This window comes from Pinus tabuliformis, chromosome 4_1, assembly GCF_031772625.1.
Source record: "Pinus tabuliformis cultivar Carrire ecotype Pingquan chromosome 4_1, CPIR1, whole genome shotgun sequence".
Classification (NCBI taxonomy): Eukaryota; Viridiplantae; Streptophyta; class Pinopsida; order Pinales; family Pinaceae; genus Pinus; species Pinus tabuliformis.
The window spans coordinates 731,280,689-731,424,867 of NC_142303.1; the positions used below are offsets into that span (position 1 = coordinate 731,280,689).

Here is a 144,179-nt window from a genome sequence, read left to right on the forward strand (position 1 = left end):
ATTTTTTTCCTCTAAGATCTTACTCATGACCATTTTCATCTACTAATAAAGGTTAATAGAGTTTAGGTATTGTTTTTTTTTTTCCAGTATGGCCAGAGTCAAGTATCTAATGACCTATCTATTCTAGGATTTCAAAATCTAAGAAATATTAATGATCATCAGATAAGTGGGACTTGAGATGGTGAATCTCATTGTGAATATGGAGAGGGATAGCTAAAAGATAGATGCTCGCAGTCTCCTATACTTAGGTCTTGAATAATGTCCTACTCTCGGGGGCATAACAACCTCCCCTCAATGGTTGTGTATGGCTTGCTGAGCAATGGGAAACACCAATTATAAAGATCAAGACCCAATAAACACATGGAAGTGTTGCAGAGACACAATGGATGTCAAGAGAGAGGCTGAGACAAGGATTGAAAGGAAGCTTGATTAGAATAAACTAGCAAAAAATATTAGATTCAAAGAGCAAAAGGGGAAATTTTGGGGTAGAATAAGACTTCAAGGAGTTGTTAGGGTAATGCCAATTGCAAGAAAATATAGTACACTAAATTTGATTGAAACCAATAAATTCAAAACCATATAGTACACTAAATTTAATTGAAACCAATAAATTCAAGACCAAAAGAAATATAAGCAGAGCAGAAAAATAAATAAATTAAAAAAAAACTATCTTAATTTACTTAAAATAAATTTATTTATTATAAAATAACTTTATGTTCTTTTTCCATATTGAATTTCTTAATTTAATTTTAAGTCATATTTTTTATTATATTAACTTAACCTTTTAATTTTAAGTCATATTTTTTATTATATTAACTTAACCTTTTAATTTTAAGTCATATTTTTTATTATATTAATTTAACCTTTTAATAAATGCAAAATTAAAAAAATATATATTGTAATTATATAAATTCAGAAATAAATGATATAATATATAGTTAAAAATAAATTAATTTATAGTAAGATTTAAATAAATTAATTTAACCTTTTAATAAATACAAAATTAAAAAAATATATATTGTAATTATATAAATTCAAAAATAAATGATATAATATATAGTTAAAAATAAATTAATTTATAGTAAGATTTAAATAAATTAACGTCATATGTTTATATAACTTTAATTAAAAAATTAGCCTTAGGGGCGCGACTGATTAGCCCACGAATGAATTGCTAAGCTATTTGTGTTGTGTTGTTGTGCGTGAGGTTCAAACTTCGACTTACGCCGACGTCGTGTTTGAAGATGGTGCAATTGTTCCTAAATGTTATAGTGACAACCATCAAAGAGTTAACCTTGTGTCAAGCGAATAGAAAAAATGATGCATTATCGATTTTACCAATATTAATATTAATATTAATATTAATATTAATATATATATATATATATATATATATATTAAAAAATAAATTTCCACATAACGAACATATTTATAATACTTTTAATATATAAAATTTAATAAATCATATTTAATTTCAATAAATATTAATCGCAATATATATATAATACACCGAAAAGATCGTTGGGGAAATATGTATCCCAATGTGCTAGAAGCAGAGTAGTTGATCCTGTTAAAGCCGCCCCCATGTATAGTGAGTAGTTGATCTTGTTAAAGAATCACCTCTAGCAAGCAAGAGCAAGAGCACTGGGAGAGGCAGTAAGGATATATGTCCAATTGATGAATGATCCATTTGATGAATGAGATATGTGTCCATCATTAATTATATATGTGATTATCCCTCAATTCGACTAGCGTTTGTTTACATGGTGTTTTTGTTAGACCTAACACAATTTTATAATTATTTTTTAGTTAGTATATTAGTTAAAAAATAGATTTCCAAATACAATGATAAAGATATACTCATTTTAAATTTAAATTTATTAAATATAAGAATCATAAAATATAGAAATAAAAATTGTTAATATTTAAGTATTTAGTTTAAAATAAGTTTTTGTTTATATAATTTATATATATACTAATGCATATTATACAATTTATTGAGATATATATTTGATAAAATTGTTAAATTATTTGTTTATATATGTATACATTTAAATTATATATAATTAATATGTTTTACTTTTTTCTATATAAATATTTTTTTGCGGTTGAGTATAAATCAGTCTATATCTATATTAAGCTTAGAGTTAGTACTAAGAGGGATCAAATCTCTTGGGATAAAAATCTCTTTTAATATGAAACGAGATTTGATCTATCTTGGCACTTGATAGATCAGTGATTAAGATGGATCTAGGATAGTCTTCATATACACACGTACTATATTTACGCTGGATCCATCTCTCACTCTCCCTCTCCTCAATCTCTCTCTTCCCTCTTGCTCTACTTTCTCCCTCACTCTCTCCTCTCTCTCAAGTCCTCTCTCTCTTCCTTCCTCTATCTCCCTTTCTCTCCCTCCCCCCATTGTCACGTCGCCCTCCCCCCGTCATCTCTCTTTCTCTACTGTCTAAATTTGTCACTATCTCCCTCCCCATCTCCTTCTCGCTTGCACTCTCTCCAATATTTATTTCCCCCTCTCTCTCTCCTCTCCTCTCTCCCTCTCTCTCCCTCTCTCCCTTGTCACTCCCCCTCTCTCTACCTCTATGCCTATATGTCTTTATTCTTCCCTCCCTGTCTCTTCCCCTCCAACTCCATTTATGTCTCTTCTTCCCCACCCTCTCTCTTTGCTCCCTCCTCCTCTCTTCCCCTTCAACTCCATCTATGTCTCTTCCTGCATACCCTCTCTCCTTTCTCTCTCCTCCTCTTGCTTCCCCTCCACCTCCATCGATGTCCCTTCTTCCCCTTCCTCTCTCCTTCTCTCTTCCCCTCCAACTCTGTCTATGTCTCTTCCTCCGTACCCTCTCTCCTTCCTCTCTCCTCCTCTCTCTTCCCCTCCACCTCCATCGATGTCTCTTCCTCCCTGCCCTCTCTCCTTCCTCTCTCTGTCTCTTCCTCTCCTTCCTCTCCCTGTCTCTCTCTTCCTCCTTTCCCTCTCTCCTTCCTCTCTGCTTCTCTCTCGCCACTATTTCCCTACTACATCTCACCCACTCTCTCTCTCCCCATTCATCCATATGATGCAGAGTTCTCATTGTATGTTATGAATGTTGTATGTAATGTCTAAAATATTTTACATTTTAATTTTCATTGTGAAATGAGTTATGATTTTTTGGCAATGTGGTACTAATATCCTATGGTATTGGCCCATGGCATTATAATAAAACCTATCTACAAGTTAATAATATCCATGGTAAAGTGGGGGTGGATATCCATGGTTAAGAAACTTGTTATATTGTAAGTTTATTATAAGTATTGAGTTTTTATGTTCTTATTAATTAAATTTAAATATGGTTATGGAATCATTATTAGTCTCTACCAGTGGAGGACATTCGAAATTCGAATTATTTGCTGATCACTATTAATTTGGCATTGACCAATGAAAATTATAATTTCTAAATAAAATAATGTTCAAACATTTTCTTTAAAGTCTTATACGGTTACATATTTTATGCCATAATTTATGGATATGGTTGCAATATTGGTGCATAATTTTTAAATATTTGTCTAGCAATTTTGTATTCTTAAGCGTTGGAGGAATGCCATAGAAAAAAATACTAAAAGACAAGTTATACTCAAATAAATAACATATCTACCATCAATTATTTCCCACCATAATTTAGGCAAGTCTTTGCATAAAAAAATGGATAACAATATAATGTTAAAAATATACTTATAGGAATTACTTTCCACCATTATATATGCTTTCTTAAGCACTTATGTAGAAGCATAATTGTAAATGTGTAGAAGTCTTATAGCACCCATCAAAATTTGCAAGTTCTTCTACTCAAACAAGCAATTTACTTATCCACTTCACATCTCAAACATTATGATGATTTGCCAAAAATGACTAGAGGATGATTTGTTTATCAAACATTACTAATTTAGCATTGACCAATGTAACTCATAATAATTTTATACAATTTTTTCCATAACATAGTTTCCAATTAAGTTGGACTAATTTATAATTGAATTGGACGCGCTAAACTAATTTTAACTTTCCTTTTTTGAATTAAACTACCCTATAAATATTAAATTCTATCGGTATACTACATTATAGAGAACCTCTTCACAGCAAAATATATTCATCATTTTCGCAAATAAATGTTTCCATAATTATAATCACAAACGTTCAATCTAATACATTATGAGTTAATAGAATTAATATAATTTTATACCTGCGTACATGATAACGGAATAGAGAATGCATTTACGAGATGAGAGATGAGTGGAAATAAAGCTGCAGAGTGTCCCTCTGATGCTTTAATAAAAAAGCCGACATTGACCATTGGAGTGGATAATTTTTTATGAGGAACCAGACAAACTAGCCACGAAATCAGGGAATATCCATATTGAAAGTAAGGATGTCAGAAAGAAGGCGAGGCACTGTCCCTTTTCTCTCTCCAATGTTAACTGCTTTCGTCTCTCTTAACAGTTATTTCTTATATTGACATGTCATTTTCATACTGCCTCGCTGAAGTAATAATAGTTAAGAAGTCGTTGAAAAAGATTGATTGAACTGAGAAGGTTCAGCTAAGTTGGATAAGAAAGAATATTACAAGAACATTCACATGGCGTTTGGGAATAGATATGGCATCTGAATGCTTTGTTTTTTATGCACTGCGCGCCTCTCTTGACTGCATCACGGTCCCTCGAACCCTTTAATCATGCCGCTGGGAAAAACAACGACGGGAATTAACTAACCGATTCGTTTTGATATCAATCTAGCAAATCCACATTTATATCGGTGCACTACTGCAACAAGGGCACTTTTGAGACATTTTTTTGAGACAAAAGAAATCTGGTCTCAAAAAATCATTTTTTTATTTTAGTTATTTTATATTAAAAATTAATATCAATTGATTTGTCTTAAATATAAACTTTAAGACAAAAATAGGTTGAGACAAAAATATTTTAAGACAAAACATTATATTTAAGACAAATATTTTAAGACAAAATAGTTTGAGACAAAAATATTTTAAGACAAAACTTTATATTTAAGACGAAAATATTTTGAGAAAAAACTTTATATTTAAGACAAAAGTAGTTTGAGACAAAAATTTAAAGACAAAACTTTATATTTAAGACAAAATTATTTTAAGACAAAAACAATTTAAGACAAAATTATTTTAAGACAAAACTTTATATTTAAAACAAAAGCATTTTGAGACAAAAATATTTTAAGACAAAACTTTATATTTAATACAATGACCACTTTTATATTTAATATTTATAAGAACTACTGTTGGTTTGAAAAAGTATTAAGAATGAATATATAGAGATGAGAATGTGAATATTAAAAAAACTATTAAGAATGAATATATGGAGATGAGAATGTGAATATTAAAATACACTAGAAATAAAGAAAAAAATGATTTAAAAGAAGAAATATGAAGAAAAAATAATTAGGCGTATATTAGTAGGTAACATATTTGTAATGATAATGAAGCTTGAAAAGAAAGAGGTATTCCTGTTGCTTAAGAGATGCATTTCTAACATTTAAGGCCATAAAGAAAAGTGTAATGATCATGATGTTAAGGGAGTAATTTAAGCTTTTGAAATTTTGTTTATGTAACCTTTGAAGTTAGCCATGGGACCTCTTCCTAGTAGTGTTGGAGGATTGGATGTAAGAGGCAAGCAACTTGGTGTATGTTAATCTCTAATAAGGTAGTTAAGTATACTTGTTACTCATAAGTTATGAGTGTCTCGAGAGAGCTAAGTGAATCTTTGAAGAAATAAAATAATATCTCTGATATCACAATAAGGTGGCATTTGAATACAAAAATACCAACACTTAGATATGGCATATGCATTTTTCTCCAGGAAGGTGGTGATATATCTCAATGTAAGTTAGGTAGGATCAAACTCTAAGAATAAGAATTATAGACAATCCCCTTCCCAATCGTGAATCATGAAGCTCATCTCATGGAACATTAGAGGGCTCAACAACCCGGGGAAGGGACGATTAATAAGGAACATGCTACAACAGGAAAAGCCTCAAATTCTCTTCTTGCAGGAGACCAAGTGTAATTCCACAACGTTGGATCAGATCCTTGCCAAAGCATGGCCAGGAAGCAAAGAAGTGGCGGTGGAAGCCATGGGAGCCTCAGGAGGGCTAGCCATCATTTGGGATGATAGAGCTATAACACTTACCAACATACATGCCAGTAAGCACTTTATTCAGGCCAAGTTTCATTTAACAGGGACAAATGTTCATGGACACTTAACTAATGTCTACTTCCCTCAGGAGGCAAAAAACAAAGTAGACACATTGAACACCCTAACTCAGATCAACTCAGAAAGATCCCACCCACTTTGGATCACAGGAGGGGACTTCAACATGATTACAAGATTGGAGGAAAAAAGAGGAGGACAAATCAACCTGGACTGTGAAAGCACGCACTTCAAAAACTACATTCATAACAACAGGCTTATACATATGGAATTCAATAATGGCGTTTATACTTGGAACAACGCAGATGCCTGTTATCGCTCCAGGAAACTCCCCGAGGTTGTAAATCGGAGATGCCTGGTAACATATGATCTTTAATATTGTTCTTCGAACTATTGGAATAAATGATGGTTTGGATCAAGCCAGATAAACATTTCAGCTATGCTTTTACCCAAGACATGCATGAACATCCCCAATAACACAAGGCTTTAGACTGCTAATGCTCAATAGTTTTTAGATTTAATGGATAGATGGAGAACACTGACTATGCCAGCAGATTGCATACATGGATCTATATGAATGGCTAGCTACAGGCAGCAAATGGACTTACTGACTATACTGGCAGATGCACATATAATCACACATATAAATGGCTAACCATAGGCAGCAGAGAAGCTTGCAAATCTAATGTATTAAAGCAGAGATAAGATGACAGTTATCTGGCCTTGAACACACAGAAACTCTGAACAAATTGTTCAAGTGCAAGCATAGAACAGGAGAGGAATGGAAATTAAACACATAACAGCAAGAGAAGCTTGTATTACTAAAAATGAAGATGAGAAGCTTGAGGAGCAAAGTCTCATGAGTCTCCAGAAGTTGAACCCTTGTTACATTTAGTTTTCTGCCTTTTATAGGCCCTTTACAATGCTCCTGAGCTCTCTAGAAGGCTCGGAGTCTTAAACTTGTCTGATCTGTCCCATAACTGTTTGATTCCCTCAATAGGCAGGCATGGCTCGGAGGTTTTCCTCTTCTGACAGAGGAATAACCATACTCAGATATTTTGGGCAGCCTGCTGTGATGTATGGGAGCTCCCTCGTGCCAAAGATGCCCCATCATGTTTGTTAGGATGACTGCTGCACTGGCAGGGTCGTTAAGCTCCATGATTTTATTTGATTTGGTTTGAGGCATGTAGTGGCCCTTCTCCTTCCCTTTCCGGGTTCTGTTTTCCGGTCGTTGTCCCTGTGCCGAATCCTTCTTCTGGTATGTAATCATAACTGCACGATTTCTTTAAGGATGGCTTGCCGCTTGAACCTGCAATGGAGTGGCTATCGTTCCTATGAAATCCCTGCACCAGTCCCTTTCAGACAATAGCTGCAAATGTTTCTTTTCTGTTATTGTGTCTGTTTGGGTCATAAACAGCGAAAACGCTGCAATACTGCTAAATCCCACCCATTTCTGCTTCATTTGGACTTTAAAAGTCCTCAAGCCTGGTTCAATCATCTATCGGGTCCGCCTTTCGGGTCGCAATGCATATCTTAACCGGCCAATCCTCTGTTTCTTTATATTTGAAAATACACATAAAACTGCTGCAAAATCATGAAAAATGGCTTTGGCGGACTTGAACAATATATATATTTTACTTCCGAACCCTTTCGGATCCGAGACTCATCGCAATCGGCACCTGCCCAGGCTTCCTTTATATTTTCTTATATTTCCTTATACACAGAAAATGCGCCCAAAACCATTGAAAATGGCTTAAGCGTGGATTTGAAATTTTATAAGAAATGATTCATAAAATATCGGGTCCGACCCATCGGGTCGCAAACATATATGTGCGAAAGGCCCTGCCCCCTTTGAAAGCGCCGATGCGATACGCCGATGTGATATTGCCGCGGACCCGATAATCTATGAGAAATAACTTATAACGCCATCGGGTCCGGCTTATCGGGTCGGAAGCATATCCTATGTGAAGGCCCTGTCCCTTTGGTTTTGCCGATAGCGAAAAGCCGACGCAGCGTGAGCCGTTGATCCGTGCATGCGATCAACGGTCCTCGCTTAATCGCTGATCTCCATTGCCACTGCCCCTTTGAAATCGCCGATAGCGATATCGCTGCGGACCCGATAATCTATCAAAAGGAATTAACACCGCCGTCGGGTCCGGCCCATCGACGATCGCTCATATATATGCAAAAGGCCATGCTCCATTGGAAACGCCGATAGCGATACGCCGATGCGATATCAGCGATCGCTCATCGCACAATAATAAAGCCCCTTTGTAAATCCTCCATTGCGATACGCCGATGCGATATCGGCGATCGCTCATCGGCGATGTCTCATGTCGCTGCCGCTGCCTCCCCCGACTTGCGATATGCCGACGCGATCTGGACCGTTGATCGGCCAGATCCAACGGCTGAGATTAATGCGGATCCTTAAGCCTGTAATTTGATTTTTACATGGTTTTTTGGGGTATTTTCGCCTCCCGATAGTGTATTTATGCCCTCCAAAGGGCTTTCCTCTTGCAAATTTTTTGATCAGTGGAAGACTTTTAGCCAAAATTTGAGGATTTCGACATCATCAATGGTTCCTTTGGCATGATTATAAGTGTGTTTGCAGCCTTTGAGAGTGTTTGAATCGATTTTTGATGCTTTTGCACAGCAAAGCTAGCAATGCCCACCAAATTGCATCTCGGTTCGACAAATTCCTGATCTCTGATAGCGCAATACATCTTGGCAGGGATCTCTTGGCCTCTATATTGCCACTCTCTGGCTCGAAGCATTGGCCTATTAGGCTTCACTGGCAAAGACCGGGAGACAATGTTCTCAGGCCCTTTCGCTTTGAAGCCTTTTGGCTGAATCACCCCGATTTTCATAACCTGATAACAGAGACATGGAGAAATTTCACACCACTAGAAGGCGCAAAAATGTACAAGCTCCAACAAAAGCTAAAACATATCAAGGAAAAAATAAAACAGTGGAATCGCTTTACCTTTGGCAATATCTTTCAGGTGCAAAACACTCTTGAACAAGAAATGCAAAAATTACAGCAGAGAATCATAGCTGAAGGCAAATCCGAAACCATAGCAGAACAGGAACGTCAACTACAAATGCAGATCTCAGAAAGAGCAAGACAGGCAGAGATTCTTTGGAGACAAAAATCGAGGATCCGATGGCTTAAAGAGGGCGAACGCAATACAAAGTTCTTCCACCATACCACTATCCAATGGAGAATGCACAACAGCATTACTCTCCTCCAAAATCGACAAGGGGAACATCTAGAGAAGCATGAAGATATAGAACAGGAACTCCTCACCCACTTTCGGAGGGTGCATCAGGAAACGGAGACTGATCAGCTGCCAGCTATAGAGAAGATCATCAAGATTATTCCTAAGATCGTAACTGAGGAACACAATCAAATACTCCTCAGGCCTATTTCTTTACAGGAAGTGGAGACAACTATGCGACAGCTCAAAGTTGGGAAAGCACCCGGACCAGACGGCTTCACTTTGGACTTCTTTCACAACTTTTGGGATCTAATCAAGGAGGAAGTCCGGTAAGTAGTCGAGGAGTCCAGAGTTAACAGATGGATGCTTACATCCTTCAATGCCACCTTCATCGCCCTCATCCCTAAGGAGGAGAATAGCCAAACTCCGGACAAATTCCGACCTATTGCACTATGCAATGTATTGTATAAAATTGTCTCCAAAGTGATCGCCACACGCCTCAAGCCCTTGCTTCCTCTTCTTATATCACCGGAGCAATAAAGTTACGTGGAAGGAAGGCAGATCACCGATGGCATAATTCTCACTCATGAAATCATTCACTCCCTAAAGCAAACCAAAAACGTAGGTATGCTCCTAAAATCGACCTCTCAAAAGCTTTCGATACTTTAAGCTGGAAATATATTCAAAAAATACTGCTAGCCTTTGGCTTTACCCCCCCTTGGGTAAGATGGATTATGAGTCTCATCACTTCTACCTTTTTCTCAATTCTTGTCAATAGGACCCCCTTCCACCCGTCTAGAGGTATCCGACAAGGGGACCCTCTCTCACCCTTTCTATTTGTTATTATGGTGGAAGGTCTTGGACGTTACATCAAAGATGCCCTTCAAAACCAGCAATTACGTGGCCTTTCTTTCCAGAATACCCCTGCTTTCACCCACCAACAATTTGTGGATGAAAATATGTTATTTGGTCATCCTTCGGTCCAGGAAGCCCGTAAGCTGAAATCAATTTTATCTGACTTTTCAGATGCCTCTAGGGCCTCCATTAACAAATCAAAATCTCAAGTCTTCTTCTTTCACACACCTCCCATCACTCAAGCCTCCATAGCCAGAATTTTGGGCTTCTTGATTGCATCTCTGCCCTCCAAATACTTGGGAGCTCCAATGACACCCTCTGCCTTAAAGCACTCATCCTAGAAAATTCTCCTAGAAAAACTGGAAGCCCGTATCTCTTCATGGACCTTCAGAGCTCTCAATATGGCGAGTCGCCTAGTTCTAATCAAGGCAATGCTACAATCTATGCCACTCTACCTCTTCATGGTCCTGGCAGCACCCAAATGGGTTCTTAAAGTAATCAAAAATCTTCAACGGGATTTTTTATGGGGGAATACGAAACAAAAAAGAAAATGGGCTCTGGTAAAGTGGGAAACAGTTTGTCACCTAAAATCCTCTGGAGGCACTGGATTACGGGATCCTCAGCACAACAATGAGGTCATGGGAGCACGCATTTGGTGGAGATGGCTCTCAAACCCATATACTCCTTAGGCAATCCTCTGGACAGCTAAGTATGCTCATAATAGACTAGTGGATGATTTAATTTGGCTCAAAGAAGTTGGCACAGGCTCTCTAATTTGGAATGTTGCTAAACAACATAAAGATCTAATCCAACAACACAGTTTTTGGGAAATCAGGAATGGAGATAATGCGAGGTTTTGGGAGGACTCCTAGCAGCAAAGACCAAAATTGAAGGACCTACTCACGCCCCACCAGCTTCAGGATTGGGTAGAGCAACCGACGATCAAAGTAAATCAACTTTGGGAGGAAGTTCACAACCAAGGTTATAGGCAATGGTTATGCTCGAACCTCATTCTTGGGAAAGCCACGCAATCCATCAAAGATAGCCTAGATACGGAACTCTCAAACAGGAAAATTCGCCAATCAGATAAGAAAGACATCATCAGATGGGGTTATGAAACGAGAGGTACCTTCACTTCCCGGGAAGCATATCATATAATACTAAGGGACCATACTGTCAAGGATAGCCTCTGGCACAAAGTTTGGGAACCACCAATTTGGCCAAAAATCTCCACCTTTCTCTGGTTGTTGTACCAAAATAGAATCCTTACTTGGGATAATCTAAGGAAACAGAGTTTTCACAGACCTTCCATCTGCCCAAATTATAAACAGGCAGAAGAAACTAAGGAACATCTCCTAAACTCATGTCTGTTAGCAACCCGACTTTGGGAGAAGGTTAGCTTCAGATGTCAAAGAGATGGACGAAATAAGGAGGATTTAACCAGCACTATTCGTTCTTGGGCACCTCACCCTTATAAAAGAAAAATCTTAAACACCTTATGGAAGCTAATACTAGGTTTCCTCATGTGGACAATCTGGAAAGAGAGAAATAGCCGCATCTTCAAAGACCATTCCTCTCCCATAGAAGTTCTATGGATCAATATATGTCAAAACATACGAGAAACCTTGATGCTCCAAATGTGGCTTGATGATGATTTCCCATCCAAACCACAGGAACAAAATATATGGCTGAACTGGAACCTTCAGTGGAACCATGAGCAGGTACACCTAAGGAAAATCCCTCCCTCTGGAGATACACCTGACAAATGGACTCCACACCCACCACACATGGTACTGCTCAACTTTGATGGAGCATCAAAGGGAAATCCAGGTAAAGCAGGATTTGGGGGAATATTTAGAAATCACAAGGGCAATGTTCTCCAAACATTCATGGGGTCAATAGGTTGGGATACAAACAACTCAGCCGAATTAGAAGGAATTTGGCAAGGACTTCTCCTGGCTCAGAACAATAGATTCTTCCCACTCATAATTGAAGGGGACTCTCAGATCTTAATTAACATGATCAACCAGATCTTATAGGGAAATCCAGCACATAAAGTGGGTAGCAGTTAGAGATTGGCATAAAGGCTGGAACAGATTGAATAGTGGCTACTCATTCATAGAGCAGTTACCATCAGGCACACTCATCGGAATGGTAACAAAGTAGCAGACCTCCTAGCAAACATTGGCATTGAAAGTGGTAAGACTCTTCATGTAGGAGCTCTTAGCACTATAGCCAATACTCATCAATTGCAGGATTTCAATGATCTAGTGCAAAAGGAAAGGGAAAATGCAGAGGAAACGCACCCGGATGCGGGTGTCAACAACGGCATTTAAATGACAAGATGGATCGCCGGCGGGTTGGGAAGCCATCTGGCTAAGTGCTTCATCCTGAGAGCTCACCGTAGATGGATTAAAAACACCTTGCAGGTGACATTTATTGACTCCGAAAGCTGTGACGAGCTCACCTCCTTCAACACCATGGCCCCTGCAAACCGTTTTGTTACTCCTCCCCTTCTCCATGGCATTTGTCCTCCGCAAGCGGCTGAACCATGTTTCAAAACTGCTACAGGCAGTCGCTGCCTAATTCTCCCTTGTCAGAATTTTGGTAATGGTTTTCTTTTTTTGCATTCCTGTCATTGTCTTCTTGATTGTGGTTCACCCACCCCTGCTCCCACTCATCGTCGCCTTCATTCCAATTCTTCCGCTGTCAATTCAGCCATGGCTCACCTCAGGCACCGCATGCGCAGTAGGCGTGGAGGTTTTCATGGAGGTTTTAACTGCTCGCGAGCTTCTACCAGTTCCACCTCTGACTCCCCGGACTCAACTACTGAATTGCCCAACTCGCTCATTAACCCCACTCATAGCTACCCGAATACCAGAAGTGGGAGAGGTTGGAGGGACAATGTTGTCCACACTGTGGATCTCCCACTCCCTCCTCTTTTTGGCCCTCATAGCACACAATTTCATTTCTACAGTTCACTAAACAGGCCTACAATCACTGCTACCATCACAATTTCTTTCAAGGAAGAGTCTGCGACGCAAGCTACTCTATCCAGTCGTGGGAACAAGCAGAACAGGGAAGAGACAGGTAGTCATGGGATCAACAACAAGCAGCAAGGTGAAAGCAGTAAGGCTCTGCATGACAAAGATAACGCTGGGGACGCTGGTAAGCGACAGATGGATGCTGAAGGCACTGTAGATTCTCCAACTGTTCAAGGTCGCGGCACATCTGAAGAGGATGACGATTGGTATTAGTTTGCCTACCGGATTGAGGAAGAGCCAGCTCTAGAGGAACCACCAGCCTAACACGTGGCCTCATGCAAAGGTCTCCAGCTCCCAGGTGGATTCGTCTCACTTTTTGTGGTTTTTGGTCTCTCGCAAAGGTGTCCGACTTCCAGGCGGATATGTTTCTATGATTCATGGTTTTGTGGTCTGGATGTGTTCTGTCTTCATGCCAAGTGTCTTGAATTCTCTGGTTGACTCTCTGCTAGGTGGAAATGGCATACTGTTGCTTGGTTATGTCCTTATCTTTTTGGTTCAGGATTGCATTCCTCTTTGTTCATTTTGGAAAACCAAGGTCTACTTTGAAATAGTTATTCTGGTTCAATGGCTGATTTCCCCCATAACAGGGGCAGTCTTCAAAGCTTCTTGGACTGGTTTCCCCTCTGTTGGGGCAGTCTAATACCAACAATTGCATTTTGTGATGATGACTGATGCTTAACATCTCTGAGATCAGGTTTCTCTGTAAAAGGTTTTGTATTATATTAATAGATCAGTACTACTTAGAAAAAAAAAACCTATGTTTAATACAATTAACAATTAAGACACAAACATATCAATTTAAGATGATATTATCTAATTACAACTGAAAAATTGATTGTGACAGTGCGCCCTAAGTCGGCCAGCTTGTAGACAGCTATTGTCTTGCGCCTATACCGAGGTTGTTATTTTACTTACCATTCACGTTATCTTATATAAAGACAACAATTTGTTGGGATCTTTGTTTTGTGGGGGTAGTCGACTAAGAAGAACGCGACAAGTTTTACTGACAAGATTTCTCGGACATCAATTCCTCTTCTGTCCCTTTCATATATGCTGATACGATTAGAGACAACTTGTTTATTGTTGCATTTGGCACTACTACACGGAGGGGGACTTTAAGACAATTTTCTAAGAGAAAATAAATATTTTGTCTTCAAAATTTCAATATGAGGCGATAGTAAAAAAAAGTAAAGGTAAAGGATTAGGGGTCTGTCTACTAGCACTCACTGAGCGGTTGGTTTACCATGGTTGTGAAATGATATTCAACAAAGGAAAACATTCCTGAGACACATAGCCACAGGGTAGGTGAAGCAGATCGGGGTTCGTGTGAAGAACCTGTATAAGCTAGATGTGGAAGAATGTGCTACATTAAGCACTAAGGCGGAGAAAGTGAAGGTCGCAATGTCGATGAACTTTGGCACAAAATACTTGGTCATTTGTATCATGGTACCTCGAATATTATAAAACAAATAACCACTCACCTCTCTAAAGGAGCACTTAAGCAATAGGATATATGCAAAGGATGTACATTACAAAAGTACATAAAATCCACATTCCATGATCAGGACAACAAAGCACATGCAGTCCTAGAAAGGATCCACTATGATGTTTATGGACCTTTCTTGACAACCTACATTGTCAGACACAAATATTTTGTCACTTTTATTGATGACTTCTCACGGAAGTGTTGGATCTTCTTCACGTGGAATAAAGATGAGACATTCTTTGAGTTCGTAGAATTCAAGACACTAGTTGAAAACGAAGCTAGCAAGAAGGTGAAGGCTCTGTTGTAGAGGCTGCAACACCCTCCAAAATTTTGGCCTGCACTTAAATTTCAGAGCCTACTATGGATATTGTGATCAATCGTTCCTTAGTCACTTATTGGTAAGTTGATGATCTCAAGCTCCCCTTTTCGATCTTAAGAGTCGTTTATGCTTTTATCTTTACATAGAATGTTTCATCTTTGGGCATGGGGGTAATCGCTTGTCATGCAAAGGGAGGTTTGTTTTGCTTCAAGGGGAAATATTTATGAGAATGATACATGTTTAACACTCATTTCACACACTCTTACACAAGTGTCGCCTTTATCCTCCCGAAGTCTATAATCAAAGCCGCACTTGCCGTAAGCTGCCACAAAGGTTGTTGCATTAAGTGAAGTATGTGTTATATGTTCTGGATGGTCTATGTTGTATCGATAAGTTTTCAAGTGTGTGATCGTAGTGAAGTTTTATCACTATTCACATAAGTTCCATTGATCCCACACTTAGCTAAATTTCGGAGTTTCCTTAGCAACCTAGCCTCATCCAACTTTCCTGAACTACATACTTCACATATGTAACCCTCAAGCTTTTCCGTTGCTTGTTCGAACTGTGCAATGCGCAGAAATCCCAACCTCCCTTACCATTCAAAAATGCACAGTGGTTTCCTCCAGTGTCCTTCCCTCAGCCGAAACCCACTGTCTCCAAAAACTGTCTCCAAATGATGAAAAATGATTTTGGGGTAAGGTTAAAACCCCTTTCATATCAATATTCAACCCTGAGACCTATGGGTTTTGGCCCACAAACTTATCGGAAGAATTATTCCTGGCCTTAGCCTTTAAAAACCACGACCACATGACTTAGTCGATTTTTCTTTATAAATCGGGACCACAACACTTTATTGGAAATACACAGGAATACACGGGAAAACACACAGTCGAAAGCATGGCCAGACTTCAAAAAGAATGAACCCATGTTCATAAATCGTCGGGTCCCCACATCCAGTCCATCAGCGTCCCACTGCGCTCTCCATTCACCGATCTTTGCCGTCCATTACTTTCCCGGATCCAACGGTCAACATTCACTCTGAATATTCAAACTAGTGCATCAATCCTCCACCGTCGATCTGCACTTAGTGGATCCGATGGTCCACATCGATTTCAGGTGGACAAATAGCACGAGGATTAACCGCCCGATAAAGCGGTTTCCTCTCTCCTCCTCGCTACTACGTGTCAATCACTAAGTGGAATCAGGTTCTCACCCTTCAATATCACTTACCACTTTTCGCTCACCCAAAATACCACTTCCACTGTTTCGAAACCACTTTTTTTCACGAAATAACTTCCGTGCTCTTCCACCGTGTGATGACCGTCGATCTGTTCCATCGGACGGTTCTGATGGTTCCTTCAGGTTCCTTTGTATTTTGATATGGACCGTTGATCTCTGAGATCCAATGGATCCTGTGCATTCTCTCATTCGTCCACCATTTGATGGATTCTGCACTTAAAACACAGTTCTGCCACCGACTCTGTCTACACATGACACACCATATATAACAATATTTTCATTAATCAATGGATCACCATCGATCGTTATAGTGATCGATGGTCGATCAACAATCTCGTAACACAGGAATTAAGCCATCATCGCATATATATACGGATAACACGAAAAGGCATTATTACATATACACACACTGAAATCCACACAATATCAACACTGAACACACTTTATATTATACACGATATGATTACAGATCTAAGGCATTTTAGCCTTGGGAGCAAATTCCCCTTCAACTGCATTTTGATCACTCTGTTCTCACAAATTTACTTTGTTCTCACTCTTTCCTATTGAACACGTAGGTTCATCATTTATAAACACATTGGATCAGATCACTGAAAGGATCCGATCAAATCCTCTCCATGAATCACTCAACTGTCCCTAATTCTCTCTACATGCATACATACATATGGCAGATTACATTAAATAAGTCTTCTAGAGACTTTATCCATTCTATCAAACTAGCTTTATTTTAATAGAAATGTCCCATGTTTACTCCGATGGTCCACGTTGTCCTCCTTGCTCCGCTTTGGATTCCTTGTTTGATTAAGAGTGTCGAATGCTCCTGCATTAGGCTCAAGGATGTCATGTTTGTTCTAGGCCTAAAGAAAAATCTCATCTTTGTTGCAATTTTGGAAGACCATGGTTGTGAAGTGATATTAATCAAAGGAAAAGCGTTCCTAAGACACATAGCCACGGGAAAGGTGAAGCAGATCAAGGTTCGTGTGAAGAACCTGTATAATCTAGATGTGGAATACTATGTTGCATTAAGCACTAAGGTGGAGAAAGTGCAGGTCACGATGTCGATGAACTTTGGCACAAAATACTTGGCCATTTGCATCATGGCACCTCGAATATTATACAACAAATAACCACTAGCCTCCCTAAAGGAGCACTTAAGTAGTAGGATGTATGTGTAGGTTTTAATCCCGTACAAAAATTACCTGCATACGAATTCTAAAACACAAAAAATAAACAATGCGAGAGCATAACACATAAAACACATATACACAGAGATTTTCCCCTGGATCCCAAAATTGGGACTACCAGCTTGATTTTTTCATTATGTTCCTTTCAATGTTATAATACATATTTCTACACGTCGAAGCATCCAATACCATGGACCAAAAACCATCGCGTCTAATACCATGGACCGAAAACCATCATGTCCAAAAACATGTGCGAAAATCATGCACAAAACCATAGGTGGGTCCGCCCATCCTAACATAGGGTCCAAAACCAAAATTTTCCGGGGCGCTGCCCTGGACCCCATAAAGTGGGGTTACAGGTACGCCTCAAACCCCCTGTGACCCCCCCGCTACACAATCGGTGCAACGAAGGCGGGCTCCTCCCTCCCTCTAACCCCCCGGTTAACTACATGGGCTAGTTGTGGAAAGAATATAACACAACCCAACAGTATGAAAAGGATGTACATTGCGGAAGTACATAAAATCCACATTCCATGATCAGGACAACAAAGCACATGCAGTCCTAGAAAGGATCCACTATCATGTTTATGGACCTTTCTCGACAACCTCCACTGCCATATACAAATATTTTGTCATTTTTATTGATGACTTCTCACGGAAGTGTTGGATCTTCTTCATGTGGAAGAAAGATGACACATTATCCAAGTTCGTATAATTCAAGGCATTGGTTAAAAAAGAAGCTAGCAAGAAGGTGAAGGCTCTATTGTAGCAACTGCAACACCCTCCAAAATTTTGGCCTGCACTTAAATATCGGAACCTACTATGGATATTGTGATCGATTGTTTCTTAGTCACTTATTGGTAAGTTTATGATCTCAAGCTCCCCTTTTCGATCTTAAGAGTTGTTCATGCTTTTATATTTACATAGAATGTGTCATCTTTGGGCATGGGAGTTATCGCTTGTCATGCAAAGGGAGGTTTGCTTTTCTTCAAGGGGAAATATTTATGAAAATGGGTTGTCCTCACCACATAGACGTGTTTCACACTCATTTCACACACTCTTACACAAGTGTTGCCTTTATCCTCCCAAAGTCTATCATCAAAGTCACACTTATTGTAAGCTGCCACAAAGGTTGTTGCATTAAGAGAAGTATGCGTTATATGTTCTGGATGGTCTATGTTGTATCTCTAAGTTTTCAAGTGTGTGATTATAGTCAAGTTTTATCACTGTTCACATCAGTTTCATTAATCCCACACTTCGCCAAATTTTGGAGTTTCCTTAGCAACCTAACCTCATCCAACTTTCCTGAACTCTACACTTCAGATATGTAACCCTCAAGACTTTCCCTTGCCTGTTGGAACTGTGAAATGTGCAGAAATTCCAACCTCCCTTAGCATTCAAAACTGCAAAGTGATTTCCTCCAATCTCCTTCCTTCAGTCGGAACCCACTGTCTCAAGAAATTGTGTAGTTTTGTCCCTTGACTACCTAGTCTACCTTGCATCCTGAAACTGCATAGATGTGTCCTCCTAGGGCCTCATCCCATAGCAGTGGCTTGCATCCTAAAACTATGTAAATGTGTCCTCCCAGGGCCTCATCCCGCAACAGTCATTGCCCGCTGAAACTACACAATTATGTCTCTCAGGGGCCATGAAGAATGATGACATGATAGATGACTCTCAAGGAGCTAAGGAGAAAAATAAGAAGACCGAGAAACCGAAGGTATGAGAGAATATCAGTACCGCATGAAGAATCCATCTGATGCATAACCCTTTGGAGGCTAGGTATGGAAAACAAAGCACATCTTTTGAAATACACCTCTTAGTGTAGCTTAAAATATTTCTTATCATTGTCGAATCATTCTGTCTTCAATGACATGCATGGTTGCAAGAACTAAAAGTCATTCCATGTGTTTCCTCTTCATGTCTTGCTCCCTTTCACTTGTTTATTACATAACTTAGAAGATGAAGAGTATTATTTTTTGGTCATGCACATCCTCACTAACTATCTTGGGAGGTCTGTAACAGTTCCTTGCATGCACGTCCTCACTAAATATGTTATGGGATGTCTGTACTAGTTCCTTGAAAATTCTTGTTTGTCAAGGCTTAACTACTTATGATCTTAGGTGCTCAAAACAGTGCGACAGTTTATGGCACTCTCCAAATCACCATTCTTGGAAGGATCCAACAAAATGACTTGAGAGGAAGATGAGAAGGGCACACTCTTATTGGAACTAACCTAGAACTAGTGGAATTGGTTGGTCCCAATGGTTTTAGAGTTGTACTGGTCTAATTTGGTGGTTCAGATTGGCTAAGGCTGGTCTTGTATTGAACTGACCTTAAAACACCAAAGTGACTGGTTCTCTACTAAACTGACCGATTCTAAAGAATGTAGTGCAACATAGATTGTAGTTGTGCATATTAATCCAAAGTTCTTATGAACTTTACCATGTTCATAAAATGATTGTTGTTCTCAACCTATCAATTTATCAATTTAACTTTGAGGACCAATAAGATAATTGATGGTCTTATTTGGCCTCTTCCCAAGGTAGACAAACCATATCATTGATATTATTCATACAATATCTTTTTTCCATTCATTTATTTGATTCATATTTCCAAGATTTGAAACTAATGCTAGCATTAGTTTATAAACATTAAATGCTACCTATAACCATGAAAACACTGACCATAACCATGGAAACACTGAAGAGGGCCAGATGGTTGTGTGGATGTTGGTGTGGTGTATAAGGAACAAGACACGTGTTAGTCTTCTTATTCTTCTCCTGAGAAAAATCAGCGACTACCTTTAGATTTAGTTGCAACTTCAGACTTCTTCGCAGGGTGCACAACCTCTCCTCTACTTTAGCTTGACAACCCAACTTCAACCAAGTATGTTGAGAAAATGTCATATTTTGATTCTTGTAACACTTATCCATTAAGTAGAGCACTTACTGGAACAAAATACCATTATGGGGATATTCCATTCTAGTTCAACAAGTTATATGATGTGGAACTATCCAAATAGAGAAAACAAAAGATTTTTCACACTTATCAACTCTCCAGTTTTATTAACCCTTCAATCTTGTCTTCATGCAATCAAGCTTTAAAACAAAGCTAGACCTAATCCACTCCCATAAGGCATCATAGCCTATATGGGAATCTCTAAACCCACCCCATTGGAGGTGTCAATTCTGATTTCATGCATCTATTGGACTCAAGACTAGCTCGCATATTGATTAGTCCACTGATATATCGAACTTATCCTCATGCAAGTGAATTGGAATAGACTAGAGCTCATGCAAATGTTGAAATGAAGGTTTCTTGGATGGTGCATTCCATGCACCAATCCTATTTCATGTTGTTGTTTTTGGTACTTGCAGTATCATTTTAATGAAATGAAACACTAACCTTCAAATAATCAAAATAACCATTTTCGATGTCAACCTTGTCAATATTATAACTTCATTTGTACTCTTATCACATGCTTATGTCTTTTCTTCATTGTTGTAATGCAATCAATTTAGTGTTTAGTTACAAGTCATCACCATAACAAAAACCATAGCAACTTTTAACCTTTAAGCCTAATTATTTCCAACACTAGGATAATGTTGTAATTTGCTCTAGTATCATCTGTAACAAACCCAACACCTTGAGTGTTATCCAAGCGATGGGGTCAACTTCTTTGGAAACACACAAAGGGAGAGAGAGATATTATCACTTTAAAAGTTAACTTCCTTATGATAATGGCTATGGGTATCACTTGAGATGAACCCAACACCTTGAGTGTTATCGAAGCGATACGATCAACTTATCTCAAAACACACAAAGAGAGAGAGATATTATCACTTTAAAAGTTAACTTCCTTGCAATAATGGCTACAGGTATCACTTGAAGTGTCATTTATGTAGTGATGTAGGGTATAGTGTCACATAGACCAAGTGATGTAGGATAGGGTTGAAAGGCTAGGTTATCTCAAGGGTTGGGCGCCGAGACTAGTGGATTGGTTCCTGGGGGTCTTGTAGCACCTGAGGGAGGTCTATAAAGAGTTGGTTAGTCGGTTCCACTTCCTTAACTGCACTTAGGGAGTTTAATCATATCATAGTAACTCTTCATCACATGTTTACCCCGGTGGACCAATTATCTCGGGTAAATGTGGGAGGAGGGCGTTACATAATATAAATCCTTTATTCAAGTAGAAGCTTGTGTATCTATTTGTCTTATATTTTCATGCTTATAATTTCCTCTAACTAATAAGAACTTATCTCCACTTCGTCATGTAAGAAAATTGTGTCCTGATTTGTGCAATGACCCACTCAATCATGCTAGACATTGGGTCATGACTTGTCTTACGGATGCTTGCTTACAAAGGGAGACCCCTCTCAACTCCTTTAATGCAATTTCTACTCACAATTCTATGAAATATATTGGATGACTATATGGATGACTATCAAATTATGACAATAGATTAACTTGATTGTGTGGATATTTGTCTTCCACACTATGTTATTTGTCTTTACTGGACATATTATTTATATGCAAGATGGATATTTTATTTCCCCATGGTATGTTGGTTTCTCTTGGATGCACTTTCAATGGTAGTTTTGGTGCCATTGACAAAAAGTGTGGTCCTTGGTGCTCCTCCAATTGACCAATGTACTTCATTGGTTCCTTCTTTTAGACTTCAGCCAAAAGACCCAATTACCAGGTTGTCGAACGATGTTGGTATTGGTACTATATTGTTCGCTAAAATAACCTTTATTGCTACTATATCGTCGCAATTTTTTTACTCTTGGCTAATTCAATTTCTTTATTTCCTCTTGCCCCAACTTAGATACATATGTGTCACATTTTCTTGTGAGATTTCAGTTATGAGATGAAGTAATAAACATACATATTTGTGAACACTAGGAAATCTATTGCATCCTCACTTATTCAGAGTGTGACAACACAGCTCTCCTCTTCGATCTTTACCTTGACTATCCCATGGGAATAATCCTCTTTGCGAAGTTGTTTAATGGGAAATGCAAACGTGTATGTCTTCCTCGGGATCCTCTCACTCATCGACGGCGAGGAACCATGCCCTTCCATCGAACGGCTGGAGGCGCTCCTGGCGGGTTATCAATCTCCTAGGCAAGGAATGAGGGTTCATTTGTCACCCCTTGACGTCGGAGCTCGGTTTGGGGTTCCTGTTCTGGATGTGGGTTACTCGGGTCGAAGCTTGGAGGCCTACCGCTGTCTGCAAATACTAAGGAAGTCAGGTGCTGCCTCAACCTTGGATTTTGGTCTACTTTGCTCTCTTCCAGGTGGATAAACTTTACCCTGTCTATTTTCTGGCACTTCTTCTTTGAAGTCCGTTTTCCTTTCTTGCTATGGAATTGGCCACATAACTTCGGTAAATGGTTCACGCAGGTTTTGGAAGCGGTGAGACCGGAAAACGCTATCGATTGTATAGGTGGGGCAGCATTCCAGTTACATATGGAGCGAGCAGTCTCTCTGGGTATGTTGTCCCCTGTATAGATTGAGCTGTGGAGAGATATTCGGGTTTGCTTGTTAACAGTGCTTTTGCCTTGACCTGCCTTTTAAGAGGGTTTCTTCAGTTTTGGACCCGGAGGGTTTCGTTTTTATTTTTTTTTTCCTCTTCCTGGTTAGCTTCTCCAAGCTTGCTCACTACTGGTGGGGGTTACCTTTAATTTTTGTAATACAGTTGTAAAAGAACATCAATTAGTTCCGTTTTACCTCTTGGGTTCTCTTGGCTCGCTCATTTATATGGGAAAACTCCTCGAACTACTAGATCCACCATCGTGTCCTTCCTTTTTATTGCCAAGAATTTCTATATCAACAAAATACTCTTCATTCGTATATTCATTAGCATCATCATTCAAATGAGGTATACATGGAATATCTTTAACATTATAAGTCTTTGATGTTTTAAAATATACATGAAAAAAAAATTAGTTGATTGACCCTTCCTTTTTGGAGGCATGTCTATTTAAATAATTTACCTACATGCAAAACAATTACAATAAATCACAATAATCAAATAAAGAGTGAAGGATTGATAGTCATTACATAAGTAAAGATGTCAAGATAATAAGGTGTAATTACTAAAGAATAGCACATTCCACCTTGAAGTGTTTATGAATGTGGAATGATTTTTTTTTATCTATTTGTAATAGTAGAATTTTATTAGTCACTCAAATTACATTTTGGTAATTTATGATGATAAAATCCCTTCAATAAATATGATATTTATTATGGTTCATTAGATTTCTTTTTTTTGATGAATGCTCCTTAAAAAATTACTAGACACTACCTATAGTACAATGATTACTTACTATAAAATAGATACGTTACCTATAGTACAACAATTAGTAGATCAATAATAAGTCAATTCAAAAAAGAAACTTCAAACAGAACCTTAACCTATGTAAAATAACATAACATTTTAAAATTCTTATGGAATTTAACATTCTTAAACCTATAAGAAATTAAATTAAGTTAAATATATGTTTGTTATTAATAAATTTAACATAAAAGATTTAAATTAAAATATATTAAGTATTAAGAGCCCTGGGTTATGCATGGTTCGACTGCCAAGGAGCCTCCAGTTGGTACCCTGGTTGTCGTATGCCTAGGGTTATGCATGGTTCGACTGCCTGCAAGGAGCCTCCAGTTGGAATCATTCCATGGGAATATGGATCGGTTCTATGGTGCAGATGCCTCTTCCAAATGCAATGGTCGTGGTGTTAGATCCTGGTACATTGTGTGTCTTGAGGTGATCTCCCAGGGTTTTCGAGCTGGGAGTGTTAGTCTGTCGAGTCCTCAAATGGTTCACTTCTATCTTTCTCTGTTATGGTTCTCTACCCGCTGCTTTACCTCACCACAGTTTGCCTTTGATCAAGTTGCCCACTTCTGGTTGCCTTCGAAATTGGTTCTTTTCAGTGGTACAACACGATGTGCGCTGAGACACAGTCTCTGTTTTCAGAAAGGGTTTCCAGCTTGGATAGTCTCTTCAGGTAAGCGCATATTCGTTTTAGGTGTTAAACTTAAATAGTTTTTGAGTTTTATAGCTTTTCTCTTGTTTTGTCATCACATACTCATCTTTTTTTCTACTTGAATGTGCAGCCCTGGTTGGCTATGGTGTGGGTCTTCGGAGTCATGCCGAATTGTGGTTGGGTCTACCAGTTTCTTGGCGCCCACTACTAGGTATGTGTTTGTTTGTCGAACTAGGCTAGGGATATTAGTTAACATCCTTCATCTATGAACTGGATGGAATACTATCCCTGTAATGTATTTTTAAAAGGTTTCTCTGGACTAAGGCTGAGGGTTTTGTTATAATAACTCAGAGGGACTGGGTCGAACTCAAAGGAATAATTCCTTGTTTTCAGACTTTTGGTTTTGGTTATGAAATTGCAGTCTTGTTGCCACGAATGCGCTTGTGTTAAGTTATTGATCTATTAAAGCCACAAGACTAGGGTTTTTGTGATGGGCATTAAGGGCACGAGGCCCAACGACCACAGAGTACATACTCATTTATTCATTCGTGGGTGGCGAGAGATAGATATTAAGACCCTCATTCTTATGAAAAGTGGGAGACATACGAGGGAAATAGCAGGAAACAGTGAGCTAGGCCATCTTAAAATGGAAACAAGACTGCTGAAACCACCGAAACTTGTTTGGTGTAGAGGCCGAAAATCTTTTTGGCGTTAAATTGTTTTAGTTTTTATATGTTGGGGCTTTCACTGTTATTTTGCAAAGGAACTTGAAGCTGAGCTAGAAGTTTCAAGGAAGACAACAAAGGGTTTATTTTCCATAGGTATTTTCCGTTCAATTTGATGTATTTCCCTTGCAAAGATGTTGGCCTTAAGAAGTATTCTCTGCCACGAATTTAAAGAGTTTTTAGCTGCACTATCTCTAACTTCAAATAAAAAGCAGGATCTGTGATAATCTGATTTCTTCATATTGAAGAAATGTTTTGAAAAAGTTGTCTTTCCTACGCCACCTAACCCTACTATCCCCAATATCTGAGATTTCCCCCTTTGCTGTTGCTGCAACAGAACTGTCTCTTCAAAATCTTGAAGCTTAAAATTCAAGCCTATTGGATAGTCGGCCACGAGCAACTCTGGCTTTTTCACTATTTCCGACAGAAATTTAACCCTTTCGTCCTGAATTTGAGTGTAAACTTAGGGCAATAATGTTTATTAGGGCATAATGTTGTTTCTCTTTGTAAATTTATTAAATAACCTGGTGTTATATGGAATCTCGTTACATATAACATAGTTTTGAGCACTCATTGTTAGGTTGGACATGGAAGCCTAGTTCGATATGCTGAAAACCATCTACGAGGTTGAGATGACACTGAGTACATTGACTTTTAATCATTTAATGATGGCCCACTTTACGCTCAATAGGTATAAAGAGATCATGAGGATTTTCAAGTAAATGTTAGAGAAATTCCACGGCTTTGATCCACCTAATAAGTATGAGGAGGTCATGAAATGTTTCAGGGAAATGTTAGAAAAATGTCATGAGGCTGATCCTCCTACATATGCTACTATAGACCAGCAGCACCCCCCAGAATCCCATGTGTCCTCTCGAAAGGTTTCGATGGAGTTGGTTGTTTTTGGATGTGTTTTGTTCATCTTACCTTATTGTTGAGTCAACAAGTTATTTCTCGTGTTTCCAGCAGTACTCGATTTATTTCCATGGAAAAAACTTATAATTTGCTACAGTTGAATCATGGATTATGAGACAAATTTGTTATAATCCAATTTACTATCTCAATCTAAATTTTTGGTGGCTTTTCTGCATTATTGTTGGCCCCTCGAAGGGTATTTATGTTTCGTTTTGTTTATCAATGGGAACCTTGTATTTTGGGGACCTTTATACTTACATAGCTACTCATTCTCAATCTGTTGTGGGTTTTTCTGTAGTTTGCTCATAAACCCATTTTAAAAAGTTAGGTTGCACAAATTTTGTGGCCTCTCGGTCTTCCATGAGTTCAACACAAAATGGGCAGAATTGAAGTTGGTAGTACATGGAAGGTCTATTCCCATCTTTATTGTCGTCTCTCAGGATGGTTATGTATAGATGGAAAAAATGGTTTATGAAGTTTTCTGGACAATGGAAAGGAGGAGAGCTTCAAAGATGCAACAATCTGCACGTAGTGGTTTCTGAGAAAAGAATTGTTTTAAATGATGCCATATTTCCCTCTTTTAAACCTCTTCCCACACTTCTCATGCAAGATATGCTTGTAAGTTCCTTTATATGTTCAAACTAAACAACATAGCATTATATTTAAGTATTGTAACCATGATTTGGGTTTTCAATTTTATGTCATCAGCCCCTCTCTAGGCACTTGGGTTTTCTTTGAAGTACATTTCTATAAATTAACATATACATTAGCCAAATCTATTTAAATTTAGGTTGGATAAGTTACAATAATGCGTACATCAACCATTTGTGTGAACTCAAGATAGATATTCATCCTTGAGTTTCCTATGTCTAGGTGCATTATAGATCTTGATTTACATGAGATTGTGTTGGTTTCCTTATTTAATGTGCCATGAAAGAGATGATGGCTCATCTCATTTCCATGAATGTTGTAGAAGGAACCTAGGCTCTTTTGGTGCAAACATCATACTGGTTAGATGTATCTGAGTTTACAAATTTTCTAACATGGATCTGAAATTTCACTTGGGAATTGGAAAAATGTAAATTTATTTCAACCTGAAGATAGTGTTAATCCCCAAATACAAGGAAGGAATTGGACTGTCTTTTTTATTCTTAGGACTATTGGATTTTGTCTCTTGAAATTGATTTCTGAAACTAGTTCTGATCTCAAAATTTTTTATTAAATTCCTTGGAATATTATGGAGGATATTTATAAAACATTTGAGTACAATCGGAGCTAAATTTATTAGTGACATTCATACTGGAAGATTACCAACACTAATTCTACTACAAGTTTCCCTATCTCATTTTTCTAACATATGGGTTCACAATATTCTCCATACTTTTACCCATGTTATCATCTAGTTTTTTCTTAAAACATTTGGCCTCAAAGTACCTATTTCTCTATCTATCACTGGGTAGTGAATTTAGGTCATCTAGTCTAGATTTGGGGGACATATATTTCAATAGTATGGAAATATTGATTGAGTTAGGTGCTTGTCTTTTCATTGTATCTATTTTCAATGTTTAGAACTTAGTGACATCAACATTATCATTTTGGTACTAGTTGTTTTGTATGTAATAGTCTTGATATATACTCTTTTCCATTCCTAGTAGAGTAGTGCAAAGGTTTCAGCATGTTTACACCAAATATATTTGTCAATTTTAAAAGGTATGGGGCCACATGAAAAACACGGTTAAAATCTCATCTTTTTTCAATGTTTTGCAAAAGTTGTCTTTCCTGCACCACCTAACCCCACTATCCCCAATATCTGAGATTTCCCCCTTTGTTGTTGCTGCAATAGGACTGTCTCTTCAAAATCTTGAAGCTTAAAATTCAAGCCTGTTGGATAGTCGGCCACGGGCAACTCTGGCTTTTTCACTATTTCCGACAGACATTTAACCACCTTATCTAGCAACTCCATCTCCAGCTCCTTGCTATTTATTCAGAAGAAAATAAATATAACAGTGAGAAACAAACGTCTATGTCTATTTATCAAACATAAAATACTATCACTGATAGTGAAGGTTGAGTTTTCACCCAGTATTGCACGCCTCCAGCTCGAAACCAGTAATGTTTGCAACACGAAAAAGTGAATTTATCCAATATTCAATAGTCTTGGAGTCAAATCGTGGCTTCTCTTCATTAGTTTGAGTCACTTGATATCCACCATTCTAGGAGATGCACTGGGATGATCTTTTGCTTGGATATGTGATCATGTGTTTGGCACTAGACTCTAATTCGTTAGCATGAAATAGGTTCGAGAGGGGTGTTATGGAAATATGATTGATTCTCCTCTGAACATCTCAAATCTGCATAAATCTGCGCATAGGTATAATACCAAGCCATGATATTTGTAGCTTGGGTCTTTGAGAAGTATGAGGCATGAAATTGGCATTATTTGGTTTAATCCCACACCAACATTTACTAGTGAATTGATGAAACCAGAGCTCATGGGCATTCACTGCATTGTCATTCATTTGAATTCACTTATTCCATGTGTGGTTAACTATATTGGAGGGTTAAACATAATTATGAGTTTTTATACCCTCTCTGCCACCAGTGCTCTACATTATTTTATGTCTTTTCATTTTCCAAGCATATTTCAGGGTTCTTTATTGCATATTGGTGCTCTTCTAAGGCAACACACCATATCAATTCATCTACCATAATAATTCTTTGGACTCCGATTAGTAGTTTCCATGCATGATTAATACGCTTCATATGCATTGCTTTTCAAATGTTGATTTCACGGATTGTTTGTGGCAACGAATCACCCCTAAGGTTTTTATGTGGCAGCTAATCATCTTGAGGTATGGTCTGGGGTTTTGAGGCAAGCAAGGTCTGGTTTGGAGTTGATTGTGGCTGCAATGAGATAGTGAAGTAATGTTTATAGGCAGCAAGGAGATATTCTACAGAGATTACTTTGCATTATGCGACAACAATTTAAGATAGTGCATTACCCTTTGTAATATAATCCAGAGAACTCCTCAATGAAATTAGTATTACATGCATAGAATTTTAAACCAACATATTTTAGAATAATTTTATGGTTTTACACGTTGTCATATATTTCAACATTTATTTATGTAATGATCCTAACGAGTGCCCACTAACTTTTCTTAGTAGATTTCTATTACATTATTCTATACAAAATGGCAGACCAGGTATTTATGTTGCTTATGTTGCTTTTGGTATTTGTATTATTTATGTTGTTGATTTAGTTAGAGGTTGGATTTGTTTTTAGAAATTAACTTTAAAATGATACTTCAAAAGTTTGTTTGTGACTAGTTAAATTCTTGTCAGAACACTCTGATAAGCTTGCCTCAAAGTGTTGGACAGATCTTCAATGCGCACTCAACACATATTTGGTGTTACCGATTCTATTTTCTTATCGGTTTTTTGATCAAGGTTTTCTTATTTTTATGTTATTTTGTGTTTTTTTAAGAATGTACCCATGGGTGTTATTGATGCTACCATGGGGGGTTCAATGATATTCACTACTTTCATGGAAATGTTAACAAATGCACGAGGGCAAGACACCGCTATGATGATGCATGAGGTAAGCTTGAATATTGTCTTTTATATTTTCAATTATCTTATATTCCTTATTATATTATGCTAATTTATGTTTGTGGAATGCAGGCAATTGCTAAAGTCATTCCAACCCCTATAACACCTTATAAAACATCTAAGGTAATGATAGTGGTAAAACTTGTTCAATATTTTTGTGCATTTAGTTAACTTATTTCACTATATATTTATTAATATTTGTGTTTTTACTAAGCATGCATTTTGTTGGCATGCAGGATTCATTTATGCCCCTCAATACAACCAATGTTGGCATGCAGGGATCGTTAATGCCCCCATATACATTTAATGTTATGCAAGATGTAAGATTCAACGATTTATTTATGTGAGTTTGATTATGTTATTTGTTGAGAAATCTAGGGCATATATTTAATAAATTTTTTGCACAACGACTCCATGATTTATGAGGTGTTACGAAGAGCTACATCATGCCTTCAAATGGATCACCCCATCTGTTTTTTTCTTCTTGTACATACAATACTATTTTAACAAGTAACCCAAGCAATATGTTATTCCTAAACATGATGTCAAGTTACTTTTTTAGGGTTTTTATGTAATCAAGAGGCCTTTTTAGGGTTTCTTAAATTCAAACATTAGATCATACTCTTTTCCCTTTATGTCATTCTAGAGTTTATCCCATGCCCTAGAAATCAAATCATAGGGAACAAATACCTTAAGATTAAGGTTTCTAAATACTAGGGTATTTCTTAAAATATAAACCCATAAATTCAACCCTACTACATCTTATGATGGACCCTTTAAAAGAAAATTATTATACATACCTTATGGACACCTATCTGTACTAATTAGTATTTTGGTTGCCATGATTATTTGCAACTTTACACTACATTTCATTGATCATTTGACACCTTCATGACCTTCTTTTAATGAGTCTTCCGAGATATTGTCATTCTATAATGGGACTTGCTTCTTCATGTGTTCATGAAACCCATGCCTCAGTCATAACAAAAATAATCTTATTTTTCCTTTTTTTACATAAATTACATAGAATTGTGATTAGATATGTCATTATGAAGACCGAACCTAGTTACATATTTCAACATTATTCATCTGTTATTCCATATTATTATTTATATTTGTGCCTTGCAGGATGTTTCTAGGGTGACTCCAACAAGTATATAATCTGTTGGTATAGAGGGTCATGTTATGCCATCTACACCTAGACTAGAACCCCATAACATGCCCTTTACACAATCTGTTGGTATAGAGGGTCATTTTATGCCATCTACACCTAGACCAGAACCCCATAACATGCCCTTTACACAATATGTTGGTATAGAGGGTCATGTTATGCCATCTACACCTAGGCCAGAACCCCATAACATGCCCTTTACACAATCTGTTGGTATAGAGGGTCATGTTATGCCATCTACACCAAGACCAGAACCCCATAACATGCCCTTTACACAATCTGTTGGTATAGAGGGTCATGTTATGCCATCTACACCTAGACCAGAACCCCATAACATTCCCTCTACATCAAATGTGGGTCTAGTCAGCATTCTCCCACCAGGACCAGAACAAGTTTCTTTGAGGAGTCTTATAGACTCACAAACAAGAATGTTAAGGCTCCTACCAGATATTCCTGCAAATGTTCAAATCAGACAAGAAATAATTGAACAAATTCAGTTATGGGAAATGTCATTGTTGGAGAGTGTAGCTCCTGCAACAGATCAACAGGTAATTTTTTTTTTTTTTTTTTATAATTTCATTTGTTATGTTTAGGATCATTATTTTAGATATGAAAAATAGTTTCATATTTTGGTTGGGTTCTTAATAGTTCCACCATTTCATTGTAAATGCAGGAAGTAAGTGACACAGTGCCTAATGTATCTATAAGGGAACCTTCCTCAATCCCCAAGACTAGAAAAATATCATCGGTGACCACAAAAGGAATGCAAGAAGTTACAATCTTGCTCACTTCAGAAGGAAATGTCTTGAAGGATGAGAAAGGGCTGAAATTTATCACTTTATTTTTCATCGTGCAGAAGAATTATTTGGAAATACCATCCAAATGGATTGGAGGAAACAAGCCAATGCCAAAAACGAGGAACTATTTAAAGATGTAGTAATAGCATTTGGTAATCCTGGATTTGATAAGGAACTTATTTTTCAGATTGCAAGTAAATACATGCACTCAAAGAGGTCCAATTTAAGGAAAAAGTTGACAAAAAACTTAATGTATCCACGTCCAGCTTGGATCAGAGACCAAGTGATGTCGGATGAACTTATGAAAGATGCCAAGTTTAAGAGGAAAGTCCTTAGAAATCCAAACTATACGCCATCTGCACAAGGAGGAGCTAAGAGACGCCTACGAGATACAAGAAAAGCAACCCAAGCTAGGGTGTCAAAAATTGGATCTCACAAATTAGGCTCTGGTGGATATAATAGTATTCGTGGTGGTATGGTAAGTGATATTTCCATCTATTATATTTTCTATTTTAGGCAAAGTAACCATGGTCACGTTGAGTTAATTGTATCTTATTAGTTATTTTACCTTATAGATATGATTATCTTTGTTAATGTAGGTTCACCAATTTCAAAAGGAAGCTTCAGAGGAAGACCTAAAATATGTTGTATTACATGGTTCCCAAGGTCTTCGCCAACACATGATAAATCGAGGGGAAAAAATAATTATTGGTTATGGATCCGAGGTTAGTTATTTATAATATTATATGAATAATGCAATAAATCAATTAGAGGTTTTAATGTTATTATAACAAGTTAAAGTGTGTTGTGTATAGGAATCAGGTGAAACATCTGGGAGTGAGCATGGGGAGGAGATACAAGCACATGATGATTTTCTTGTTGCACAAAATCATCCAATAGTCATTCCTAAACCTTGGCAGATTGTTGAATTTCAGCGAATGGGAGACATAAATAATGAGGAGGGTGTTCAATGTGATGAGCATTCCACACCCACAATTAATGTAGCGCCTCCCAAAAAGAGGACAAAAAGGATTGATATGTGTTAAATTTTAATAACTTGAACGTGCATCGCTCTAGCTTCTAAGGAGCGCACTAGGTTGTGAGGGTCCAAACATAAACTAATTGTGTGTGCAACAAAACAAATTTTGAAGATACTTTGTTTTTTTGATGAGTACTTACATATTAAGGGCATCACTAATACTGTTTCAGGTCCTAACTTGTATTATTTGTTTGATTATGATCAATTTGATATGCTTATATTTGTGTTGTATGTGGATGACCTGGTCCTAAAAGTTAGTTAAAAAAATTCTAGTTAGTTAAAAAAATTCTATCGCATGGTGCAAGAAGAAACTGGCAAGTGAAGTTGACATGAAGGATATACACCTCATGTGTTATTTCTTGGTCTTGGAGGTTTGGCTGAGTTGAGGTGAGGTGGTCCTCGAATAGGGGTAAGTAAGCAATTGAGATTCTGAAGAAGTTTCGGATAATGGACAATAAACCATAGGCTACTTTTATGATACATATTTTGAATTTATCAGTAGATTAAGATTCAAATTTGGTTGATTCGTCAGCGTACAAAAAGTATATAGGTTCCCTAACATATTTGGTAGAATTTAGCAGTCAAATTGTTGTGTGCATGAGATCCCTTGTCTCACAAACAAGGGGGGCTCAGACACCAATTTATTGTCTAGCTTGGCTGCTAATATATGGTTGAGCTGAGGTTGCTGCAAATATGCTCCATGGTCTAAGGTATGCGAGGTACTTAAAGGGCACACTAGCACAGTGCTTTGAGCTGTTGCATGCTTTAGTGGATTTTGACAGGGCCAGAGATGCAGGTGGCAGGAAGAGTGATTCATGGTTTTGTTTCAGCTTGGGTTCAAATATAATATCTTTGTTAGGATGGGATACCCATGTGTGCAAGTTGAAGAAGTCCCTTTCTGGGCTAAAGTAGCCTCTTGTGCTTGGTACTCATGGATTTATGAGTACTTACAGATTATGGGCATCACTAAGACCATTGCAGGTCCTAAATTTTATTATTTGTTTGATTATGATAAATTTGATATGCTTATATTTGTGTTGTATGTAGATTACCTGGTCCTAACAGTTAGTTTAAAAAACTCTATCCCATGGTGCAATAAGAAACTGGCAAGTGAAGTTGACATGTATTATTTCTTGGTCTTGGAGGTTTGGCTGAGTTGAGGTGAGCTGGTCCTCGAACACGGGTAAGTAAGCAATTGAGATTCTGAAGAAGTTTCGGATAATGGACAATAAACCCTAGGCTACTTTTATGATACATATTTTGAAGTTTTCAGTAGATTCAGATTCAGATTTGGTTGATTCATCAATGTACAAAAAGTAGATAGGTTCCCTAACATGTATGGTAGACTTTAGCAGTCAAATTGCTATGTGGATGAGATCCCAATACACTGTCCTAGTCATCCCAGCTGTACAATGCACAGTTGTACCGTTGTAACACTAACATAGGCACCAGAAGCTATGCTACTAGAAAGGATTAAAAGTAAAGTAGGATGCTAAGACCTTAATGTCTTTGCATGTCAAACACTATGCTGATACTTATTTCATTATTTACTTTTTAACCATCATATGCTGACCATTTTCATTGATGCTAAATTGAATGCTCTTTTTCATATTTCCTAGGGCATATTACCAGAGATCCTAGAAGAGTTACTGGCTGCCAGGAAAAGAGCCAAGGCAGACCTAAAGGTGGTGAAGTAAGTGCTTCCTATGTTCATGTTACATGCTTGTATTTTTTCCACTTAGCATCTCAATTTTTAACTTCCTGTAATCTTGTTTAGGAGGCTAAAGATCCTTTTGAAGAGGCTATCTTGGATGGCCGACAATTGGATTTGAAGGTAATTTCAACTTTTTCAAGTCTGTATTAATTATGGCTTGGACATGGAATAAAAGTAAAACTAGGTATGTTGGTGAAACGCATAAAATAGTTTTGACTGTGTGCACTTGCAGATAAGTGCGAATTCAGTTTATGGGTTTACTGGTGCCACTGTTGGGCAATTGCCCTATTTGGAGATTTCGTCGAGTGTGACGAGCTATGGTAATTTCACAGTTCTTCCATGGAAAAAAAACATTAAATCCATGGACACCTTGATTCTCCCCTTGTTTTTCCTAGTTGTAATGTTATGGGTGCTTCTTTTACTTACAAGATAGAGATGCTTGCAGTCCTCTCTTATTCTATATATGCATGTATCAGCCATTCACATTGATTATTTTTGGGCATCAATTATATCCATGTAATTCTTTTCTTCCTCCTGGCATAATGTTAAGGGTATGAACTGTAATTGACAATCTTGTACAAATAAGATCGAGTTCTTGAATTGCATTAATTAGTCATGTGTACTTGTACAACTAAGATGATATGCTTAGGCCCTCTTATTATATTTTGATTACAAGTCCAGTTTGATCTTTTGACACATTCTTTGTTCCATCAGACAATATCGATTTTACGTATTGTTTTAAAATTTCATATCATTAATCATCTCATTTTTTTCCACCTGTCAGGCCGTCAAATGATAGAGCATACAAAGAAGCTAGTTGAAGAAAGGTTCACAATAGTTGGTGGTTACCAATACAATGCTGAGGTAGGCTATTATTTAGCAACTAAAGGCATTTGTAACCTTTGAACTGGATCAGTAATGACAGGAAGTACACTTGTTGTATTGGTGATAATCCAAGTTCTTGAAATCAAAATGGGTGATCTGATCCTAACCAAGATTTTTGTTGTAAATCTTGATATTATATTTTTATATTTGAATCTAGGTTGTATATGGAGATATAGATTCAGTTATGATACAGTTTGGTGTACTAAATATAGAAGAGGCCATGACGCTAGGGAGGGAAGCCTCAGATTATATTAGTGGTACATTTACAAAGGTACAGTGTCAAGAATTTTAAATATCCGTGAATCCTCTAGAGTTGTTAATGATGTTTTTGTAGGGATGAATGTTTTAATATCACCTTTCTTTTTAAAACTAATCTTCTTTTGACATTCCACTTCCATGAGATCTTTGTAAATATGCACAGGATGAGATGATCAGTTATGCTTTTCTGTGGCTTATCTGCATCTGTTTGGTGCATATTTGACATCTAATCAGTGTGTTATTTAACATATGCTTTTATGCAGCCTATTAAAATAGAATTTGAAAAAATATACTACCCATTCTTGTTGACCAGCAAGAAAAGATATGCTGGGTTGTTGTGGACAAAGCCAGATGCTTATGACAAAATGGATACTGAAGGTGACAAACCTGATCTTTTTGTTTCAAAGACAGGCCTTAGTGTTTGTGAAGGCTCAAAATGCTCTTAGAAAAATAATTTATTTGATACCTTCTTAATTATTAAATATTCCTGATCTTTTAAATATTCCATATCAACGGGCATTGAAACAGTGCAAAGGGACAATTGCCTACTGGTGAAGAACTTGGTTACAGAGTGCCTTCACAAATACTCATTGATCGTGACATATCTGGTGTAGTGCAGTATGTCAAGAACACTATTTCTGACTTGTTAATGAACATAATGGATTTGTCACTTTTGGTGATAACTAAGGTGAGAACAATGAATCCTTCTGCATGTTTATGACCAAATTTGTTTGACCATTTGTTACTTTTGAAATGGATAAAATATGATAGGGGGAAGAGGAGATTTACATTGCGAGCAAGTCACTTATTACATATTCCTGGTTTCAAGTGTTAGAAGTATATACTATATACCTAGTTGGGGCAGGCCATGGAAGTTTCGTTTTTAAGTCTGTCATGTTTCTTCTCCCTACATTCTGTACTTGGAAGGGATTCAGTCAATATTTACTGCTAGCAATGGGAGGAAGAAGTGTCAAGGGAGGCTCTTATACAATTGAAGAGAATCAAAACATGACAATATATAATATATCTGCATTTTTAATCTCATGCTGAGAAAAATTGATTACTGTTTAGCTGCGGCAGAAACAAATGTTTGCAGGTCATATCCTTTATCAAGGCTATCAGCATATTCTTAAGGGCATTGTTGTTTTACTGTGCTAACAATCTCTTTGTTGAGTTACGGTCTGACAAAGACTGGAGAAGACAATGCAGTCAAGGCAGCACACTTGGAACTAGCTGAGCGCATGCAGAAGGTAAATACTGGAAATAACTTCTCAGAACAAGTATAATGAATGGTGCAATGCCTTCTAGTTCCATTTCAATCCTATCTCTCTATTTTTATTACTGTAGTGCATCTAAAGACTCTTGTAATATTTTTATTTTTATTGACAATGAGTCCATTGTTGGATTTTTTAAATTGATGTCATGTTTTAAAGCCAAGTTGCCCCTGGTTTACAGAGGGATGCTGCAACTGCTCCAACTGTGGGTGATCGTGTTCCATATGTCATCATAAAGGCTGCAAAAGGTGCCAAGGTAATAATTAACCCCTTCTGTGCTCAACATAAGTCTCGATATTGCACTAAAAAATGGTTATTTTAATTATTTTGTTGTGTTTTAAAGCCAAGTTGCCCCTGGTTTACAGAGGGATGTTGCAACTGCTCCAACTGTGGGTGATCGTGTTCCATATGTCATCATAAAGGCTGCAAAAGGTGCCAAGGTAATAATTAACCCCTTCTGTGCTTAGCATAAGTCTCGATATTGCACTAAAAAATGATTATTTTAATTATTTTGTTATGTTTTATTTGGAGGCATAATTTACAGAGGGATTATGGATATAATGACTAATGTGTTTACTTGGGCTCAAGCATATGAGAAATCTGAGGATCCAATTTACGTACTGGAGAATAACATCCCTATTGATCCACAATATTATCTGGAGAATCAACTGAGCAAGGTGAAAGACCAAAGCATCATCACTTGTTGTTTATGCTCTTTTTGAAAATTTCACCTATGTTTCAAATATATCTTGATAGATAGTAATTCTTTCCAACTAAGTGTTTTTGATTAGTGCTTGTTTTTGCTCTGTAGCCACTGTTGAGAATATTTGAGCCCATTTTGAAGAATGCAAGCAAGGAGCTTCTTCATGGTAGTCACACACGAGCAGTTTCCATATCAACTCCTTCAAATAGTGGAATTATGAAATTTGTCAAGAAACAACTCAGTTGTATTGGTTGTAAAACACCTATCAGGTATTTAGTTAATACAAGTAGAGGGTTTCCTGCATTTGGTTTCCTTGCTTATAGTAGTGCACAATTGAGAGTAACTATTATTTCAGTTTGGTGCTTTAGAAAGCAATTAGGGTTCATCTTTTTGATGTGGAAAAATCTATGAGGTTGCATGATCCCATGCCTGCTCTCCTTGTAAGAAACTGTCTAGCTTTCTTATAATAAGAATGTCCGGTTAGGTTGCTTCATACTGAAATTCATGATGTTACCTGATTTCATGTTGCCATTGCAGCAAAGAAGATCAGACACTTTGTTCACATTGCAAAGGAAGAGAAGCAGAATTGTATCAGAAAACAGTTGCAAATGGTAAGCTAGTATTCTAATACCATTACTATTTATTTGGAGAATTTAAAGTAGGCCTTGTGTCTATTGTTCTCACCTAGATTTTCTATCATATGACACTAATATTTTATCAATGTCAGTGAGGGAATTAGAAATGCTCTTTGGTAAACTATGGACACAATCTCAGTGGTGCCAAGGCTCTCTGCACCAAGATGTTCTTTGCACAAGGTTTTTGAATGCTATATTTCAAGTTTTACATAGTATTACATTTTCATAACATGATTTTAATTTACATTATGGATGTATTTTGTAACATTTGTGTGATCATGTATTTGTTTTTAATTAATAGGATGTTTTTTTTTTTTTTTTTTACAATATCTCTTTTATACTTACATTGATGTCCTATCCTTATTGCAATTGTGACTGCCCAATATTTTATCGTAGGAAGAAAGCTCAGAAAGACCTAACTGAAGTAGAGGTGCAACTTGAGTGCTGGCAGTTTTGAGGATGATGCCTGTGTAGCTTGTAATTTTTTGTATTATCGAATATTTTGTGCTGGCAGTTTTGAGGATGCTGCCTGTGTAGCTTGTAATTCTTGTATTATCAAATATTTTTGTTTTCCTGAATTTTCTCTGGTGTATGCTTCTCTGATTTAATAGACCAGGGAATTTATTTGGTCCCTGAATCAGGATGAGCATGGTTTATTTATTGTACAATAATTGTCAAGTCCTTGTTATTTAATGTTAACCAGTTCGATATATCTTTTCTCCTTGCAAATGAGATGGAGAACAATGGTTCCAACTAGGACATATGGAGTAGGTGTGAATATAAAGCTCAATCATTACGGATCTATTAGCTAAACCATAGTTAGTGCTATACTTAAGCTTATTGAATAGGGATAGATAGCGATAGGTTGGGTCTGTTGTTATAAGTACTCTTATCTGCTTATGAACATGGTAATACATGTGTTGTAATTACCGTAATACTTGGATTCAGGTTAGGCTTATTGATAGGTCATAACACCCTGTATTAGTGGCATATGAGTAATATGTGGCTATCTTATTACGATTCAAACATATTAGTCTCCTGGTTAGTATGATTCCCATTAGATAGAATGACTAGTATTACTATAGATGCCAAGTCTTCTCGGTTCCAGATCATAGATTGACGAGTGACCATGGGGAACATAGACGGCGTATAGGCTGGTTACCTCAAACGGCAGTTATGATACATACTTCCCAAGGCACACCCTATAAATGCAATGTGCATGCATATCCCAAATTTTAGGAGAGCACACACTATAAAACATAGATCTGCAGGCTTACATATGTATATCCAGACATGCATATAGTTGAATGGATGGATGGATGGATAGGTAGATAGAGATGGATACACAGATAGATTGGCAGGAGAAAATCCGAGACAATAGTTTGAGCAGATTTATTTTTTTTAAATAATTTTTTTTATTGTCTCTAGAGAGACAATAGTTTGAATTATGGACATTTTTTTTTTTTAAATAATTTTTTATATTGTCTCTAGAGAGACAATAGTTTGAATTATGGACATTTATTTATTTTTAAATAATTTTTTATATTGTCTCTAGAGAGACAATAGTTTGAATTATGGACATTTATTTTTTTTTAAATAATTTTTTATATTGTCTCTAGAGAGACAATAGTTTGAATTATGGAATTGTCTCTAAAAAGACAAAAATGTAATTGTCTCTAAAGAGACACAAATGAAATTGTCTCTAGAGAGACAAATCAAATTGTCTTTATAGAGACAATAATAATATGTGTTCTATATTGTCTTTATAGAGACAAATTTTTGAGACATTATATTTTGAGACACCCGCTTAGAGACAATATTTGAGTTTCTTTTTGTCTTAAGTTAAGACAATTGACTCAAATATTGTCTTAAAACCCCCTACATGTAGTAGTGGTGGAAGCATGCCGCAAATTTTCTATTTGCAATTCTGTTACTAATTACTTATATTTGGTTGCCCAATTCTCCAATCACGCGGATTCAACATGTAAAATATATGTTATTGCTTCTGTGAGGTTGGATTAAATAGAGCTGCAATTACTGCTTAGTCTTGCGAAAGATTTTCTCTCTTGAGATTAATGATAAAATTTCTTCATGGAGTGACTGTTACAATTGAACTTTAGATTAGGGGTTTGTTCCTTATTTTTAGGGTGTTGTTTCAACTTCCCTAATTGTATGTAAATTATATATTTCTCATGTAATGATTGTAATGGCAAAGCATGTTCTGCAGAGGCAGTGTCCATGTGGTGTTTCACACCTGTGCGCTGCTTAGGTTTATTAATAAATTTGTTTCTTCTGTTTTTAACATGGTACCAGAGCTACAGGGCTGAGGACTGCCTGTAACCGAGAGTGGAGGAGTTATAGTGAAGGTTGAGAGGTTGAAATTAGGCCGGTGTGTTTTTAAGAGCGACCAGCGCGAGATCCAATGCTATAGTCACACTGATCCAGTGTTTATTTTCCAAAACAGCATCAGTGTGCCATTCTCAAAGTGCACCGATTGTGTGAGAAGTTTGAGTCTGCGATGAAGTCTTCCTGCGAGGTGGAGTTTGCGGTGAAGAGATAGAAGGATGGCAAACAATTGATTGATCTGCTGCTGTGGTGAGATCTATTGCCACGTTTTGGAAGGATGACAAACAAGTCGATTGATCTGTTGCATGGGAAGATCTATTGCTGCATTCTGGAAGGATGACGAACAAGTCGACAGTGAAGTGGTGGTGGCATGCATCGGAGGGACTCCGACGTTGCTGGTTGTTATTTTTAATATGAGTCAATCCCTCTACTCATCCTCCTCATTGTGCTAATAGCTATTGTTGTCGGCGTCTTCTACGTAGTTTTCCGGCCTCAGATTCTGAAATACTCACTCAACTGAATTTTTTTCCAATGATTCAACATCAGTCAGGACCTGCGTCTCAGCTTCGATCTGATAGTGACCATTTGAGCCCAAAATACCAACAAAAAGATCGGAATTTTATACAACGACTAAAATTTGTGTTTCAAGATTTCGCCAAGAATGCGGTTGCGAGTGAGATGAGGAAGTGCAACCAAGCCAAGATTAGGGGAGCCGGAGTGGATTCATGGTGGTGGCAACCCTACAAGCTCCTAAGCCGATCAGTGATTTCTATGAGTGATTGCTGCTCTAGCATTGCCCTATTGGTCAAATAGTGATTGACTGGTGGAAGAGTCGAAGCGCAGAGGGCTCCACATCATGACTATGGCAAGTTGAATGCATTGAACCTGCAACGAGTTGTTTGTCGCCCATTGCAGATTAAGTGCGTGAAGCTTCTGGTGTTGTGCGTTGCCCACACAAATTGAAGCTCTTGCTGCTTGAGATGTTATCTCTACATAAAGGACTTTGAAGCATTCTTAATTTTAAAGGAGGAGAGGCAACATATCTTTTTTCCAAAAAAATGGTGTGGGGGGGGGAATTTTTTAAAGAGAGATCTGGGTTGATTTGATCTGGCATTTGCTGTATTTTTTAAATATCTGGAGTTGTTTTTTTTTAAGTTCTGAGGTTGAAGTTTTTTTATTCATTCAAGATGAATAATCAGTTAATAGAAGCACACCTCAATGAGAATAACAAGTTGGATGGACCCAATTATTTTGGTTGGAAATTTAAGCTGCAAACCTTGCTTCAGGGACAATGCATGGGAAATTGTGAATAATGACGAGGTGAAGCCGAATGTTCTTGTAGGAGGAAAAAAAAAAACAATCCAAGACTAGGACAAGCAAGAGACTAAGGCTAGAATGCTCCTGAAATTGTCGTTCAAAGATTGCATTATTCCCTATATCCATGATTACAAGACTGCACCGGAGATCAGGAAGACGCTCGAGGATCTCTATGAGGTTAAGAACATCAATCAATTGTTGTTCTTGAAGAGAAAGATTCTCTCCATCAAGATGGAGGGGAATGAGAGAGTTGTAGCATTTATTTCACGGATCAAGGAGCTCAAGAACAAGTTGGGTGACATCGGTGAAGTTGTGTCACATACAGATTTGGTCACGATTACCATGAATGGTATGACTGACAAGTATCAAATGTTCATCACTAGCTTGAATGCAAGAGAAAAATCCCTCGTGTTTGAAGAATTCACTGGGATCCTGATGCAAGAGGAGGAAATGCGGCTGACTCATAAACCTCAGAGTTCAAATATGGCCTTAATGGCGGAGAAGAAGCCTTTCAAAGGAAAGCCAAATGCAGCACAAAAGAGCAGTGCAGCCCCACAGAGAAAGATGCCTCCACCTCAAGGTACGTCTTTCAATAGAAATGACTTTACAACCAAATGTTTTTATTGTGGTGGAACTAACCATATAGCCAGATATTGCATGAAGAAGAAGTTTAATGAAGGCTGGAAGAGACATAAACAACATGCAGGTCATTTTGCTAATGAGGAACAAAGTTAGAACTTCAGATTGTCCATATCTGACTTTGTGTTTTCGACTAAGGATGATGAAAGAGATACCTTGTTTGTGGACTCATGTGCATACATCCACATGACATGGAAAAGATAGTGGTTCGAAGACTTCAAAGAGACCCGTATTGGAGCAAACATCTATCTTGACGATGATAGAGGGTACAAAATCAAAGCTTATGGTAATATTCCTATTGTTTTACTTGATGGAAATGTTAGACATATTCATAATGAAATGTATGTACCCGAGATAAAAAATAATCTAATCTTTGTCTCTATGATAACTGATCAAAATCTGAAGGTAGAGTTTTATAAATCATATTGTATTATGAAAGACTTATTGGATCGTATGAAGGCTATTGCATCGGTTGTTCGTGTCAAAGGATTGTACAAGCTAAATGTCAAAAGTGAACCACATCAGGAATTGACATCATCTACCATGACTACAATGGACTTATGGCATCAAAGGTTTGCCCATATAAACTTCAATGATCTACTTCTATTACGTAAAAGAGGTATGGTCGAAGGTCTCCCAGTTTTAAAACATGTCCATATTGATTGTGATGCATGTGCACTTGGAAAAATGCACAGAGATGAATTTTCTGTGAATGTTGATAGAAGGAGGAGAGATATACTCGAGCTGGTACACATAGACTTACGCGGGCCTATGTAGACAAGGTCATTAGGTGGTGCATACTGTTTATTACTGTTTATTGATAATTGTACTAGATTTACTTGGGTGTATTTCCTCAGGAAGAAAAACCACACTTTTGAATACTTCAAGGAGTTCAGAAGTATGGTTGAAAAGAAGATAGGTAAAAGCATCAGGATTCTCTGCTCATATCAAGGGGGAGAGTACAAGAAAGCTTGTGTCCTCAAATACTACAATGATCATGGGATACAACAGTAGTTTATAGTACCCCACACAACTCAACAGAACGGGATTGCGAAGAGGAATAACAAAACCCTTGTGGAGTGTGTTCGCATGTTAAAAGGTAAGAATATTTCTAATGGCTTTTGTGCTTAAGCAATTAATACTGCAGTATACCGAAAGAGTAGGAGTCCAACAAGAAGTTTATATTTCAAAACTCCTTTTGAATCTTTATTTGGCTATAAGCCCGTAGTTAAACATTTGATAGTTTTTGTCTCTAAAGGCTTTGCTCATGTCCCAAAGGAAGATAGAAAGAAATTGGATTCAAAGGCCATCAAATGTTTTTTTGTTGGGTATTGTACAAAATTTAAGGCTTACAAACTATTTAATCCCTCTACTCATAAATTTTTTGTGAGTAGAGATGTAGTGTTTCTTGAGAAGGTTAATGATGGAAGTCATGAGAGTGCTAATGAAGAATGACACATGCCCTTGTTGATGGAAGAAGGAAGTGATGAATCAGGTGACAACAATGAGCAACAACCACAACAAGAAGGGGAAGAAGAAGATGTAGTTGTCAAGCCAAGTCCAAAAAAGGATGATTAGACAAAGTTTGAAGCTACCCCACCACCCAGGAGATCAGGTAGGAAGGTACAATTGCCAATAAAATATAGGGAAAATGCTTTTAAAACTAGTATGATGAATGTTGTTGAACCATCTAGTTATAAAGAAGTCAGTCAATATAGTGAATGGAGGCCTACTATGGAATATGAATATGAGTCAATTCTCAAAAACAAAACTTGGGATTTAGTTGAATTACTTGAAGGAAAATAACCCATAGGATGAAAATGGTTGTATAAGCCTAAATTTAAAGCAAACGGGAGCATAGATAAATATAAAGCTAGGCTGGTTGCAAAGGGGTATTCGCAGCAAGAAGGTATAGATTATGATGAAACATTTGCCCCTGTAGCTAAACTAAACACAATCAAAATGATAATTGCTTTAGCCACCAAACACCATTGGATGATTCACTAGTTAGATGTTAAATCTGATTTTTTAAATGGGGACTTAAAAGAAAAAATCTACTTAGTGCAACCTGAGGGGTTTGTCAAAAAGGGTGAAGAACATTTAGTTTGCAGACTGAAGCAAGCATTGTATGGACTAAAACAGACACCTAGGTCACGGTATGATAAAATTGATTCATTTTTCATGCAGCATGGTTATAAAAGAAGCAAAAATGGACCTAATCTATATACCATGTTTGATAAACAGGGAATGATTGTTTTGATTTCTTTATATGTAGATGATCTAATCATTACAGGGAATGATGATAATCTCATTAAAGAAATCAAGGAGTAGATGTCACAAGTATTTGAGATGAAAGACCTTGGAGAGCTACATTATAGTTTGGGTTTGGAAGTCTTGAGGTATTCTAGATAAACTTTTCTGTCACAGAGTAATTATGTCACAAGCTTACTAGAAAAGTTTAGAATGGATCAGTGCAAAGATGCAGCAATACCTTTACAGCAGAATATAAAACTTCATAATGATGATGGATCTAAGGAGGCAGATGTGACTTTGTATAGACAGTTGGGAGTCTAATCTACTTGACTACAACTAGGCCAGATTTGGCTTATGCAGTCAATGCATTAAGACAATTTATATCAAAGCCCCTTGAGAGCCATTGGGTTGCAACAAAAGGTGTTTTAAGGTCTTTCAAACTTCGATTGGGGTGGAAATGCAAATGACAGAGGATCCATAACGGCTATGCATTTAGCATTGAATCCAGGGTCATTACATGGAGTAGCAAAAAGCAGAACACAATATCCTTGTCTTCTGCAGAAGCTGAATATCAAGCTGTGTGTGCAACAACATGTAAAGCAGTTTGGTTGAGGAGACTTCTCCCTGATGCTGGAAAAGAATAGAAGGTTGCAACAGTGATCAAATGCGACATCCATAGCTTGATCAAACTTGAAAATAATCAAGCATTTCATAAGAACACAAAGCATATCGATACACAATTTCACTTTGTGAGGGAGAAAGTTCATTAAAAAGAAATCCATATTGAGTATTGTAATAGTTGTGACAATGCTGCTGATATTTTTACCAAACCTCTCGGTAGAATCAAGTTTGAATTGTTTAAGGAAGTGTTAGCTACATGTGTGAATCCATTTCTCCATTAAGGGAGAGTGTTGAGATTAATGATGAAATGTCTTAATGGAGTGATGGTTCAAACCAAACCTTATATTAGGAGTTTGTTCTTTATTTTTAGGGTGTTGTTTCAACTTCCTTAATTGTGTGTAAATTATATATTTCTCATGTAATGACTGTAATGGCAGAACGTGTTATGCAGAGGCAGTCTCCAGGTGGTGTTCCACACCTGTGAGCTGCTCAAATTTATTAATAAATTTGATTCTTTTGTTTTCAACATTCTCAACATCCTCCACTACAAGCCATACTTTCACTGGATAAATAGTCACAATAAAGTAACTTCACTATTTCAGTAGCCATGTTCTATTGTCGAGCTAGGCTAAGGAATCTCATAAGAAATGGCCGCAAGCATTTGAGGCCTGGTAATACCCATATATCGAGAATAATATACACAAACCCATATAAACTCTGATATGATATGCACATATAAATTGCAAATATAAGGCTACATATTTTAAGTTCTCACTTTCTTAAAATTGTGGTATTTGATATAGAGGCCACTTGTGTAATCCTCAGATATACAACTTGGCTTCCCTAAACATAAATGGATCTTGCATTCTCAATGCATATAGCAAAACTTTGTTTAATATGCAATACTTTTACTATTACGCATACACACAAAATGTGAGCCATAAACATAGCTTCTATCTTCAGTGTTGGAGCTATATTCAGGTCTCTTTCATAAGAAATAGCACGGTGGTGAATCTGACAGGTGGATCGCTTGGAATTCTGTGATGGCTTCTCAAGATTGTGTCAGATATGGGTGGAAATCAGCATGAGAGGATCATTCTCTGCCCTTCCACGTGAGAGTTCTACGTACCAGTGGAAGCAGCCACGACCTTCCCCGAGTTGCACAGATCAGTGAAGCCAAGGGGTTAAATGAAGGGCCTGTGGCATTCGAAAACCAGACAAGAAAATTGAGAACATCAAACAATTTAGGAATAAGGTACATACCAATGAGTCTCGATAAATTTCTAACTATCATATTTTTGGGAAATTTTGGATTTAATAAACTATATTTTAGTTGAAAAAGAGTTTTAAATGCATATGTGTATTTAGCACTAGAAAAACCTATGAAACACTGAAATTGCATAGAATGAACCACTCAATTTTATAATTCCAACTAACCCCTACTCTATTCTAACCCTATTCTAAACATATGAAAGATTAAAAAAAACCAAAAACAAAACACCTAGTGAAATGCAATTCATTCATAATTAATAACTAGATAAAAACAAAAGGATCCCACCCATTTGGGTCATGGCTTTGCAACAGGTGGCTGGCCGATTGGAGCGACCACTGGCACGGTAGGAGGTTGCAAAGGTGCCCCGCTCGTTCAAAATAGCACCTTTTAAAGGTAAGGTCGGTATAAATGTGACACGTCAGGAGGTCCCCTTTTGCAAAGGCGTTCCGCTGGTCCAGGATCGCCTTCTCTTTTAAACTGGGACGGTGTAAATGTTTATTCTTAAAAGGAAATTCAGTTGAATTTGACTTTAACGTTTCCTTAATTCTAGCTTTGATTAATAACATATTTTCAAATGAAGAGAATATCGCTTTCCACGGGTACAAATAAATAGTTTTGATTAAGTATCCATTTTTCAAATTAACAAATACATTTAAATATATTCTTTAATTAAATTTGGTGGAAGTTTGAGTTCCATGTGAGTTTTATTGAATTTGAATTTATTTATAAATTTAATAAAATATTTTAAAGTAAAAGAAATTAAATTTTAATTAAAAAATTATTAAACTAAATTATTTTTTTTCTCCTTTGAATGTCATTTTTTTTTATACATTATTTCATAACATTGTAATAGCAAATTGAACTACACCTTATGGGCTAAAGTAAATCATTTTTAAATTATAATTGATTTTTAAAATTATTTTATTTTTACTCTTATTAATAAAATTAAATAATATAAAATTATTTCTTAAAATACGATAAAAGTATAAATTCAATTTTAAAATAAAATATTTTATTATATTTTTAAAGATAAATTCCTAATTTCAACACTGTAACATTATGTTTATACCGTAATTTTTATATTTGTATGAAGTTTTTGTAACTGTCCGGCACCATAATGTTTAATCGCTTTAAAAGGAACTGCAAAACCATGATTATGACAAATCTATATATATAATTGTTTTTAATTATTGACCCGGGAGAGATGTCGATTTAAAAGATGACTAACTATATATATATATGAGACTAACGGCGCAAATATGGTATGATCTTTCCGTTTCTCATGGATTTCCTCACAACGTTTTCTCTTCTGTATAGGAGGGGTTTATGTGGTGGAGTGCACAGTGTTTAGAATGGAGATCTCTTTTTATCATCACGTGCTGGTGTCTCTGGAAGTGGAGCCAGGATTCCAAGTCTCCTATTGCCTCTACGCTGGTTGTTATATCTGCTATGCTTCAACAGGCTTGAATAATTTTGGACCCGCTCTTTATGTTTTCAGTTTTTCCACTGGAAAAATCTGTAATATTTCATTATATATGAAAGATTACATATGTAGATGCTGTTAAAGCATATGCCTTGATTCACTGTTTGTCTGTACATTTTCAAAAAATAGCTTATCTATAACTGATTGTTTTTCTGTTAACAGTTCTCTGTATGCTGTGCAAAATTTGATGCAATTTTTGCATCCTTCAGTCTATACAAAAGTTTATACATAGTATGCTGTCATTTCTACTAGCTGCTGTCAAAAAACTGCAAATTTTTATGTCGCCTGAAGACCCGCTGTAGGATAAGTCGGGTCTATATATGGGCGGTGATAAAATTTCCGCTCCTGCTGTTCCAAAAACTCAGTGATTTCCCATAATCCATTCTCCATCAACGCGGCCTCCTTGGAAAGTTTATCAGCATCCTGGTTATGTTCCCTGTAGATATGAGATACATGGATTTGGTTAAAAGCTTCTTTGAACTGAAACACTTCATCAAGTATGACATTTAGTGTGTGCGAGTGACATGTAGATATTCTATTGATCCAATTTGTGACAATCTGAGAATCTCCAAATATGTTTATGCTGGTGCAATGATGACTTAAAGCAAAATGAAGCAGATGACGAAGGGAAATGAGCTCAGCATAATTATTTGTTCCGGCACCCAGGCCCGCTTTGATGTGGTAGTAATGGTTCGCGGATTTGTGAAGAATGATGCCCCCTCCGCAGCTTTGTGCATTTGCTGCACCATCGAAGTATGCCCAAGGGGTATCTTGATCGATATTTGGAGGAGGGTTGAGTCTGCGCTGTTTTGGGGGTGGCGGATCTGGAAGTTCATTGTATGCAGTGATAATGCCAGCTTCTATGAGTGGCCAGTGTGCCTCCCGATCTTCGAAGGTCAATTTGTTCCTGGTCCTCCAGATGGACCAGTTAACAATGATGGGCAAGTTTACAGCCTTCGTGGCCTTGTTAACGGTGCACCATTCTACCCAGGTGTTTATAAGATCTGTTCCATTCCATTCCCCTGAGTATTGCACGAATGGTTTGATGTTTTTCCACACTTGTTGTACTGTGTTGCAGCGCATGAAAAGGTGTTCTGTGGATTCGATATCGGATTTACACAGCACACATCTCGATGGCCCATATATAGCCCGGCGCATAAGGTTTTCTCCAGAGGGTATTCTGTTCCGGAGGACGCACCAAGTAAATAGCTTATGTTTTCAGTTATCTGGATCTATCTCTTCTTCTTATATGTCAATCGTTGCACCATGCGGAACTTTTTTCATATCTTTTTGGAGACATATTTTCTCAGCTATTTTGTTTTTTCCCAGATAACCTCTTATGGTTCATGTTACAGGCCTGTTTCAGAAAGCTTATATGTATAGGCTCTATATGTACATGCTCATTATATTTCCTGAATATAATATATCTTGATTTTCTCTCTGAAAAATATATGAGACTTATTTTTGACTCGTGATAAGTGAAATTATGGAAGTCATTTGATTCAGTAATAAGTGATTTACGTTATGCAAAAAATGTATTCAATTTAGAGATCATATTAACCTTATAAATGAAAGTGGTATATTTTACTCATGATAAACTTCAAAATTATCTTTAATTTAAGCCTGACGCGTCCATTTTAAAAATGGAGGGCTAAACCATGCAATTTTGAAATTATTTGCTTGCGATAATCTTAGTTCCTCAAATCATTATTTTCTTCTGATAATATTAGTTTGCTGTATCGTTGATTTCCGTTCGAACGGAAAATATTGAAATTATTTTTAATATATAAATTTAAATTTTAAAATAATTGTGTTGATAGGTATATTGATATTGGAATAAAAAATTTGGAGTTTTAATTTAATAGTTTATAATAGGTAGGGATTAAATTTTTATTGAATATTTTAAAATATTTTTATTTGTATTTTTATATCAAAGGTTGATATTTAGTGTAAAAATTGGTTTTGGTTTTTTATCATTTAAAGTAAATTGATTAATTAAAAATTTCATATAAATATAGGCTATTGTTTTTGAACATGTAAGATTAGTAAGTCATGGGTTTGGTTTATAGTATTGTAACACATCTTATTTAAAAATAAAAAATCTCCATAATGAAGTGGAGATAAATTTTTATGGTTAAAAATTTAGTGAAAGGTTTTTTCATATATGTGCTTAACTCATATATTAATTCTCCATAATAAAGTGAAGATAAATTTTCATGATTAAATTTTTTTTTAATTTTTTTAAATATATTTATTTAACTCATATATTAATTTTTTTATAAATAGCTCAACCATATAAATTAATTTTTTTATAAATAACTCAACCATATAAATTAAATAGTAGATAAACTTTGATATGCCACAATAAAACTTCACTGAGACGTCATTAGTTTTGGTGAGATGGAGACAACAACAGATTGTGGATAACGAGATAGGTCGATTTATTTGTGCGATGACAAAGTTGGCTATCACCCCATCCAGCTTCTTAAATATGTAGCCATGGAATGTGACCATAGGGAAGCAGCTGGTGGAGATCGAGCCTGTCCGACTGGTGACAAGGCAGAGAAAGTCATGATGTTTCCTGTAGCGCAAAGTTGCCAAATATCCAACTGTTTTTCCATCAGACTGTAATAGGTGTCCTCCACCTGGCGCTGCAGTTTGGATAGTTATTTGGTATTAATGTGTTTGTCCTCCACTTTCTACTATTTCAATTATTTTGGAATCTTTTGCAAGGTGATTTGTGTGTTGTCTGGGTGAGGTTGGTGTTCACTCATTTTCCCTATTTTTCTATACCTTCCCCGCTACCATGGGCGTTCCTTTCCAATAGCACGTCCTGGCAATTCCACGAGTAATGTATTATGTGGTTACCCTCGATCTCAGTCTGAAATTTATGCTCATGTATTTCACCGTTTATGAGAAATGACATTTTTTTCACTTGGAGGCTATCTTATTATGCTGCCGCCATGCAGGATAACACATGAGGTAAATTGGCTGACCCGAATTAGTTGGGTAAAATACATGAAATATGTTTTGATTTAATAAAGTTTAATTATATATTTTTTTTTTTATATTTTTTATAAATAAAAAACTTAGTATTTATTTTTATTATTATTAGTTGAAAATTTGAATATTTTATTGTAAATTAAATGTAAATTGTTATTTTGTAATTATTATCTTTTATTAATGCAATATACTTTATTCTTGTCATATCAATATTTTTTATATCTTAATAATTATATTAAAAAAATTAATTGAATATTTTAATTCAAATTTATATATATATATATGATTAAAATCTAAATTCAATTTTTAATAAAATAAAACATATGCATTTTTTAAACTATAATAAATCAGTGTTTTTATAATATTTTCATTTTTTTTGTGAGCTTGGTAGGACTCTCTCATTTTTGTGTTTATATGTCCGGGAAGAGTAACAGAAGATTTGAAACCAAGACTTTCGGTTCGGTGAGAGTTCATTTCCACGGTCACTGCCACTCGAGCTACCCCAAGCCGGCATTACATGTTCATTTCCCCCCTAGGGGAGAGGGTAGCACAAGATTTGAACCCAAGACTTCCAGTTCGGTCAGACTTCAACTTGATTATTTTTTTCAAATATAATGTAATTTTTAAAAATAAAATCTATGTATTTTTATAAGCTAATAATTATAGTAAAATAATTTTTTATTGAATATTTTAATTCAAATTTAAAAAAATAAAATATATAATTCTTGTGTTGGATAGAAAACCTTGATTTAGACGATTAATGTAGTTTAAAAGTAAAAAAAAAACATAATATATTATAATTTTTCAAAACTATGTTTACATAAACATTGAAATTATGACCTTACTCTTTAATTACACAGAAAAAACTTTATGGATCAATAAAATTTGATAAAATTCTAAACCTTAATACTAATTTGAATTCAATATTTTTACTGTAATTTAATTATACTTAAACTAAACCACGTGAGTAACTATTATATAGTTGCTTGTTCTATAACGATTTTTATTTTCATGACATTTTGATCATGTTGTTGAAGTACACTAGACGGGCAATCATGTCAGTGAGCTTCTTTGTTTCCATCCAATCTCCAAACTTTCTATTTTTTCTTCACGCAACTTTTTGGGTGTTGTATCTAGCTCCGAGTGTGGGTTGTTGTTTGAATTTTATGCTCGTCATTCTTCCACCCCGCGAATGGTGTTGTGACTTATTTTTCTGCAAGCTTTCTTTTTCTAAAGGGGTGAGTTTTTTGGTGGTTTATTTTTACAATTGGTGATTTATGTTGGACTAGAAATTTGTGGTCAATAGAATTCTCTGTGGCTTCTTCTTTTCCAAGGCTATTTGGAGGTTTTTTTTGGAATATGGAATTTTTTGGGCAGTTCCAAGACACCTTTCTCATCTTGGCCAAGGCTGGTATATTTTTAAATTCTTTCTACTCGCAGGTTTGATCCCCGTGCTACACCAATGGGATTGAGATAGAAAAGGGGTTACTTATTACCAAGAAGTGAACTAGAGAGACCAGAGAGGACATAGTCACCTCCAAAGAGGACATAGTCACCTTCACCATAGGCTAGAAGGATTTACATATTGATAGCCGGATCTTACACCAACCAATGTTTCGGAAAAAACCTCTTGACCTCAAAGAGAAGCATCCTCTCATTGGATTACTCTCTTAGACACTAATGTTATGACTAAATAGGTTGATTGGATCACGAACACAGAGCACAAAAAGGAGACAATTGAACCAATACATGCAAATTGTACACTTTTATTGGCACATAAAGTTTTATTGCCGATGCCGCGCGCTGCTGTTGCAGCTTACGATTCAATGATAACGTATGTGTTCCGATGCAGCTTTCGATTCAATGATAACGTATGTGTTCCGATGTTAACGTATTCTGCTCGCTTCAGCGATATTGTATGATGAAATCTGCTCGCTTCGGCGATATATGATGTATTGTGATTGTTCAGCGGGGATTCGCTCCCCCACTGAAAAAAAGTTTTTATTAGGATAAACTATCTTGGATCTGCATTAAAACCATATAAATATCTCACGCACCCTCCTGGGCACTTGCATAGGCATCTAAGAGATCTATATTAGAGAATGTAAAGGATTAAACAACAACACCTGAGCATTCATCCAATAGTCGTTGGAACCTTATAAGACCCACATACACACATCCTATCAAACACATATCGTTTATATATGTTATGATATTGGTCACAAACACCTATCTTTATGTATGTTATGATATTGGTCATAGAATCTATGCTTTTGTTTTTTTAGATATCTATGCATAAGGCCATTTAGGCCAATCTCTTAATCTAAGTCAATTTATTTTTGTTTATGTTAGAATTCATTTATATATATATATTTTTAAGGAAAGTATATTTTTGGATGTGGGCAAGTCTCCTCTACTATATATAGAGAGAGTAATAATTATGAAAATTATTAATATATGAATTAAACATATATACATTTGAAAAGACATGTAATCATATTTTTAATCATGGAGATTCACCTTGAATATATCATGGAAAATATTATCTTGTAAATAGATCTTGCTACAATATTATGGACCAATATCATTGCTTATCAATACCACATGCCAACATAAAATGTGTTCATATGAAATTTTCTTAATTAATGAAATTGAGATAAATTAATCAAAAAAACATAACTGAATTGGAGATTAATATTAACCTTTGATATGTGCATATTATTATGAAAATTCTTGGATATTCCATGGAGGTTAAATCTCTACCATCCATCTAATAATCAATAAGAAATAAATTAATATTATAGAAGCCTTGTTTTGAATTAAACATGCCTATTAAGGTAATTAATAAAAATAAGTTATAATAGGTTTTTTTGGGCGTCAATATGAATGTTAGAGAGTTGGTCTTTTGCAATGTTTGATTTCCCTATGAACTAACTATAATTACTTGTTATTTCACATACTGATTTGCATTTTCCTAGTTGTTTTGGTTATCCTCAACAGAAATTGGGTTTCTTCTAATAGAAATATTTTATGTGGTATCAGAACGGTTAAATTATTGTTGAATCAAGTAAAATATAAGTGATGTTACTTTCGATATAATCTAAATCTTGAATGGGATATTGCTGATAATGGGTTCGTGGTTTTAAGAGGGTTGTTTTTCTTAATAAGCTTAATAAGTCATGCAATATGTAGAGGTGCCTCAGTTATCGGATTAAATTTCCAAAATTTTGGGTGCCTCAGTTACTGCTGGAAAGAGGTGTATGTCGCGTTTCGGCTAGAAATTCTATGTACGGCTGCATGACGTCGTTCATCCGCTTGCTAACCACAACTACGCATTTCTGTTAAGGTGCGGACATCAATAAATGGATCTACTTTTCGTGTGATTTTATGTAGATAATGGTGCTCCATTTTATCAAGTCGTGGCATCAACAAAACCCAGATCAGATCAAATTGTTGCTTGAGCGTCTGTGTAAGGATACCCACCTTTATCGTAGTCGAATATCTAAGAAGCTTTATGCTAGTTTGTTTGGAGTTTTGTAAATTTTTTAATATCAGTATGAATTTATTTTTATTTTAAATAGTGATCGAACAACATTAATGGAGAGGGAGAAGGGTCTAACTTTTTCACCTGTAATTTGTTGTATGAGCTAATATTATTTAAATATTTTGTATAATTATTTAATTTTTTTATTTATTTAAGTGTAAATTTTTATTTTTAAAATATTTGAATAGTTATTTAATTTTTTTAATTTTTTTTTAATTTTAACTCAAATAACTAAAAATTTCAAATTTAATGATAAACAGACAACATCATACTAAACTATAAAATCAGCATCTCTAACTTAATAATGATGTTTTTTGTAATCTTAGTTATTCTTGGTGCTGCATCTGCACAAGCCATAGTTTCCCTACAAGTCTCACAGATTGAACCTCCAAATGCTTTTTGCTGTAGCTGCTTTGATATATACATTGATGTATATGCTTTTTTTGGCGAGCGTGGAGAAGCGGCTCGAGAGCTAGTGCAAACCGAAGCAATGCCATTGCCTGAGATATGCACGGTCACCCAACAATTTTGATGGCCCCAACTCTCTTCTTTGGATGAGTGCATATTTCATTCAACAAATCTGAGCGTATAGAAAAGGGCCGGCCATCATCTACTACACCACATTCCAAAGTTGTACCACATAGACCTATTATCGCAGAGAGGAAAATGATGTCGCCGTCTTGTGGTGGAACTTGAATACTTGGACACTTCCCAGACGAGGATTCATATAGGTGGAACTTGAATGTTTCCACCTGTTCGTAAGACTCTTCACTTGACCTTTTTTGGGACCTCTGCGACTTTAATTTTTCTTTCGCTGGAGCTGTTCGTAGGCATGTGAGCCATTGGTTGAAATGGACAACCACTTGGGATGGACAGTGGATTGAAAGCTAGATCCCTCAGAAATAGGCCACATGTCTGGAAGCCTCGTTCCAGAAATACACTAACCACTCGAGATGATTAAGATTTGACAACGTTTGGCATTCACCCATTATTTTTAATTTGCCCGTTGTTTTAATTTATCCGCAATTTGTTAAAGAAAAAAAAAAAAAAAAACTTATCATTAAAAAAAGGAGAACAAGATATTATAAAAATAGCTTTTCGGGGTGAAATTGCTTTGGCGTTAGGCTTTCGTATTCAAATTTTTTATTTTTATTTTTTAAAGGACAGATTTTATGATTTAAATATATTAATAATATTTTTAAATGATATTGACTGGCGAATGACCATGTGGTTGATGGGTTGGGACGGTTTTTTGTTAGCTAGTTATGTAAGTCTAGTCATATTAGTTTGGTTTGTATTATTTGTGGAAGTTTAAATCAACTTTTGTTGTCATCATCAATTTTGTTTTTGTCGTGAGTACATTTTTAGTTTGGTATTTTTAAGATGGGAGGTTGCAGAAGTTTTAGGAGAAGGCAACAAATGAACTTCATAAAGAGGGTATGCAATTGTAGGGCATTTAATTGTAGTTAGTAGTGACTTTATTGCAAGCAGATAATGCAACTCTTAAGAATATGTTTTCATCGTCAACCTTGTGTTGTAGCTAGTACATTTTCAACATGATCTTATCAAGATCGGTAAAAGGTTGCATGAGCTTCGTAAGAAGGAAAGAAATGAACTTTGTAAAGAGCTCATTCAATTGCATTCAATTGTGACTCTATTACAAGTGGAGAATACAACTCTTAAGAATAGGTTGCAATCTTTAGTATCTGAGAAAATCCAAAAGGTTGACCATTAAGATTCAACCATGGGAAAATATTTCCCAATACTTGCAAATGAATTCCAAGAGATGATTGACCTCCTTAATGACTTGGAGGAGGAAGTTGAGTCTTTTGCTAACTCAATAACCGAAAATTTGAGGAAGCAACTAGAAAAGAAAAGTAATCAACATGTTATGGAGATTAACTATTTAATACAAACAATGTTTAAACAATATCAACTTTTGAAACAAGATTGTGATGTCATTTCACAATAGTCGATTGAGAAGGATGAGGTTATTCAATAGCTACAATAGTCTAAGAAACAACTTGAATTGGAAGTTAGTTGTCTTCAGTAATATGAGATGGAGATGGCGGATGTTGAGCTACTAGAATCATCTTCTTCCACACTTTATTATGTTTAAATTCAGAAGTGTGATGCTGATGATCATCACTGAGCACATGATTTTGTTGCACCTAGTTTTTAAAAACATACTACTAGTATTCGGTCTCGATTAATGAGCAAAATGGCATATGCTAGAGGAGGACTTGGGGAGAATGCACAAGGAATTGTTGTTTCTATTAACCCTAGAGTGTTGACATCAAGAGAAGGTCTCATATACGATCTTGATGCAGCCTCACCTACATCCATCTTTGTTGAGACTCCAGAGGTGTTGTTTGTAGTTGAAGAAATCCATATCAATGTATTGGAAGAAAATGCTCCTACTCATTTTGATAAATAGATTCATGACATGGCTACAAATGTCATTATGAATAAAAATTTTGTTTCACTCAACTTAGAGTCTACAGAGGAAAAAAACTCTATCATCTGCACATCCTCATCAAAATAAATTACCTAAGCATCAACATTCTTGGTCAATTACTAGTACTGCATTAAGATCGTTACATAAGAGGCATGAGGGAAGGAATCATGGATGAGTGCCGACCATCAAGATCTTTTGTGGATTTATCGATGGATGGTCATGGAATCATTTGAACCTATGCTTGCAGAATTCATATCCACGTGTTACACCAATTGTTCATTATTGATTTCCATTGTTCCCTCAGTTGTGTCTCACTGGGGGGAACTTGTTGACAATGGAAACTATTGATTCCCGCCCCTTCTACAGTTGTGGTTTTAGGGGGGGTGAATTAGATGGTGACAAATGTCATTATGAATAAAAATTTTGTTTCACTCAACATAGAGTCTGTAGAGGCAAAAACTCTATCATTTGCACATCCTCATCAAAATAAATTACCTAAGCATCAACATTCTTGGTCAATTACTAGTACTGCATTAAGATCGTTACAGAAGAGGCATGAGAGAAGGAATCATGGATGAGTGCCGACCATCAAGATCTTTTGTGGATTGATCGATGGATGGTCATGGAATCATTTGAACCTATGTTTGCAGAATTCATATCCACGTGTTACACCAATTGTTCATTATTTTCCATTGTTCCCTCAGTTGGGTCTCACTGGGGGAAACTTGCTGACAATGGAAACTATTGATTCTCGATCCTTCTATAGTTGTGGTTTTAGGGGGGGGGTGAATTAGATGGTGACAAATATTGTTGTCATTTCTTTGTTGAAAATTGTCATTTCTTGTGTTTGATTAGTGTGATGGTGACAGTGTTCAAACAACTTCAAGAGTGTTGTTGTATGTTGTTTGAGATGATTTTTTGATATTTAGAAGCTTCATTGTTTATTTTCTAGTTGATTGTGTTTATTTTGTTAAAATACCTTGTTGTGGTTCTTTACTGAAACCTAGTTTCTCTGAAGGTTTTTTGGGAGAAGTTGATAGTGTTTGCCACCCTTGTGCCTCTGCAACAATCCTATTTCAGAGATCGACCAATGCCATTGAGGTTTCATGGCTCTCATCTTCAGAGTATTGGTACTTCAGCATTTTGTACTTGTTGATTGGAGTAGGCCTGTGTTATTACCATTTCGTGGATCGTTACAGAATCTATAATTTCAGCCTCATGATAATTTGAGCACTCTCTTTTGGGCGGGGGGGAGCAGGGGGAGTTTTTCGTATGGTTTTTTCTCTCATTCTCCATTTATCAGAGTTTGTACATGGGTACCTAATCAAGCCTCAATGTCGAGACCTATTCTTTGTTTTCTTTCTTCTTTAGATCCTCCCTATGTTTTTCTTAAGGGGGTGTTAGAGTTTGTCTTTTCCAATGCTTCATTTCTGAATGAGCTAAGTATGGTGAATTGTAATCTCACGTAGGGATCTGTATTTGCCCAATTGTCTCAGTCATCTTTAACTAACAGTGTAATTCCTCCAATTTTATATAATAAGGATTTTTTGTATATTTTATAACAATTATAAATAATAAAATACTCTTACAATAAAATGCATTATGAAATAAATGTTTTAATTCCAATCAACATTTAATTTAATATCTATACTATTATTAATAAATAAATGTTTTAATTCCAATCAACATTTAATTTAATATCTATACTATTATTAATTAGTTAATTGTATAAAAATATTAAAATAAATTACTAAAAACAGTGAATATAACATAAAATATTTAACTTTATTAATTTTTTTTTTAATAATAAAATTTTATACAATGGGAAATACGTCAAATTACTAAATTTAACAAATAAAGAATCATCTTTGTAAGTTGAAACATCCTTCCATGATAAAATATGATGAATAAGTTTTTAAAGGAGATATTTCTAAGGTATATGAGCTACGGATAAGGAAATAAAGTCCATTTTAAACAAGGTTGTGATGCAACGACATACCTGCCGAATAAATAATTTATTAAGAATTTGTTTAATAGATTAGAGAGGTTTTATACTATAAACCTATGTTAATAGGGTCATGTTATTAAACGAGGCATATCAATTCAGAATAATTTCGTATTCAAAGGGCAAAGATAATTTTCTTATTCCTTCAAAGATGTTCAGACTAACCATCATCTTTTATTCATTGAAATTTTTTAACGCAGTCAAAGCCATGATATCCCTTAACATTTATTTACAATCTATGCCAATTGATCATGTTCAGATTTTGTGCACAACAAAATTTTGTAAAGCTACTTTTTAATGCATCATATAGGGGCAACATCGTCGGTTCCCAAGATGTAGGATTCTATGTCGGTCACTGAGCCCGGAGAAGGTGCAAATGTCGATTTTAGAGAGCGGGCAGGAATTATCACTTTATGCCCATCACTTTAGTACCACTTAAGACGGAGATTAGGATGAGAAGTGGCTACATAAAATACAATATGCATATATCTCATGCATAGGTATTATTCAAATTTTATATTGCAATATTAGAGTTGAACATTATTGACTTTTTATGTTATTAAAAGGTTTTTTTTTACATGCAGTGAAGTTTGATTAGATCTTTCACCCTTGCCATGCTTTTTTTTTCTACTGAGTCAAGATGATTGGTGGTTAGGTGCAATCACTGTGCCCAATGTTATGTTAACTCATGGTTTTGCAACTTTAGGTTTTCTGGAGGAAATGCAACGATCTGGAATGTTAGTACCTGCGCTACAATCTAATTGGTCAATCGGTCAGGTCCATCGATCAGCATTTGAACATCACTGACCTTATGAGAGGAATTTAAGGGGTAATAGTTCCAATATAACGTATATGTCCTCAGTATCCACAATATATGGAGGGGCAATGCCCAAAGAAAGAAAAGATAAAGAAACGTAAATGAGAATGCATCGATATAGTCAAACTATAGGTCCATGGCTAACGTTAGTTAGTCATGTCCATCGATCAACATCTGAACATAATCATACCATATAGGAGAGGAGTAAGGGGTGAGAGTGTGAGTAGGTCTGATCTCTTTGCTGTGACCGAGAGAGATTGAGGGGCAATACCCAAAGAAAGAAAAGAGAAAGAAAAATAAATAAGAATCCATGAGGGCATGTGCCGAAGTGATGGAGGTTCGTCAAGGAATGAAAGCATTCCAATATCTATCTAGAAAACCTTTCAAATTGTTGGTAAAATGCAATATTTGACTACATCCTCCTTTGCACTGGTTTTGATTATGAAACCTTCGTATATGTGGGGGAGCTAGAAAATGTACCCACAACACTAAGGTAGTAGCATACATAAAAAAGGTAGAGAAATAAAAACAAAACAAATCAAAGCCATGAGAGGTGGATGTGAATGAGATCGAGTGGAGAGTGTGACAGCTCTAAAAAATAGGTGTACTTTGTTTCGCATTTACAATCTCTCCCAATTAATCATGTTAAGATTTTGTGAACAATAAGACTTTGTCAAGCTACTTTTTAATGTGTGATAGTGTGTGATACAGAGAATTATATGGAGAAAAGGGAAAAAAACGTAAGTATTTTGTTAAAACATGTATGGATAAATGAATATTGAACAATAGCTTTGCGCTTTAATCATATTATTGTTAATTATTTAATATATTCAAGTGAAATTGATACAAGAATGTGATGATATTCATTAGAACGAAAAAGTATTCAGTTTCGGGTATAACCATTTACATAATATACATAAACAATATGTCCTATACAAAAAATTTGAATATACAACTGAAGTATAAGTAACAATGCATACATTTTTCTTCACTATACACTATTCTGAGTAAGGCCAAAAATAAATTAAGAATGCAAGCAGCAGGGAATGGATTACTGTCTATTGCATTAGGAGTTTTGGGTGTTGACGAAGCAAGTATTTAAGAGTAATGGAATCACTAATTGGAGGATTGCACATAAAATTTTGGAAAACATTAGATTATAGAGGGAAAATGCAGCACAGATGGACAATTCCTCTACTTATTGTCGCTCCCTTGGTTTTATGGAGAAAAATAAGGAAGATGTAGAGCACAAAGGCACTAACGCATCAAGCGAAATTGTATATGGGACAACCTGTTACGTGTACCCAAATATGTATGAAGAGGAAGATCGTGCTGACATGTTGTGATATCTTATTATAATAAGAGTAGTGTGAGGCATGAAGTGTTGAGAAACTGAAGGCGCGATCATGTAATAATCATCATCTAGCATCTAAAGATCTGGTACCTGAGAATGAATAACTAAATTAACAGGTGTTTGGTAAGTTATTATGGAGGTTCGAGGAAGCAGGGACAAACTAGGTTTCATAGACACATGCAAGGACAAGTTAGGGTTCACAGACACCAAAATAGCTAAATGGCTATGTAATACTAAGCAATGCAATAATATATAATTAAGACAATTTTCCAAACAAAAAAATTATCAGATTAATGCTAAGTAAGACTTAGCATTAGTTTGTTAAAATTAAATGTATATCATATTGCATGTATTTGTTGGAAGTAATGCTTCCATGTCATGTGTTCCATGTGTATTACAATTTGTCAGTGAGTATTCTAAGGTGTTATTCTAGATGTGGTTGTTTCCCATGTGTATGAGTTTCAATTGTGAATCCCAAGGAGTCAATCTAGAAGTAGTCAGTTTCCTATGCGTGAGTTGTAATAGCTATCTAGATGTGTTGTTTTCAGTGATCTAGATACTATAAATATGTAACTCTTGAGATCAATAAAATATATGGTGTTTGGTGTTGTGTTTAATCGATCTCTCTCGCTCTCTTTCATATTTATAACATGGTATCAGAGCCAGTACTGGCTTGACTCCCTCAAGGGAGGGCCAGGAATATGTGAGAGATCCTGAGTGTTATTATTTTTGCACATATTAGTATAGATGTGTGAGAGTTTATTTTTAGTGCAAATCTTTTTTGTGATCCTATGTACCTAGATATCTTTGTTTGTTTGTAGCTTCTTCAAGCATCGTCAGATCCTTTCATTCTCTTGCTATATGTAAAGTTTTGTTTGTGTTTATCTGCACCGAACTTGCAAAGGAGTTAAATTCATGCCTGGATGGTTTTGTCAGAGTTGTGTGCACTATCATATTATAAATCCGCAAAATCATGCCCACATACATGCAGCTGCACGGATCTAAATTTGAGATCTAGGGTGGAGGAGTTTCAAGTGGCCAATGATATAGTCAAAGTGATAAAATTGGAGGCAGAACTCACATTTTTGCTTTTGCGGGGAAGAGATCTCTACATCAAATGTTTATGTTGCAATCTTGTTCCGATCTCAAATTTTGGAGTTTGCATTTTAAACATATTGAGTTTGGTTAGCTCAATATGTGAGTGTAAGTTTGTTGGAATTGACCACTCTAACAAATGCTGCTTTGTGAAGACGAGAAAGCTCCAAGATAAAGATTGAACCAGATGAACAACTTTTGACATGTGCTAAGAAGGGACGTGATGACTTGTCTATGCCTGGATGACAACTGATAGTTTGATGATTATTGGGTTTGTAGTTGTGAGATGTCTTTGTCAAGAAGTTTTCTATTTCTTTCAATTATGGTTATAAAAAGGGTTGGTGGTTCTTAAACTAGAAGTCCCGGTGTCTGAAACATCAATTCTTGTGTAAGGTCAAGTTGTTTGATCAACTCTTGAATGCATTTAGTATCTAGACCTCCATCCTATCAACTAACGGATAGCCGAAAGAGAAATATCCGACAGATGGTGGTTGGTCCATAGGATGGTTCATTACTTGATGGCTCTTATTGCGGAAGCCCCGACGAGCTGGGTTGTCAATATTGTTGATCCTGTAAAGTTCATCAACGATGGTCAGAGGCAGTTATGTTTTAAATGGAGGTCAAGTGATAGCTCGAAGATGTGGTGGTGAAAGCGCAGTGTTTGTGAGATTCCAGAGTGGATGTGGGCACTGATGAAGACCAGTCAGACATATATTTAATTATTGTTGTAATATGTTTTCCATGTAAGCATTAAGAGAGGGTGTTGGAAGTAATTCTTCCATGTGTATTACAAGTTGTCAGTGAGTATTTTGAGGTTTTATTCTAGATGTGGTTGTTTCCCATGTGTATGAGTTGTAATTGTGAATCTCGAAGAATCAATCTAGAAGTTGTTATTCCTTTATGTGTGTGAGTTGTCTATGAATCATAGATCTACCTTCTTCAGATCTTATCATCTAAAAATCGGTGATCTAGTTCTTATATATGTAACTACTTTATGTCATCAATAGAAAAATGTATATGCTTTATTATTGTGTATAATCTCTATTAACTCTCTTTTATTTTTTCTAACTGTATATTATCTAAACCTTATGTTTCAACCTAAACATAAAATTCACAAAGCCAGCAATAAAATTCGCCAAGCCTGTAATAAGACTCCTTATTGATTGACGAATAAATAAAAAATCATTTTAAATACAATGTTTCCTGAAAACATTAATTTAATTGAGTGACATGGAAAAAGTCAAAATAATTAATAGGGATGAGCCATTTGTCGATCGCTATATATCTAGTCGTCGGAAGGTATAATAAATATTCGGCTCACGGCATAAGTGTTGGTGTATGTTTAGTCCATTAAAGAAGAGTCTAAGTGTTCACGTGATCATTTAAAGGTAATATTTATAAATCATATGGTTTATCAATGTGGTTTATATAATAAGAGATGTTTTATGATGGACTTTTCATAAGTATAAATTAATTAGCTAATTTTAAATATTTTAAAAATAAAAGAATTTTTTATTAAATTAAAGTTTAAAGGATAAAATAAAGCTATTTAGATCATAAATATTAAGTATTATTAAAAATAATAAAATCTACCACAAAATAAGATTTAAATATTATTAAAAATAATAAAATCTACCAGAAAATAAGATTTATAAGGGAATTTATTTTCATATACATAGTACATATGTCCCATTCCAAAGTTTAATGCAGTGATGATATGTTTTTTGTTTGGGAATAAAAAAAGTTATTTCTAAGTCACATCATTATAATTTTAGATGTAGTTAAAATATTATATAAAATGGAATATGTTTAGCTTTTCTACTTACCATTATTTATGTGTGGATTGTGCATCAATATTTTCATGGTAATTATGATTACATTTTCAGAAAGAAAAAGCTTTAATATATTATATGAGAAATATAAGAGTCCAAAAATATCTGGATACATCCAAATTGTTCTAAAATAGTTCAGTATGCCACATTGTCTAATAAGCTCCTATATTCAAAGAAAAAAACCAAATTATCTATGTAGCCATATAACTATCAATGCTCTGTAAACAATACAGAAAATCATGATTTAAGTTGAAAAGCATCAGCTGATGAGGCAAAATTATCAAATCTGAGCACTAAAAGTCTGGCAAAGAAAAATCTTGGATCTGGAAAGTAGTTCCTTCCGAAAATATCTCGAGATGCCAAAGTCCAGGAGAGGAGATGAGACCCAATTTAGAAAGTGTATCAGCTGTAGAATTTTTGGCCCTATTGATGTGCTCAATAGTGCTATCAACCATGCGGTTCCAGTAATAGTTGATCCTATCTCTCCAACCGGTCAGGTGCGGCGCCAAAATGTGATTTCTCCTATTTACCGAATCAACCAAAATCTTCGAATCTCCAAAGATAGCAACCTGCTGTATGTCAAGGAAAATACAAAATTTTAAAAGTCCAGTGAGAGCTATGGCTTCAGCCATATTATTGGAGCCATGACCGCCGTGCCAGAATGATGAAAAGTGTGTAGAATCATTTATCTTGATGTGGAAACCACAGCCACATTGACCCTTCTGTGCGGCCCCATCGAAGAATGCGGACGGCTGAGAAGACTGTTCTGATAATGGCCGAGCAGGAAATTTATTCTTGTGCTTGATTATCTTCTGAGGTAGAGATTCTAAATATACAGAGATCGAATCCAAGGTTTTAGCATATGAAATTCTTGAGCTATTGAAGACGCAATGGTTGCGCCATTTCCAAATAAACCACATGGATAGAATGCAAATTCTACGCCATTGAATATTCTGCTCACTGCACCTTAAAATCCACTCTTGGATCGAGTCCTGCACACCAAGTTTAAAACCAAAAACTCTTTCTAATTCCTGCCATATATGAAAAGATTGTTTACATTTTAGAAATATATGCAAATTTGAATCCTCGTCCGATCTGCATAACGAACAGACATTTGGTCCATTCCATCCCCGCTTCATTAAATTCTCCCAGGTTAGGTTTCTGTTGTGAAATGCAAGCCATGCAAATAGAATCATCTTCGTTGGGCAACCATCCTTCCAGAAGATCTGTGGGAATATAGAGGAACCAAGTGATTGTTGTCCAACCAACTGATGATAAATTCCTTTAACTGATACGTCCTCCGCCTCATTCGGGATGTTCCAAGATAGGAAATCCGATTCCCTTGATCTGAAAATACCGCCATTCTGTAGCTTCAACCTGATGCCATTCCAATGTTGCGCAATCTCATGGGGCATGTTCAATTCATCAACGTCTTTCCACCGCGGGATGGGGCCTAGCCATTCAGCAATCAAACTATCCCAGTAAAAGAAACCTCTTCTGTGAAAATGATAAAGTAGGGGATCAGGGATATCAATTTCTTCAGCTCCGCATTTGAAGCGGTCTATGCCAATAAGGATTTTATTCCCCGATTGTAGACGCCAGATTAAATTCTTCAAGCAGAGTGCCTCAATCCTCCGGAAACTAAGCCATATGGGGGATCCATATGCTGCACCGATAGAACCTTTTCGGTACCAGAAATGGAGGCTCTTCTTTGCTAAATACTTCGATCGAATCATGTGACTCCACGGTCCTTCACCCTGAATAGCTCTCCAAAAAGACTTGCACAAGAGAGCTCTTCCAAAAATTCTCAAATTGGATAAACCCCAACCCCCATAGTCTTAGGAAGAGTAATACTAGAAAGCTTAATGAGATGAAATTTACTCCTATCAGCATGACCCCCCCATATGAAATTTGCAGAAAGCCTATTCATGTTGTTGATGATACTCACCGGAAAGTGGTATAGATGCGCCCAGTAAACAGAGAGTTGATTCAAAATGGATTGTACTAATATAATTCTCCCTGCCAAAGAAAGGCATCTAAACTCCCAAGCAGAGATTCTCCTATAGAATCTGTCCACAATCCAGTTCCAATCAGATCTCGAGTATCCATTTGCTTTTATCCGGAATCCCAAATACTTTATACCACTGCTGATATGTTGGGCTTTTATACCAAATAGCTCAGATAACCAATGAACATCTTCCTGCTTGAGATCAGAATGGTATATTATAGATTTCTCCAAGTTAACCTGAAGTCCCGTAGCCCTTTGAAATTTTTCCATAATATTATGAAAGCGCATCCAAGTGATCCTGCAAAACATGCCGAATAATATTATATCGTCAACAAAAAGATTATGAGTCAGTGAAATGTTCCTGCATATTTTGAGAGGCTGCCATGCTTGATCGATCACAGCCTTATGGATATGTAAGCTGAGAGAATCCATTGCCAGTATAAATAATAGTGGGGAGAGAGAGCATCCTTGACGCAGACCCCTCTCCGCACTGAAAAAAGGGGTTGGAATGTCGTTTATAATAATAGCGTATTCCACAGGATCGACACATGCCATGATCCAGTTGATCATGTTGGTCCTCAATCCGATTCTTGCAAGTAAACACCTGATGTATCCCCAATCTATACAGTCATACGCCTTCCTGAGGTCTACTTTGATTAAAACCGCCTCTCTATTCTTTGAGTGGATGGAGAATAACGCCTCCTGTGTACCAGCGACAGCATCATGGATGTATCTCCCTTTAAGAAATCCATACTGTTCTTTTGATAATGATTCAGATAATACTCCTTTCAGCCTCTCTGCAATGATCTTTGATACAATTTTGAAAGAAATATTACATAATGAAATCGGCCGATAGTCCTGAAAAGTCTGTGCATCCCGCTTTTTGGGTATGAGTGCTATGTATGTGGAGCATAATTGTTTGCTGATATTCCCCTTTATCCTGATCTCTTCCACCATCTTTAACAGATCATCCTTTATATAATCATAGAAATGTATAAGAAATTCTATTGACCAGCCGTCTGGTCCAGGGCTTTTGTCCCGGCTGAAAGATTTCATGGTCGCCATCAATTCCTCCTCTGTAATAGGCTGGTATAGCTGATCGTTTTTTTCATTATCAAACATCACTGGGTAAACTTCTATACCCCACAATATATCCTGAAAACTTCTATTTTCCATTCTTTGATATTGCTTTTTGAAATGTGCCACCGCTTCCTTTGATATATCTTGCTGAGAGTATAAATAGCCTCCATTACCATCACTAATTTTCCATATTGAATTTTTGACCCTTCTAGCATTGGCGAATCTATGGAAAAACTTCGAGTTTCGATCGCCTTCTTTCATCCATATTGCCCTGCTTTTCAGGCGCCAGAAAATTTCTTCATTCTTCAGGATTTGCAGTTTCTTTTTTTGGAGACTCTTGATGCGTTGTCTCTTTTCAAAAGTTAAAGAATCATAATCCGTAGAATTTGCAACATTATCAAGTTCCTTTTGGATTTCTCGAAGCTCTTTTTTATTGTATTGTCTTTTCTGAAACTGCCATTCTTTTACAATTCTCCTGATTTTGTTCATCTTGTTCATGAAATTCATCTGATGTGAAGCAGATCCGCTTGCTGCTAACTCCCTCCACGCTTTTACAACAGTGTCATTAAAATCAGGCTCCTCTAGACATTGTCTATTGAATTTAAAGGGGATTCCTTTCCTGATTCCCATAGATTTCCATCCAAGAACTATCGGCCGGTGGTCCGATATGAAGCAGTTTTCTACCGAAGAAAATGGCATGCCGAGGACATCTATCAGGCTGGCATGTAATAGGAATCTGTCGATTCGCTTTGCAATGAAAGCCTCTTCGATCCTTCCATTGTCCCAAGTGGGCAGAATTTTGGGCGGAAGTATGTCAATGAAATTTTTCATAAGAAATTCATTCCTGATCATGGCAGCATTTGGATCCATCTTCTTACTTTTACCCCATAATTCATCCGTGCTGAAAGTAATATTAAGGTCACCTGCAATCAATAGTGAATCAATATCAAAAACTTCCGATGCAAATAGACCATCCCAAAATGCCGATCGGTTCCTGTATGGAGCATATATGTTCAGAATGTTTATAGGACATCTAAAACCTCTAATCTGAGCCGAAATAAGAATGCCAGCAATGCAACTGTATGCCTTCGCACATATCCATTGAGGATCCCACAAAACAGCTAGACCACCAGATAATCCTACGGCATCAATAGCAGAGATGTGCCATTGAGGAAGCATTTTCCGAAAATAGGATATAGTGACAGATACAGAATGCATAGTTTCTTGGATCAAAATGATTTTAGGACTCTTAGACAAAAATAGGTTTTTTAAGGCCAAGAACTTCAGGTCTGCTCCCAGGCCTCGAATATTAACAGATAATATGAAATTCATTTGGAAGGTAGATCGGCCTTTCCAGCTCTAAGAGGCCTGTCAACAGAGATATCAGTAATGGGAATATCCACCAGCGATAGATTCCTGATACAACAATCAGATACAACACCCCTCCCCCTGAAATGCCTGCTGCCCCTGTTGTTCTTCCTTCTCACAGTGATATTCTTAGCAGATGTAGGGCTGATCCTAGGGGATTTAGGAGACTCAGGTTTATGGACAGTGAGAGGCAAAAGAGCAAGTGATTTCTTGGACAACAGATAGTCTAAATCGCTACCAATCGAATTGATAGGCGATTGAATCGGGGAGTTAGCAGGAGTGGGAGATATCAGGGATTCAATGCCTTTATCCCCAGGAGCAGACTCTTTATCAAGGGGCGATAGAGGATTCCGATGGGGTCGATGATCAGATTTAATTGAAGGAAGAGGAATAGGAGGCAAATTCGGGACATTTTGATCCCCGATTGGTTCCTGCGGATGATTCGGTGGAAGGGGAATCTCAAACTCAGAGGCAGTTTCCAATTCCGGCATAGACGGAGATATCCGGAGTAATGGATCAGAGACAATCGGCCGAGTGGGAGTAATCTGATGTTCAGCGTTCGGAGAATCTGAACTGAGGGGTCGAGGAGAGATATTAGGAGAAACAGATTTTTCTGAATTCATAACTGGACCCTTTATGCTATAAGGAAATTCTGCAAACTTGGTGAGGCCATGATGCTTTCGACCAAAAGATCGCCGTCTCGGGCAATGCTTAATTAGGTGCCCCGTATGATGACACGCAGCGCACCTAAAAGGCACACCCCAGAAGTCCAATCTCTGTCTGATGGACAATTCTCTCCAGCTGATGTCGATATGCTCCGGAAACCCACCCCTGAAAGATCTATCAATCAAAATCCAAGCAATACGCTTGTCTTTCTCCCCCCGACACCAGGGGTCTACATAAACACATCTTCCAACTGCGTTACCAATCTCAGTTAGTGTCTCAGTCGACCAGAATTCCAGTGGCAGACCAGGTAGCTTCAACCAAATAAGATTATTAGAAGGAGTGTTTCTAAGGGGATTAAATCCCAGGTACCACCTGTGCAGAGAAAGAAAACTACGGCCATATACCCATTGATGGTTTAGAATGGATTCCAAATCCCCTGCATTAAGAAAATGAAAACAAAACCATTCTTTCAGTAACTTAGCAATAATCGGGATATACCCAATGATGGGTTTCCACTGAACTTCAAGCCAGTCTCTCATCTGATTGTCGTTCAACTCCGGGAAATGCCACCGGCCAATTAAGGCTTTATCATGAAGACTATCAATACGCTCAGTCAACTGAATACTGTCAATTCTAATAGCACCCGGAGGTTGAGAAGTTTTAGCTGGTTTATGACATTTGCGGGAGCGATCCCCAGAAGAAACTTTGCCATGATGATATTTATCCACATCTGAAGCAGGTGGAGGGTTCGAAGGATGTACCAGCATTTCATCCAAGGTGGAGGGCCATTCAGTAGACAATCTGGCTTTGTGATGGAGAGATTCTGCCTGTATGGCCGCGTGGACCATAGCCTCCGTGGCAGATGAATCAGATTTAATTTCCATCATAAATATAGGTCAGAGACATGACCCCAAATAAACCAGAGAAATGACTAAAGAAGGATTTGGACGTACACCGCTATCAGCTATGGAATGTGGTGGACAGAGCAAAGGACAGGATAGAGATGGATCAATCTAAAAAATCTTCAGATGGTACAATCAAAGTACACCTCGGGATGGGCAGTGCACTAACTCGAAGAGGAAAGTCTAATAAAAAAAACATGCCAGCCACCCACAAAGATATCATCCAGATAAAGATAGATTATGAAGATAGATCTTCAAATCTATCGACGGCGCTTATGACCAAACCACATTTATATCCGTCCTACACAGGTCTGGAAAAAATTAAGGCCTTTAATACTGCTAGTCCCAAGGTGGTAAATTTTAAAATCTTTCCGGAAAAACCAAAAATATACCAGAGATCCAAAACCAGATACAGGTTCCAGAGAAAAAAGGCAAATTCCAGAGACAGAAACCGGTATGCATGTTAGACGATGGCCACAGATGTAACAAATTCATGAGAATTCATTCTGGCATGTAAAACAGCAACAGAAGCACATGTCACATACGCACCACCATGGTCCCAGTTTGCACCGGAAATCTGAACATGGTTTAGATATAAAACAGAAGCTCTGGAAACTAAAAAATTTGACCCATGACCAGCAAATACTGGCGAATTTATACATGAAATTAGTCCATAGACCACGATATAAAAAACTGCTACCCGCTATTATAGGAGTGTTAAGATAATTATCAAAATGGGAAGATATATATAAACTATGGAAGTCCCTGAAATTCAAATACCCAGATAACAGTAATTTCCCATATCAGAAGCCCGAAAAACAGTATATAAATGTAGGAAGTTTTCATATAAACATACCTGGTAGTGCCGACAGGCCGAGATGGGGTGCTTTAGATGATGAGTGAAGCCGGAGATTGTCCACCAACTGAAAGGTGCGAGCAGTTCGTCTCGGCGGAGAGAGATTGATGGGTTATGATTTACAGTCGGATGATAGAAAGTAGCAAAACAGAAGCTAATATATGGTCATGGGACGTCTCAGGAGGCTGGTATATGGAGCGACAAGAAAAATAACAGTCGAAATAGAAACAAAGTATATGGAAAATAGCTGCATGTAGGATGTAATGTGAGATCTCCAGGTGTCAATGTGCATGCAAATGTCAAACGCACCTGCGAGTGGTCGATCTTACCACTTATCGTTCCTCGGATAGGCTGAAAGCTGTGACTTGGAAGGAAACATCAGAAACACCCCATTCGGTCGTCGAGCACCAGCGAGCATTCCTCAACCCTTGTAACTACACCTATTGTATAGAACCAAATTCTCTGCAACATGAACCTGAAGAGCATTATTCTTGAAGGCGGGATTATTAGTGTGACATCTTTGACATGAGGCCGAGCCTTTAAAGCGAAATACTCTGCTTGATTGTGAAATACCTCACCTTCCCATTCCTATTAAATCTGTACATTATTATTTGATAGGATTAACATAATTTGATGCATGCGTACATGTTAATTCGATAGATTTTAGAATGCGTTTCTGAGTAGAGAAGAAATAAGGCTACAGAGTGTCCCATGCTATAAAAAAAAAAAGCCAGACATTGACGATTGGAGTGGATAAATTTTGATAAGAAACCAGACAAATTAGTCACGAAATTATAGAATATGAATATTAAAAGTAAAGATTGAGGAAGAAGGCGAGGCCCGGTCCCCTTACTCTAGAAAAATCCAAAACGATCCACTGACGCATTGGGTGATCTCTTTGCAAAAGGTGGCTGGCCGAGGTTGCAAAGGTGCTCCGCTCGTTGAGAATAGTCCCTTTTCAAAGCTAAGGACGGTTTAAAATTGACACGTGTCAAGGTCTCCCTTTCGCAAAGTTGTTCCGCTGGTCGAGGATGGTCTTTCCTTTTCTTAAAATGAAATTGGGTTGAATTTGACTTTAAAGTTTCCTTGAACAGAGTAGCTTTGATTCATAATCAATTTTCAAATTAAAAGAATAAGGCTGCTTCCAACGGCACAAAATAAATAGTTGTGATTAATTTTCAATTCTTCAAATTAAAAAATATATTTAAATATATTTTTTCATTAAATTTGTTTGAAATTTGATGATATTTATTAACGCGTTGTTAAATTCATTTAGACTTTCAATAAAACATTTAAAGCAAAAATTTTCATATTTTAATTAAAAAAAATTTACCATTCAATTCTAATAAAAAAGCCGAAACTTAGAATTAAACTAGATCCTTTGTAATTTCTAATTAATTTTTAAATTTAGTTTATTTTTATTTATATTAAATTTTATTTTTTTTATTTAAAAAATAATCTGAATTTTGTTTATATTTGAATTTTTTCAGAAAAATCACATGAGATTTTTTAGTTGACGTCATTCGAACCATCCAGTGTGATTCATTTGTTAAAAAAAAAATCAAATTATAACATAAATTTAATAATAAAATTTAAAGAATTAAATATTAATTACACAATCAAATTATAATAAACTTATAGGAAATTTAGTAATCTTGAATTTTTAATACAAGTTATTATTTGTTCTTCTCAAAATAGGATTATGTCCCTTTAACATATACATGTGTAATATTCATTTTCTTTTGTTAAGGTGGACATGAGAAAATCCAAGGAGGAACGCTCAAGTGGAGGTGAGAAAAGTGAGGAGATACATATGAGTTCCATGACTAGTAAGGGAAACAATAGAGAGAAGAGAAGGAATTCAAAGTGATAGAGCATATTTGAGTGTCTAAAACCCAAATCTTTCATGAGAAATATGCATGGCGTGAAGGCATGAAGGAGATTATTGCATGATGCCAACTGAGGTGATCCAGGGGAGCAAAGATATGATCAAGAATGAAAGTGCTCAAAATCACACAAAACCAATGCCAAATCATCGATCTCGTTGTTTTGATTCTAATGACTCTTGAATCGACTCAATATGACACCGTATGTGAAAGTTATCGTGTTTTGAAGTTTTTGGAAAACGGGTAAACAATAAACTTGCATGGTTAACTGGGTTACTGACTAGGTAGGCTATACAGGTGACGTGGCACTAATGTTAGTAGCTAACTGGGCAGTAATATTTATAGTACAAACTAATAACGTGATGACATGTGGCAGGTTGTACAAGCTGTGTTGGTGAAATTTTATTGGATGTTGAGTTTTTTGGTGGACCAATCATGAGGCATCGCGTGGCCTAATGGGAGCTTGCTACGTGGCCCTAAGCTTCTATGCAAAATATTTTTGGGCTGACCAACTGACCCAATGGGTTTCATCCCTAAAACCTCCAGCAAGTTAACCAAGTTCCTTACCGTTTTGCCAACAGTGTTCCTTGTTTTCTCATATGGGCTATTTCTATTTATTGTGTAATTATTTTATGTGTTGCGGGGGGGCGAGGCCAGTGGGCTCTGCTCCAAAGGCCCTGGCCCCCAGACTTATTATATAAACTGACCATAATACAAAGGCGATGGGGGTAGGTGGTTAGCTCGACCCCTGATCCCATTTTTTACCCACAACCAGGCACGTAACCAACGTTGATCAAAAGTGGCGGGGTAATAATCTCTTGCGCCAGGTTTCACTTATGGCACGAGATCACAGGCAAGGTTATCGAAAGAGGGCTCGGAGGCCATGGTGGGTGCATGGCCCAGTGTAACAACCTCCTCCCAAATCTACCAATGTAACTAGCCAACTAGAGTAAACATGCGACGATAGGCTACTATGATTGGATTCGACCTCCTATGTGACCTTAAGGAAGTGGAATTGATGGAAACATCACACACAACCATCCAACATCAACTTCATGACCCATAGAAACTAATCCAACACTTCAAACAACTTTCCATTAGGTCCTACTGAAATTTTGACTATCATTGGCATTATTCACTCTCATGCTATACGCATGACAACATCCATAAACCCAAAGTCACTCTCACAAGCTTATGTGGCAACGTCTGCGGACCTAATTTATCAGTTTTGTGCGAGGGACCATGAGATTTAAGCCAATTTTTCAGGCCCAGAGCTGATGTAACTGCCTAGAATGGAGTGATATCTTAAGATCATTAAAAGAATAGGAAAACAATGATGTCAAAGCAATAAGTTGAATAAGACCTTAACAAGACCCCTACACCATGATAGAGAATTCATCAAACATATCATCAACATGTAACCTATAGGTGTAAACAACATAATTAAGTGTAGGTATCTCATACTTATCTTAGAATCGCTATGAACCATTGTCCCCTCATTTCATTTGTTGCATTATCATCTGTTAGGCCATATATACATTATCCATTCATTTACAAGTAAAAACATGCTAAGATCTATAGTACATAGTTGTTGTCATAAAATAGACATATAACCAGCATAATATCAATACAAATACTCATGAAAGTACAACCATATAGACCAAATTTAATCCATCAAAATTCTTATAGAAATACAAGGATAAATAACCTTTCATTAATGATGCAGAAACCAAACATGGGATGGGACTTCCACGTTCCACTCGACCATAGAATGGCTAAGCCAAACCTCTCTTTAGCCATTCACCCCCATGCAATATTCCAAGGACGAATGTGGGACTCAAACAAAAATAACCAACCAAGGAATACCGAGGCTAAACCACCTCACTTTCATCAATAAAAACCAAGCCTTACCGTAATCCATCTCAGATCACTAGGCCAACACAATGAATACATCATAAACAGGATTTACTGTGATCTCCACCTGATCATTAGTCCAAACAAGCATGGATGCCACCAAATTTCTACACCTACACCGTGAGGTATTTTCCTGTCTCCTAGTCTCTCAGGCTTTACCGCAGTCCAACCTTGGATGACTAGGCCCTAAACTGAGACCTAATCTCTAGGTTTTACGGCATATCCCAGACCTGGGATTATTTGGCCCAACAAAGAAAAAATGACCTATGGGCTTTACCGTATATCCTGTCATTCACCGACAATGATTATTAGGCCCACCGAGGCAACACAATTGTGGCTCTACCGCAACCCACAGTCTAGCTCAGGGGTCACTAGGTCAGTGGATTTATCGTGATCCACAGTCTAGTTTAGGAACCACTAGGCCATGTTCTCTATCATTCGGAGATCCAACCCACTCAAATTCGAATCCATCTCAACCAAAACGTGAGAACCCCATCACACCATGGCTATTCGGAAATGGAAAGGCTAGACTAAAAACACTGGTACACCTCGCAAAACCCATACCATACCAGAAATTGAACCACATTCAATACCATGCATGCCAAATCTAGGAAGGAAAATAAACATTTAAATCGATACTTTTATAGGCTCTAATGCCTCCTTCCTTCTCCTATTGTGTCATATTTGTACATCCTTCAATCCTATCCCAAGTTGTTCTTAAGGGGGTATGCTAGGATATTCCGACACATAGGAAATAATTAAGTATAACTTGGTCTAGTGTAGAGGAGGGTAAAGCGTGTTTCTTTACTATGTACTTTTGTAACTTACAATTCGACGGTCACGATATGTAGTGATCTGACGGTTCATTCTCTCCTCGGTATTATCGACACTTGATCCGTGGCTTAACACCTGATTGGTCCATGATATCTATTTAAAGAGCATGGAGGGTCATTTGTAGGGTAACCGTTCATGAGAGAATCTTTTGTAAATTTTCATTCTTTTATTAATAAATTGCCTGTAGTGGCCGCATTGGCTCAAGTCGTGGGTTGTTTCTCACTTTGAGGGTTCTAACCACGACAAGAATACTAGTGTATTGATCTGTGATCTGTTTGTGAGCGGTGTCCTTTGGTGTTCTATCTGAGGAACTTACCTTGTAAATTCCTACATGGTATCAGAGCTATTTGAGGGCCGCATCCGTTGGTGATCCAAATTGGAAGCTGGTACAACTGCATCTAAATTTCGTTTCCTAGATCTACTGTTTCTGACTACTTTCGGGCCGAGAGGACTACTCTATTGTGTTAGGACCATCTGTTCCAGTGAGGAACCCATTTCGTTTCATACGAAAAGGTTTCTGGTAGCCCTAGCTACACCATTTTTAAGATCTGGAGCTATACATTTTTTTTGCAGTTTTAGTTATTCATCTCTCTGTTTATTTCGGTTTATTTAGCTCTTTGTTTTTTATTACCGGATCTATACTTTTCATTTCTGCGTATGATCTTTGCCCGGCGACTCTGTGCGATCTGGGCAAATTAGAAACAGAAAGGAAGAATTTTTCTCATGCTTATGTTCTTTTCCGCCGCACCTTAGTGTGATCTAGGAATATTAGAAACATTGAGGAAAATATTTAGTTTCCAGCGAAAGCTAACATCAAGCCATAAGGTTTGGTTTTTTTTGCATGTCTGTGTTGGTTTGTGTGGTTTTTTGTTTTGTAGGCAAAAAGAGTTTTTTCAAGTAAGCACGCACCCCAAAGCTCCAGTGCAACCAAAAAAAAAAAAAAAAAACCTTCCTCTTTTCCAAAATTTACTAACCTTTAAAACTAGCTCACTTGGTCCAAAGTTACTTTATGAGAATAGAGGTCTTGGGTTCAAGTCTTTCCTTTTGTTGACTTACTTTTTCAAAAAGCACATGTAACTTATGTTTAAAAATTACTTTATGTAAAAGTGTTCTCAACCATTATAAAAAGTGAGTCACTTATAATTCTAAAGTCTCTTTATCTCTTATTTAAGTTACAATTTAGTGGGTAGCTCATAAAGTACCATTGTAAAAGTGACTTTCACTTATTTATAAAAGTGAGTCACGTAATTTTTTTTTTTAGAGTAAGATAATTAGATTAGGCTTGGAAAGAGGGGGGATATTTTTTTAAAATATAACATTATCATTCATTTCCGCACATTCATGCACTTCGTCGGCATTTTCAACAACTTTTATTCAAAGTCATAACTTCTTCATCTGAAAGCTGTTTTCAGAGCCGTTTTTTTTTTAATAAGCCTAATTTTTCGAGCTCTTTCCATTGGAACACTTAGTTTCAGCATCTATAGCTTCAGTTTTTGTTAGAATGGAAATTCTATGCCAAGTTATTCTTGGCAACACCAACTACTTAAAATGGTGGTCCTACATTGTGGATTTACTTAAAAGCAAAGGTCTTTACCCAATAGCCTCGGGCCAAGAAACTAAACCTAAAGATGAAGATAAAGTAGCCAAATAGGGAAATAGGCAAGATCAAACATGTGGGTTGATAGGGATGTCTATTTCTCCATACCTTAGATTCCATATCGTAGAACTTGATACCCTTAATAAAGCAATGAAACAACTCACTAAAGTTTTTGGAATTAAAAATGAAATTAGAACCCATCAACTTGAAAATGAGTTGCTTACGTTGGACCCCAATAATTTTTCTTCCATTGAAGATTTTTTGTCCAAGTTCAAGACCCTTAAACTTCTCTTCGAAGGTGTTAAGGTTAAGAAAGAAGATGGTAGCCTTATTTATTCCATTCTTACTAAGTTGGGACCAGCCTATTCTGTGTTTGTTTCCACCTTCCATTCTACTACAGAAGCCTTTATTTCTCAAGAACAAGACCACAAGTCCCCTTCTTTTGATGCTTTTTGTGATTCTTTAATAAGAGAACAAGAAAAACTCTTACATCTTGGTCTTCTTAATCTTGGAAACTCTTTTAAGAAATCCTTAGCTGCCCAACAACAACCAAATTCAAAGAATCCTAAGAAACAATATCCTAAAAAGAATGGTCTTAAACTAAACAAGGGTCCTAAGCAATTTCAGTCTCAAAATGAAAAATCATTTCAACAAAATGATATGGAAATTAAAAACAAAGTGAAGAAGACTGATAGACATTGCAACTTTTGTAATCGAGATGGCCACTTAGAATCCAAATGCTTTAAGAAGATGGAAACCTTGGAAGCAACAATGAAGAAGCATAACATCCATTTGGAGAAGTCTTCAACCTCAACTTCATCTTCAGGAATAACAATTTCTACATGTGGTTGTCAATCATCTCGGTCTGGTTATGCACTAAATATATCTCCTTCTTCTTATTCTCATGAGTGGCTCATTGATTCTGAAGCTTCTTATCACATGGCCAAAAACAAAGCCATGTTTTCTTCTTTAAATTATTGTAACACCAAAAATATATATGTTGATGATGATAGATCTCTTAGTGTTGTAGGGACTGGAACTATTCATCTAGACAATGGTCAATTTAATGATGTATTATGTGTTCCAACCTTATCCTGCAACCTTCTATTTGTATATCAGATAACTCATTCAGGTGAAGGTAAAATCGTTGAATTTTCACCTCACGATGTTGTAATTAAGGACCTAAGAGATCCTAGACAGATTTTAGATACTGGCATTGCTGATGATTTTACAAGGTTGTATAAGTTTAACAACTTTGGTTCATCAACACTTCCCTTGGTATTTGTTGCTCATAATGATGAAGTGAGCAAACTTTGGCATGAGCGATTTGGTCACTTAAACTATTGTTCCCTTCAAAATCTATGTAAAGAAAATATGGTGATAGGTCTTCCTATGGTATCTTGCAGAGATGGTGTTTGTTCCAGATGTGTACTTGGAAAACATCATCGAGATAGTTTCGAAAAATGTGCCTCTTAGCATGCCCCAACCCCTTTACAACTTGTGCATAGTGATTTATGTGGTCCACTTCTAGTTGTTTCATTCTCTGGCTACAAGTATTTCTTAACTTTCATTGATGATTTCTCCAGACACACTTGGGTATACTTCTTAAAACACAAGAGTGAAGTCTTTAACATGTTCTTCCTGAGTTTCTACTTCGGCGCATCCAACTCCTTCTTTGTTCCATCTTCTGCCTTCGTGCGATATTCATGTCACGCTGTCTCTTTATAGTCTGAGTCTCCAAAGTTTCTTTCATTATCAGTGGATCTGTTTGATCTTGCAACTTTGCTCCGCCTCTATGTTGTCAACAACCTTCCTCTTGCATCCGATGCGTTCGCTGCATTCGGTATGCTGCCTTTAGCTATTGTTCATGATGTTTCTTGCTGTGATGCTGCTTCTTGATGTCCTTGTCCATGAACAACTTGATGTCTTTGTGAGTAGGTAAGCCCATGGACACTTGATCGACTGCATCCCCAAGTGCACTCTGAACGGTGTCTTCGTCTCTCCTTTTTTGGAAACCATTATACCTTTACTGCTGAGAGGCAGATGAAAACCTGTGATACCTGGAGACATGGAAACACTCATAGCAAGCAATCTGTCAGTCGAAAACCAAAATGAACATGAGAACTCACGTGGAACATACTTGGGTGAATGATCGTGAGGGTTGCGCAATTTTGGCCGGGAGGTTAGGAGACCGACTGCCAAGACTACAAAAGGCATAGTCCGGGCTCCTAGGAGACTAACTGACTGTTGGAACTGTAAAATGTTTAATCCAGTTGGGAAGTTACCTGTTGGGGTTACAGAATGTACGATTCTAGCTGGGAAAGACTGCTATCCCAGGGACATATTTGCACAAATTTTTGGGCCAAGCAGCTGTCGACCTCCAGAAATGCTCAATTTAGTCCAGGAGGCTAGTGTTGGGCTAGATTGCATAAATCTGGAGAGGAAGGTGAGCCTTCCTTCTCCATGTTGTGCAATGCAGCCTTGGTGAAGGCAGAGACCGTGCCAAGGTTGGCTCGACTCGCCGACGGGCAACTGAAAGCAAGTAAGTCGATGAAATGCACGGCGACACTAAGTGATAGTAGAAGTAATAAATAGTGCATGCAAAACTTGAATGGAGGATTGAACAAACAGATTAGCATGTGGGTGAGGTCGTTCGCCAGTTGGGCGAACATCCGTGCAAAACAATTTCATTCATGCGACAACAATGAGATAGAAACGAAAATTGAAACAGAGTTAGGACAAGCTAGAATATATGTAAACGACACTAGGCGTTCAAATAAACCAAGAAAACAACACTCACACAAGCAAATACACAAAAAGAGAAAAAAATGCAGCACAAGGCATGGGAAGCGATCTTACCCCAAAACAGCTCAGTTGAATGTGCCAATTACTCCTAGATGTGATGTGGGATGTCAGAGCTACAACGTTGATGTGTGGAATGGGCTCTATAGCATCAGGTGGATGAGTTTTGATAACATCGAAGTTATGACACTCATGCCACAAATCTAGGAGGAAGTGACACTTGGAGGGAGGTTTTGGAATTACTCCTTGCATGTAACCTCCAACTGCTAAACATAGATCTATGAAACAAGGGATGCCTTTGCATGCTACCTTGGGAGAAGCAACCTATACATGCAAGTCTGTTTTACTCGGTCCCGAAGGGAACCGGTCAACTTAGTTGCACATGCAAGCGACTGGTCAATTGTTGGAAAAAAATGTGCATTTATGACTGTAAGTTGGGCTGACTGCCCAAGGGGATTGCACAATTTTTGGGCCCAACAGCTAGCTAATGCCCAGATTTGTGAAAATCCTCGGTTGAATTGCCTATTGATGAAAAAAAGTGTGCAATTCCTGCTCGTAGGGTTGGCTAGCAGGATTGCGCAATCCTGGAGCCCAACAGGATGTTAGAGGGAATTGCACAATTCCTGGAGGGAATGGCTGGTTTCCCTCCAAAAATGCGCAAATTTCACTGGGAAGCTGCTCAGCCTGCAGTTGGACCATGTCTAGATGAGCAGCCTATGAAAGGGAAAGATCGAACTGTGATCGACATGCTGCCTTTGAGCAATAAAGACATTGAAGCTTGAGGACTTGATGAAGCAAGGCAAGTTGCTGTGAAGGTTGGTAGGGAGGTTCCAAAATAGGCTAAGGAAAACTTTTGGAGGGTGGTTGTAGCCGCTACAATATAATGTTATCTTATTTCTTGAATATTTGATTTCCTATGAGGCTTTTTTCCCTTCATAAGCATTGCAACTTGACAAGGTTTTATTTTTGGTTCTATATCTGCACTATCTTGCTTTGCCACATACATTCATAACATGTCTGGAAAATTTCCAACTAAGGTGAGAAGAAACCTTGTAATGTTATCTTATTTCTTGAATATATGATTTCCTATGACGCTTTTTTCCTTTCATAAGCATTGTAACTTGACAAGGTTTTATTTTTGGTTCTATATCTGCACTATCTGTATTGTTTTCATTGGCTAGTTAGTTTTTCTTCAACTTTTAGTAGAGGAGTGACAATAGTTGCTTTCACACTTCCATTGTGTTCTCATTGGCTGTACTTTTGAGTTTCCAAACTTGTGAACCTTATTTTAGGATAATATCTAGTAACTAAGACGTCAAAATATTCTACTCATTGGTTCAATCAATATGTTTTTTGCATATTAAGACTGGAAAAATCAAGATCGTCATCCATATTCAAAAGCTTCTGCTTTTCGTTTCCTTATATTCTAATAAGGATTTTTATTTCCTAGTAATTCAACTACTAAAGGTTAGGGCATACTATAAGTTCCAACTCACAATCCAAATCATGCATTGTATTTCCTTCTCTACTCAAATGAAAAGCATCTTTGCTCCTTCAATCAACTTTATAAAATGGATTTTTATAGTCTCAATCATTATATTTGCTTATTTTAGCTTATGTAACAGTGCATCATCAAGATCCTCTAGTCATGCTTATTAATATGGTCACTCCAACATAAAGCTTCGACAAACCTTGTCTTCAAATTCAATAGAACCTCCCTAGTAATTTGTTGACTAGCATATGAATATCTATCGAATGACGCATGTGCTTAGTAAATTGTCTAATTGACTTGTTCATGTCTTCTTCAACATGCCAATTTTTGGTACTAATTGGGAGTCGAACATTAATGCAGTCCATATTCTAAAATTATTTAGTTTTTACATCGTGATCAATTTGTTAGATTGAATTGTATATGAATGTAGGGATGTGGCAAACCGTATTGTGGAAATGGTAACAAGCTGTATACTGAAGATACAACAGAGGAGAAAAACAACCATAATAACTACAATGATTATTCCCATATACACAGGTATCTAGAAGCTTTTCATATTCTATATTAAACGAAAATCTCTGGCTTATTTAATTTTTTTTGTATCTTGATGGATAACCCTAAATTACCTTAAATTGCAGGTATTACGAAGGGAAGCCATTTAATTGGTCAACCTCTACTAACCTTTCTGAGAAGTACACTTTTAGTGATAGCATGACTGAGTTTTGTCTACATGGCATTTTATATCGTGGTGCTATTCCTTATCCTTCAAGTAGACAAAGTCGTTAAATAACAACCCAAAATTATGTAATTAATTTATTATAATTATTCTATTGCAGACTTTTTGAAATTGGTCTATTGCAATTTATGGCATGATTACTTTTACTTTCACATCTAATATGAAGAGGAATAACTACTTGACATTTTCAAATGCTTGACATTTTCAAATGGTTCTTCAAGTTGCTAGCTTGGATGGAGAGAGGTTCAAAATTGACCTAATAACTACTTATATGTTTTCAAGTGTTTCTTCAGGTTCATAAGTTGGATCGAGAGGGTTTCTCACTTAACATTCCCCGAAATGTGGAGGAGTTCATGATGAAGACTATATTTCTGCCTTCCAACATGTTTTCCTTCTAATAAGTTGTAATTGCACTAAAGAAGGTTGGTATTCTTATGGTTGCAAACAAATTGTCTATGTTGTACTGGAATTTTTAGTTTCAAATACTTATGAGTTAACATGGACTATGGATAGCTAGAAATATGTTGTCTATAAAAAAACTTTATTTGTTATTTCTTCCAAAATATTGTTGTTAGAAATCCTAATCTTATTCTAGAAGGTCAATGTCCATTGTTCTTTTAAAATCTAGTTTACCTATTTCATGTTTAATTAGGATCATCCCTACATGTAGTGGGTGCTAGCCCGAAGAAATTTCTACCATTGGAGGACTCAGACGGATTGTATTTGTGTGAATGTTCTTTTCATTTCTAAAGGAAATGTCAATAATAACATTGTACCATGGTTATATGTTGGACAATGTTCCAATGTTTGAACTTCATGGTGAGAATTCTTTAGACTATAATCTACTTTGGATATCCACTATTCAAAAGAAAGCACATCACCTTTTCTCCAGACTACATCTATTGCAGGATAACTGGATTCCAACCAGGTATGATTTCCAAGATTAGGGCATGTATACAAAAGCTACAAGGACTGGATAAATCCAATAGAATGCTATTAAGGCAAACGATCAACAAACATGAATCAAATTCTTTGAACTATGGAAGAGAACATATTCAGTCCCTTCGAATGTAAGTTTATTTTTGAAAACATTTCAAGTGAAAATGTAAGCATTTTTTCCTACCATTTTTGTTGATCTTTTTATATCTGTATCAAGGTTACAAGCATTATTGGATTCTTGCAGTTTCTCAAAAAATGGAATTTTTTAGATATGTTTTCGGTTGCTTGTCCTACAACGCTAATTCCATTTTTGATGTTGAATATGATGGTAAGTTCCATTTCAGTATATCTTTAGATACTTCATTAGACAAACATTAAATTTTAGTTCTAATTATTAGAGTTTGTATTGCAGAAAACACTTTGGAAACAAACAATAATTTGCTGCACAATAATTCCATTTTTGATGTTGAATATGCCACTAAGTGTAATTTAAGCATCCCTCTAAATACTACATTAGACAAATATGAAATTATAGTTCTAATTATTAGAGTTTCTATTGCAGAAAACACTTTTCCAATAAAGAGTATTTTGCTAATTTGAACGACTAAGTAACTTTTGTTAGATTTGTGATTGTTAAAAGTTTTTTGTTTGTTAAAACATCAGTTTTAGATGGAAGATAAAATTTTACACAAAATTTTTGGCTTATTTAAATGGCATCTAATGAAGACTAATCTCAAGGTTCATCTTGATTTTTTTACCATTAAGCCCCTCACTGCCCTACTTCACCTTAGTGCAAAGTGAAAAATTCACTACCTAAAAGTGACCTATAGTGAAAAGGTCGATACCCCAACTTCTTATGCTGCCTCTTGGCCTTAGAAGAAGGAATAACCTTAACTGCATGAATTCAAATATTGAATTTGATAGCATGATAATGCAGCGAATTTGTTGTCCTATCTTGTAATAGTTGATAATTAACTGATGAATTCAAACAACAACAAATGATCTTTTGAAAAGTTTTTGAAAAATTCCTTCACAAAGATCTGGATTCAATTCTCCAAGAATTTGATGCCATGATAATGCAACCAATTTGCTCTGCTATCTTGCAATAGCTCATACTTAACTCATGAACTCATGAGTGCTATGTTATCAGAAATTACTATCCTCCACCCATAAAACTCTGTTCTCAAAGATATCACCCTCCACAATTGAAATTTCTTCTCTGATAAGAGGAGACCCTCATCTTGTTACTGCTAGTATTGCCATTTACCTCATTATGTTTATTTTTCATCTTATAATTTATTAGATAGATTTTTTCAGAGTTATTAGTGGAGTTGGGAAGGGTTAGAAAACACTTCTAATTTTATAAGTCCTTAAATTTTTTAAACTAAAGTACTTGAGAAACCACTGAGAAATAGTCTTTTTAGATTTTTAGAACTGTGGTAAATCACTGAGCCTTTCCCGATTGACCAGAAGTGTTTCTCAGTATCGAGCGTCATTTATGGTTTTAAAATGCATCTAGAATTACTTAGACAATTTCATGGATATATAGGCTGCTTGGTATCTACTCAAGAATGTAAATGGCATATTATGAATTTTGATTTTATAGATTGAATTATCCAGCTATTTGTCACTGAGGTGTTAGTTATGCCTTATTCAATGGCGTAAGATTTTGGTCATTCAAATCTGTTGGAAGACCACGTATGTTTTTCTAACCATCCCTCGTCTACTAATACATCACTTTACTATTGCTACTATCATCACTCAATTCTCCAAATCTGATTTGCATACGGGATTGCTCAATCGAAGCTAAGGGTTGATTGGCTAGTGTAACTTATCTGTGTTTTGATTTTTTCGGAAGAATTTAGTTATACGATTGTTTTTGTTTTTTTGAAATATGAGTTTAAATATAAAAATATATTTACTGTCATTGAATTTTTTTTTAGAGTACTGAGATTATGTAGATTTTACAACTCATTCCCACTAATCTCTATCAAATTTAGAATAATTCCCAAAAAAACCAAAACATAAGATAGTTAAACTATGAATTAACTGATAGGTCAGGTTGCCAGGCATATATGTTTGAGAGTTGCAGGGGATATGGAGTTTTCTACTCATTTTTTCATCTCTTTTCATGTACTAGGTTATGGTCTCAACCTAGCTAACAATTTCTTACCATTTGGCTCAGTGAAAAACAATTGATCTGTGACCCCCTGTTCGTCGTCGGATTCAAGGGTGACAGAAAATAGTCTCGATAATCCACGAGGAGTCTTCACCTCAAAAGGGTCAACTCCACAACGTTGTTCTTGGAGTTTGGCGTTTTCCTCTGGGCATGATAGACAGGTCTCTCAGTGGTGGCTTGACTCCAAATTTGCAAGGTTTACATGGTTGCAGTTAGGGTTTCCACCTCATTTGCAACAACGTCCATCCACAATCACAATCAAATATTATAATTTCTTATGTAGGACGAGTATGGCTTGGACTTACAAGTTGTATATGCCCTTATGTCAAAAACAACAAACACTCAGCAACTTGGCATAATAATTTTGGGTTAAAATTTGTGCTTTTTTTTTTTGTAATTTCCCTAGTCGAAGTGGTACTCTTATGCCTTGGCCTCGTAATTTTCGGCAATTTTCTGCGCTTTTGGGGAATTTTAGTCGCAGAACAACAAATAGATTAACAAAGGACAACTCCTTACCAAAGGTAGACTGCAAGTATAGCTTCCATAATTGGTAAGAACATTATTTGTTTATTGATTATAACCAATTTTCCAAATAGAAAGCTATTAGATATGGCAACTAAGCCAAAGGTTTCTGGAGCCTTTTGGAAATAGCTACTAAGCAGAAGCTTTAGGAAAAATACCTTTAACCATGAAAACATTAAGAAGGCTCAAAGATGCATTGGCATTATTAACCTTCTCTTCATCCTGCCCTTTTTTGGGAGACCTCAATGCAAAGAAAATGATTCCTTCTTCGATCAACTGATCTGATTGAAATTAAGACTTCACACTACATTTGCGATGTGAAAACTCAACTCGTTCCCTATATTTCTTTTTTCAGTCACTGGTACAAGTTTTACACCTGAAAGATATGTTATTTCAACCTCATTCATTATACTAAGAATTTCACTTGAAGTTCTTGCTTGCCAAAATAAAGCTTCCCTCCCATTATTAGTTGTGCCTTAGGTAGCTCTTCCTTGCTTTCTTTGCCTATGGCCTTGAGCCTAGCAAGCCCTAAAAAGGCTCGTTCCAAAAGGTTCTACAAGCTACACCAACCATCAACAAACTCATTTTTATGAGACCTTTGCTAATTGTCAATAGTTCATCATGCTTTCTCTGAGCTAAGCCATTTTGAATGTAAAGACATCCATTACCCACTGTCTTTCAATTTTTTCAAATAATTGCTTCTTGCTTACAGCTAAATCTTCCCAAAAACTCAGTTTTATTCATACTTAAAACCATCTTGCAAACACCTTGAACTTTTCTACAAATTGGCAAAATTAATGCCCAACTTCTCACTCTCCAGAAAGACAAAACTTCCATCTGCACCTATATATCGACATACATCCTTCTGCTTCATATAACATAGCCTCAAATTGAATATCATTTTTGATCAATGTAGTAACAAGCTACATGGAATCCATTGGCATAATCGAACTTACTCAACTGCCAGGGTTGTTTCTTGTAACACTTGTTCTCATGACTCTTCTAATTATGGCCATCCTAAAAGTAGAAGCACAAAGGAAAAGGTGACAAAGAAACAACCACTAACAATAACATCTCAAACAGGGACCCCAACTATCAATCATGGGGAGCATAGGAATCTACGACAAGTCCTTGTCTACTAGACTATCCATCCAGTGCTTCTGCTTCTAAGATCACCCATGCAAGGTAATATAAATCCCCAGAAAATTTCTACGTAGCCATCAACTTTTACCTTAATGGGATTAATTTTATCATGAATTGCACATGGGCGCCAGAACTGCTAGAAAATCATGTAGAATTAGCTAAAGAATCTGTCGGTTGGAGATGCTATTACTGTTGGATTTGGTGTAGTTTATGCTGGTCGAAAATTTGTCATTATTGTAATGAATATTGCCTTGAAGGCTATTAAGAAAATAGTGGATATCCAATTGTTGATCATCTAATGTTGTCCACTGCAACTTTTGATTGATCTTATGCCACAATCAACTTAAAAATTCAAGGCTGAACTGTTGTATTTGGTTGGAGATGCTATTACTGTTGGATTTGGTGTAGTTTATGATGGTGCAAAATTTGTCATTACTGTAATGAATATTACCTTGAAGGCTATTAAAAACAATAGGGGATATCCAACTATTAATCATCTGATGTTGTCCACTGCAACTTCTGATTGATCTTATGTCACAATCAACTTAACAATTGCAAGGCTAAACTGTTGCATTTGGTGTAGTTTATGCTGGTGCAAAATTTGTCATTACTGTAATGAATATTTCCTTGAAGGTTACCACTGCAACTTCCGATAGATCTTATGTCACAGTCAACTTAACAATTGCAAGGTTGAACTATTGCATTTGGTCTATTTTATGCTAGTGCAAAATTTGTCTTTACTGTAATGAATATTGCCTTGAAGGTTATCATCCCATGCTCTTGACGGAAACTTCTGGTTGATCTTATGTCACAATCAACTTAACAATTGGAATCCTGAAAAAACCCTGAAAGTCATTACTACATCTTACATTCTAAAGTTGTCCATGGATGAGATTGTTTACTACAACAGAACCGAGAAGTTGGAGCCTATTGGACTCAACCGCTAAACCTGACAAGCGATGTCCTTTATTGGAACTGGTACGTCGCCAAAACTCAAATTTTTCCAAGGAGTTAATTAGGTAGATGGAAGTTAGTGAAGGTAGCTGTAACTTTGAAAAAACATCTAATCTAGTCATTTATGATTGGTAGCCAATGAAGCTTGCAATCTAACACTAGGATTTTATTCGCGATTTGCTTATGATGTCAGATAGATCATTTTATTCGTGATTTTCTTCTAGTGTCAGATAGATCATTCCTACAACGATTGCTAACATTCCAAAATTTTTTTAGTTTGCATTGCAAATCCTATCTATGCCTATTCCCTAACATCTCCATCTGCGAAATTCTAAAATAGAACAACCCTGCATCTGACAACTCTACCAGTTGGTGCATGTCTCTAAGTCTTTATGAAAAAGCTTCCACAAATTTGATCTAAAAGAATAGTCATTTATGATTAGAGGCCAATGGAGCTCAATTTTTTCAATCAGCATCCCGCAGCCTATTTATGGTTATGCCCTCACATCTCCATCTCCCAACTTCTAAGATAGAACCACCCCCGATCTGACAACTCTACCAGTTGGTGGATGTCTCTGGACCTTTTCAGCTTTTTGAGAAAGCTTCTGTAGTTGTACTGTTCGACTATGGTGTGTCTTCTAGTCTATCTCTAGAATTAAATTCTATTTTCTTTTGATATTTGCATCTATACTAATGTTGAAATTGAATTTTGTATGAATCAGGTCTTTATATGTGATTGTTTCTTACTTATTAGAAGGCTCATGAACACATATGTTTGAATCGTAAATAGAACCTGATCTAGATACTTTGCATCCAGATAATGCAGAAAGAAATGGTAGAGACTGCTAAGAAATACATGCAGAAACAAGCTAATATGTTACAGATTTATGACAATATTTAACAAGTGTTTACAAACATAACCCCTTCGCCCAGTTCGCTGAAGCAGAATCACTCTGTACATTGTATCGGATAAGGTTTATCGTGCTCTTGCACATCCGCTTTCTTCCTTTATCAATATGTGAAGATGAGAAAGAGAATTGTGCTTTGTAGTTACAATTTTATGTTTTATATTGGATTGATATCTGGCTATAATTCCTGTTGATAATTGAAACAACACATTATGCTAACTTGGTTTTATTCACATTAGGCTACCATTGGTATCAATTTCTTGTCAAAGAAAACGTACCAGAAGATCGAACTATTCATTTTCAACTGTAGTCAGTATCTTGCTCCTTCCATATGCACAGCTCTAGTATGTTCATCTTACTCAACAATGTTGATAGATATACTAATTTCTTTCAAGTTGATTGTGTCTGTCTGTGTGTAGATACCTATTATGATATAAATTTCAAATCTAGGTATCATTTACTTTTCTGCATCTTATCAAAATGTTTTTGTAAAGTATGAATTTCAACTTATATGTTTAGAAAACTGTCATGCAATGCATGCATGTTCATTTTATATTTCTCAGACTAAGCATCTGCCACTATCATATTTAGTGTGATTGTATAGAAGTTGCATTACCTGGAATGGAAGCTCTCGCATTGACCCATAAGCAAAACATGGCCTGAAATAGAGAACAACTAAGTTGATCTAGGTGGATATTGGTGGCCACCTGCCTATTCCACTTGGACCCCCAACATTGTCCCTTTCAGTTTTTCAGTTTCCTTAATTGTAGCATAGTTTAATATTTTTGACAGTTTTTCGGGTCATGAACTTCCAGAGCCATTTTGAGGCCCTAAACGACCTTTTTAGGGTAAACGGAGAGGCCATAAACATCCTAAATTGGTATACTAGATTTTTTTTGGCCTTCTCTTCTAGATCTTCAAAACGAGGTATTATGATAGCCAAACGAAGATCGTATGCCAAAGTTATGACACCGGGAAGTTTATGTACCAATTTACCGAAACAGGGCCCACAGTTTTGACGCTTCATCTCCTAGGGTTAGGTTTTTGGATGTTTAGGGTTTTCCATTGTTTCTCAATAATAAATAGGCATTTGAGCCTCATTGTAACACAGTTCAGAGGCATGTAGCATAGTTCAGTATTTTTCCATTAATGAAATGAAGTGTTTTTCTACCGTACCCCTGTGTTTATGATTATATCTGTAAGTTTTTGCGTTCCTATTTATATTCATATCAGTGGTATCAGAGTGGTCTGCTCTTTCTTTGTTTTTCTTTGCATGTCCCCAACGAGGTCAGGGTATAAAGAATTAGGGCTCGATCTGGTTTAACCATTGCAAGATTAGCCTCGCAAAACCCGATGACCTCCCATGGCGGAAGAAAAGAAAGACGAGGGGGAAATAGATCCTTTCAAAACACTGCTCGAAGAAGCTCTTGAGCGACAGAGAGACACGATGATGGATAACTTTGCCCATATTGTTCGATGGCTACCCACAAGAGATGCATCTTCATCCAACAACCACTCTGGAAGAGCCACTACTTTTAAGGTACAAGTTAGCTTCGATATTCCCATATTCGAAGGCCTGATATATGCAGACGTCGTAGATAAATGGTTAAATCTATTAGAAGGATATTTTTCAGTTCATGACTTTTCCAATCGAGAAAATATTACGTTTTCACATCTCAAAGCCACCCCACACGTCAAGGACTGGTGGGAAACTCACTGTGAACAAAAGGACGAGAGTGAACCCTCGTTGTTTTCAGCTGCACCCACTTGAAATTCTTTTTGAGATGCCATCAAGGAACAATATTACCCTGTCGGGAGCTATGAAGATAAACACATAAAGTGGACCACGCTACCGTAGGGAAGGGACCAAGATGTGTGGGAGTTCACAAATACTTTCCATACCATTTGCATGAAGCCGGGTATCTAGCATACTAAGCAGAATTTGGTGCTCAAGTACCGCGACTGCCTACACAAGTACATCTAGGACGAGATGGAGTTCCTAGACATTTCCTCGCTCGACACGACGTATTGGTACGTTGTAAAGATTGAGCAGAAGTTTAAATAGAAGAAGTGGGACTTTGGAGTTGTGAATCTAAATCAAGGAAAGGGCACCCCCAAACCACAGAACAAGGGACCAAGCCAAGGCGGGGCTACCCAGGACAACCCGTCGAAGCTGCAAGAGAAGAACAACACCACAAAGACGAAGAAGGACATGGGAAAATGGTGTGAGTTCCATAAGATCTCCACTCACAACACAAGTGAGTCTTGGGCCAAGCAGTCACTGGTGGCCGAGCTCAAGGGTTCTGAATCAGACACGGGTTTAGACTCTGAATTAGAACCTGATAAGGGGACTGAAAAAGGGAAGCAAATCATTGATGCGGAGCCTAGTGCCGCCATGGCCACCACAAAGATCTAGAAAATTGAGCCTGAAGATCCAGAGGAGGGGGAACGCCTTTTCCACTCACAGATGTGGGTGAAGGGTTCTCTGCTGTAGTTTATTGTCTACAGTGGGAGCCAAAAGAACCTCATTTCAGACGAAGTCGTGAAGCAACTATGCCTAAAGACTACAGCACATCCACATCCATACACCATTGGGTGGCTTCACTAAGGACGAGATCTTCGCATCAGCCAGCAATTTCGCCTTCCCTATAGCATCAAGCCCTTCATGAATGAGGTATTGTGTGACGTTGCTCCTCTTGAAGTTTCTGATGTATTATTAGGACAACCATACTTGTGGAAGCGACATGTTGTATATGAGTCTAGATCTCGCTCTCTGATTATTACTTTGGATAATAAGTTGTATAGGATACTGGAGGTAGCCCCGCCTACCACCATCTCTTTGATCACTGCAAAGAAATGCAGTAAGATCATTTCCCAGACCAGGAAATTCATTTTCCTTATGATTTGCCCCCAAGGCAAGAAGAAGGTTGTGGCCACAGCTTCCAGGCAGGGCTCCTCTACACAACAACAGCAGATGGACAAGGTCGTGGAGGAGTACAGGGACATTTTCGCCTCACCCACAGGGGTACCTCTGCACTGTCAGGTCAAGCACTCCATCGATCTGACGCTGGGTGTGCCGCTACCCAATGGATCGATCTATCAATGCTATGTTCTGGAGAACGATGAGATCAAGAGGCATATTCAAGAACTACTGCAGAAAGGGCACATTAGGCCAAGCTCATCAGCCTATGGGAGCCCGATTGTATTGGTATAGAAGAAGGATGGGATGTGGAGACTCTTTATTGACTATCGGGCACCGAACAAGATCACTGTCTGGAATAGGTACCCAATCCCGTGGATTGATGACCTTCTCTACTAGCTCAAGGGGGAAAAATATTTCAGCAATAATGACTTGAATTCAGGTTATCACTAGGTTCCTATCAAACCCTCTGATGTGTGGAAGACTGCCTTCAAATCCAAGGAGGGACTTTTTGAATGGTTGGTCATGCCATTCGGATTCACGAATGCCACTGCAACCTTCATGAGATTGATGGATGACATCTTGCGGCCCTTCACCAATGCATTCGTGGTGGTGTATCTAGATGACATCTTGATCTTCAGCCAGAGTTGGGAAGAACACCTCCACCATATTCGGCAGGTCCTTCAAACCCTTCAACAACACAAGTTGTGTGCTAACTTGGAGAAATGCACATTTGGCCTGACTGAGGTTCAATATCTGGGGTACATCATTGATGAGGAGGGCATACATGTGGGCCCATCTAAGATACAAGTCATTCAAAATTGTCCAGCCCCAACCACTCTAACAGAGCTCCATAGCTTTTTGGTTCTTGCCAATTTCTACTGCAGGTTCATGTTGGGGTTCTTTCATATCGCTTGGCCTTTAAGTCAAGTCACCAAGGGCGGAGCGAAAGAAAAGTTTTTTTGGTCAGAAACCCAGCAGCGAGCATTCTCCGAGTTGAAGAATCACCTCTGTTCTGTACCAGTGCTCACATTACCATACCTGCAACAACCATTTGATATTGAGATAGATGCCTCCGACTATGCTATTGGGGTAGTTCTTACTCAACATGGGCATCCAGTGGCTTACCATAGTGAGACACTTTCAAACACAGTCTGAAAGTACCCCACTTACGACAAAGAAATGTATTCCATTGTGCAGGCCTATCGACAATGGAAGCATTACATTATGGGGAAGGAAACGACCATCTACACAAACCACTAGCCTCTACAGTTCATACAGACACAAGGGAAGTTGCAGAACAATCACCATCAGAAATGGTCCACCTACCTGCAACAGTTCCATTTGAACATTAAGTATAAGAAGGGCAACACCATTAGTGTCGCTGATTGCCTCAGCAGACCACCGGTCATGGCGCTCATCACTATGCTCGACTCCTGTGGGCACTAGACATCGGGGTGGCCACATGTTTACAAGAGCGATCCAAAATTTGGCATCATATACTAGACACTTCTAGAAGAGAGGAAAGTTCCAAATTTTCACCTTTAGGATGCATTGTTATGCCACTTGGGACACATATGTGTTCCTTAAAGTTAGCGTGCCAAGATGAATTGGGAGGCGCACTACAGTTGGGTCGCTAGACATTTCAGAGTAGAGAAAACAGTGGTGGTATTGCAGAAGTATTTTAAATGGCCAAAACTTCATCAGGAGGTTGGGAAGTACATTAGATCCTGCACCATCTGCGCCATTGCCAAACCAACCATCAAGAAGAAAGGCCTGTATACTCCTCTACCTACTCCTCGCCAACCTTGGGAATCTGTCTCCATGGATTATATGTCAGGCCTTCCTTCTACTAAGCACGACAAAGATTGTGTTTTCGTGGTCGTCCACATATTCTCTAAGATGGCCATCATGGCGGCCTGCAAGAAGAGTATCTCAACAGAGGCCACTGCTAAGATCTTCTTTGAGCTAGTGTGGGTACACTTTGGGATCCCACAATCCATTATATCAGATCGGAATAGCAGATTCCTGAGTGCATTTTGGTCAAGTCTCTGGTCGATGCTAGATACAAAACTCACTAAGTCCGTGAGTTTCCATTCCCAAATTGATGACCAAACAGAGGTTGTCAACAAAATGATCGTACACATTCTGCGCATGTACAACTCGAAGCATCCACACACATGGGATGAAAGTCTCTCCTATGTCCAACATACCTACAATAGAGCTCTCCACAGTTCAACAGGCCACAACCCCTTTTAGGTAGGGTTGGGATTTCATCCATTATGCCCCATTGATGTGGCCATACCATTTACACCCACTCAGGTAGATTCGGCTCATGTGCAGTCCAAAGCTGAAAGGGCTAATGACTTCATTGAGCACATTCAACACATCCACCAACAGGTCCATGATATTAGACAGATCCAATGCTAAGTACAAGTAGCACCATGATCAACATCGAGTGTCGCACAAGTTCCAGCTGAGCGACAAAGTTTGGCTTCATTTGCAGAAAGAGCGCCTTGTGGGGCCCCACTGCGAGCTTCACCTGCTCCAATATGGGCCATACACCATCACCAAGGCCATCAGTGACAATGCCTTCGAGCTCACCATCCAACCATTCCTTGGTTTGCACCCAGTATTCAATGTAGATCGCCTTCAACCATACTTCCCACCATTGTTGGACACATCTGACATTGCAGAACACCTCACACCAATAGAGCTAAACCCAGATTGCATGGAACATGCCACCACTAATCGGATCATGGACACATAGATCAAGAGCACTCGCTGGCAGGACATCCAACTATATCAGGTTTTAAAATCTAGCCAACTCCTTCACCAAGGCACGTGGCTCACCAGGGACCAAGTTAAGCAGAAGTTTCCCCATCTCATGGAGGCACTCAACACATATATGGACCATTTCTTCCTAGGGGGGGTGAATGATCCAGGTGGATATTGGTGGCCACCTGCCTATTCCACTTGGACCCCCAACATTGGCTCTTTCAGGTTTTTGGTTTCCTTAATTGTAGCACAGTTTACTGTTTTTGGCAGTTTTTCGAGTTGTGAACTTCTAGAGCCATTTTGTGGCCATAAACGACGTTTTTAGGGAAAACGGAGAGACCGAAAACTTCATCTTATGTTTGGCCCTCTCTTCGAGATCTTTGAAATGAGGTAAGATGATAGCCAAATGGAGATCGTATGCCAAAGCTACAACCCCAGGAAGTTGATGTACCAATTTACCAAAATGGGGTCCACAGCTTTGGCCCTTCATCTCCTAGGGTTAGGTTTTTGGATGTTTAGGGTTTTCCCTTGTTTCTCAATAATAAATAGGCATTTGAACCTCATTGTAACATAGTTCAGAGGCATGTAGCTGCCACATCTCTCCTCGGAGGTAAGCTAACATCGCCCGAGCTATCTTATTTCCATTCTGTTTGTAAGCATAGTTCAATATTTTTCCATTAATGAAATGAACTGTTTTTTTGCCGCATGTCTGTGTTTATGATTATATATGTAAGTTGTTGCATTCATGTTTAAGTTCGGATCATAATTACAGTACTTAGTTAGATGTCGAACCATCTTCAGATCTCATGGAGCGTCATTGGTGTAGGGATATGTAATCTTCATTTAGTTAGATGTGAAAACATTTTCATCTCTCATGAAGTATCATTGGAGTAGGAGTATGTATCATTTGGTTAGGTAGTTGTTGCACTTAATGCTACTCTAAATCTATTTTTGCTTCTCCTACATGGACTAGTTATACTATTTTTTAGTGACGGAGGTGGAGGAGGTTCACTACCTCCTGATTAAAGTATTGCATATCTATAAGTATTTGTTTCTAGATTATTTAAGTATTTGTTTCTGGATTATTATGCAGAATTTTAAACAAAAAGGACTGTAATGTTAATATGATTTAGGATGCTTCTATTTAAAAACTATTACACAAAAGTTTTCAATCCAATTTATTTTGAAGTGATAAACTCACAACTAAAAAGCAAGCAAGGTGACAGTTTTCCTTAACATTTGCAAATTGATAAGTGTTGTTTCGGGTGCTGATTATTTGTTATTCAATATAAATATTTGCTCATTTGGTGGAACATTAAGAAACAATGTTTGTTGATATTTCAGCAATTTGTCATTTGTTTGCTCATTAGACTTAGCACCTCTACTGGCAGGGATGACCGCTACGATAGTCGCTCTCTTGTTTTGATGTCATGGAGACAACAACAGATTTTGGCTAACGAGATAGGTTGATTCAATCATGTGATGACAAAGGTGGCTATCACCCCCATCTAGCTTGTTAAATATGTATCTATGGAATGTTGCATCTGTGGTTGAAGGCAGGGAAGGAAATGGTGGATGTCGAGACTATCCCATTGGTGACAAGGGAAAACAAGCCGAGAGCTAGTCATGATGTTTCCTGTAGTGTAGAGTTGCGAAATCTCCAACTGGTTTTCCATCAGATTATAATAGGTGTCCTCCACCTGGAATTGCAGTTTCGTCGGTTATTTGGTATTAATGTGTTTGTCCTCCACTTTCTACAATTTCAATTATTTTGGACTCTTTTTCAAGGTGATATGTGTGTTGTTTGGGCTAGGTTGGTGGTCACTGTTTTTCGTATTTTTCTATACGTTCCCCGCTACCATTTGTGTTCCTTTCCAATTGCACATCCCGTAAATTCTATGAGAAATGTATTATCTGCTTACATTGGGTCTCGGTATATGATTTATGATCATGCCTTTCACCCTTTCTGAGAAAATATGTTTTTTACGTGGAGGATATATTATTCTATGACGAGTCTTATTCTCGCATTGATCACGTTGTTGAATACGCTATGCGGGAAATTATGGTCGGTAAGCTTCTTTGTTGCCATCCAATCTCCAAACATTCTATTTTTTTTTGTGCAAGTTTTTGGGTGTTGTATTTATCTCTCAGTGTTGGCTGCTATCTAAATTTTATGCTCGTGATTCTTCCACCATGTGAATGGTGCTGGTGACTTATTTTCCTGTAAGATTTCCTTTTCTCAAGGGGTGGGTTTTTTGTGGTTTATCGTCCCAATTGGTGGTTTATGTAGGACCATAAATTCGTTGCTGATGGATTTTTTTGCGAATTCTCTCTTTTCAAGGCAATTTGGAGGTTTTCTAAATTGTAGGCCAAGGATGGTATATTTCTAAGTTCCTTCTATCAGCACATTTGATCCCTATACAACACCAATGGGATCAATTTAGAAGAGGGGCTATTAATTACCAAGAGTGGACCCACAGAGGCCACACTCACAAGCATCATAGGCTAGAAGGATTTACATATCGATACTGGGAGCTTACACGAACCAATCTTAAGGAAGAACACTCTTGAACTTAGGGAGAATCGTCCTCTCATTGGATTACTCTCTTAGACACTAGGGTTCTGACTAAATGGGTTGACTAGATCACGAACATATGGCACACAAAGGTGTGATTCAACCAATACATGTAGACATTTATTGGTAGATGAAGTTTTTACTAAGATAGAGTATCTTGGATTAGCATGAGACCCATATGGACATTTTGCACTCTCGTGAGCACTTGCATAGGCATATGTGAGATCTATATTAGAGAATGGAGAGGATTAAACAACACCTAAGCATTCCTCCAATAGTCGATGGAACCTCAGAGGACCCAAATACACCCATCCAGGTTGCAGTATCAAACACATATCATTTCGCTTATGTATGTTCTGATATTAGTCACAAAATCTATTCTTTTGCTTTCTCAATATCTATGCGCAAGGCCATTTAGGTCAATTTATTTTTGCTTATGTTAGAACTCAGTTTTCCTGTCCTCTTTAAGGAGAATGCATTTTTGGATGTAGGCAAGTCTCTCCAATGAAAGAGTGACCTCATGACATATACTCCACTGTAATTTTCAGTTTCTGAAGATAATACAATTCACCCATATATATATATATATATATGAAAAGTATTAATATATGTGTTAAACATATATACATTTGAAATCCCAAAAGAGAGGCTGACCTCATGACGCAGGCATCTAATCATAAGGTCTTCACAAAAACACATAAAACTGAAAAGCAAGCAATAGGTATGCACATAAACTCATAAAATAATTAATTAATAAACACAATAATTATATGATAACTAGCCCAATGATTAGCTTCTCATCCCTCTTACATGCCTCATAGGCTCTCCTCAATTTATACAAATGGATTAGAACCCAAGTATGTTATAGATCCCTCAACAAACTCCAACAATATCTCTCTTGATCCATAACATCTCTCATCCAATCCCTTATCCCTAGATAAGAGCTAACTAATCCATAATCTTCTCAAACCTTCCACAATACTCTCCAATCTTCTCCTATGTACAATAATCATCATTCTCTCCTAAAACTATTAGAAAAATGCAATAAATAATTAAATCCCCACTTTACAAACTAACTCTTCTAGTAAACATTTGACCCAGGTTAGATGCACCTGCATCACCTTAACATATATACCCCACTATGTAAATTTCAGTACCTCAACATATATAACCCACTAGGTAAATTCTAGTTTCTGAAGATAATACAATTCACCTATATATATATATATATATATATATATGAGTTAAACATATATTATTTGAAAGGACATGTAATGATATTCTTAACTATAGAGGTTCACCCCGATTTTAGCATGGAAAATATTATCCTGTAAATACATCTTGTTACAATATCATGGCTTACCATTACCACATGCCAATATGAAATGTGTTGATATGAAATTTTCTTTAATTAATTAATTTCAGATAAATGAATGAAAATAACATAAGTGACTTGGAGATTAATATTAACTCTTGATTTTTGAATATTATTATGAAATATTTTGGATATTTCCTAAAAGTTAAATCTGTACCATCCATCTAACAATCAATAAAAAATAAAATAAAATTATGTAAAGTCTTTTTTTAATTAAACATACTTATTAGCCTAATTAATAAAAATAAATTGAAATTAAATTAGTTTTTATTATTTTAAAATTTTTTGATCATATAAAATGTTGTATGCAATAAACGTCTTAATACCTAATAAACGTCTTAATACCTATCAATATTTACTAAAAGACAAACTCTCTATATATATATAAATTAATTAATTAATTAATTACATAAAAATATTAAAGTGTCCTGCCTCAAAACAAACAAACTGTAATATTGAACTTTATTAATTAATTTTGATATGTTATTTAAAAATAATAAAATTTTACACAATCGGAAATACGTCAAATTTCTAAATTTAACACATAAACAATAAATGATTCCATGATAAAATATGATGATTTAGATTTAGTCTTTAATGGAGATATTTCTAAAGTATATGAGCTAAGGACAAGGACTTCTATCACAATAAAGTCCATTTTAAATAAATATTCGGCCCATGCTATGAGTATGGTATAAGTATTGGGCCTATCTTTGGTCAATTAAAGAAGAGTCTAAGTATTCGAGACATGATTTAAAGGTAAAGGTAATATTTATAAGGTATATGGTTTATGAGTATTGTTTATATAATGAGAGATGTTTTATGGATTTTTCAAAAGAAGTATAGGTTAATGAGTTAATTTTAAATATTTAAAAAATAAATCGTTAAATGCAAATTCAGGGAGTAAAATAAAGTAATTTAGAACATTATTAAAAAGGATAGAATCTACTCCAAAATCAGATTTATAAAGGAATTTCTTTTTCTAGGTATAGTATATATGTCTGATTTCAAAGTTTAGTGCGTTGACAATAAGTTTTTTTTATCTAGGAATAAAAAGAGTTATTTCTAAGTCACATTAATTATAAACAATGATTGAGAATAAGTAAATAATTTTGAAAAAAAATACTCGGTGGTTGGAGATTTCGTTTTTCTGATCCATCCAATTTTTCGAATGGTCACTTCATCACTGGGAAACACATTTCACTTCCGAAAATATCCAAAAACAAAATGAGTATCTGTTGAAGTCATTGATCAATTAAATACCCTTTCCAAATTAGTACGTTGACCTTGAGAATACGTTTTTTTATTTAGGATTTAAAAAGTTACTTGTGAGCCACATTAATCATGAAAAACAAGGAGCCACTGTTGTGGCGCTAGTCCCTGCCGGTTAGCAGAACAGTTTGGTCAGTTATTATTATGAGATTTAATTTACGTTATCATGAGAGCTGGTTTCCATTAGTAGTGTGTTGTAAGCATGCTTACTTGTATTAAGATTTAATGAATTGGATGGCCAATTGTTGAATGAACTTTTTGACTTTATGCGAAGGGTGAAATATAATGAACTTTGCCTTTGTTAAGTAAGAATTGTCAGAAATGTCATTGAATTGATAATTGCTTGTTACAATTTTATTATATCTCAAATTTTTTGTTTCATATTACAAATCTATCCATCTATTTAAAATAATAATTTAATTTGTATCTTAATACATTAACATACATATTTAAAATATGTTTTAACAGTATAAAGTAAAATTACCTTATCACTTGTCTTATTATTTTCAATTATAAAGTAATTTTTAAAAGACATTGGTCCTATATTTTCTTATTATGATTAAAATTAATTTTCAAAAGACACTTGTCATATATCTTGTTATAATGTTGAGTTTGTATTTCTTAAAATAAGATTAGTTTTAGATATAATTTTCCAATGTCTCATGATTTAAAAAATGCTTAGATTAATAATTAAAATATAATAAAATTGAAGAGTGAATCATAGAAAACTTGAGGGAAAAAAACTATAAAAGGTAATAATAATGCATTATAATGTATGAAGAATTAGGGAGTGTTAAAGTAAGTTATGTATTTTAATAGGCACGGGGTATAAAATATCTTGAAATGCATAATAATGAATTATAATGTATGAAGAATTGGAAAGTGTTAAAGTGAGTTATGTATTGTAATAACCATGGTGCACAAAACATATTAAAATAATAGGAAGGTGTTAAAGCAAGTTATGTATTTTAATAACCATGGTGCACAAAACATAGAATTTTCTTATTTTTTTACATTTGAATATTATGGAAATATTGATAAAATGATAATGACTAAATAAACATTATTATGAATATAAATTTGTTAATTAAATTCGTGGTGGAGAGTGTTCAATATTTACATAGATTATTCTCGAAGGTCAAAGAAGAACTTAAGCATTTAAAAATTATAGTTATGGAGTCTTGAAGCCATGATTGAAAGATTACATATCTAGTAACATATTTGGACATAAATGATACGATTCAGGTTAATCTCAATGATTGAGGAATTATTCCATGGTCAAAAGAACAAAAGATATATTTATTTAAAAATATTGTTTATCATAACTTTAGTGTGAACTTTAAATTTGTCCAATTACTAATTGGCAAAGAAAAGGACGTAATTTGTTGCAGTTAATTAATAATTTGTTGTGATGCAAAAGGACATGACTTTTGGCTTTTTTTATAGTTTTGTGTTAGTAAATATAGTATCTAAGTACAATAATAAAATAATTTTGATAAGTTTATTTTATAAATTAAAAATTAAAATAAACAAATTAAAATTAAGCAAACATTTAAACTTTACGAGTTGAAATACATGTAATTTGTAATTAGTAATTTGTTGCATTTAATTAATAATTTGTTGTGATGCAAAAGGACATGACTTTTGGCCTTTTTTATAGTTTTGGGTTAGTAAATATATCATCTAAGTACAATAATAAAATAATTTTGATAAGTTTATTTTATAAGTTAAAAATTAAAATAAACAAATTAAAATTAAAAAAACATTTAAACTTTACGAGTTGAAATGCATCTAATTTGTAATTAGTAATTTGTTGCATTTAATTAATGATTTGTTGTGATGCAAAAGGACATGACTTTTGGTCTCTTTTAGAGTTTTGGGTTAGTAAATATAGCATCTAAGTACAATAATAAAATAATTTTGATAAGTTTATTTTATAAATTAAAAATTAAAATAAACAAATTAAAATTAAAAAAACATTTAAACTTTACGAGTTGAAATGTAAATTGGTCATGATCTCCAAGAAAAAATCCATTATCTTTTGGTGTTCTATACTCTTGCTTTCTGCAATATCATAGTAATCGAATTAAAAAATATTGGTTTTGGAGCGTAAGCACTGGCAGTAGAATCCAAATTCAAAATATAATGCAATTCATGTTTATCAAAATACATTTATGTCAAGTCAAAGAAATGGCACTTTATAGGCTGGATAAAGAAGTATTGTCTCAGTACAATGTCAAATTTTGTGTTGTAACATTTTGTCATTCTGTCAGTACAATGTCATTTTGTCAGCAATGACAATACTTCATTCCAAGTCTCCATGTTTCAAAAATTTCAGTTGAAGGGGATCCCATGGAATTTGCAGAAATTTATGCTTCTTTATACAAGCTTAGCTGCTGAATTTTAACAACAACATTTCCAGACTTTCCTAGAATGGCTGCGACTGTGTGTTCAGATATTACAACTTCAACTGTAGTTTTTGTGATAAGCTCACGAGCTGCTGTGACACTGCCAAAGGTGATATACAATGCCAGGGACATTAGTACAGAAATGGTGATCAGCAAAACCCCCCATGATAGCAGCAATTGACAAAGTTTTGCAAATCTTGTGTACCTTCCAAATCTGGCAGAACTCCCTTGACGAAGAATTGGCTCCTCAAACTCAGAGAAATTGCCAATACTGTTTATATCGCGATTTGACTGAATTTTGAAACAAAGCATATAGTTAGTACTACAGGGGTTGGTGTTTGCAGACAGATTTATGGTTAATTTTCTTAAATAGAAATTTAATTGCACCAAGGAATCTGCTTTTATTCTAAGAAATCAAAATGAAAAAGTAGTAATAGAGGGACAGTAGAGGAATTGTTGGCAAATGTTGGAAAATGTTGGAGGGAAATCAAGAACTGCATACAAAATGGATGCACTTGAAATAAATAAAAATGTTTAAACAAAGCTGACCTTTGATGACCATGGGGCTGGTGAAGACTGCAGAGTCGGATAGCTTGATGATGAATGGGATTGATCAATAAAGGATCTTCATAGCAAGGTATCAACAATCGAGCTTCAATCACTAGCCATTTAACACATTGTTATAAGCAAGTGATTATAAGCTAAGTCGAACCAAAGTTTTGGGGTGGAAAGGTTTTGGGGTCTTATTGCGGGTTTCGCATTGCTTTGCAATGTTGACGAGATCTCTTTTGATTTGCAAAAACAATTTATTAGGAAGTGAGTATTGTATATACCTGAATCAACTGATCAGATTCGAAAGCACACCGAGGAAGGTCTTCTCTTTGTAATATTCTAATATTGGCAGGTGTTGTGTGCCTCATATCAGAAGTCAGTGCAGCAGCCCTGCCAATTAGACAACAGAATTTCAAAATAAGATCAAGCTGCTGAAAGGTACTTTATCATATGCAATCCTATTACTGGTTACAAAACTGTATCTGCGGTCAAACTTCAGAGTCACGCTAACTAGCTGAACATGACAATGCAGAAGGAGACATCAAAACCGTGAGGCTACAATGTCATAATACTTGTATTGCAGTAAGAGCATAATATGAAGAAACATATTCATATTACTTTTGCATTTGTTGTAGACGTGAAGGCCAGCATGTTCCTGCATTTTGTAATTTGCATAACAAACAGTTAGTTAGAATAAAATGATAACATTGTAAATTGAAGAGAGGACATATTTGAGACAAAACATCTTAAGGAGTTATGTGAACTAAAGCTTCTTGTGCAATCCTTATACCATGTACAATGTGTCAAAAGCTTGTTTAACATTAAAAAGAGTATTTGATTGACTAAAGCTGTATAAGAAACAATTTATTAGAAACTGAGTATTGTATATACCTCAACCAATTGATCAGTTTCGAAAGCAAACCGAGGAAGGTCTTCTCTTGGTAATATTCTAATATTGGCAGCTATTGTGTGCATGATTTCAGAAGTCACTGCAGCAGCGCTGCTAATTAGATAACAAAATTTCAAAATAAGATCAAGCTGTTCAAAGGTACTTTATCACATGCAATCCTATTACTGGTTACAGATCTGTATGTGTCATCAAACTTCAGATTCACGCCAACTAGGCAATGCTTTTCAACGAGATCTAATACGAACATTGGCTCAAAATATTCCAGAGTGCTGAGGACAGCATGTACTGTGGTGGTCTTATTGGCGGACAACTGTCCCTCCTCGAAATGCTGGAAAGTTACTCGGCTTGGGTTTTACCCTGTTTGTGCCCTTTGGGTTATTATTGTTACTTGGTTGTTTAGCTCTGCAGTCTCTGTGATTTTTCCTTTGTATTTGTTGTATTGTCTGCGGTGAAAACCGAATGCGATTCCTGCCTACTCGGTTAACTGTATAGCAAACGTTTGGTTGCGGTTCTGTTGTTCCAGGTCCGGCTTGTATGCCTCGACTGTCTGGTGTCGCTTTGTTAAGTTCGGCTACTGTATTGTTTAGATGTTTGTTCCTTTGTCGTTTGGCGTTTTCCAGTGGCGTTGATGTTTGTCACAGTATTGTCTGTTCGTTTCCCTCAAGAGTCCATGGCTATTTGAGCATTATAAGTTAATGGCATTCTGGTTAAATACTGAGGGTTTCTCTTACCTGCATGGGTTTTATGGAAATTTCCGTAAATGTCGGTTTCGACCACCATGTCATTGCCATTGTCTTAGTATAGAACAAATGGGCAAAATGGTGCAAGAAAATGCAAACAGCCAACTAGAAATTGTAGGCACGGGTTTCATAAAAACCTTTAAGTCCCCTTGCCGAAGAACTCCAAAGGTAGTTTCTTGATAGGACCCTAAATGCGGAAGACGAGGTCTGTTTAATGAATTTGGTGGAAAAGACAAAAAAAACTTGCTGGTGTGGAAAGAAATACCAACCAACAGTTAGGGAATGTCGAGAGAGAGATCGATCAGGCGATCTGTAACACACAATGCAGCTTCCACGAGTGGGGATATGGAACCGCTTCATTAGGATGTGCCAAGGACAGCATAGAGGAAAGGGTGTTGTACCTCCAGAGGTATAAATCACCATAGAATACAACATTAGGAGTTCAGGGTGGGGATAACCTAGTATCCATAATGACTCTGCTCCACTGACACCTTTGGCCATCATAGGGTTAGAAATTACAGGTCTTCATCTTTCATAAATGAAATTATTCTTATAAACTCTACCAGGTCATTCACAAAGCATTAGTGCCCGTTTTTATTGCATAGGACTTGGATATCCTGGTGAGCAAGTATGCATTCTAATAGATTTCCATGCGTCCCAGTTGAGAATTTATGTTGTTTAGGCCAAAAATACAAATAAGACTGGAACTGATATCTAATGGTTGAGTGATGCAAAGATTGCAGCTTCACCTGAAATAGAGAGCTACGTACTATGAATCTTAGTAGTTTTATGTATAATGTTATCTACAAATTTCTAGTGGGAGACACCCACAACTGCAGAGCCAAACACTGACCTTCGGGTTAAATCTATCTCCCTAATTCATTGATTTTTCTTATAAAAAGAAGAATATTATTCAGCATTCCTATGAAAATTTATATTATTCATTACTTCTATGTGAAAGATAAAAATAATTGAGATTTCGTGGAAAGCTTTCTTTTAGAAGGAAGTTGTTAATGGGTAACAATCATTGAAAGATAATGTTAAATGAAGGCTTCTATATTTGATAAAGGATATCTGGTAAAGGACATCTATATTAGGCCATAAAATATCAATTCTATCATTTTAAAATTGGAAAATATTCGTATATTGGAAAATATCAATACGTTGTAGTTGAGATGTTGTTGACCTATTGCTGTTTATTCTTTTGATTCATTTAAAGATCCAGAAAATGATGCATATATGTAAGAGGTCTAATGAAGAAGGTCAAACTTCCAAAGAACAATACCTGCTCTGGAGCATGTTTACTAACTCGATGCATTTTCCCTTCATTGTCAATATAAGTGAGAGCTGTCCTCTTGTCAGTTGGATTGAAAGGAAGAAAATGGAGCTCTGGAATGGTTGCCGGTGCCTTTTAGATGCATGGATGTTAAAAGCCACAACAAAAGATACAAATCAGTAAAATAAGCATAGCCTTGCTTATTGACTAAAATTTAATATGATGACATAAAAAAAATACTTGCCTCCTTAGGATCTGTAAGCATCCCAACAATTGTTGCATCAATGGCATCTTGATTCTGTGTTCTGGATGCTCTTTCAACCATCAAGACAACAGCATCCTTGTCATATCCTTTTGTGAAAACCTATTCATGACAACAATTAGTAATTGATAGTTGTTTGAAGGAAGCTAACAGTACTCGATCATCGAATATTACCACGAACCCTAACTAGCCAATTTGGTACAACTGCAGTATCAGCAAAAATGACGTATTTATGAAATAAGAGAAAGGAAAAAAAGAAGAATCAGAAGTCCAGAATAAATACCAACCTTTTGGAAGTGGCCAACTTGGTTTGTACTGTTGACAATATGCGCTGGTTTACCAAAAAAGGTATGGATCCCAGTAGCAATGACAACATGTTCAAGTTCACGCTGTTTGCAAGCAGAGCGAGAATAAATCCCATTGCCAGGACCCTTTGTTACTGGTAATGACTGACCACTGAGGGCAGACTACACACATTCAAAAATATTGTCATAAAGCGTGGTTTAGGAAAAGTACCAAATGTTGAAGTTAATCCCAGAAACGATATAAAAGCATACCGAAAATTCGAGCACTTGTAATCAGAAATAAGAAGTAAAGAAAAGGATTGGATTAAGACCTGATCAGTCTTTAAAGGATCTACTTCAAGAAAACGTGCATCCGCAGGAACAATATCTCTAAGTTTGATGCTGATTATGTCACCAAGAACAAGCATTGCTGCATGTTCTTCATTCCATTGTCCATCTCTGAGAACTTGTTACGTTCAAAGTCTTAAGTCATTGACCAAAGAATTTAAAACTGCAGCAGCCATGATCTTAACAGGATTCTAAACATCCAATTGCATGCCTCCCCTCAAAAACTAGGATAGAAAACTGAAAATATTGGGGCTGCCACTGATACAAAAGATAGTGAACAGACCTTGCTCTTTGGAGCCAACCAAGTCATCAGTGCTACAGCAACATTGCCAGCATTGTTTTCCTCTATGAAACTTATGTTTAGATGAGATTTTCATTCCTTGTACAGGTAAGAGAAACATAGGTAAAATAAAACAAAAATTTCGAGCCCAAAACTTTCATTCGACTTAGTTTATAATGCTATTATAATGAAAAATCATGTCGGTCAACCAACGGTCAGCAATTGATCAATTGCATATAGTCCCAGGGAAGGACTAATAATACCAAATGCATTATGCCATAATTCCATTTTCAAACAACATATATTCATTTTAAAGTCCATATAGTTTGGTGCTATTTATAAAGTCTAGCTTCAAGCATGTTGCAGAATGCATTCGAACAGACATGTATAAAGACTTTCTAGCCTTGTTTCCTGAGTCGTTACCTACGGTATGCAAGAAACAAAAACTAACATAGCATTCATCTATAACATAGGAAGAAACAGAAATGACTAGCTGATTCAATATACAATTTGTCATTTAACTTGAGTAGATAATAAGTGCCATGTTTAATCAATGTATGGAATCTTTGTTGTTGGCATTCAGCAGCTGTAGATACAAAATTATTGCTGATATGATGTTGCATTTGTTGTATTCAATGATATAAAGCATGATGCAGAATGAATTCCATTCGAGATACAAAACAAAAACAGAAACAGTACAAACACAGATGCATAAAGACTTTCTAGCCTTTTTTCATCAACCGTTGCATTACATATTCTTTGTAAATGAGTCAAAATTGCAAGTCAAATACTTGTATTATAGTAACAACATAATATGAAGAAACATATTCATATTACTTTTGCATTTGTTGTGGATGTGAAGGCTGCCATGTTCCTGCATTTTGTAATTTGTATAGCAAATGGTTAGTTAGAACAAAATGATAACATTGTAAATTGAAGAGAGGACATATTTGAGAGAAAACATGTTAAGGCATATGTTCATGTACCTTCCATTTGTTAGTTGACATGTAATAGCTCACTATCTTCATTGAGTGTGAACTTGCTCTGAATTTTGAAGTCACGTAAGATGTAAACAGTGGTAGCTTTCTGTTGCAAATATGTTTCATATGACATTGATTTTAAATCAGGAAGCAAGTCATGTAATAACGGCTCCCTGATAATGCACTGGACAAAGTTATTTGTAATGGATTCTATTACAGCATTTATACAATGCTTGTAGAGGAAAGGGCAGTTAGCATTGCATTGTGAACAGAAAATTGTTGCATTGGCTATTGCTATGGATGAATTCACTGGGGAGTTACAAATTGCACAAACAGGTTCGAAAGGAGTTGAATATGGATTTGTTGCGATCAGAATACCTTCGACCTGTTTATAAAACATTCAAGAGTTAATTTACATTATTACATGGCAAATGCAAAGGCAACAAAAACATTATTATTGCTATACTTACAGCATAGGTAGATGTAGTTAGTTTTCTGAGATTGTTGAGTGCATCTGTGTTAAGTTCAGTCATGAACGTTGACTTCGATGCTCTGAATATTGTTTCTTTTGTGTTTACCTTTTTTGTTAAATTTTTGAAAAGGATGAGCGGAAAGTGTCCTTTTTGCAATTGTTTTTCCATTGAAAGGAAAAATTGTTCATATGTGTCAAAGAGTTGCTACTGCAAAACAGAAATTGTTATGTATTGAAAAATACAAAAAGTAATATGCAAATACATTGTTCGTATGCATTGAGAAATTGCAATTGCACTAGACAAATTACAAAAACTATAGACAAATTACAACAACTATGTATTGAGGTGATGCATGTTATCTACTGAAAATTAGGAATAAGTAACATCTGAATACATACAGTTGCATTGTCGTTTTCAGAATCTCCATCTTTGATATGAAGTATGTAATGCAATCCAACTCGTTTGGCAAGTGTAACGGCGGCAGCGATTGTGCCAATTGGGTACATTTCTTTTTTGTTTGCAAATTGCCTAATGGTTGTATTGGGAATGAAGCAATATTCTTTGCAAACTTCAGGTACAGTTTCTATGATACTTGATTCTTTAAGCAATATTATTTTGTCACAGTCACCGCGATCATATACAGTTTTAGGCAATATTCTGAAATTTGTAATTGAGATGTTGTTGCCTTGCAAAATTTTGTGTTCATGTCGCTCCACCAAATGTGCAGGTACACTCAACGTTATAGTCATCATTCCTTGAGCATCTGTCAAATCAGCTTGCAATACTTGACGTGATTTGTTTGCTTTATCAAGGAATGCAGTATAGACAACCATTATGTCTCCAACAAATAGCTGCCCAATTTTACGACTATTCAGATCTTCAATTGATACTTTAATTGGCAGTATCTGTTTTTTCCTATTAAAATTTCTTAGTTAGAAATTGCTATAAACATTTGTAGAATAGTATGTTTCTCCTAGAGACTGAATAAGTAGAAATAGATTAGAGTGTTGTGTTTCAAATGCATACCTTTTTGATGTATCATTTTGTACATTTGTTGAATGAAGTTTGGCTGCAATTGTTTCAGTTGCACTAACACAGGCAAAGGCATGGTTCAATATGATGTGGATATTATCACGTGTATTTTGTGATAAGCAATGAATAAAGAAATTGTGATATGTAACCTGTACATGTCTTCTTGCTGCATTGTTTGGGGGGACTTACTACTAGTGCTTTCTTCACTCGTCCAAGATTTTCTAATTTATATACATTTAAATATAGATATGTAAAAAGAGAAGATATATATAGTAAACATTAATCTGTTATATATACATTTAAATATAGATACGTAAAAAGAGAAGATATATATAGTAAACATTAATATTTTAAATAGAAAATTGCATATTTGTATAGTTGTCATACATACCTTTTCAAAGCAAGTGGTTGGTTTGCCTTTTCTAATTGAGTTATGTGCTCTATTTCTTCAGTTGTTTGTTTTCCTTTTTCAAGATTTATGCTATGTTATAGAGCAGCAATATATATTTAGTTCAATTTGAAAGAGCATATAGAAGTAAACAGTTAACAAGGAACATTAAAACCATAGAACCATACATATGTAAAGATAGAATGCATATATAGTAAACATTAATATTCTAAATACAAATTGGCATATTTGTATAGTTTTCATGGACATACCCTAGTGAACATTATTATTCTAAATGCAAATTAGCATATTTGTATAGTTGTCATAGTCATACCTTTGCAAAACAAGTGGTTGGCTTGCCGTTTCTAATTGGCTTATGCATTCTATTTCTTCAATTGTTTCTTTTCGTCTTTGAAGATTTAGGCTAGGTTATAGAATAGTAACATATATTTAGTGCAAATTAGAAGTAAAAAGTGAACAAGAACATTAAAACCATAGAACCATACATATGTAAAAAATAAAAATAGAATGCATATATAGTAAACATTAATATTCTAAATACAAATTAGCATATTTCTGTAGTTATCATAGACATACCTTTGCAAAACAAGTGGTTGGGTTGCGCTTTCTAATTGGCTTATGCATTCTATTTCTTCAATTGTTTCATTTCCTTTTTCAAGATTTATGCTATGTTATAGAATAGTAAGACATATTTAGTGCAAGTCAAAAGAACATATAAAAGTAAAGCTTGAACAAGAACAGAAGATCCATAGGAAAGGAAAGGCAAAAAGAATATACTTTGTTTGTTTATGTTGCATGTTGTTGTTCTTTTTTCTTGGTCATTCTGTTCAATTGAAAAGGGTTTTACTAGCAGAATCTGCATCCATAAATAGATGAGGTCATATCTGCAAATTTATGATAGGATACTTGTATTGGTTAATTGAAAAGGCTGTCTTTGGCATAACTTGCATTGATCAACACAGAACGCCATATATGTAAATGTACAATAGAATGCGTAGTATGTAACAGAGGGACAGTAGAGGAATTGTTGGCAAATGTTGGAAAATGTCGGAGGCAATAATTAATAATATTAATATTAATATTAATATTAATGTAAACACAGAATAAACAACGACGATTCCAGATTTGAATTGCAATATAATTGAATGAGAGAAAAAATATAAATGAGCCAATACAGCTTAAATATCTGTATTTTTTAAAACAATGACGGAGTAACTCGACTATAAACCTAGAGTAACTGGACCATAAACCTAGACAATGCAAAAATTAAAAGCCTAACAAATTGACAAAAAGCAATTAATAAAAAAATTGACAAAAAGTAATTAGTAGAATAACGCCGTACCTGCAATGAAGCCAAGTGTTCAAATTCCTTCTCGTGTAGACCATATTCATGCACAACACAGCCTGTACGAGTACCATGAGAAAATATGCAATTGACGAAATTGGTTATGATAGCTGAAGGACAAGAGATATTGTATCATGGTCAGACCAATATGTATCCAATACGAAAATTGTATATTTTATATTAGCTAGATTTGCCCAAACATGGTCAATCAATGATTTGTGCATGCTATTAGTTTTGTCAACTAGGAAATGAAGATTGTAGCTTTGCATGTAGGTTTCTAGCTGCTTTTTTTTTTTTATTGCACTGTACCATATCAATACTGAAGTCCCCTAATATAACTATGATATTGTTTAGATCTAAGTGGTACAAAGCTTTTGCAATGACATTGAGGATATTGTTCAGGTTTGCACGTGGCGATGCATATATATTGAGTATTGCAATTTGTAATGTGTGAACTTTTATTTTTGCGAGCAATGCTTCTACAAAGCAGTCTTCAAAATGGGTATGTTCAAGGATAATGACATTTTTCTTTATCAATATCATTACTCCATGCTTAATGAAACTTGAGATGCAATTGAAATTTTTGAAGTATTCATTTTCCATACACAGCAACATATGTGTTTCTTGTAAGCACAAGATATCAGGTTGCATTGTGTCATAGTCATTACATATATCAACAATATGCGCATGAAGATTGCGAGTGTTCAATGAAAGAATAAAGATGGATCGCAATGATTGTATTGATGAAGAGTCATATTCTAATTGCCATTTTGCAGTGGTTTCCAAACGTTGCATTTCACAATTTACTTTTTGCTTGACCTTGAAATTATTATGTTTAAGAGGATTAAGCAAATACAATGATTCTATGTTTTTGACACGTGATAGTGCTGTGTATACTAGGCCATGCACTTGTACTCCAGTAGGGTCGAATGCAACCCTATCCAAGGTTAAGCCTTGTGATCTATGTATTGTGCGTGCACATGCAAGTTGAATTGGAAATTGTTTTCGTATTTTCAATGGCGCCATCTTTGATGTCATGGGCATTGCTTTTGATATTCGCAATATTGGTGTCCAATCATCTGCTATCTCTGAAGTATACAAATGAGCTAGTTTTCTAGATTGTCAATGACCAATATTACGGTCATGGAACTTAATCCATAGAACATCAACGTTATTTATATGGGTATATGCTTTAACTATTCCATCTGCACCATTCACTAGCCCATCTGGTGCATCATAATTGCAAGCATACATTTCAACTAACATGTTCAACTTTATCAAAAGGTGCGGTGGCAAAACAGCCGTATGTTGATGAGTTGGGAAATTGTCGTTATTCTTCTCATTTTCGTCAATTGCATTAATTAAAATTTCTTTGCCAGGCATCAGCATCAACATTTTCTTGTTATGCATTGCAACATCTTTGTTTTTGTAAAATAAATAGGGAAATGTTGGATCATTTGGTACAGGGCGCATGCAACTTGTATTCATGTATGTTATATCGTCAGATGTTTGACAATTTGTTCACATTCTATTTAACACTGATATGAATCTCTTATTTGTTTGTCGCATCGTCATATGCAATTGGAAGCACTTGACATTATCCTTCCAGAAATCATGTGCTATTGTTTGATTGTTGATTGTTGGTTGTTCAAAAATAAGAGAGTCTTGAATAGGTTGTGCTTGATAGAAATCACCACAAAATATCATGTCAATGTTCCCAAAGTATTTTGTTTGGACATGTTTTATGTTTATGAGTCTATTGTCAATAGAATATAAGAACAGACTTCCAATCATCGAGGCCTCATCTATGAAAGCTACTTGCAATTCTTGATATAGCTTTGATAAGTTGTCCAATACTTCTTTGGTTAGTGAAAACAGTTGAGACTTGTTAAAAGGCATTAGCAATGCAGAATGGATTGTTGTTCCACCTGCATTATATGCAGCTTTTCCTGTGTATGCTAATATTAGACCTTTTGGTTTCATAGGATCAGTTGTGTTTTGTGAATCATAAATTCGTATAAGCATTTGGAAAATCGCTTTTGCTGTGAGCGTTTTACCTACACCTGCTCCACCTGTAATAAAAAGGTAAATTGGTTCCTTCGGGTTTTTTTTTTTTTAATTGCAATGTCTTTTACAATTGCTTGTTGCTCTTTGTTCAAGATTCTTCTAAGTTTGTAATATTCATTGTTCTCCATTAAAAATGGATGGGCAGTAATTTGAAATCCAAGATTGATTTTTTTCTTCATTTCAGATTGGTTTGGAAATTGCAAGTCCGATTGCAAATCATATTCCTCATAATGGGAATTGTTCTCTTGGTTTTGCATATTCATTTGATTACTATTCAAAGAGCTAATTTTCTCATTTGCTGCAATCTCTAAATCACCCCATGTTGGATTGATGTTATATGTAAATTTGGCTTCATTGACTTGAATTGTTTTTTCATGTAATGTATATGCAGAGAGCCATGTAGGCAATTCTTGTTTCAATGTATCTTCACAATTTTCAAATGGCATATATAACAATAATTTCTCTCGACAAAAGTTTTCAATATCATTGTGTTTGTTATATTTGACAAATCGTATAACATTTGGTTTTTTCCTTTTAGATATGGGTCTGCCATCTTTCTTGTAATTTGATACAAATTCTGCAAGGCAGATTTTGCTAATGGAACTTGGTCGTCCAATGTAGTAGTCAACAATGGAATGGCACATAACATCTTCTGAATCATCAGGTTCTTGTTTCAAAAGAATAGGCGGTTTAAGCATAAATGTGCGTTCATCGACTGGAGACGTGTTTACAAATATACATTCCCTTGAACTAGAATTCAATGGCAATGAAAGTGCTATATGCACTGTTTGTTGAGCTGACATTTGCTGCAGATTGAGTAATGTATTTCCAAGTTTACGAATCATTTTCATAGCATCAATTTCATGTTTCTGATGCTCTTTGTGTATTCTTCTAAATGCATTTGTCATAGACTTGTCAATTTTGGTCATATATGAACTACAATATGACGCTGCAGCATATGCATTTAGCACAAATTGTGCATCTGTATTTGCATTCCATAAAGTAGGCATAGCCTTTGCAAAACTGTTATTCCAAATGTGAGAAGGTTTTCGTCTTAGGAAAATTGTTGGTTGCTTTATTGTATGTTGTAATAGTTTTATGTACTCATTTTCTAGTAGCCCTATTTCTAGGAGGAAATTGTCATGTGTTATTGAATCATTGTAGTTTGTTTCCTCCAAGAATGCAAAAAACGATATTGATTTCTCTATGATTTTTTTATTTTCTGCATTGGTTGGTTCAATGATCATTGTTGATTTCATTGGTGGCATGGGGAAGTTGTATCTGCAATTTAAATTTTTTCGCTTCTTACAACTTCTTGTATGGTGATTTTTATGCAATTTAGAAACATCTAGCTCCAAATGATCTGTATTACAAGTGATGTAATTGTCAAGAAACTTCTCAATTTCTGAATTGCTTTCTTTTCCATATATTGGAGCATTCTCTATCCATAATAGTCCATGTTCATGTTCAGTTCCTCTATTTTGGAATTCTGTTACGAAATAGTAATCAGATACTTTCCCAAAGAATGTAGTATCTTGAGATATCAATTGCTTTATAGCATTAATTCTATGTCTATAGTATTGGCTACATGTGACTGGATACTTTCTTATAAGGTAGTCAATGTCATCATCCTCTAATATGTCAATATCATTTTTATTTGCTTTATTTCTAAACAATGTGACGAGTGTATCTACTAATGGTTTCCATCGATGTTCTGCACTTGTGAATGTCACAAAGAAAGTTGGAGGCCCTAGTTGTCGTATCATTGCAAATATGTTTTTCCTAATTTGTTCCAAATGGTCAGAAGATATGCGAATGTTTTTGAAATCTATGTATCCAATGTCATACTTCAATAACTTTTCCAAATTTGCTCGATACTTGACATCTTTTGCTAATATTTTCCTGCCTTTTAGTTGTCCTTTTCTTATTCGCACCCATATGCAAGAAAGCACTTTATCAATTATTATTCGCATTGTCTTGAAAAACAAATTTGTTGTATGATATTGGAAGTCACCACTTGCTTGTAACAATTCCCATTGCACAATTTTTTGGTAACTAAACCTATTTGTGATGTCATGATCACGTGCATTGCCATAAAATAATGTTGGAAAGTTCATTTCTTCTGCAGATTTGTACTTGAAAATGCCTAATGGTCGTTGTCCTTCAGCAGGTGCCAATTCAATAATCTTGTCTTGCAAATCGTAGATGCGTTGTGATTCTATTAATCCATGCACCAATGTTTCAGCAGGTGTCTCATTATTTGCATCACTATCTGTATCACTTTCATTGTCACTGTTTGAATTTTCTACAATGTATTCATTATTCTCTTGTAAAACATGGGCCCAATTCTCATTTATACAAATGTTGCTATCTTTATAAAGACTTCTAGAACATAGTTCGTTCAATGCTTTCATGACAATAATTGGACGTACTTTACCTGTTTGGTATGCATTTTTGTATTGCAATCGTCTTTTCAATGCAACTGCAATTGTCATTGTATCATTTAGATATTGTGGCAATGCTTTTTGCACAATGTCCATATGAACTGGTACATTGATAATTGATCCTGTTAAGCCAATTTGTGATCGTCTATGTCGCCATTGTTTGATTTGTGCAAATGTAATTCTCAATGACACAAGTCTTTCTTCTAGGTTTGAAAGTATATTTACAGTTGGCAATGAAATGTTACGTCTTATTTGTTCAGGTGTTGCAAATTGTGGTAGCTTTCCATTCTCAAGCACTTTCTTGCAAGAAACACATATGTTTTCATTGCTAAAGTTCCTATTGTTCAATGTCAAATTCATATGCTTTTCTTGCAAATCTATAGTGAAGAATCTAGTATTTTTTGCAAAATGCAATTTGTTGCAAACTACACATGTATTCCTAGGCGTGTCTTCGACTTTTTCCATATAAATTTGTATTGCATTTTTCTTGCTTGTAATTCTTGACTTCTTATTAGAAAATCGTTTTTTGCATTTGTCATTGCATTTGCGTTTTGTACGTATGAATTGCTTTAGCTTGTGATAATTCAGCCTACAATCCTTAGTTGGTTGCATTTGATCTAAATGGCCTGCTATCTCAAATGCAATATTATTGCTAAAATGTACTTGAGATATGCATTGCTCTTTTTCTACTATATGCTTATGACGCAATTGATTAGAAACGTCATTTGCTTCCATGTCCAGTTCTTGAGAATTGTGAACATATTCTTGTATCATTGTGTGGTAGTGAATATGTGATGTATTTGTCATGAATGACAAGATGTTAACAATATCATTGCATCTCGAATAAGCGGAACTGTAATTGACAAATTTATTAGCAACAGAGGACCATACTTGGATATTGACTTTGAATATGATAGATATCCATTGTAGACAAAATGGTCCGCCTTCCACTTGTCCTTTTTCATATGGCATTGCCATATTTATCAAATATTGTTGCCAATTGCTATTCATTGTATAGTGTACCGCGTCAACTACTAGGTATTGCTCTAAACAATGCAATGCCTCTTGATTCTTATGCATAAGTGCATTGCAAAAAGATTGCACAATGTAAAGTCGCAAAGACTCTGCATTGAATTCTGTTGCTACTAAATAGAAAATTGCATTAAAGAGACTGTCACCACAATTAGATGTCACTTGCTTTGCAATTGTTAGTCCATTTAAAAGCATATTATTTGCAATTTGCATCCAATGGCTTTCAATATCTTTGCAAATAGGTGACAGGTAGATATTAGACTGGTTGGAAATGCAAATTGGAAACTTTTGGTAAACCAATGGTTCATAATGACCACTAACAGGATTTGCATCATGAAAGAGAATGCAATATGGAATTGCATTTTCATGTTGATTAAAGAGCAAATATCTCGTTTTTCTTGTCAATGACCAAAGTGCAATTGATATATCTAGCCATTTAGCTAACCAACGTATGCAAAAGGTATCACCCCATAAACCTCTGTCAGACTCCTTTATATTTGTAGATGCAGAATAACGCATTTTATGAAGATATGTACCAATATCATTAACACCATGTAACTCGTATAGGAAATCAGGTGCTAGTTCATACTGATATGACTGTATTGCTTCAACGTCATTGTTCTTTAAGCAAAAAAGAAAGTGGTCTATTAACCCATTTCGCAATTCATTTGAAGTATAACGAAAATGTAGAAGCATTTCGAATGAGTCAAATAGACAATCTCCTACAGTATATGAAAATGCATTTAGTCTAAAAAGACCATTTCTTTTTAATACAATATCAATGTTCTCAGGCAAAATGCATTGCAATTTGAATTTGTAATTGTCAACATCTATTAGAAGTTAGCAAAAACTGAACATGATTGTTTTGAACAAAATGTATGTATATTAAAAAAATAGGCTATTGCATTATGTTGCTAAACAAATATCAAATTTCTAGCAAGAAGCCATATTTATAAATAACAAAGAAGTTGGAAATGGAAACAATGCAAAGACATAATGAAAAAAAGGAGCATAATTTTAAGAATATTTGTGCATGTTAACAAAAGCAAGCAATGGAAAGACAAAATGAAGTTAACAGGAAGCAATGGAAAGAAAAAATGAAAAAATGCAGCATAAGTTTAAGAATATTTCTGAAAGTTAACATCATTGTCAATTGCATTTGTGAAATAAAATAACTGTGAGGCTATTTCAAGGTAAAAAGTTTCCTGCTATTCGATATCAGAGTATGGTTATAGTATATGGATCTAAACAGAATTCAAGGGTCAAGGAACCCAAACAAGCCATTGAGAACCAGATATGAGTAGTGCATAAGCGTAGTTCCATAAGGCTTGTCAAGAAGATCCATTATTATGTGATGCTGGAGGTATGATTCATATAAATGATGACCATGTAATATGTTCAAAGGACAGCTTTGGCAAACACAGCAACAGTCTGCTTGAGCAAATTGTGCAAAGACTGTTGCCAATTGTGGCACGTGAAAAAAGATGCCCAAAAATTACAGATCTTTGATGATTCACAAATTGTGGTGAATTGGATGAATGGAACAAATTCATTGGATAATTATAAATTTCACCCTATATTTTAGCAGATTCAACTTGCTTGAACAGAGTATTTAACACATTATCTTTCAACATGTCTACAAAGACAGGAACATGGAAACTGATGGACTGTCAAAAGCTAGATTACACTTGGTAGCACGAGCTTGGATCATTCAAGGGAAAGTGGAAGGGCAGCTCATGGAATGTCTTGACACACTTTTGATATAATCATGGGACTGTTTAAATGTGAATATCTATATGTATATCTTTTTATGGCACTGTTTATGAACATATCTAGGAGCTAATTTGTTATGACACAAAATTGGTTTCAAACCTGCAATATATGTCAGAATGACCATGATACCGCTGTCATATTCACATTTTTGAAAACTGTTTATGAAGCAAGCTATCTTCTCAGCCATACTTTTATCAGTTCCTATGCTTAAGGATATCTCTATATCTATATTTTTTTATGGGACTGTTTATGGACATATCTAAGAGCTAATTTCTTATGAGACAAAACTGGCTTCAAAGCTCTGATATATGTTAGAATGACTATGATAGGGTTGTCATATTGACATTTTTGAAAACTGTTTATGAAGCAAGATATGTTGCCAGCAATACTTTTATCACTTCCTATGGTTAAGGATATCTGTGAAATGCAAAAACATATATAGTAAATGTAATTTTGTTTTCATAATAAAATTATTTTTTCTCTCTGAGGAGAATAAGGTAGTTGAACATGATATCAGGACCAATTTGGTTATAACTAGCTAACATGAGATTTTAATCTAAGGTTTAAATAGACAAAATGTCTTGATACATCACTACTATACGGAGCTAGTTGGATGCTAAGAAATTGACAAAAAGCAATTAATAGAAAAATTGACAAAAAGCAATTAGTAGAAGAACGTCCTACCTGCAACGAAGCCAAGGGTTCGAATTGCTTCTCTTCTAGACCATATTCATGCACAACACAGCCTGTACGAGTACATGAGAAAATATGCAAATGACGAAATTGGTTAACGAAGTCTCCAGAAGCGCCTGGAAAAATACTTGCAGGTCTTTATTCCTCTCTCGAAACCATAATACATTCCATTAATAAAAAGGAAATATGCAGCACATACATAAATACTTGCAGGTCTTTATTTCTTTCTCCAAACCACAATACATTCCATTAAAAACCCAATATGCGCCACAAACAGTTCAAACAGTTCAAAAACCCCAGTTTATTTAGATCTTCATGTGCTAAAACACTTCAAACTACAAAAGACTGCCACTCAATCTGTACCAAGAATCACAGCTTCACCCAGGTCATCTCGGCCCAAATGACAACGAAGTCACATGCTGGTCAAAACTGACATTTACGAAAATTTCCATAAAACCCATGCAGCTAAGAGAAACCCTCAGTATCACGGAAAACCTTATAATTTTCGCAAAGGAAACATTTCATCCAATATATAAACAACAACAAACGAAGAACATCTAGCACCAGTATAGCAAACCTTCAATTCAGCAATTCTTAACAAAGCAAATGAACTTAACAGTAACTAAATGAACTTAACAGAGTTCTTAACAAAGCAACCTTCCGCTCTAGGAGTAATGTCAGAGTCGAATATTCATACATCCATAACAGAATTACAAACTTAAAAAAACATCATGCACCAAAGTAAGCATACACATAAATTATACAAGCGAAAAACCTTGAATACATGCCTAAGATAGGAAACCGTGCACTTACAAAACAGACTGGAATCTTAAATATTTTAACATTTTGGGCAAGCAGAACACCAAAACCTAGCGACAGGAATAGCAGTCTGCTCAAGCCTGACAACTCGTGAAACCAGATAACACATTCCACTAATAACAATACATTTCATCAATAAAAAAAAGGCAATATGCGGCACATAAATACATAAATACTTGCAGGTCTTTATTTCTTTCTCCAAACCACAATACATTCCATTAAAAACCCAATATGTGGCACAAACAGTTCAAAAACCCCAATTTATTTAGATCTTCATGTGCAAAAACAGTTCAAAGTACAAAAGACTGCCACTCAATCTGTACCAAGAATCACATCTTCACCCAGGTCGTCTCGGCCCAAATGATAAGGAAGTCAGATCGTGGTCCAAACCGACATTTACGAAAATTTCCATAAAACCCATGCAGGTAACAGAAACCCTCAGTATCAGGGAAAAGCTTATAATTTTCGCAAAGGAAACATTTGATCCAATATATAAACAACAACAAACTAAGCTAATTCAATTGGTAAGCTCTCGTTCTCTGTCCTTCTCAGAAACCATGCCAACCTTCTTCCTATCTCTGCCCTGTTAACCAGAATGCCATTAACTTATAATGCTCAAATAACCATGGACTCTTGAGGGAAACGAAGAGACAATACTGTGACAAACATCAACGCCACTGGAAAACGCCAAAGGACAGAGGAACAAACATCTAAACAATACTGTAGCCGGACCTAGAACAACAGAACCGAAACCAAACGTTTGCTATACAGTTAACCGAGCAGGGCAGCAGAGCTAAACAACCAAGTAACAATAATAACCCAAAGGGCGCGAACAGGGTAAAACCCAAGCCGAGTAACTTTCCAGGATCTCGAGGAGGGACAATTGTCCGCCCATAAGACCACCACAGTACATGCCAACCTTGTTCCTATCTCTGCCCTGTTAACCAAAATGCCATTAACTTATAATGCTCAAATAACCCTGGACTCTTGAGGGAAACGAACAGACAATACTGTGACAAACATCAACCCCACTGGAAAACGCCAAAGGACAGAGGAACAAACATATAAAAAATACAGTAGCCGAACTTACCAAAGCGACACCAGACAGTCGAGGCATACAAGCCGGACCTGGAACAACAGAACCGCAACCAAACGTTTGCTATACAGTTAACCGAGCAGGCAGGAACCGCATTGTGTTTTCACCGCAGACAATACAACAAATACAAAGGAAAAATCGCAGACACTGCAGAGCTAAACAACCAAGTAACAATAATAACCCAAAGGGCGCGAACAGGGTAAAACCCAAGCCGAGTAACTTTCCTGGATCTCGAGGAGGGACAGTTGTCCGCCCATAAGACCACCACAGTACATGCCGTAACCCAAGTTGATTGTAAATCAATCTGAATTTATTACCAAATCAATTGTATACTGTCCGATTCATACCAGCGTTACACATCACCTCGAACGATGCGAAGCCCGCAATAAGACCCCAAAACCTTTCCATCCCCAAAACCTTAGTTCGACTTAGGTTACATTGTCAATATATCGAAAAATTATCGATCGCATATAGTCCCCGGTAGGGACCACGCAGTAACTGGACTATAAACCTAAAGTAACTGGACCATAAACCTACACAATGCAAAAATTAAAACCCTAACAAATTGACAAAAAGCAATTAATAGAAAATTTGACAAAAACCAATTAGCAGAACAACGCCGTACCTGCAACGAAGCCGACAGTTCGAATTCCTTCTCGTCTAGATCATATTCATGCAGAACCCATCACCAGAACCTTGAATTTAAAAGAGGAGTACCTATTTCTTTCTCCAAACCACAATACATTCCATTAAAAACCCAATATGCGGCACAAACAGTTCAAAAACCCCAATTTGTTTAGATCTTCATGTGCAAAAACCCTTCAAACTACAAAAGACTGCCGCCCAATCTGTACCAAGAACCACAGCTTCACCCAGCTCGTCTCGGCCCAAATGACAAGCAAGTCACATGGTGGTCGAAACCGACATTTACGGAAATTTCCATAAACCCCATGCAGGTAAGAAAAATGCCATTAAATTATAGTGCTCAAATAACCATGGACTCTTGAGGGAAACGAACAGACAATACTGTGACAAACATCAACGCCACTGGAAAACGCCAAACGACAGAGGAACAAACATCTAAACAATATAGTAGCCGAACTTTCCAAAGCGACACCAGACAGTCGAGGCATACAAGCCGGACCTGGAACAATAGAACCGCAACCAAACGTTTGCTATACAGTTAATCGAGCAGGCAGCAACCGCATTGTGTTTTCACCGCAGACAATACAACAAATACAAAGGAAAAATCGCAGAGACTGCAGAGCTAAACAACCAAGTAACAATAATAACCCAAAGGGCGCGAACAGGGTAAAACCCAAGCTGACTAACTTTCCAGGATCTCGAGCAGGCAGACCACCACAGTACATGCCGTCCGCTTGGGAGTCGCGGGACCACGTGCCGCTCAATCTGCACCAAGAATCACAGCTTCACCCAGGTCGTCTTGACCCAAATGACAAGGAACTCACATGGTGGTCGAAACCGACATTCACGGAAATTTCCATAAAACCCATGCAGCTAACAGAAACCCTCAATACTGTGACAAACATCAACGCCACTGGAAAACGCCAAACGAAAGAGGAACAAGCATCTAAACAATACAGTAGCCGAACTTACCAAAGCGACATCAGACATTCGAGGCATAAAAGCCGGACCTGGAACAACAGAACCGCAACCAAACGTTTGCTATACAGTTAACCGCATTCTGTTTTTACCGCAGACAATACAACAAACACAAAGGAAAAATCGCAGAGACTGCAGAGCTAAACAACCAAGTAACAATAACAACCCAAACGCCGCGAACAGGGTAAAACCTAGGCCGAGTAACTTTGCAGGACATTTACGGAAATTTCCATAAAACCCATGCAGCTAACAGAAACCCTCAATACTGTGACAAACATCAACGCCACTGGAAAATGCCAAACAACAGAAGAACAAACATCTAAACAATACAGTAGCCGAACTTACCAAAGCGACACCAGACACTCGACGCATAGAAGCCGGACCTCGAACAACAGAACCGCAACCAAACATTTGCTATACAGTTAACCGCATTCTGTTTTCACCGCAGACAATACAACAAACACAAACGAAAAATCGCAGAGACTGCAGAGCTAAACAACCAAGTGACAATAACAACCCAAACGCCGCGAACAGGGTAAAACCCAAGCCGAGCAACTTTCCACGATCTCGAGGAGGGACAACTGTCCGCCCATAAGACCACCACAGTACATGCCGTCTGCGTGGGAGCCGCGGGACCACGTGGCCTCCACCTCGAACGATGCGAAGCCCGCAATAAGACCCCAAAATCTTTCCTCGCCCAAAACCTTAGTTTGACTTAGGTAATTGCCTTAATTTTTCGCAAAATCGGCTCAGTCAACGCGGGGTCAGCGATCGATCGATCGCATATAGTCCCCGGCAGGGACTAATAACTTAGAATAAGGCATATCATCTAGAAAGAATATAAAATTTGTCTCATTCAAATAGGAACCACTATTCACTTAAGACATGGCTTAGCTTATAACATATTGGTTTTGTAAAAAAGGCTTACTTCTAAAAATCCATGAACAAATTAATAATTTATGAGACAGTGTTTTAGATTAAATATTTTAATTAATAATTAAGATATATTTGTTACACATAACTATTAGTTAAACTTTTAGGTGTCTATATATTAATTTCTTTAAACTAGGTCATCTCCCTAAACCGGTTACAATTTAGAGATTTGAACATTGGATCTCTCAATTTTTACAAAGTTCACATTACTTTAATTACCAATTAAACTATACTCAAAAACAAAATATATTTTTTTTAATTTAAAAAATATAAATTTATTTAATATTTTTATAATTAATTAGAAATAATAATCCATTTGTAATTATTTTAATATTATCTTTAAATTCAATTTATTTTTATTTTTGTATTAATTATAATTATTTTATTTTGATTTAAATTAAATTATTTAATATTTATCATATATGGATGGGATTAAATGAGTTCATTTTAAATTGATCGAAAGAATAATCATTATTTTTCAAATCAATTTTTTTTTTGAAGTAGTATGTTAAATTTATAAAGAATGTATGTTTATAATAACATTATTATTAATTAAATTTATTATAAATAATTATATTATAAAATATATTTTTATAATAATTTTAAGTATTATTAATAAATAAATTCATGGTAAATAAATATATTGTTATAATAGTTTTACACTTTAACCTTAAATAATATATATATATATATATATATATATATATATATAAAATAAAGCTATTATAATAATATATATTTTGAAATATATATATATATATATATATATATATATATATATAAACTGGAAGCCATTTGGAAATATCTTTTTTTCTACATCCATATTATATACTTTTCAAAATGTTGAAATGTTTTTCAATCAATTGCATATCTTCATGCACAATGTCCAAAAAAAAAACTTTATACAAAAAAACAAGCACAATGACATAGTCACCGCATATCTTTTGTTATTATTATTATTATAATTTTAGATTTATATGAAATATTATATAAAATCGAATGTGCTTAACTTTTCTAGCTACAGTTATTTATTTGTGGATTGAGCATATATAAATATTTTCACTGTAATTATGATGACAAACGTTAAATCTATACATTATGAATTGATAGAATTAATATAATTTTATGCATGTGTACATGTTAATTGGATAGATTTTATATGTGTTTTTGAGTAGAAAAGAAAGAAGGGTTGCATGCAGTGGTAGTCCCTGTCGAGTTAAGGAAGCAGAAACAATTTGATCTATAGAAAACATCCACTGGGAAAAAGAGCACAATAGTGAAGACGTTCAATATTGAAAAGTTTGGTCAACTAATTTCAAAAAATATGTTCGAGAATAAACACATACTTATCTCACATCAAAATTTTATTTTAGATGCAATTTTAGATGATAGTCTCCAATAATCAAATTTCCCTAGTTGGAGGGCACATCCATCATACTAACTTGGCAAGGGTAGTGCTAACCGACTCCACATATCCTTAACTCATGATAAGAGAGATAGGATTTAATGGGAGAAGATCCAGAATGTTGCAAGAAGATAGATGTTAACTCAGATATAGACAACCCTCCCTATCCATGAAGGGAACCATACAGAGATCCGTATATAGATTAAGATCCATTTTATGCTTTTAGTGATGTGAGGTGAAGAGCTTGTTCAAGTCCCAGATCAATATGATGCATAACCAGTACGAGAGTTAGTAACTCTGAAAGTCGCACGAGTAGTTAAAGGTCCAACATAAAATTCTCCTATCGATCTTTAGCCAAAGCATAAGTGGGTAGGATTCTAGATGTATAGGTCTGAGATGTTACCTAGGCCTCTGTTGTTGTCATTCAGTACTAATCTCTGAAGCTAAGGGAAATTTATCTTTTGATTTATTTGATGATTATTATGGTTATTGATGATTTTTGGTAGCATGTTGTAACTAGGAAGGTCGTAATTTCTATTCCATAATCAGCGGATGCACCCATGTTTGTGGGTGTAGTGGGAGTAAACGAAGGATAATATAAATCTGAAATTTTTGTTGTTTCAAATGCAAACTACACAACTAATTACCTTGCTCCACATGTTTCCCTTAGACATTTGAGACAAATCTCTCTGTGCAATTGAGTTCTTTTTAGAAAATTTGCAAATAGCCCATGCATCCTGCAAAAAGACACCATAGTAAAATTGTTCACCATGAAAATATTTATAGAGATCAGTATTACAACTTATAATAAAGGGAGATAGCAACAATACTGCCTCATAGAGTGCAAGGACAGGCTTTCACTTCTATGTTGTATTATAGTAACAAAATCTTTATAATATTAACAGGAAGGATTAATTCATTTATCTACTGTGAATTCTCTTAATGCAGCATTAGACAAGTTACTCACATTAGGGGATTTTTAAGGTCTAAAATGGGCCTCCTAAGGAAATTATAAAATAATAGTGGGAAAAAATAATAATATTAGATTACAACATCAAATTTTAGAGGGGAAAAATATTTTTTCTTTTCAACTCGTATTTTCAACCTATCTCCCTATGGGTTTACTCAAATTTCGAGTAGAAACACTTGTTGGATACATAATTTGATTCCTCATTCAAGGAGTACCCATGTTGCATACTTTCAATGGACCCTGTTATACAAAAAAAGAGAAATACATGAAAAACTTGATTGCAATAATGTTTTTCCATGTATTTTTCCTTTTTTGTGTAGCGGTGTCCATTGAAAGTATGCAACATGGGTACTCCTTGGATGAGGAATTAAATTTTGCATCCAATGAGTACTCCTGCTCGAACTTTGAGTAAAACCTTAGGGATATAAGTTGAAAATACAAGTTGAAAAAGTAGTTTTATTATTTTATTATGTTCTAATCTTTTTACTTTTTTACTACAAAAATGGTGAATCATCCGCCATGGTTGACATCATAATCTTGAATCCTATTGGTTCTTATAAATTTTATTTTAGTTGTACATTTTTCTTAGGATGTCCATTTTAGACCTCAAAAGTCCCCTAATGAAATTTAAGTCAATTCAACTGCAATTCTTTGTATTTACATGTAATTTTCATTTTCCACACACCATCTCCAAAAGTTCTCTATACGAGAAAAAAACAGATCTCTACTATGAAACTTCCTAGTACATTGATTCTATAAAAACATTGATGAATACATAACGCATTAGGAATACAAAAAATGCCATAGATCCTCCACAAACAGACAAACAAGACTTCTGATTCCTCTCCACAATAACTTTCTAGCCACATGCAGATAAAAAAACAAAGGACCCTACAAGCTTGTGTGTCAACACAATACATCCAAGGTGCTTTCATTTTTATTACAACTGAAAATGAAGAATAGCTTGTACAAATTCCATGTAGATAAAAAGGGGTTAACACTCTAGTTTTGATTAAATATAGTAAATTTGGAACCCATGAGAAAAAAAAGAGGTTTTTTTCTTCAGGAGCAAGCATTTTTTTTAGCTTTGTCTTTATTGAAGCATCCTCATTCTACACAAGGATGACCCTAGTGCTTTTGTTCTTTCATATAAATTTAGATTTGTAAGAGCTTGAGTTTGATGCTTTACAACTCATATTATTGTAAACCTCCTTGATTATCTTTTCAACTCGGTTAATTCAACCAAGTCCAAGTCTGAACTGTCTGAGATTAAAGGCAAGAAAATTTTTGATCTAGATATAACAACTAGAAGCAGTGATAATTCCAATATGTGGTACCTAGAAGAATACTGGAAAATTAGTTTAAGATGGAGAACTTCGGAGGAGCCATAGTGGTAGTTCTCAGTTAGCGATATCATGCATGATTTGTTGTAGTATTCATATTGATATATGTCATTTAATTTTTCATTAGGAGCGGCATAGACCAATTTAATATTGTGCTAGATATTTGAGAATACACATACTATTCTCTTCATTCAATTCTAATGCAAGAGATTTGTTAATTCATAATGATCTGGGTTTCCAGCATCTAGCAACACCTCAAAATACTAGCCTACAAGTTTGTTATAGACATTTTTTGGCCCTACAACCCCAAGAATGAAATGTCCACAAACCAAGGGCTCCTAAGTCCCTAAAAGTGTTGTTCTAACCCCTAAAGGAACAAGGTCAATAGATTACATCTTCTCCCAGAAGTTCTCCATGAAAAACTACTCAGAATTGGTCAAAACAGGATCATTGCAGCTGCTCCACTGGCTAAGTGTGTTGCATCTCACCTAAATACACTGTGAGGGTGCGTTGCATTTCAAAAGTCCCTTCTGTGGGGTGCGATGGGCGAGAAATGACAAATGGCATTGTCACTCCGCAAGGTGGAGAGGCAATGGAAGCTTCCAGAATCTTCTCCTGTGACACTTGCCTCACTGAATTCGACCAAGGATGAGTAAGAGGCCCTCAGTCTCCAAGTGGAAGCAAGAACTATTAGAGAGAAGACACTAATCAAATCACAAGCTGACTCATCCCCCTTACAGATATCTATATATGGATCCCTCATCCCAGAGATCCAGAGGCTGGAATTTTGCATATTGTAAGAAATTGTTGTTGGTTTCTAGATACAAACATCAGATTGTTGGGTGATCTAAGCTTTGTTTGAGGTGAAGAGGGGCTTCTTTGCTAGGAGGTTGATGCTGGGTCGGAACAACTGGTTGTAACTCCTCCTGGCTCTTTTCTTGTTTATCAATAAAAGCTATTTGAGTTTTCCTCCATGCTTTTGTATCATTGATGCTTGTTACATTTGTGTGGTCAATTTACATCTGATCCTAGATTTTTTATGATTATATATCCATGTCTTTGTATAGTGCTATGCTTCTGTGATCTTACAGGTACTTTGTGAAGCTGGGCGTGCAAGGGAGCAGGTAGTTGAGGACTATCAAAGAAGAGAGGAATCGAATCAAGGGATTAGCGCAAGACAGAGGTTGGTCTTTCTGTTCCTCTCTATCTATAATTCATAAAGGAAAAACATAAGTAGCTTTTCTCTGTTTTTTCCTAAGGCAGCTGTCACACCTTAGTGGGATAGAGCAGTTCTATATAGACACTTTTCCCTGTAACAAAGTTCCACTAGGAATTAGGGTTGGAGGCATATTTATTTAGAGTTGTGGAGAATTACACTGTACATGTTCAAGTTGAAACATATAAAAATCTCAATTTGATTTTTTAACAACTACAAAAAATATGAAAAACATCTCATTATTGACACTGCAATATAATTCCAAAGTTTATTCACTCCCTTCTTACATAAAGATTTAGTGAATTATTGTTCTTAAATAATGATGAGTTTTGCTCATAAAATAACAAAAAATTTGTCTAATGTGAAAAATATAATAGAGAAACTAGATTTATATAACCTTCAAAATAATGCACAGAGCAATGTCATATGGAAAATTGCATTTTTTCATATAATAACACAAAATTTGTGCAGATTAATGTCAAATATAGATGGAGACACAAAAGGAGGAGTTATATAACCTTCATAGTGGGATCATAAAATCCCTCTCTTTAATGTGGAGGATTCAAATGTTCAAGGATTTTTGATACCATGGCATTACGCATTGAATTTCCAATCAAATTTTCAGAATTGTTAAAGCGAGGAACACCATTAAAGGAAAGACAATTCTCATTCCTTTTCATCTATGAAAGAAGAAGTTGTTGCAATTTCCTTTTTTGTTTCTCCTTTTGTATTTTCATTTCCTTTTCTTTCATTTGTTGTACTTTCAAAACATGCACAATTATTTACAAACAAAATAATAAAATAAATAACAAACACTTTCCTTATTTTTATCCACATAATTAAGGATTAAGTTAAATATGGGAGGTCACCTCAACATATGAAGCTGCTTTCTCAGAGTGCTTCTCTTTTGTTCACGAGATGAAGATATCCCAAAACATAGACCACCATTTAAACAAAAATCCTCGAGGTGCATCAATTATTGGAATCCAAATTCGGTTACTTGCATGGAAAATTTTATGGGCTACTATTTTGTGGGCAAATTTTTCCATGATTTTTACAAAAAAAAAAAATCTCCAATTTCCAGTTATTATAAAAATGATTTAACCTTTAAAATAGCCAACATTATATAGAGATTATATATAAAATAATTTTAAATTTGAATAATTTTACAAATACATCAATAATCTTTTTATAATTTTCATATTAGGGACTAGTAAAATTTGCCAATGTTTTCAAACTTTAAGATAATTTTTCATCCTTAAAATTTTCTCTTGTCACTTGTTAGAACATTCTTTTTAATTGTAATAGCCACATGAAATAAATTGAAACTTTATTATAGGTAAGAAATATAATCATACATAAAGTCGATTTGCAATAGTTACCCTTTCAAAAATCTCATATATAATTTTAAATAAGAAAATGAGCCAAACAAGAGACCACCATGCAACTAAATGAGCTTTAGTGGCACAAAGCGAAGCAGATGAAGCCAAATCAATCTGTGACTGAAGGTTGGGGAATCAAATCACTTGATATTTTGACTACTCAGAGTTGAAGGGGATTACATTGTTTTTTCTACAAATGTCTCCAACTCAATCTGTGATTGAACGTTTGGGAATAAAACCACTTAGAGTGTGGCTATATTCCACAGAATATTAGAACCATCCCCCTAGGAGTGTTCATTGAATAACTAAAATTAGAGGGCATGAACATCCTCAAGAGGAGTGCAGGTCAACAAGCTCAACACACAAAAGTAGGTATGAAGGAAACTATGTAGTCTACAAGGCCTATTACTCATCTCCTGTAAGGATCAAGGTTGAGAAACCAAGAAAGGATGTTAAGTAACGAGGCTCCTTGAGACAATTTTGGACATGAAATGAGTTGTATAAGATATGATCACCAAAATGACAAAACAAAATATGTGTAACATAGAGGAGAAAAATATTGATTTTGGCTTAGATTCCAAGCAGGAAATTTTAAGTGATACATGGCATTGGGAAAATATACATACCAGTTCTCAGATGGAATGAACATCTATACCTTAATAATCAGTATAAGTGACAAAGAACCGGGGAATTACGTGGCTAGTGTAAATATTCAAATTCACATCACTCGGTTCCATCTTCACTTAAATATGTGTGAACTGTAAAATATTAACATAAACATGGAGTTAACTTCAAATCGATAGATGGCACTCAAAAAAGTTTGGTGTGTTGATGATATTCCATGCTTGACTTGATGCAGACTTGTAACAGTTTAATAGCTTAGTATTTTCCTCTGGTCTAGACTTACACGTGGGAGAAAAAGATATGTAATTCAAGACCATTCCTAACATCTGCAAACTGAAACATATATCTACTGGTAACAATTAGATTATTCTTTTATTGAATAAGACAACTAAAGATATTGTTCATAATAGAGTTCTACATAATCCAAACAAGTGTCACTTTTGAAACAAAGTAAATGTGGATAAGATGAGATGGATGAAAGAATTTACATTTTTAATTCATACTCATAAGGCCCAAATTCACTTTCTCCAAGAAATCCATGCCTTTATAGTAATTACAAGGTAACCTAGGAAAACCATAGGCATCGTATGCCATGTTTTTATTTATGATATCTCACTATATGACCCTTATTTCAACTATTTAATAGCCTAAAAGAAGTGTTGTCTAGAAAAAATTAACAAATTCACACTGAAGTTTAATTCAGGCAAATCTCGTAATGTCTTCTATTAAATCCCAGTGCTAGTTAAACTATGAATTAATCAAAACATAGAAAACCGAGAAAACCGTGTGTCATTGGTATTGCATATAAAGTTTGCAGTTAGATGACCCATATCATCTCCATATTAATCCACAAAAAAACATACAACTGAAGTAATTTGAATATAATATATATTTGAATGTAATGTATATCCAACCAAAGCTTAATTGGATTTACTTGGACCTGAAAATCACCTTAGTCGTCTTTGTAGTTATTGTTTGTCTAGAGATGCACGCATCCAAGCACATCCACTCTCATATCTCCCCATTTTAATAATTGAAATAAAAATTATAAATAAATAAAAAGTATATGTGTAATATAAATTTTAAATAAAATTGATAGACACGCAATGCTTGCATGTAGACTACGTGCTCCTCTAGAATACCATTTTAAATTGTTTTCCCAAATCTAAATCACAACTTCGAAGATAGAGGGTTATTTGGTTCAGGGTTTTATGTGTGTGGAGAAGCAATGGTTCTAAAGTCCTTTAGCTCTACCATCCACAATTATGCACAATGTTGGAATAATGAACTTGCTGCAGGCCATTGCCAAAACAAAAAATGCATGGCACACTGCTCTTAGCTCTATTTTCCCTATTTCCTTTTTAGGTTGGAGCTAATTCATTGTATGTTGGTCTCCATTATAAAAAGGGAAAAATGGCGAAAGACCTTGAAGGAACATGGAGATTTCCATAGGAGTAAAAGCAAGGTAGATTTTGACCTTGAACCATGTCTCCGTGAACCAGAAAGGGAAATCAACACCAAAAGAATTAGTTTTAGGGGGATGTGATACTCATGGTCAAGATCCATAGCAATAGATTCACCTTGAAATTGTAGCTATAAATTTACACTTAATAGGTATGTGGAAGCGAAGTATGTGAGACGCAATTATATTTAATAGATGAGAGTTTTGGGAAATGAAGGAGCTTACCTTGAATAACATATTTTTTTATACTAGCCTGCATTAATCACTCTAACATGACCATAGATAGATCTTAGCTTACCTAGTTCAATCTTGACACTCTGCTAGTCATTTTTTTGAGGTGAACAAGTTAGCTCCGATTCATGCGAGTCATAATTCATTAGCGAACCTCAGTCTAATAGAATCAACCATGATGTTCTTGGAGGAGGAGAACCAAAGGTGAAATTTGATGATGTGGTTAGAAGGATATTCTCCATAATGGCCTTCAAATTAGAGAGAGGGAGGAACCAGTAAATAAGTCATTCCTAAAGGGCATTACGTCAACCATACGAATGAGCGACAAGTCACTAACTGGATCAGTACCAAAGAGGTTCTTTTGCGTTGAATTCATAGGGATTTGAACTTGAGGCAAGATCTTGTAGAGGGGCCTCAATATGAGCACTTTTAAGAAGAAGATGATAAACATGCACCCACCCTACTCTTGCGAATAACAGAAATAACAATAGAACTAGAAAGAAGCTCAGGTTTCCCACCCTTGACTCCTACTACCTCCCTTGCCTATGCTCTAGTTGGTTCTCAAATTGGTAACAATGTTTCTTTTTCCTCGCAAATAATAGAAACAACAATAGAACTAGAAATATTCCCGCCCTTGACTCCTACTGCCTCCCTTGCCTATGCTCTAGTTGGTTCTCAAATTGGTAAGAATGTTGCTTTTCTCTCTACTCTAACTGCTACCTTTCCTTCCAATGCTTTTTCCTTTTCCAAGTATTAGCTTAGATCAATGTTTGACATTCTACACCTTTCTTTTATAGAAGTTGCTTATCCACTCCCACTTTGCATTCACGCTATTTACTCAATAGCCACATTGACCAAATTTTGTGGTCATTTCTAAGATTTGGAGCTATCTGTACCGTTCGGAACACGAGTCACAACATGGAAATGTCCTCTTTGAGCAAGTTGTATTCTATGTCATATCATATAGCTGCTATAACTGATCTATCTCATCCTGTAGTATGTCTCTATCCTGGATCAACCACCTATTAGGGCATCAAATGCATAAGTTATCAAGGAGGTTCCCACCAAGGCAAAAGGTAGAGGCCTAGGTTTCAAGGTTTGAGTTTTAGGAGGGTCCCACGGAGTAATTTCCAAGTATGCATACCAAGGCAGTATGGATGAGTGTAAGGTCTGGGTAGCTAACTCCCTGCTCAGATTACTTATCCTTCTCTAGGCCATCTTCTTTTGGGGTTGTTTCTGAAAGTAACCGGGTAAATTCGGTAATGAGATAGGGTAGTCGCTTCTAAAATAGGGATGGGCATCTTGCCCACTTCGGCACTGGAATTCTAGATAGTCTGGGGTTCCTTGAGGGAGAGTGAAAAGTTAATGAATCTTACATTTATCTCACTGACTCCTTCACTGAACAAGTTGTTATTACCAGAGATCATGTAGGCTCTTTGTTAATTTTCCTAGATCTCCTAGTCTCATAGTCTCTCAGGCTTTACTACAATCCAACCTCGGATCACTAGGCTCTAAACCTAGACCCAATCTCCTCGTTTTACCGCATATCCTAGACTTGGGATTACTAGGCCCAATGGAGAAAATATGACCTCTTGGCTTTACCGTACATCCTGCCATTCATCGACAATGATTCTTAGGCCCACCGAGGCAACGCAATAGTGGCTCTACTACAACCCACAGTCTAGCTCAGGGGTCACTAGGTTAGTGGATTTAACTTGATCCACAGTCTAGTTTAGGAACCACTAGGCCATGTGCTCTATCATTCGGAGATCCACCCCACTCGGCTTCGAATCCATCTCAACCAAAATGTGAGAACCCCATCACACCATGGCTATTCGAAAATGACAAGGCTAGGCTGAAAACACTAGCGTACCTCGCAAAAACCATACCATACCAGAAATTGAATCACATGCAATAACACACATGCCAAATCTAACAAGAAAAATAAACATGCAAATCGATACCTTCAAAGAATCTCGTTGTAGTTGTTTGATCCTACCTTTCCTTGCTTCATCTTTGCTTCCTCTTGCCTTATTTTCCTTTCTTCCTCCAGTGTGAAAATGCTCCAAGAAAACTCTAAGTGTCTAAGAGTGAGAGAGAGAGAGAGAAAATAATGAGAGAGCTCCAAAACTCAGCTAACAAAAGATTACCAACAGATCCTCAAAATCCTTTTTATTAATGATACCTATCTTTCCTCCATTTTCCATTATTTTCCTTCAGTTTTATCATCACATTAAATCTGTGAACTTTCACCTCCCTTTTCTCCTAATTTCCATTATTTTCATAAATAAATGTGCCAAAAATGCCATTTTTCCTTTCCAAAGCCTTAACCATTTCCTTTTCCAATTTTATTAGCCATAAACAACGAAATGAACACCCCCTAGGATGTCTTTCCCAATATTAAGCTTGCAATAAGTGTCCCATCAACCGTGGTTATTCTTTTTTCCTTTATTAACTTTTATTACGTGGAATTTGCATCAGGGTTGTGAGAAAAACATCCCCCTTGGAGAACACCATCCTCGGTGTTAAACCTCATCAAAACCACTAAAAAGCAAACATATTACCTACAGAGCTTTATAACATAGCTCGATGTAGTATTTACAATGATTACCCTACTGAAAAGCAAACCAACATCATAACAACATGACAAAATAATGACATGACACCCATATTGCTTATTGGAGCATTATAACTTAGCTCATAGCGATATTTACATCCATATATATATGTAGATATAGAAAAATCATCGAAACATATACCAGAACATATACGAAAGCATATACCAAAATCACATCAAAACACAAAGCCAAAACTGCTTTGCCTCAACTGGAAAACAACGAAGGATACATAACCCGCATTTGATCCACCATCTCCCATGTAGTTTCATTGGGTCCAAAGTGCTGCCACTTCACTTTAACTTGCTTGATTTCTTAGTTCCAGAGCATGAGCACCTTTTTCTGCAATATACACTAAAGCTTCGGCTGGAATTCTCGATCTAGTTCCAACTGTAATACAAACCAGTCAATCACATGATCAACATCCTTAACATACTTATTAAGCGATGATACATGTAAAACATCATGGAATTTCACTGTCAGAGGCAGTAAAATTCAATAGGCTACTAGCCCAATCCTCTAAGCCGCAAGGAGATATTCTTTGGTTTGATGTGCAAGTACACATGTTCCCAAACCTGGAACTTCTTCAGCAACCTGTTATGATCTGCATATATCTTCTGCCTATCTTGTGTTGCCTTGATATTTTTCTTTATAGCCTGCATTTCATGTTCCATGTCTACTAATATCTTTTCTCCAATGAACACCCTGTTAACTAGATCATTCCAACTGATGGGAGTATTGCAACTCTTCCCATACAATGCCTCAAAACGACTCATCCTCAATGACTCCTGATAATCATTTTTGTATACGAACTCTACCAAGGGGAGATACTATTCCCACATCCAATGTTTCTGCATCACATATATCCTCAATATGTCCTCTAATATCTTGTTTACCCTCTCTGTCCATCCATCTATGTGTGGATGATAAGTTGTATTGAAGGCCAACTTTGTGCCTAAACCTACAAATAAATCCTTATAGAACTTGGAAGTGAACTGCACATCCCTGTCAAACACAATATTCTTTGGAAAACCATGCAATCTAACCACATATCAGATGAATACCTGTGCTACATCGCTAGCTAGGAATGTATACATCAATGGAATGAAGTGTGCAACTTTCCTCAACTTGTCCACAACAACCGTGATGGAATCATGTTGTCCCACATTATTCTAGAACGTTGTAATGAAGTCCATGGAAATGACCTCCCATTTCCACTCTGGAATCACGATTAGTTGTAGCAGTCCACTTGGATGTTTTCACTCTGCCTTCACTCGCTAATAATCAAAACACCTAGCCACAAACCTTGTTGCATCCTTCTTCAAATTCAACCACTAATAATATCTCTTCACTACAGTCAATGTCTTCTGATAACCTGGGTGACCTGAATAAGGTTTCACATGAAACTCCCTCAATATCACCTTCTTGAGCTCATTCATATTTGACACATATATCCTATCTCTAAATTTAAACAATCCATCTGCTATAAGACAATAATCCATATCCTGTGCACCTTCACTTGTACCTATTCTTTTACCTTTACTATCACCTGTACCTATACCACTATTTATACCTATACCTATACATGTACTACCACCTGTACTTGTACAAGTACCCTTCTGCAACCTGTGCACAATCTCCATATACCTGACATCGTGATGACCTGCCTACAAGATCCTATCCTGCAGATCTAGCCCATAGGAGCTCATAGTTGGCATGCCATTTACCTACACCCACTTGTTGAGAGCATATGCCACCCTGTTCTCTTTACCTTTGATGTACCTGATCTCAAAATCAAACTCATTGATCATGGCTAACCATCTAGCCTATCATGCATTCAGATTTGGCTGGTCAAACAAATACCTCAATCCAATGTGATCACTCATCAGTACAAACCTCCTTCCAAGAAGATAGTGTCTCCACATCTTCAATGCATGTATGATCGCTTCTAACTCAAGATGATGTGTCAGGTAGTTCCTCTCGTGCTTGTTTAGTTTCCATGACTTGTTTCATACCACCTGTCCATCCTGCATAAGCACTCCACCAAGTCCTTTATTGAAAGCATCTGTACATACTACAAACTCCTTATATGGATTTGCAATCTGTAGCGCTGGTGCATGTGTCAACAACTTCTTAAGATGCTCAAATGTAGCCTCATACTCCTTTCTCCATTCGAAATTCTTACCTTTCCTCTATAATGATGTAATAGGATACGAAATATGTGATAATTTGTTGATGAACCTCTCATAATAACCTACCAACCCCATGAAAGATCTCACTTCATCCACAATCTTAGGAGCTACCCACTCCATGATGGCTCTTATTTTCTCTGGCTCTAATACAACGCCCTCCATGGAGACAACATGTCCCAAGTAGTGTACCTAACTCTAAAAGAAACTACACTTGTTGAGCTTAACATACAGCTGATTCTCCCTCAACAACCTCAACGCTGCTCCTAAATGTTCGACATGCTCTTCCTTATTTTTTGAATATACCACTATATCATCAATGAACACAATAACAAAATTATACAAACACAAATGCAAAACACTATTCATCAAGCACATAAATGTAGCTAGAATATTAGTTAATGAACTACAACAAACTCAAAATGCCCATACTTGGTCCGGAAAGTTTCTTGTAAATTTCCTCCTCTTTGATGCATACCTAATCGTATTCAGATCTCAGATCGATCTTCGAGAACATTACTACTCCCTTCAATTGATCGAACAAGTCATAAATCCTTGATAAAGGGTACCTATTCTTGATGGTCACTTTGTTCAACTTCCTGTAGTCAATGCATAATCTTAGAGTACCATCTTTCTTCTTCAAAACAATATCAGTGCACCCAAAGGTGATAGACCCAACCTAGTGTATCCCTTGTCCAACATTTCCTTCAACTACAACTTCAACTCAACCAACTCACGTGTGCTCATCATGTAAGGTGATTTTGATGTTGAAGATGCCCTTAGCACTACCTCAATAGAAAAGTCTACCTCCCTGTGAGGTGGTAACATTGTAATGTCCTTAGGAAATAAACACTGAAATTGCTACAAAATTGGGTACCTTATCAACACATCTGCATCATCAACCTCGTTACCCTTATCACTATAAATGTGTATTGCGAATAACATACACCCTTTCCTATTGCTACACTTTTCTTGCATAGCTATAACCATCCTAATTGATGTGGATTTCTTCTTACACTGCAAGACTCTTGGTTCTCCATTGTCATCAACACACTCAATGATTTTTTCATAACAGTCTAGCCTGGTTCTATGAATATACAACCAATCCATGCCCAAAAAGATATTGTATGATCCCAACGGTTGTACATTTAGATATTTTGTGGTAGGCATACCATTCAAATCAAATGCACAAGATCTTACCTAATGATGAACTCGCTTCTTCATACTTGTAGCCAACCGCACTAACCAAGACTCTACATGTAACTCTTTACTCAAACCACACTTATCCATCAAGTTAGGACTAACATAGCTATAATTAGATCTGGGGTTAATAAAAATAGAAATAACTTGATCACAAATCTTATTGATGCGTGGTGTTATGCCTGTCTTTTGTCCATTGCTGCATAGATGCGAGGAATTCTCTGATCAACATCCCCAACAGTATGCATCTCCTGTGCATTATATATCTAAGGCCTACCACCCTGATTCTATGGACAACCTCTCTTAAGGTGTTTCTTGCCACATGTCCAACACTCCAACTGACCAATACCAACACCTACCTCTATGTTGTTGCTGTGACTCATGTCCCTATCTAGCTACATTAATCTCTTTTATGGTGCCACATTCTCTTTCTCATCTGTATGCAGAGGCCTTGTCCTCTTAGGCTTCCATTTACCTTTACCTTTATCCTTTCCCTTCCATCCTTACTGAGATTCATTCTTATGCTTTGAGTGTTGATAACAATGCTTCAATTTCCCAATAACTTCTTCAAGTGATTGAGGCTCATCATACTCAATCCGATGTCTAAATGCTAATGGAAAACCATTGACAAATCATTGAAACTTATCTTTCTCATCAGTAAGATGGCGTACATACCTCAATATCTCCAAAAACTTGGTCGTGTACTCTTCATCTATCATTTATCCCATCTTTAGCTCATGGCCTTACTGTCGTAGTACCTCTCTGACAAGTACTTCTTCTTGAAACTCCTCTTGAACTCCCGCCATCTCAAGTCATCCATCCTGATGCCTCTGACCCGCTTAACATATTCCCACTAGATGTATACGTTACCTTTCAAGATGAAGATAACTATTTTGGACTTCATGTTATCTGTGTACTCATGCAACTCAAAGAATTTTCTCTTCCCAAGTATCCAAGCATTTGCATCTTCTGCTTCTTCACATCTCCATCAAAAGTAGGTGGCTTGGATTTCTTAAACTCATCTGAAAATTATCCCCTATCATTCCTCTTATAAGGATGATAGCAACAAAAATCATGATGTCTATCAGAACTTTGAATTAGAATAGTACATGTGCTCATCACCCCTTCTATTCGGAGTGTCCAACAATCTACCATCTCTCACCATATCAGATCTATTCACCCTGTGTCTACCAGGACACCTAGTGCCATATGCCCCATTAGTTCTATTCTCCTGTCCATGGCTGATCTGAAGTGGCCCTTGTAGCTACAAGTCTTACAAACAATAAAGGAGTATAACATTAACCTTTACTTGTTTCTCTTATGCCTGTATGATCTGGTCATTATCTGCCTTACAACTTCTTATCTCTTAATTCAATCTTCACAATGTGTTTGAAAAATCAGAAGAGTGCCCCACACCATGCTACCCATTTGATTCATAGGGAGATTCTATGTATTCTACCACCTTACTAGCCATTTTGTCTTTTTCCTGCAATGCATAATATGTCAGATAAACCAAATCAAGATAAATCGATGTACCTTAGCATAATTCGGAAAGGATACCTCATCTACAAGATCATCAAATCAACGTGATACACATATAACATAATCATAACAACATATGGACATATAAAAAATAAGGCATCAACGCATAAACATCATTCTAGCTAGGGTCCCACCATCAATGCAAGGCCATATCAACAATGCATGCTATGACCTCATGAATGACAACAACCATTACTCCATTGTAAAAATTTCCACATGAAACCATCAACATGCGTAAGAAATGTCTAATCAACTACACATACGCATAAACACATGTAGTCGAACATAAGCGATCAATTCTTTTAATAAACCTACAAGTCTGATACATGTAATCAAATCTACAAGAATGTAGCCTAACATGCAATGATGTAAGTAGGCAACATAAAATCAACATGTAAGTGACATATAACAATATGTAACCCGTCATATACTCATGAAAGATGCATTCCACAAAATCAACATCAAGTTCAACTTGGCAATCTTGCTACCACCATAAACGATCATCCAACAAATGCAACAAGCACATGGAATGCAAGTGTAAAAGGCACACATGAAACTAGCACGCATGTATGACCAACAAACATGACCCATCAAGTCCGAGGGGTGAACCATGCTTTGATACCACATAGTGGTATAAGATATGACCCAAATAGAGTGCAACCCACTCCGGTACCACTTTGTAACACCCTCCTCCCACATCTATCGAAGTAACTAGCCAACTGGGGTAAACATGCGACGAGGGGCTACTATGATTGGATTCGACCTCCTATGTGACCTTAAGGAAGTGGAATCAATGGAAACATCACACATAGTCATCCAACATCAACTTCATGACCCACAGAAACCAATCCAATGCTGCAGACAGCTTGCGCTTGTGTCCTACTAAAGTTTTGACCATCTTAGGCCTTAGTCACTCTCATGCTATAGGCATGACAACTTCCATAAATACAAATTCGCTCTCACATGCTTCTATGCTAGCTTCCAGGGACCTAATTTTCCAGTTTTGTGCTAGAGTCCCCAGGATTTAAACCACTTTTTCAGGCCTAGAGCCCAGATCACTGCCCAAAATGGAGTGATAAATAACACGGTCACCAATTAATTTAAAATATACACAGTTATTTGCTTTGCTTCTGGTGAAGCCAAACCCCTGTATAAATGTATCAAATTTCTTATACCACATTCTTGGTGACCGTAACCCATACAGAGACTTTTTTAACCTGCATACCAGTTCGTTCTTACCCTTCACCACAAAGCCTTCAGGTTGCTTCATGTAGGTCTCTTCTTCCAGATCCCCGTGAAGAAATGTTGTCTTCACATCCATATGTTCTACCTCAAAATCAAAAGCATCAGCAACAGATAAAAGTAATCTAATAGAAGCTACCTTTGCAACAGGACAAAAAATATCACCAAAATCAATTCCCGGCACCTGGGAATAACATTTTGCTACCAACTGAGCTTTTTATTTCTCCACCTTTCCTTCTACATTTGTCTTCTTCTTGAACACCCATTTGATGCCAATGGGTTTCCTTCCAGCCGACAAATCCACTAGATCCCAAGCCTCATTTTTGTGCAAAGATGCTATTTCATCAACCATGGCCTCTTTCCAGAGTTTTCCATCCTCTCAATCTACTACTTCCTTCACAGTTCTAGGATTATCATCAGTAATAGACAAAACAAAATTTGAACAGAAATTAGATGGACTATACCTTTATGGCTGCCTTCTTTCTCAAACTGATCTTCTTGCAACCAGAGTTTGTGGCTCTTCATCCTCTGATTACTCCTCTGTTGTAGAGTCTGATTCTTCCTCCTTTAGCTCAAACTCTATCTTCTCAGGTTCCTTTGATGGGACTTCATGTTTAATAACATCTTTCACCTCTTTAAACACCACATCTCAATTTTACACAACCTTCCTTGTTACTGGGTTCCAAAACTTATAGCCTTTTAAACCATCCTTATACCGAATAAAGATGCACATTTCAAATTTACTATCCAACTTTGTTCTTCTCTCCTTTGTAACATGTACATATGCATCACATCCAAATACCATCATATGTGAAAGAGAGGGCTTCTTACCATTCCATACCTCTTATGGAGTCTTATCCTCCAACACTGATGAAGGTGATTTGTTGACCAGGTAACATGATGTCTCCATCGCCTCTGCCTAGAATTCCTATCCTAACCCGGCACCACTGAGCCTGCTTCTTGCCCTTTCCATCAACGTCTTGTTCATTCTTTCTACAACTCCATTTTGCTCAAGCGTGTATGGAGTAGTCTTTTGTTGTGCTATACCATACTTCTTACAGAATTATTCAAATTCCTTCTTGTAAAACTCTCCACCGTTATCAGTCCTCAACACCTTTATCTTCTTCTCTGTCTGGTTTTCCACGAGAGCCTTAAATTCTTTAAACTTGTCAAAGACTTCAGATTTCTTCTTGAGGAAATATATCCATGTATTCCTTGAGAAGTCATCTATAAATGATACATAGTACACAGACTTACCCAGTGATGGAACCTTCACAGGTCCAAACACATCACTGTGCACAATCTCTAATATCTGTTTCGCCCTCTTACCACAAGAGGGGAAACTCACCCGATTTTGCTTCCCATATACACAGTGTTCATAGAACTCAAAATACAGAGATCTATTAGTCATACCTTCTACCATACCTTTACCATGAAGTATTCGAAGGTCCTTCTCTCCAATATGTCCAAGCCTTTGATGCCATTGCATGGTCTTTTCTCCAGAGACCACTAGATTTTCTGCTCCAATTTTAGGAACCACAGAACTGTTGCACCCATCAATAACAGTGCTACCTTTCATCTTGTAGAGAGTTCTAATCCGAACTCCCTGCATCAATACCATTGCTCCTCGAACCATCTTGCAGGTATCCTTATCGAACACTGTTTTTACACTTGCATCATCGAGCTTGCTTATAGAAATCAAGTTTTTTCTAATGCAGGAATATGCAGAACACCTGGAATTGTTCTAATCCTTCAAGCTTGCAACTTTAACTTGACTTTTCTGCGACCAACGATTCTAGTCTTCCTATCATACCCAATTAAGACATCACCAACATCATATTTCTCATACTCGCAGAACCACTCTCTATGGGGAGTGAAGTGAAAGGATGCACCTGAGTCAATCAACCATGCCTCATGATCTACATGTGTACTTGAAGAATTCAAGTACACATCCCCACCTTCATCTGAGGTGGTTTTTTCCTCTGTAGAAGGAGCATCATCAGATCCCTTTCCTTTGTTAGTAGATTTAGATTTACAGTCCCTTTTGTAGTGCCCTTCCTTTCTGCATTTCCAACACACCTTTACAGGTTTTCCTGGAGATTTAGATCTCCTTCTAGATTTAGATTTCCCACTCTATGACTTATTTTTGTTTTTGTTCTAGGACTATCCTCGTACAGACAAGGCATCACCATTCAGGCTCTCCATATTTTTCTATCTCATTTCCTTCGTTAGTAAGGATGAGACTATTTCATCAAACTCCAAGGCAGTTGCATTACTGCCTATAGCAATAACTAGACTATCCCACGAATCTAGTAGAGAACACAACAAACTGATGCGCTTATCTTCATCTAAAATTTTAATATCAACAGATAATAACTGACTTACCATGGTATTAAATGCGTTCAGATGCTTTGCCACCGAGTCTCCATCTTTCATCCTCAAGTTATACAACTTTTTCCGTAGGAACAGTTTATTCACCAGAGACTTAGATTGGTACAAAGTCCTTAACTTGTCCCATAAATCCTTCACCATAGCCTCCCCTGACACATTTAGCAGTACTGAATCTAAGACACACAATTGTATTGTTCTCTTTGCCTTCCGATCCAACTTCTTCCATTCTTCATCGGACGCTCCCATTGGTATAGTACCCAAATCTACTGCGGTCAACTGATATTTATCCATCAACAGATCCTCCATCTTGTGTTTCCACAACTCAAAACTCTAACAATTAATTTTCTCAATCTCTATCTTTCCACTGCTCGCCATCTTCGTTCACCACCAGAATTGATCCCATGGATCTCCCACTGAATAGGGTCTACCATAGGCCTAAGTGAAACCTCTCAGTAACAAAGGCATCCCCTTGAAGCCAAAACAAATCCGATACCAAATGTAGTTTTTAACCTCGTACATAAATTAAATGCA

General features: G+C 36.3%; 2 protein-coding genes and 1 pseudogene across 2 annotated transcripts; 1 reads left to right on the plus strand and 2 right to left on the minus strand.

The window, feature by feature from the left end:
* The first annotated feature begins 24,165 nt into the window (after positions 1 to 24,165).
* Positions 24,166 to 38,768, plus strand: LOC149178216 (DNA polymerase delta catalytic subunit-like; annotated as a pseudogene).
* Positions 38,769 to 64,644: 25,876 nt separating this feature from the next.
* Positions 64,645 to 66,087, minus strand: LOC149178217 (uncharacterized). Its single transcript, XM_089422023.1, has one exon. It carries the CDS (start codon positions 66,085 to 66,087, stop codon positions 64,645 to 64,647), a length of 1,443 nt encoding a protein of 480 aa, XP_089278149.1.
* A 4,751-nt stretch (positions 66,088 to 70,838) lies between these two features.
* LOC149178218 (plasma membrane ATPase 1-like) lies at positions 70,839 to 106,917 on the minus strand. Its single transcript, XM_089422024.1, has 5 exons — positions 106,822 to 106,917; positions 106,493 to 106,672; positions 106,188 to 106,307; positions 105,953 to 106,075; positions 70,839 to 70,952 (listed from the first exon to the last, which is right to left on the minus strand). The coding sequence occupies exons 1-5, from the start codon at positions 106,915 to 106,917 to the stop codon at positions 70,839 to 70,841; spliced, it is 633 nt and encodes a 210-aa protein (XP_089278150.1).
* Positions 106,918 to 144,179: the final 37,262 nt, after the last annotated feature.

Excerpts from the sequence above, each read along its gene's own strand:
- LOC149178217 (XM_089422023.1), bottom strand. The coding sequence starts at position 66,087 with ATGATTCGATCGAAGTATTTAGCAAAGAAGAGCCTCCATTTCTGGTAC.
- LOC149178218 (XM_089422024.1), bottom strand. The coding sequence starts at position 106,917 with ATGCTTGTTCTTGGTGACATAATCAGCATCAAACTTAGAGATATTGTT. Across the intron at positions 106,673-106,821 it reads ATCCTTTAAAGACTGATCAG|TCTGCCCTCAGTGGTCAGTC; the intron begins GTCTTAATCCAA and ends GAATGTGTGTAG. Across the intron at positions 106,076-106,187 it reads TGCTTACAGATCCTAAGGAG|GCACCGGCAACCATTCCAGA; the intron begins GCAAGTATTTTT and ends TGCATCTAAAAG.